The sequence below is a fragment of the Puma concolor genome, chromosome B1, assembly GCF_028749965.1.
Source record: "Puma concolor isolate L17-30 chromosome B1, mPumCon1.1.hap2, whole genome shotgun sequence".
In the NCBI taxonomy this organism is placed as follows: Eukaryota; Metazoa; Chordata; class Mammalia; order Carnivora; family Felidae; genus Puma; species Puma concolor.
Window position 1 is genome coordinate 101,007,490 of NC_141670.1, and position 105,831 is coordinate 101,113,320.

General features: G+C 36.5%; 1 long non-coding RNA gene across 1 annotated transcript; it reads left to right on the forward strand.

The window, feature by feature from the left end:
• Nucleotides 1-18,717: 18,717 nt before the first annotated feature.
• LOC147581774 (uncharacterized) lies at nt 18,718-101,767 on the forward strand. The gene is made up of 3 exons (XR_015250237.1): nt 18,718-18,935; nt 65,286-65,377; nt 101,488-101,767. It is a non-coding gene; the product is annotated as an uncharacterized LOC147581774 (long non-coding RNA).
• The last annotated feature ends 4,064 nt before the right edge of the window (nt 101,768-105,831 follow it).

A 105,831-nucleotide genomic window follows, 5' to 3' on the forward strand; every position in this document is an offset into this window, starting at 1 on the left:
TAGCACATAATAAGTGGAACAGTAGTTATTATTATTTTAATTACTTGTCTTCCAAGAATTACCTTTAGGTTTATCCTTTGCTGTATAGTTGTCTCTGATTCTCTGTGTGGAATTAAGTTAGTCCCTTTACTTCTGTAGTCCCACAATTCTTTATATTTTAGTTTTATTATAGCACCTATCACCTTAAATTATACCCAACAGTGTAGAGTTGTGAACAGAGGTTGTACCTTACCTTTGTACTGTTACCACATTCCCTTCCAGTAGTTCAGAATCTCAAAATATTGTTAGTAAATGAATTAAAATGAGATTATGAAACTACTCCTCATTAATACCTGAAAAATAAATGTAATGTCATTGATATGGAATGGTCTAGCTTTTCCAGGTATTCAGTTAGTATCTGAAGCACTTCTGTTCACTTAGTAGTGAATAATATTTTATTTAACTCTCTAGTGTGAACAACCATGGGTGTCTTATAACACACATCTTTCCTGTTTATTTTTTAAAAGCTGCAGATAAATTTCAGGAAGTATTATCTGTAGACAAAAAATACCTTGATAACAACAAACAGATATATTCAAATTTAAGTAAGTCTAGCTGCATTTTGGCTCATAAAAATTTCAATCCCTATGCAATTTTGTGAGCTATTATTAATGTGGTTATCATGTATCTATGTATAAATATAAATAGAAAACTTCTAACTCATGTATAATTCATACACTTCCTTGAATGAACTGCAAATGTAAGAATTGAGGCTATAATCTTTTCATGTTACAGATCAGCAGTCCGAAAGTATGATCTGTGGGCCTCTAGACGCTTCTGACACATTTTCAAGAGTGAGTGCAAAACTATTTTCATAATAATATGACATTATTCTCCTATTTCATTGTGTTGACATATTAGGGATGGTGCAAAAGCAATGATGTGTGAAAGTGATGTGCCTTAGGGCAAGCCAACGCAGTGGCACCTATTTGTACTGTAGTGATTGTATTCTTCATCACCACGCAAGCAAAATTCAAAAAAAAAAAAAAATACTAGCTTCACTTAAGGATGTCCTTGATGAAACAGTAAGTAGGATTTTTTTTAAAACCTTAACCCATCAGAACATGTGTGATAAAACTGGAGTATGCATTCAGCACACTTCTGTTGGGTACATACAAAAAATTGTTGGACAAGTAAAGGGACTAGTGCAATTGCTTGACTTGCAGGTCAAGCTAGCTGCTTTTTTTTTTTTTTTTTTTCATCAAATGCCATTTTTTCTTGAATGAATGACAGGTAGACGCACTCTGATTATTCAGACTTGTATATCTATATCTGGCAGATATTTTCTCGAAAATGAGTAAGTGAGCCTGTCACTTTAAAGAAAAACTGACGGCATTTGTTGCCAGTGAAGGAACTCAAGCTATCAAGTAAAAATTCGAATTTTAGAAAACTTGTGTTCATCATTAGGAGCTCCACAGTTTCTAATACCTAAAGACTTTCCTGATGAGGTTGTTGATAATATTAATAAATTATTTTTTTATATTGTATACTGAAATGTGTCAACACCAGGAAGGTCTGCATACCTCAGTAAATTTTCCATATAACCAGCATATAATTTTATAAAATCATGCACGGTTAAATATTCAAAGTACAAGTTAAACTAATGGGTTTTAATATAACAGTTCAAAAATTTGATTGATATAATTACAGATTTCATAGTGCAGCTCACCTTTGAGAAACTACCACCTGTCAAATACTGGTGAATTAGCAAAGAAGAAAATATGCAAGTATTTAAAAAAAAAACTGTTAAAATATGCCTTCCTTTTCCAACTAAAAATCTGTAGGAGGTCATATTTTCTTCATATACTTCAACAAAAATAATATATTTCAATAGATGAAATGCAAGGACAGATTTAAGAAACCAGTTATCCTTCACTAAGGTAGACATTTAAAAGTATTTTTAAACATGTAAAAACACTTAATGGTGTAAAAAGTAACTATTCTTGCCAAATATTCTTTTTTGGTTTGGAAAATATAGATACTTTTCATAAAACTATGTTATTTATACTCACATATAGTGGTGGTATTATTGCTATTTTAAAATTGATACCTCTCTTTGGGTATCAATTAGTTGAGCATCTGGCTCTTGGTTTCAGCTCAGGTCATGATCTCACCTTTCATGAGTTCAAGCCCCACGTCGGGCTCCATGCTGACAGTGCAGCAGAGTCTGCTTGAAATTCTCTCTCTCTCCCTCTTTCTCTGCCCCCCCTTCTCTCTTTCTCAAAATAAACTTAAAAATTAATTTTTATCTTAAATTGCTACCTACTGAATATTGACATGTGTAAACCACATAAACAAAAGCTCTTTGGGAATCCTCACCAATTTTTAAGAGTATAAAAGGGTCCTGAGACCAGTACATTTGAGAACTGCTGCAGTAAACAAACAGTGCAGTCAGCATTGCCAAAGCATATGGAAGGAGAAATCAATTTAGGTGTTTGGAAGTTCCTATCCATACCTATGTATGTTTGGCAAAGGGAGATGGAACACTTGGTGTAAAAGGGTCTTTAATGAAACAGTCTCCTTTCAAGTTCACATGCATGTCTGAGCACAGCCCCATAATGCCAATCCAATCACACAAAAGGAGATGCTATTCTTATTTGTGTCCATTATGTGTTAAGTATGAAAGCTGGGTCCTGGGTACCAGATTCTGTGCTGCTAAAACAAAAATAAGGGTATTAAAAAGATCCTTGTACTCAAGAGCCTTTCTCATTGGCTTATCTACTTTGTGCTGGTTCTTTTATATCATTTGATTAAACCTAAGAACAAAACTTTCACTGGTACGTAGACCTAAGAACAGACAGGAGAAAATGTGTTTTCTATTAGAGAAAGAAATTGCTGATTTGAGAAAGAAAAAGTATACTATGAGAGAATTCTTCAAAGTGAAATTATAAAAGTACATTATTGAATTTTTAGTATCAAAGAAATAACATGTTATGAAATTTTGGCATCATAAACACCTGGAAGGGTTAAAATGGATCACATGCTGCTGCAGAAATTTTGTTATCCATTTCCCCAGCCTCCCCTCCATTTCCTGCTTTGTGTTCTTTTTAAAGAACACCACTTCAAGGATGTAGAAGCTACTTTTTGATGTCAAAGTGACACTTCCCTTGTTTCTTTTGAGTGAGGAGAGGCCTGGAAATTTCATTAGTCCCTCATTAGGGCTTTCAAAAAGTTCAGCTATTGATTTCATAAAATTCCTTTCCTGTATTTTTCTGTAAATGTATACAATAGCTCCTAACACATCCTCCTCCAGGAAAGCAGACACTCAACTAGCAATTTGACCTTCAGAATTTCTAAATGATGTAAGAGTGAAGTAATTATAGCACATATGGATAAATCATTATCAAAAATATTCAACTACTGATTTCTCTTTCCTTTTCTTTTCTTTTCTTTTCTTTCTTGTTTTCTTTCTTTCTTTTTTTGATAACGTGAGGGCAATGGGCTTGATATCTGGCACAGGGCTAACACTTAAAAATTACATATTGATTTCTAAATAATAATAGCAATTAGAGTTTCTTGTTAGGTACATTAGTTTCTATATGTATGTTAAGGATTTATAAAGGTTCATGAACTCTTTAGGGTGAAAAGGATAATAATTGGCCATCTGTGAAAGAAAAGCTGTACGATCAACATTTCTGGAAGTTTTTCTTTCTATAAACTATTTAAGACAAAATTTGTAGTCTAGTGACGTGCAGTTTTCTACATTCTTGATTTTAATCCCTACTTAGAAAGTTTTTTGGCTTCAGCATCCTCTTCTGTTAATAAGAATAGCAAAACCACAGTCACTTATATGAAAGGTATAATTCAGAATAAGAGTTAGCAATTGCAGTATTTATTAATCCTCTAATCTGTTTCCAAACAAAACTAAAACAATACAAAGTAATAGAATTAAGAAATAATACATTTTTAGAATCCCAGTTAAAGCATAGGTAAGAACATAAGATTGGAAATCAAAAGATCAGAATATGAGTGTAGGTTCTAAGAGTTCTATTTTCTTCACTTAAAATAGGAATAAGAATACTGTCATAATGTCTTGTCAAGTTGCTGTATAAAAACATCTAACATACTCTAAAAGCTCTAAGTGTAGTAGCTATGATTGCCATGGATCTTCCCTTTACTTCTTCAAATTTTCCCCATCCTTCAAGATACAAATCAAATGGCTTGTTCGTAAGAATCCCTAGTTCCATTCAGACCCAAATAGCTCTTCTTCCTATGGACTCAGCTCTTGTGGCACATACAATTAAATCAGGCATGCCATCCGTCATGATATCATTTATCTAATGTTTGTATGGTTTTATTTGATTTTTCCTGTATTCATTGTCTCTCAATGTTGTATGTTCCTTAAAGTTATTAATGATCTAATTTTTTTTGGATCTTTTATAGTTTGTGGTGTCTTGAACATAATTAACATACTATTAATATTTGTTGATTATTATACTAATGATAGGCTTTATGAGGTTTTCAAGAGTACAGGAGACACTTTCATGAAAGCATTTAAGAAACTATAGAAGAAAGTAACTTACTTATAAAATTAATATGCCTCTTTGGAAGAGAGATAAATCACTGTAGTTTGGAATTGGAAAGGGACAATCAGATCATCTAGTTTAAAGTTTTATGTTATAGATAAAACTGGAATCAATACATAATTCATCACTGATTTTCATATTAGATAACTAGCTATCATTCTATGACTTTGTAAATCATTTGAAACAAATTTTCAAATAAGCATAAGTCATTTAAATGTGTGTCTTGTAATAGATGTATATGAACTCTACATGTTATTCGAAGTTTCTTATCTTTTTATCCTTGGTAATCATAAATCTAGCTGTTGAGACAATTTATTGGTTATAAGCTATTTTCTTTCTGAAGGAGGAAAATAATTTCTGATTCCATGTTTTTCTTCTGAAAAAGGTTTAAATGTTTTGTTTCTGAAGATTCTGTTTTGTAAGGACAATGCAAACCTAACTTAAAAGTCAATATTTCATATATGTCACATGAAGATTCACCTCATGAAAAGAAAACAGGTTGAGGAAATAAAATCCTAGCTGGTTTATAGGGATAAAGAGAAAGGCAACGAAAACCATTTTTTCCAGGAATAAGAAATCTGTCCTTATTATCTGTACATGTAACTGCCATGCCAACAGAGTGTCAGATACATTACAAAGTTAACCTCGAATCCTGCTCAACTCTGATACTATTGTGCCCAATCTATGTGCTGACTCCACTCAAAACACAGAAGCAACTTCATACCTCAGAGGCTTAATGGGAAAAGCACCTCTCTTACTTCTTTATGCTACAAGCATGAAATGTGGACTTTTCTTAAACTATGGGAAAAAAATTGTATCACTCATCCCAAAATTGAGGGAAAGGGTTATTTTGTTCTGTTTGTTGGTGTTTTGGTGGTTTTTTTTCTTTTCTTGTTTTTAAACCCCAAAACAGAGCCAAGATCAGTAAATACATTTTTTTAAATACGAAATTTATTGTCAAATTGGTTTCCATACAACACCCAGTGCTCATCCCAACAGGTGCCCTCCTCAATACCCATCACCCACCCACCCCTCCCTCCCACCCCCCATAAACCCTCAGTTTATTCTCAGTTTTTAAGAGTCTCTTATGGTTTGCCTGTTTCGACTAAGTACATTTTTAAAATACCACCTTTTAATAAAATATCAATTTTCTGGTACAGAAATGATTTCACTGAGTCAGGTAAACCCAGCCTACAAATTAGCGTATAGTGTTCCTTTGATAAAAGTAATAAGAGCTGATCTACATGGATGAGAGGCTTTTAGTTCTCACAGAGAAAGGATGATCACAAAGTAAACTCCACACTGCTTAGGTGAGAGGGAGAGAAGCATGAAAACAAACAACAAACAAACAAAAAAGTACCTGAAAACTGAAAGGTAAAAGAGAGGTCACCTCCAGGGTAAAATGTTGCCTCACAACAATTATAGACATTAGGACATATTTAATTGTCTCTGTCAACCCCTCATTTATGTATGAAAAAACCTCTCAAAGAAAAAGAATGTCGCTGTGATGCAGAACTCAGAAGGCTCCCCCTTGAATCTCTGGCAAACGTCTTGGATGTTAGGTGAGCGTTCTTTCCAAGAGATCACAAGCACATCCAGGCATCCATCACTCACTCCTTTAACAACCAGATATCAGACCTGTCCTTGGCATTAGCACGGTGCCGGTGCCGGGCACTCCACGCCCTCAGGCCCGGCCAGAGAAGGGGGGGGCAGCTGTCAGGGACCCCGGGATCCTGTTTGTCTCCAGGTGGGGCTGAGACAAAGCTTTGCATATTCTGCCGCAAGGCTGGCAGCCAGAGTAAGTTTCCTGAGATAAAGCAACTTATTTCCCTTTCAAACTGTCACATGAACTCACTGGGAGAACGAGAGAAATGGCTGTAATGGGAAGGACACTGAATCCTCATTTTAGAATAATGGATTCAAGTTCCAGCTCTGCCATTTATTGCTCGACTTCTTCCGCCCCCGGTCCTCCACCTGTCCCCTCCTGTAGTGGATGCAATTTAACCTCTCTAGGCCTCATCTTCTCCACTGATAATGTAACAATAAGACCTCTATAGGAAGCTTATAAGGTTGTTAGATTTCAAGGAGAAAATCAATGTAAAAGCACTTTATACGTTTTAAATACACTGCAAACAACAAAGTTATTATTCCAGGTCATAAAAGAGAATAGCTTCTATTTCAGAAATATCACTTAATCAAATATTGCACAAACGTATTTTAAAGATTAATATCTTCAATACCTTACATTGGCTTGATTTTTTTTTTTTAATTTTTTTCAACGTTTATTTATTTTTGGGACAGAGAGAGACAGAGCATGAACGGGGGAGGGGCAGAGAGAGAGGGGGACACAGAATCAGAAACAGGCTCCAGGCTCTGAGCCATCAGCCCAGAGCCCGACGCGGGGCTCGAACTCACGGAGCGCGAGATCGTGACCTGGCTGAAGTCGGACGCTTAACCGACTGCGCCACCCAGGCGCCCCTACATTGGCTTGATTTAATAAGCTGAGAATTCATTAGTTTTGCTCATCAAATGTATGCCTTACTGGTGATCATAAGAAAAAATAAAAAAATAATACGACACGACACTGAGAAATTGCAAATAATGACATGCATTCCCATTTAAAACATATTTAAAGTTCCCTACAAAAGAAATGCTATATTTTGGTATTCTGTTAAAATTCAAACGTTAACTTAAAATAGAAAAGAATAAAACAATGCCCCAATTTATAAAAGAAACAATTTAAATAATATTCAGTATATGATTCTTGATGATTAGCTCTGCATAAAAGTATGTAAATCATGCAATTACAATGTGTACTATCAAAGACTATTTCCTGGGTTTCCCATCAAATCATCACATTTAGCTTTGGAGACAGGAAAGATATTACAGCATCGTTTAAGGAAGAGAAATGCATTTATTTAAGTCTGGCTTTGTACAAAAGGAAATATCAAGTTGAAAGCAACCCTTTTTCTGATGATTTCCTTGATGAAGGTATAAAGAGTTTCTACTATGGCAAAGAAGCCTAGCTCCAATGTGAAATGCTTGACTGTTTTGTTTGGAACACACATTTCTATTTTGCAGCCACGGCAAGATTGATGAAATTCTGGCTGGTGAGTGTAGGGGGAAAGATAAGCCCTTATGTCAAGAGTTTCTGCTAACCTTGCTACATTTAGTATCAGAAAGAGAGTGGAGATTTGCGGCTTACTGAATTCTGAAGCCAAGAAAATGCGATGGAAAAAAAAAAATTAAAGAAAAACTACACACATTCTGTTTTAGTAATCTCGTATGCTTTCAGGGTACTAGATAGCTATAATAGGATTAACTTCAAGACAGTTTTAATAAACAGAATTATTAAGTTATTGGGTTCATGCTATATCTTATATACACAGGCACATTTTTCTTGTGGCTTAATTGGGGATTGGGATTTCAGTCTGGTAGAAGGTCTCCTAAATGTAATAATAATAGAGTTAAAGGAAATTTTTCTAGTCAAACTCTTTCCCCTTTCCCAGCCAACTGCATTTAAATGAGGATACTTCTACTTGTTTGGTATAAGGATATTTTAAGCCATCCTATATTAAGGACAATACAAAGAACTACTAAGTTTGTAGTTCAGGTCTAAGTTTATTCGAAAATTGCTGCATTCACTTTCCTCTAAATTTATAACCTTAAGTAGCTCCTCTGAGCCTCAGTTTCTCATGAAAATCAAAACTATTAATAATTAGCGGTCATACCTCCTGGTTGCAAGAAACAGGCTTTTCCTAATTAATGAGAAAACTGGTCCAATAATACAGTGGACCATTATGGAAATTTCTCTGTGCCACGGAATCTTCAAAATACTGCAAACACATTTAACCCCCACATTATTGTTGTTATTCTCTGTGACAGATGAGGAAAGTGAAGAGCATAGGGATTAAGTTACTTGCCCAGGGTCACACAGCTAGGATGTGGCAGATCTGGGCCTGTGCTCATAACTTGTACTCTAAACTGAGTCTTTTGTTTGTTTCTTTGTTTGTTTGTCTTTGAGTCTTCAGCTTATTAAAATAATACTGGGTGACTTACAGAGATATTAGCCTGGAGGCAAGCAGTCAAAAGCAATGATCAAAACCATGTTAATGAGGAAATTGCCCGCTGCCATCACACCCCAGCTATAAGCCAATGAGCTCTCCCAGGGTAACTTCTATGCAATTTCCACCTCTGAGGCCTGCCTGTCGTCAGCAGCCACCACTGTTGCTGCTGCCATCCCCAGAGTATGAGAGGCAAAGCTCCCCATCGCAAGCCAGGCTCCGGTGAGACTGGATGTTAGTAGGAAAGTGGGGAGGGAGTTGACAAGGAAGGCTGGAAAAGAGAGCTCTGGCTTGTTTAGCTCCTCTAGGCCAAGAACCTATCTTGTTTCCAGCAGGACTCAGAGGGTGAGGGATTCTCCCAACAGAGAAAGTCTCTTAAAGGTTCGAAAAGTGAAACCAACAACAAAATCCCACTTTAATTGTTCTAAAGATTAATAGAAATAATGTATAGAAAAGGCCAATTGTTTAGTGATTAATTATGTTCTGGTGTCAGCTCACCTCAGTTCAAACGTCAGTTTTTCCCTCACAAGTTGTGTGACTTTAGAGAAATTACTTTATCTCACTGAGTTATTTGTTTCATTGTATGTTTTTGTGAGCATTAAACAAAATAAAGCATGTAGCTAATTATATTAAGCACTCCAAATGTACATATAAAGTAAATCTAGCTATGCCTATGTAATAGCAAAAAAAACCAAAACCAAAACCAAAAACTGGTTAGTTAAAATAAAATGAAAATTATGGGACTCCTGGGTGTCTCAGTCAGTTAGGCATCTGACTTCTGCTCAGGTCATGATCTTGGGTTCATAAGTTTGAGTCCTGCTTTGGGCTCTGTGCTGTCGGCTCAGAGCCTGGAGCCTGCCTAGGATTCGGTGTCTCTGTCTCTGCCCCTACCCCACTTGCACTCTGTCTGTCTCTCTCTCTCAAAAATAAATAAATGTTAAAAAAATAAAAATGAAATTAATATACTGATGATTTTTTACCAGTTGACAGGAAATTTCTGATGTGGGTAAGTATAAAGTTCTAATCAATTTTCTTCAAATGATTGGAAAAGTTCCATTAAAAATATAGATCCATTTTTAATCAATATTTTAGAGTTTAAAGGAGCAGAATATTATCATAAAATGGGCAAATTTAGTTCTTAAAGTTCGTTCCCATTCAATTTGGAGCTAGGTACTCTTCTTGTCTAATAAAACCTACCACACATTAATATTTGGGGACTGACAGAATTCAGAATATAATCCTGAAGTTTAAGATTTTTGAGTTTTAAATGAAATTTATATCTGTAAATGTCAATCCTTTTACTGGAGCATTCCGGGGTTGGGGTCTTTTAAGTAAAATCCTTACTGTTAAAACTATAGTAATTTCATAATTGTATGTTTAGCTCGATGTTTCAAAAGGAGTTATTTACACATATTTTGTGAGATTGTCATGTATCTTTATTTCCAGATGCACGGGTCATCATTTCTACACACATTGAATGGTGTGGACCTTGAAGGAGAGGAAGACCAGAATTGTTGAGTCACACTAAGGAAAATCACAGGCAGACTCGGCTAATTTCCTACTCACGTTATCCATTCTGTCATTTCTCCTTGTTATTGTAACCCCAACTGTGTTTAAAGTAGAAATGTCTCTTCTTAATGTCCCAGCCTTTACTGAAATTAGGGGTGGCACATGATGGGGTCCAGGACAGGCTACCCCAGACTGTGCCACTTTAGCATGAAGATTATTTTGAGCTGAAGACAATCAAGGCCAACAAGACTCAAGAAGAGTCTTTTTTTACTTCCCCCATTAATTGCCTACAATAATTTAGATATGGAGCCTGTACCAAGAAGAGAACTATTACTAAAGTAACTTTTTATACAAGAAATACTTTTCCACATAGCTTGTTTACCAAACATTTGTCTTCCCCTTTCCTTGTGAATTGATTTCCTTTCCTTTGAAGTCCCAAACCCCTATCCCTTTCTCCTTAGCTCAGGACTGCCTAGAAGTCTCAACTCTCTGACTCATATTTTTATGGGCCCCTTCCATATATTATTAAATGTGTTTTTCTCCTATTATTCTGTTAATTTTATTATTAGACCAGCCAAATAATTTAGAAAGATAGAAGAAAATTTTCCTCCTCCCCAAAGCATATAGCACAGATCTGGCCACAGAGTTGTAGATTAAATCTTCTGGGTATGGCTAGGAAAGGGCACCATATTGAGTAGAATTTCCCATATAGGATAGGCTTCCCCCCCCCCCCCGCCCCCGGCCTTTTTCTTTTTTTACTTTCTTCTTCTGTAGTATAGATATGAGTCAAGAATGAACAGCCATCTTACAACTGGGATGCCTATAACGGTGGCAAATTACATCCAAAAGGCAGTGGTCTTTAGATTGAAGGAACATGGGATATAAATGGTATCAAATAGTTGTTTCCTTACTATGACACATCTTATTAAGTGAAAAATTTATTTATGCCAGTGGAATAATATTTCTGCTGAATTCATTATCTCCAGCAATCACCACAGGGGATAGATTTCCAGGATGGAAAAAATTTTATCAAAAATTGAAAACCAATATTCCGTTGTCTTTCAGATCCAGAGTTTTTATTAAAACAATAACAACAACTTACTCTTGTTTATTGAGCCTGTAACTTTTTTCAGCCTCCTCAATTGCATTTAAATTTTTCTCTTTATCAGGACCTGAATGTGAAATAGGAAACCATCAAAACCCTAGAGGAGAAAGCAGGAAAAGACCTCTCTGACCTCAGCCGTAGCAATCTCTTACTCGACACATCCCCAAAGGCAAGGGAATTAAAAGCAAAAATGAATTACTGGGACCTTATGAAGATAAAAAGCTTCTGCACAGCAAAGGAAACAATCCACAAAACTAAAAGGCAACCAACGGAATGGGAAAAGATATTTGCAAATGACATATCGGACAAAGGGCTAGTATCCAAAATCTATAAAGAGCTCACCAAACTCCACACCCGAAAAACAAATAACCCAGTGAAGAAATGGGCAGAAAACATGAATAGACGCTTCTCTAAAGACGACATCCAGATGGCCAACAGGCACATGAAAAGGTGCTCAACGTCGCTCCTCTTCAGGGAAATACAAATCAAAACCACACTCAGATATCACCTCACGCCAGTCAGAGTGGCCAAAATGAACAAATCAGGAGACTATAAATGCTGGAGAGGATGTGGAGAAACGGGAACCCTCTTGCACTGTTGGTGGGACTGCAAACTGGTGCAGCCACTCTGGAAAATAGTGTGGAGGTTCCTCAGAAAATTAAAAATAGACCTACCCTATGACCCAGCAATAGCACTGCTAGGAATTTATCCAAGGGACACAGGAGTACTGATGCATAGGGGCACTTGTACCCCAATGTTTATAGCAGCACTCTCAACAATAGCCAAATTATGGAAAGAGCCTAAATGTCCATCAACTGATGAATGGATAAAGAAATTGTGGTTTATATACACAATGGAGTACTACGTGGCAATGAGAAAGAACGAAATATGGCCCTTTGTAGCAACGTGGATGGAACTGAAGAGTGTGATGCTAAGTGAAATAAGCCATACAGAGAAAGATAGATACCATATGTTTTCACTCTTATGTGGATCCTGAGAAACTTAACAGAAACCCATGGGGGAGGGGAAGGAAAAAAAAAAAAAGAGGTTCTAGTGGGAGAGAGCCAAAGCATAAGAGACTCTTAAAAACTGAGAACAAACTGAAGGTTGAGGGGGGTGGGAGGGAGGGGAGGGTGGGTGATGGGTATTGAGGAGGGCACCTTTTGGGATGAGCACTGGGTGTTGTATGGAAACCAATCTGACAATAAATTTCATATATTGAAAATAAAATAAAATAAATAAAAATAAATTTTTCTCTTTATCATTATTTTGAAATTTGAGAATGTGTGAGTTTGTCTTTGATAATTTATATTGTGTGGCTTTTAGCAGGTCATAAGCTCTGAGAAGTATTTTTCCCCTTTATATCCTGTATCCAACCTTCCTGGATCTCTTAAGCAGATGTTTGAATTTTAAAATTTATCCTCAATGTCTATTAAGCCTCTTTCCATTTTCGTTGTTGTTTATTTATTGGCCATCTTTATATTAGAGAAATCTTGATCAGTGGTGGATGCCATTTCTGAGAGTTATTTTATGGAAAGGCAGAGTGGGGTGGTGATTTACTGACCTTAGCTTCCAGGTGAGTGGGATCCTGTTCTTCTTAGATGTTACCAGCTAGGAGATACTACCAAAGGAGAACTATAAAGTACTTAACTGCTGGTAGATTAAGTCAGGCTTTGTTTCGGTGTTTTAATAGTCATTCTACAGATCTTAATGATACCAAACAAATATTTATTGTAGTCCCTAGGGCACCTAGGCTGACAGGAAATCTATTCGGTTTGGAGTCTAACATTTCAACATGAAGCTTCAGGATTCACCATGGAAGGTGAAGAATACATTTTCTGAATGTTTCCATTTTGGAGTGACATTATAAGAATGACATTATAATTGTGTTTATCTAATATTTGAAGAAAGACCATTTACAAAACACATTAGATTGTTTGGATCTGATATTAGATTGTATGACTGAAATAGATGAGATGGTGAAAAAAGCTGTTGATTCATACCTAGTAAAAGAAAATGCTTGTGTGTTTGTCACTTTGTATTTAAAAAATAGTTATACAGTTATACAGCCGCCTGGGTGGCTCAGTTGGTTGAGCACCCAACTTTAGCTCAGGTCATGATCTCACAGTTCATGGGTTCGAGCCCTGCGTCGGGCTCTGTGCTGAACACTTGCTCAGAGTCTGGAGCCTGCTTTGGATTCTGTGTCTCCTTCTCTGTCTGCCCCTCCCCTGCTCATGCTCTGTCTTACTGTCTTTCAAAAATAAATACATGTAAAATAAATAAATAAATAAATAAATAAATAAATAAATAAAATAATAGTCATACAAAGAATACAAGCCTCTATCCTCTTTAGTAAAATACTCAAATTTCCTTCCACATTTTATTGGCTTGAAGCAAGTTATACAGCCACTCGTAAGCATAAAAGAACATGTGTTAAAAAGGGGGAGAAAGCAAACATCTGAGAAGCCTGTTACCATCTGCTCTACTTTGCATGGCACAGGTAGCGAACAGCCAGAATGGATACTGGCCAGAGCCTCAGACTGGAATCTTGCAGTCCCTGGTAATGCCAAACTACTACCCTTTGGTTGTTGAGTTGAGAGGAAATCTAAGGGTCCTGGAAGAGATGCTTGTGGGCTGAAGCAGTGAGCAGCACATAGGGGCCTAAGAGCAGTGTCCATTTGTCCATTTGTCCATTCTCAAAACGAAGTCCTGGGGCACCTGGGTGGCGCAGTCGGTTGGGCGTCCGACTTCAGCCAGGTCACGATCTCGCGGTCAGTGAGTTCGAGCCCCGCGTCAGGCTCTGGGCTGATGGCTCAGAGCCTGGAGCCTGTTTCCGATTCTGTGTCTTCCTCTCTCTCTGCCCCTCCCCCGTTCATGCTCTGTCTCTCTCTGTCCCAAAAATAAATAAAAAACGTTGAAAAAAAAAATTAAAAAAAAAAAAAAAAAAAAAAAGAAGTCCTACAATATTTTAACAACTGGTTCAGCTAGTCTGTTCCAGCTGCATATTAGCCCTGCCACAGTCCTTTGTCCTAGATGGCCACACCTTCACTGCTTTAGCCTGGAGAAGAATCCCTGATGCCTATTTATCAGCAAAAACATAAGAGGAAGCACCTATTAACAAGTTAATAAACACCTATCAATTTTTCTGAATCAGAGCCCCACTGATTCATCCTGACAATTGCCAAAAGGAACTCTTCTACTTTACATTCTTTGTCTGTGAACATGGTGTGCCTTAGATTCCCTCCTGCATCTTCAGCAGGCTTTCCCCAAAATGGTTTGAACTATGGATCTTTTGACAATCTGGTCCCATCAACTTTATCTTCTTTCATAATTCTCCCAGAATTTTAGTCTGCCAGCGTTTGTAGTTTTCTAGTGATAATAATGATATTTCTTTTAAAATTCCGCATTTGGTCATTTCTAAGGATTTGAAGTGGGAAGGAAGATAGTCATATTTGCTTATTCTGCCATCTTGCTACGATGTCTTAAATGGATTATCTACTAAAGTTCCTCCTTAAAAACTGATGAATTTTACATGACTAAAATAACTGTGAAATAGGTTGAACAGCCATCTGTTGACCAGCTTTTTCTGGGGGTATAGGAGATAAGAAAGACAAAAGAAAAGTGACAAGGGATAATATCAAAAACCTGGCACTGAATCCCAGCTTTGCCTGTTAATAATTAAATACCTTTTTTCAACTCACCTGTTTACTCTGCAACTCTGTTCTCACATTTTAAAGTAGAGATAATAATTTCTACCTGAAGAGTTAAGTGCAGATGATAAAGATAACACCTACAAACAAATCTGAGTCTTAGAAGCAAGTATTAAATTGCAGTTCTTAATATTAGTGTAATGCTAGAAAATTCACACATCATATGATGATTGACCAAAATTGTCTATAAACAGAATGAACAAACATTCCAGTTTACTTGACCAATACTAGTTTATAGCCGTTTTCCTAGCAAAGTATCATTGGCACAGTCTTCAATTCACAAAAGTATCCCAGTTTGGAAGACTGGGCATTGTATAATAATGCTAGCATTAAATACCCCCGAGCTTCTGTGATACTATGATCCAGGATATAGGTATGCCAATCAGTGGAGATAACTGCTTTTCTTGGAACTTTGGTAATAAGCATTGAACCAGCCTTGTTCATTAAATGAGTATAGCCATAGAACTGCATACTGGAGGATCTGTAGTAGCTAAGTGTTCAGCTACCCAATTGGGCAAGCATAGGTTGAAATTCAGGTTTCCACGTATACCAGTTCTGTGAACTTGGACAAGCACTCAATCTCTCTGAGCATTGGTTTCTTTCTCAGTAAAATGGACAGTCCTCAAACCCTTTGAAGATAAATGAGATAACATATATCCAATGCTTATCACACTGTGATAAGCACATGTTGCAGCAGCATAGATGCTTTCTGCAGAAGACACAACGTAGCACGGAATTCACCGTAGATTTTGGCACTTTTTAACTTGTGCAGATGGGTTTTGGTATCCACTTTCATAGTGTACTATTTTTCCCTCAATGTGCAACAAATTGCACCTTTCAATTTATTAATTCTCTGTTTTAGAACACACGTGATACTATGTTGAGATGAAATAAAATGGCACATAGTCCCACGGTGATGTTCATGAGTAAAAAAGGAAGGCTGAAGCCTATGTCCTCCAAAGACCAGATGGGATATTTCCACTTGTTTCTGTTCATTTTACCGCCCAGATGAGACTGAAACAACAGGATCTTCAGGGTCCCCAAAGGAAGAGAACTCCATGTTGACTTCTGATTTACTGATTCCTTCCATTATTCTATCTCCTGGGTTTAAAATGTTAGTGAACGGAATGATTTTGTTGATGTTTCCAATAGTGGTCTCTTGCCCTCAAAGATGCATACTATTTAAACAGGAAATCTGCCCTTTTAGCACTGAAATAAATACAACTAGTGATGAACCACCCGCAGGCAATTTTCTAATGAAGCCCCTCAAACCATGACTTTCCTGCTACATGGGCCAAGGAAGACAAACACAGCTTTGAGAAGAAAAAGCTGACTCTCATTTTTATTGGAATTTCTCAGTTTTTAATTCATAGAATTTTGATAAATGCTATTGCTCCAAGGTCACCTCCAGGGTATTGTGAGACTTCTTTCTTCCCAGCCATCCTAAATATTTCCCTTTCTCCTCCTTTAAAGAAATCTTCATCCGTAATTTTCATGTGTTGTCTATTAACAAAACATGCACATGGAATGCAGACGCTCTATATTTCAAACATTTCTAACCTTCAAGGATGGGGGAAGAATTAAACAAGGGAGAAGGCTGGCTTCCAGCAATAACACAGCTTTAATAAATACATGAAATATTTATAGAACACATAAAGAACAAAGGAAATAGAACACTTCCTCTGTGTATGATTTCTCTCAATGTTTCAGTCAGCCAGGTCTTTTGCCAGTATTTTTTTTTTCCTTGAGATGTCCGCTAAGCAACAATGAGTGAGGTGTACCTGGGTAATGTACTTTCAACATACTGTCTCTCCTAATTCTCAAGAAGAATTTTAGACGTTAATCGTGCTGGATTAACATTTTTATTGTGGGCACATTTTTTTTGGAGTAAGTTCATTGAGAAGTCTAAGGCCTTTAATAAGTCACAGCTAACTGAAGGCACTATACAGTTTTAAGCCAGAACAATAACAAAATTTATTGAAATATCATAATTATTATTAATTATTAGAATTAGTTATTTCTCTGCATAAGAAACTTAAGACACTTAAGAAACTTAAGAAACTTAAAGACAGTTACTTTCTCAAAGTCAAAGAGAGAGTTAGTGGCTTCATTTCTGTAACTCCTTTCTAGGGACCTAGCTCATATTTCTCTAGAGTTTAGTTTAAAAAGTCTTTGCAAATAAAATAATTTATTTAATTGGTAACAAAAATGTATATAATTTTTGTGATGAGAAATAGAAAATTAAAGCATGACAAATACCTTTCTGGTAAATTACTGATGTATAATATCTACCCTGATAGTAGCATTACTGGGTATCTTCCCCATATATCATTCCCCATATACCTTCCCCAACATTATATCTCTTGTCCTGTCTTCCCAAACTGGGATCCTGAATTTAGAACTGTTGTTAAGATGGTATTTATATTCAACAATTAAATTTTATAATGCTAGCTTATATTTATTTTACCAGAAGCTATGCTAAGTGCTTTACACAGATTATTCCATTTCATATTCAAAACAGCTCTATTGTATTGGTATCACTCTTATAATAATATAAGAACATTGAGGACTTGAACATTTTAAATAATTTGACCAACATCACAAAGGGAAGGAGAACAGCCTCCACGTAGACACCTGGCTCCATGTGGACTCCATTCAGCTAAGAAAGAGGATGGTGCAACTTTAAATTGCAGTGTTTCCTCTCTCCTCAAAGTAAAATGTGGTAATTGATTCAGGAAACTTCTGTGTGTGTGTGTCAAATTTCAAATTTCACATATTCATGTCATATATACATAGGATATACTAACCTAAGATAAGAGCAAGCATCAATGTACACATGTACATTCTGGAATCAACAGGCAGCTGCCCGTGGAAATGACCTCCTAGTGTCCCACCTCCATTTTTTGGACCTGGCCTTTCCTTCTTCCGCTGAGGACCTTGCCTATGTTGTTTGCTTCGTTTAGGGGGCAGATCAACTTTCACTTATAAATGTTTTCTCCACATGTGGGATTCAAATTGTCTGAACTCAAGGACTGTTAGGAGAGATATTGTATATGAGCCAGGACAAGACTTTCAGGGAATCTGAATAAGGCTGATTCTTAGCAAACCACTTGGAGAAAAGTTCAGCATGGAAGAAAGGGAAATCTGTACGCATACTGCAATTGGGAAATTAGTTTAAATAATCAAAGCAATTTTAAACAAATTTATTCCATTGGCTATAAAGACACGGTAACCTAAATTATGTCTGTGGACACCAAGCAGCGGCTACAGATAGATCTGTTACACAACACGTAAGCACATATACATATTCAGATAGATATACAGATAGATCTGTTATACAACATGTAGGTACACATACATATTCACCTACTTTTTATTTAATTGTTCTTCTGTATGACCTAATGACATGATATTTTTACTATGGTAAATAATTTCTCTAAGAATTCCTTTTAAATTTTGCAAGCTAACTTCTACTAACTCTATCAAAATTGGTTGATCCTCTAAAAATGTTGTGTGGATCTATACTGTGGCTGAACAGTTTTTTTTTCTTTTTCAGTTCAGTCTTTTCCCCCATGCTCATCCTGAAAATAATAAAGATGGCATGTTGGCTGCCTTGAGCTAGTCAGCTAGCTGACTGCTATCAGTTTGATCTTATTGGCTTGCCGGTTGTAATTGTCATTATGTAAGTAAATTTTCCACCCCATGCTTCCTTCCCCTTTAAGGCTCAGATAAAAAATTAGCTCTTTCACGAACCTTCCCAGAATCCCAAGTAGTACAGTGTTCCCCGCTTATCCGCGGTTTCACTTTTCGCGGTTGCAGTTATCCACTGCCAGTCATCCTCCGCAAACAGACGATCCTCTTCAGAATCATGGTCAGAAGGTCCACAGTAGCCTAATGCTATGTTACAACGCCTACGTCATTCACCGCACTTCATCTCATCGTGGTAGGCATTCTACCATCTCACATCATCACAAGAAGAAGGGTGAGTACACTACAATAAGGTATTTTGAGAGACACAGAGAGAGAGAGAGACAGAGAAAAAGACCACATTCACAAAATTTTTGTTACAGGATATTGTTACATTTTTTGCATTTCATTATTAGCTATTCTTGTTATTCTCTTCCTGTGCCTAATTTATAAGTTTAAGTTTCTTATAGGTACGTATGTCTAGGGAAAAACATAGTATATATATAGTGTTAGGTATTATCCACAGTTTCAGGCATCCATCCACCGGAAGTCTTGGAATGTATCCTCTACAGATAAGGGGTTAACTACTGTATTACTTTCTCCAAGGCTCAGTTCCTATAGCAGCTTCTGGTATCTCTGAAAGAGCTCCTTTTACCATCTGTCTTGCCTTATACGTGAGAAATCTTATATACTCTGTCCCTTTCACTAGTGTGAATGTAATGTGTACATAGAGGAAGGCTTGGTTTTCTTTCTCTTACCCTTTTTGCTAGCAAGGCCTAGCATTGTGTGTACTAGACATTTAAACGTATTTGTTAAATAACAACAGACCACTTTTATGTTAATGTGAGGTTTTTGATAAAACGTTTTTCTTTTAAACTTCAGAGCTATTATTCCCATTTTACAGTTAAGCAAACATAGGCTCTGAAGAGTTATGTGACTTCCTTTCAAAAGGTGGCAAGAGTCTACTGTTATAGCATCCATCTTAGAGATGTTCCATTTTCATCTTGCAGTTCAGTATTTTTATTCATATTTGTCATCTTACTCTTTCTTAACCTTTTAGAGAACTTTAAAATAATGATAAATACGCTTATTACTTTTATGCCTGTTAGCAATTTATAGTTGACCTGAATTCTACCTATGTGATACGATTTAAAAAGATACAGATGAACTCTGCTTATCTTTAAATTCTCTTCCAATGTACTAAATTTAAAACAAACAAACAAACAAACAAACAAACACCTCTCTTTTGGTGTCAAAGTAAAAAGTTAGATTTTTATCTCCAGAAGGCAGCAGTTAAAGCACATTGAACTATACTAGCCAGAGTAGTAAGCATGATTGTAGCTGACATTATGGAAGCTGACAGAACGAACTGCCAAATACATGAGAATAGATGTGTGTGGCAATCCCTAGAGGTTGAGACATGCCTTGAAAGCGCTGTGGGAGAACCCACAGAATCTCTCTTCCTCGAAGATCCCAGTGGCCCTGACACTTCAAGGGAACAGAGACCACTGCTTACAATTGTAAAACACTTTAGTTACTGGTGCGTGTAGCAGTGGGTTGCCTTAAGAGTGGAAACATTAGGGCAGAGGGTATTAAATTATTAAAAAGAGATGCCATCCAACAAATAATGGTGGAAATTGTGTCCTGATGAGAGACTTTTGATTCAGAAAAAATGGCCTAATTTGACAAAAACTAAGTTATGTAGTTAAAAGACCCAGTGTTCATTTTAGGATGAGGTTAGAAGAAATTTGAGGCCAGCTCTACCAGTGAAGGGGCTATGAATATTGAAGAGTAAACATGAAAGACATACAGAGACAGAGACAGACAGAGAGAGACAGAAGTGCCATTAGCTTTATTTTCTGCACTTTTCTTCTACCTAGGCTTTTCTCCTGTAGTCAGTTCTGAAGAGGACTGTTCTGAAATTCAGTCTGTGACCCTTGTTAAATGGGATTAGTTCAGAGAAACTCTCAGAAATGACAAAAAACTAAAAAAAACACATGAGGATTATGGGGCCCTACCCCTAGGACTGATAGCTCATGGTAACACCAGGGAAATGGAAGTGTTCCAGATATAGACTTCACCTGTTGAATGACTACGATTTTTGTCTTCCATGCTGTTTACAATACCTTATAGGAAGCATTCAATTATATTAATCCAAGATTCCCCAGAAATTTTAATATACAATGGAGGAGAAAAGGCAAATACTGAAAACAATCAAAAGACCTTTGAAAGCTAGGAGAAGAAAAGGGATAAGAAAGGGGAAATAAAACAAAAAAACGAGAGAGAGTAAAGTAACTTGGATGTTAGGGAGAAGTTGAAAGCTACAAATTATTTCCTCAGAGGCCACTAGGAAATCCTTAAACAAGATTCCTTTCTGGCATAGAGCAGTTTGAGCAATAAATGTAACTGATTGCTATTTTATGAAGAAAAATATTACATCATTTAAACAACCATCTATCCAATTGTATTCCAACAGATAAAAACTAAAAGCAGTCAAAATCACCAATAAATAAAAAAATTATGACAACATAGTTCTAGAATTACCGCATCTCTTTAGTTGAGTAATCACACAACCAGGTGAGTATTCAAAAGGCATATGTTGGGGCGCCTGGGTGGCGCAGTCGGTTAAGCGTCCGACTTCAGCCAGGTCACGATCTCGCGGTCCGTGAGTTCGAGCCCCGCGTCGGGCTCTGGGCTGATGGCTCAGAGCCTGGAGCCTGTTTCCAGTTCTGTGTCTCCCTCTCTCTCTGCCCCTCCCCCGTTCATGCTCTGTCTCTCTCTGTCCCAAAAATAAATAAACGTTGAAAAAAAAAAAAAATAAAAGGCATATGTTGACTAAATTAGAAATGCAACAATTTACAAGGTAGTCAAGTAAATACTTTGCAGTATTTATTGAATGAATTAAATTAATTTTGTGCTTTCTAACTTAAACGTTGAGTTTTCTTGGATCTACTTTTCTTTTGTCTAAATATATTTTTGCTAAGAAACCAAAACACATTGAAATTAAATTAGATTGCATAAACAAAACAATAGAGGTTGAAATAAGCTTTTAGCATTATTTCTGCAAGTATAAGCATGTGTAAAAGTAACATATTTCTATAAGTCTTTAGTAGCAACTATTTTTAGGGACTATGATAAAACCTGATTTTGAGTAAATTAGATTTTGAAACCTCAAAATTGAAATAGGTTTGGCATTTTCTCATCACTGGAAACTACCCATGTTATTAAATAAGAAACCTGAGAAGTGTATTTTCCATGAAACTTTTGAAATGCCACAAGTGGCATTAAATGATATTTGGCTATGTCAGTGCAGCCTTGAGTCTCTTTTGGCTGAAATGCTATCCAAAGACAAATGATGCCAATTTGCCTATATGTACTTCATCCTCCAAACCCCACTTTTTTTTCCCCGTCATGAACATGTACTGAGATCCATCGCAAGAAAGCTTCCTTAAAGTAATATCATAATAGTCACGTTTCAAAATCAATATGTCAGATATTCCCCATTGGTATTTAAATATGTTCCACATTCTTCTTTCTGTGGAGTAGTATTAGCAAATTATATTATTCTAATTCACTGATGATTTGCCGTTCCCATCTACTACTATGGAAAAAAAATGACATAAAACATTTATTAAGTTTCTACTATGTGCCTAATAATTAAGAAACAATCCCTATTCTTGAGGACTTTATATTTTATTGGGAGACTGACAGTAAATAGGTTATTAAAATGCAATAGAAGGGCACCTGGGAGGCTCTGTTGGTTAAGTGTCTGATTCTTGATTTTGGCTCAGGTCATGATCTCATGGTTCATGACCTCGAGCCCCGCATCAGGCTCTGAGCTGATGGCACGGAGCCTGCTTGAATTCTGTCTCCCTCTCTCTCTCTGCCCCTCTCCTGCTTGTTCTCTGTCTCTCAAACTAAATAAAAATAAATGTAAGAAAATAACTAAAGTGCAATAGAATGAGTATGGTGACAACTGTATGAACAAAATACTATACAAGGGTTCAGAAGAGAAGCATCTAATCTAGTGTTAGAGATAAAAGATGCTTAACGCTCACTAAAAATATCTGAAACTATAACCAGAACATTAAAATTTTAAATTATGATTTGTCAATAAATGTCTGTCTAGTCAGGAGTAAATTCACCAATTAGCTAGATGTCCTTGAGCAATTTCCTCACTTCATTTTTGTGTTTAAAATAGGAATAATAGTATCAATTACAAAGTACTTTACTAAATATTAAGGGTCCTGTGTGTTTGGTTTAGAAGAAATTCAATTTTTGTTCTCAGATTTGTACACGGAGGTAATAAAAATCAACTGTATATATGCTTAAGTATCAGGGAAATTATGTTAACATAATGGGATGGAAAATAAAGTTTTATTTATCTTTTGAGTGATTTTATTTAGGATCTGATGGAAAATTTTGTAAATCATGGAAAAACATCACGGATGACATTGTAGCTCAAGGCCATTTTTACTTGAATGCTATTATTTTTAAGCTATTCATAATGGTTTTCTCACAAATATAGTCTGAGCTCTGTAATTTCTCAAAAACTATAGAATCAATAGTTTACAGTCCAAATGGTCTGTTTAATAAGATGGAATCGCTTTTTTATTTAATGGATTATGATTTGCTAGTAGAGAAAAATTTAGATCTATTGTATGTGGTTTTAATAAAACGTGGAAAGTTTACAAAGACTTTGCAGTCTTGAACTTTGTCTTGATTGAAGCTCATACACATTTTACAAGCCTAGTCTATCTTTAGTACAGAAAGAGGTGCCAAGTATGAAGAGTTATGGTCCCTACCCTCAGAAAAATTGATGTGCACATAGTGGAGTGCCAAATGGCATAACATAGGTAATATGTGGTGGTGAGGTCATTGGGTATGGATTAAATATAGAACTACACAGATAAAAAGGTGCTGGTTTTCCCAAAGAAATCTTGTTAATTCCTACTTCTATACTCGTGTCCCTCTAATTCATTCTCTACCCACTGGGTCTCTACACACGGTAACATAAGGTTCTTTAAAAATATTTATTGTATCTTTCAAACTTCTTGCTAAAAACCCTATGATGTCTTCCACTGAACTTGGGAAAAAGACTAAAATGAGTACTATGCTCTATAAAATGTCTTACGATCTGAGCTCTGCCCATCTCTCCTGTTTTATTTATAAAGTGTCTCCCCACCGCCACGGCCTCCTTCATCAGACCTGAGTTCATATGACTCTTCTGTCTTCACAGGTCAAAACTGATTTAGTCTCACAGTTGCTCTCCCCCCCCCCCCCCAGCTTTTTCTTTTTCTTTTTTTTCTTTTTAATATATGATATTTATTGTCAAGCTGATTTCCATACAACACCCAGTGCTCATCCCAAAAGGTGCCCTCCTCAATACCCATCACCCACCCTCCCCTCCCTCCCACCCCCCATCAACCCTCAGTTTGTTCTCAGTTTTTAAGAGTCTCTCATGCTTTGGCTCTCTCCCACTCTAACCTCTTTTTTTTTTTTTTTTTCCTTCCCTTCCCCCATGGGTTTCTGTTAAGTTTCTCCCCCCACCCCCAGATTTTTCAATGTAACACTTTATCATAAGCGTTTTCTTATATAATTAAATATTTTTAACAAAACGATTTGTAGTAGCAACATAGAAATACATCACATTTTAAATCATTTTGAAGGGCTAACTTTAGTTTCTCTCAGCTAAAAAATACTTTCCCTTGTTGGGATAAATTTCTTTTTAACCATCAATTTTCTTTTGCTTTGAACTCATGATTTGGGTAGAGCTATTTCTGCTCTAAGTACCAGAGGTAGATTCTACTTAGCTTAAACTCTCAGTCAATTTGAGTTAATCAGCGGCAGACACCGGGAATATTGCCCTGAAGGCCCCTATTATTATAAAAAAAAAAAAAAAGAAAAGAAAAGAAGAAAAGAAGAAGAAGAATAGAGTCTACAGGCAAAGAAAGGTTGGCATTCTGAGTCCATCCATTTATGAAACTAGCTCTAATTCTGATTTTTTCATTTCAAATTTCTTAAAATTTTACATCCAATATCTCAGCAATCTACCTTTGTCCTCATGTCTGATGTGAGATAAAATATTTTATTTATTTATTTATTCATTCATTCATTTATTTATTTAATTTATTTATGCCCCTGGTTCCTGGCACGGAATTCCTAAAACCTTTGCCATTTCCTAAGTGATAAAAATATTAGAAGCATCTTTTTTTCTAATATTTGATCTTGCCCTTAGTTCTTGACACAGAGTTCCTGAAACCCTTTAATTTCCTGGGCTACAGTGAGATGACTCTGGGTGGGCTTCTAAATGACTCCTGGATGAGGGCTGATCCCTAGAAAGACCAAGCCATGATTTGAAGCTTGGAATTTTCGGCCCCCTGTCCCTCATTCTCTTGAGAAGGGAAGAGGGACTGAAAATAGAGTTAGGGATTGATCATGCCTACATGATGAAGCCCTATATAAAAATCCCCATTGTGTGGGGCTTGGAGAGCTGCCAGGTTGACCAACACCTTTGCATATCAGGAGGGTGACACTCCCCAACTCCATAAGGAAAGAAGCTCCTGTGCTCAGGACCCTCCCAGACCTCAGCTTATGCATCTCCTCATCTGGCTACTCATCTGTATTTTTATCATATCCTTTAATAAACTGGTAAACGTGTTGCCCTGGGTTCTGTGAGTCACTTTAGCGAAGGGTGAGAGTACCTTGGAAATCGAGATCGGTAGCCAAGTCAGACAGAAGTTGTGGGTAACCTGGGGACCTACTACTTGCAATTGACATCTAAAAAAGGGTGGAGGCCGTTTTGTAGGACTGAGCCCTTAACTTCTGGGATCTGACACCATCTCCAGGTAGACAGGGTTAGAATTGAGCTAAATTGTAGGACACTCAGCTGGTATCACAGAGAACTGTTTGGTGTGGGAACAATCTCCACACATCTGATGTCATTGTTGTGCATTTGTGGTAGTGGTATGAGAGTAAAGGACACCCTCAAGAAAGAAAGACATAAGAGGTAGACTGAACTGAGTTTTTCTAATATATCTGTTTCTTCCAGGAATTGAGTTAATGTTTCAAACAGCAAGATTGTTTTTAAATCTTCTGATACATGCTTCCAAGTTGTTTTTAAGAGGTGAGAGTACCCTTCCAAATTCAAAGAAAAACAAAGTCTAAGGGAGAAAATAAAATCTTTACCTTACATTCTTCCACTAGTTACTTACAGGATGTTACTAACTTTTAAGTTGGGAGTGATTTACATATTAGTATATGGGAAAAAAAATGAACCCATCTGGGGACTGATTAACTCTCAGTGTTCTCAACATTAAGGATATTTAAATGATTATGAATGGATGGAAATCAGTTTTAAGATATTAGGCAATTAAAAAAAGTTCCCAGAAGCCATATATATTGTAAAATGTACTTATTTTTTTCTATGTATTTAATTTTAGTTGACTGTTTTACATTTTGCCTCATAATAGTGGTATAAGGATTATTTTATTTGGTTGGGCCCCTAGGCCTATTTTAAAAGCCAAATGAGAACCATCCAATTAAAACTAAATAGTTAGAGAAATAACAACTTTAGCAAATTGGTCATTTGGAGGATTATCTGTTTGGTGAATTGACTTCTGAAGAACTGACTTTCAACAAAATGACCTAGACCCAGATCCAGTGGGTCAAATTTTACTGTCTTAGATTATATGAACAGTCTGTGTTTATGAGACTTTACTAGCCCACAAAAGACCAACTCCAAAACCAAGAAATGGGCATGAAATAAAGAAGGGCAGATTTGGGAAGGGGGGGGTGTATCTGGGTGGCTCAGTCGGCTAAGCGTCAGACTCGGCATTGGGTTCCACACAGACAGCTTGGAGCCTGCTTGGGATTCTCTCCCTCACCCTCTCTCTCTGCCCCTCCTCCTGCCTCAAAATAAATAATAAATTTAAGAAAAGGGCAGATTTTAATTGGACATAAAGAAAAATTGTGCTAATTTTAATTGAGTTGACTTTCAGTATGCTTAGACACTCATTTCTGAAGTTCTTTTCCGGGCCTATGAGGATAATGCCTCTCTCAATCCAATCCAAGGCTAATGGGAAGGTTAAACACAGGGAAATGCTAAAGGATCCAGGAATACATGGAGAGGATAAGTTCAGAGGAATGCAACGAAGGGGAAGGCAAAAGTTCAGAAAGCACTGGCTGGGCACAAAAAGGACAAATGACAAGGGTTTTAAGCATTTCACACTATTATTGGGAGAAGCAGTGTGGACACAGACATAGGACATATGATGCCTATGGCTGTTTCTTTAGAGGCACAGCCTGAGCGGAATTTTTGTGCAAATGACTTATTTAGAGAATCGTCTCAGGAGAAAGGGAGTGAGGGAAGCAGGGTGGCAGGAGGAAGTTAAGTAAGCATGAGTTTGGTCTCAGCTGGAAGGCAGCTTCAGCATGACCTCAGAGGCAGTCCTGGAACCTGAATCCTACCTCAGAACTGATCCTTTCCTAGCAGTTGGCCATTGCCCAGTGGCTACTGTTAACACCCCACACACGATTTGTCTGTGGCTTACTTTAGGCACTTGGGGATATTTATACTTACATTTGTGAAATGCAAAGTAGGAATCATTAGCCATCCCTACCCTTTATGCATGAGGTAGTTGATAATCTGAGGGAGCTAGATTTTCTATGAATATTTTTATGTTTATTAAATTACAGGGGCAAAATTGAGAAAAGTTTGACTTTCTTTGGTCATTAAATCATGTTAGAGCTACAGAACTGTTTTCCACTGGTAGATACATTTAGCGGACTAAAGACTTCTTGGGTATACATTTTCTTCTACATTTTTTTAAAATTTTTAAAATGTCTTTAATTTATTTTGAGAGGCGAGATAGGCAGAGAGAGGAGGAGAGAGAATCCCAAGCTGTCAGCACAGAGCCTGACGCGGGGCTCAATCTTACAAACCATGAGATCATGACCTGAGACGAAATCAAGAGATGGACACTTAACCGACTGAGCCACCCAGGTGTCCCTCCCCTAAATTTCTTATATCATTTGTTCCATTAAAGTGTATTTAGATTTATGTGATTATTTTTCTTAACAAGGGCTGTGATTGTTTATTTGAACTTCATCGTGACACATGCAGTGGGACTATAAAATGGTTTTAACCAATCCTGTTTACTTTGTGGGATGGCAAATGAGCTGAGTTAGACCACAAAGTGTTGGGCTGGATTGGAAGACTGGCACATGTTAATTCTGACTGGCTTCAGTAGTGTCTCATTTCAGCTTACCACTGAAACAGTAAACAAGCAGTACAAAGGTTCCATGAATTGAGGATACAAATAATTGACTGCAAAGAGCTTGGCAAAGCCACCCTGCATTTCTTAAGGAGACATGCCTATGGTTTAGGAGTTGGAAGCCTGTAGGTATTGAGAATCCTGCCCAGTGATAGATAATAGCTGACAAATGAAGGTATTTTATCCATTAGATTGGGACAGGGGCCACCTTGGCACTAAGCTCCTCTTTTACCAGTATATAAGACAATTCTTTCTATGCCACAGGTACTGTTTAATTTCTTACTGCTGCATTAGGCCTATTACTATGGGCACGCAAACACAATCAGCTTAATTATTGGAGATCTAGGGTGAGTAGGCTAATCGTGGGGTCAAAACTCATAAACTAAATCTATTTCTTGAAAAAAATCCAACTATATAAAAATGTTCTAAATTGTGTGTTAAAGACTGACTCCAACTGACCACAAGACTGATCCATTAGTTTCAGAAAAATTGGTCAAATGCTAAATAATCAGTACGAACCAACCAATATACATAGATTCAGTCACCACTTAGATAGGAATAGAACTCCTAAGGTTCAGTAAATTGGGGCACCTGGGTGGCTCAGTTGGTTAAGTGGCTGACTCTTGGTTTCCTCTCAGGTCATGATCTCATGGTTTGTGAGTTCGAGCCCCATGCTGGGCTCTGTGCTGAGAGTGCGGAGCCTGCTTGGGATTCTCTCTCTCACTCTCTCTCTCTGCCCCTCCCCTGCTTGTGCTCTGTCTCTTATAATAAATAAATAAACTTTAAAAAAAGATACTGGTAAATTACCTTATGTGGAACACAGTAAGCACTTGCAGCATGTATATGGGATGAATCATTCTATTTTCTGTGCAACTTTACTTCAGGAAGTGTTCATACATGTTTTAAAAAATATAATAATGCATTTACCTCACATTATAGTACATCCTGCCTACAAAAAGTAAATGATCATTCATACTATTGTAAGACTATTATTATCAGGAACTCCCTGATGCCAACTAGGAATCCTGTGATTTTTTCCTATCGAGCCCAGGGTGCAAACTTTACTTCTCAAAAAACACCTCTCTTCTCTTACCTCTTTGTCTCTTTCTCAAACACTTACATACATATCTTCTTTGTCAATCAGATTTCAATCTCTAGTTAACTCAGATATTGCTGGATGACAATCCTCTTTAATTGAACTTCCATAGTTCAGTAAAATTTTATGAACAACAGATCTGCCTGTTTTTGTGTGTGTGTGTGTTTATCTGTGCATTTATCTATTCACTCATCAGTGATTGCCTCTTCTGGCTACCACCTAGAATCAGGTCAACAGTGTGTGTGCTCTGCATATTCTTTTGTCATCTAAGACAATTCACTCGTCTCTTACATTGCATTTGTTGTCTACTTGTTTAGGGATAGGAAATCATTATATACCTATTTGTCACTAGAAAATTAATCAAGTCAATTTAATATATTGTGGGTTCCTTTTGGAAGGTAGGGGCATACAAACCAAGTCAATTATTTTATCCCTTAATTATACCTATGTAGCATTAAAAGAATTATTCTATAGAGAAATAATTGACAATTTAATTCCTCAGACACATTTCAATACATACTATAATCATGAATTGGATAACCATGACCCCTAAAGTATATTGTTTGAGAAAATGTAATGAAAATTCTTAGCATTATTTCACTGGATTAACAGATTAATAGCAAAACTAAAGAATTTTTTAAATTATGCCAAATTAAATTATTTAGTAAAGAAAATAATAACAGAAGATGAATTTCCACTTCTCAAAAAATATAAGCCATATTTATATATGGGAAAAAACTACTGTTTGGCCTACTTTCTTCTGAAGCCTAGGAAATAATTCAGCAGCAGTAACATAAGAGCTTGCTCACTGCATTAAAACATAGAGATTAGTCAAGCACAGGTTGCTCCTAACAATTAGGCTTGATAACTCACAATCACATTCTTCCTGAACATTCTGAGCTTTGATACCATCAATATTTTTTAGTCAAGTTTCAGAATCATCGTATTAAGGATTTGAGTTTAAATTATCCATTAACAACTTTCTGGCTGATGATATTGAAATACAACACTCTTGTATCTTCACTTTCACTCATCACCATGCAATATGCTCCTATTTAGTGTTAAAATGGGCTGAGCCATTTTGAGGAGTGTTTTTCTTTAAATACAGCTATTATTCCAGAGTTTTGCCAGCCAGTGACAGAAATCTAACTCCATGGCTTTAAATGGAAAAAAAAAAAGGAGACTTTTTGGCTCTGATAACTAAACCATGAAAAAGAATGCAATAGCTGAACCCCGTCTCAGTGTCAGATTTCCTCACCATATCCCTTCCTCTGTTTCTAACTGTAAATCCTCTTCAGTCTCTTAGTATCTTGTTTTCACTAGTGACTGTGTCACCTTCTTCCAGATTTGCTTGCGTGGTTCTGCAGATGCCAACTGTACCCTTGGTTTCAAAGTTACATACTTCACAACATAGAAAGCTCCAGACTGTACTACAGGCCTATTGGATCACTGACCTTTTAGGTATAAGATTGTTTTTCCTTTTTTAAATTGAGATAGAATTTGCATAGCAAAAAATTCATCTTTTAATGTATAAAATTCAGTGCTTTTTAATATATTCACTCAGTTGTACAACCATTACCACTATCTAATTTGATAACATTAGCTTGTCTTGAAAAGAAATCGTTTATAAACTAGCAGTCAATCCCCATTCCCACCCCCTTTCTTTCCTCAGCCCCTGGAAATCACTAAACTACTTTCTGTCTCTATGGATTTGCCTATTCTGGACCTTTGGTATAAATGGAATTATACAGGAGCTCCTGGGTGGCGTACTCAGTTAGGTGTCCGACTCTTGATTTCAGCTGAAGTTGTGATCTCAGGGTCATGAGATTGAGCCCTGAACAATGGGCTCCATAGTGATCGTGGAGCCTGTTTATGACTCTCTCTCTCTCTCTCTCTCTCTCTCTCTCTCTCCCCCCTCTCTCTCTGCCCCTCCCCTTTCTCACTCTCTCTAAAAAGAGAAAGAAGGAAGGAAAGAAGGGAAGAAAGGAAGGGAAAAAAAACAAAGAAACAAAGAAAGAAAGAAATGAAATGGAGTTATATAATATATGGGATATTTTGTGTCTGACCTTGTGTTTAGCATAATGTTTTCATCCATGTTGTAGCATGCATCAACACTTGTGTGGCTATATAACATTCCACTGTATGGAGAGACTACTTTTGTTTATCGATTTATCAGTTGTTTCTTTTTTTTTTTGGCTATTAAGAATAATTCCACTATAAATATTTGTGTGCAAGTTTTTTTTTTTTTAATTTTTTTTTTCAACGTTTTTATTTATTTATGGGACAGACAGAGACAGAGCATGAACGGGGGAGGGGCAGAGAGAGAGGGAGACACAGAATCGGAAACAGGCTCCAGGCTCCGAGCCATCAGCCCAGAGCCTGACGCGGGGCTCGAACTCATGGACCATGAGATCGTGACCTGGCTGAAGTCGGACGCTTAACCGACTGCGCCACCCAGGCGCCCCTGTGTGCAAGTTTTTAAGTGGACACATGTTTTATTTCTCTTGGGTACAGGTCAAAGAGTCAAACTGCTGGATCACATAGTAATTATGTGTACAACTTTTCAGGAATTGCCAAACTGTTTCTAAATCTACTGTACTATTTTATACTCCCATTAGCAATGTATGAGGGTTCTAATTTCTCCACATTCTCCTCAACATGGTTATTGTCCATTTTTTTATTCTAGCCATCCTAGTAGATATGAACTGGTATCTCGTTGTGGTTTTGATTTGCATCTTCCTGTGGCTGATGATGCTGAGCTTTTGTCATATGCTTATTGCCCATTGTATATCTTCTTTGGAGAAATATCTGTTCTTATGCTTTGCCCATTTATTGGGTTATTTGTCTTTTTATTATTGAATTGTGTAAAAACTGTACATACTATAGAGAATAGACCTTTATCACATTTATGGTTTGCAAAAATTCCACGTGCACTTGAGAAGAAGGTGTAGTCTGTTGGCATTGGACAGATTGTTCTATAAATGACTATGTAGCTCTAGTTGGTTTATAGTGTTGTTCAACTCTCTTATTTCCTTCCTATTCTTCTGTCTAGTTGTCCGTTCAGTTACAGAAGTATGGTATTGAAGATTTCATCGATGATTGTTTAACTGCCCATTTTTTCATTCGATGAATCAATGTACGTATTGTATACATAACAGTAGGGACTCTGCTTGACAAACTTTTCCTATCCTTTTATTTTCAATCTATTTGTGTCTTTGAATTTAAAGTGTGTCTTTTGTAGACAGCATATAGTTGAACAATGTTTCTTTTTTATCTATTCTGCCAGTCTCTGCTTTTGATTGGAGTTTTTAATATATTTACATTGGATGTAATTACTGACAAGGTAGAATTTATGTGTGTCATTTTGCTATTTTCTATATATCTCTTTTTGATTCTGTAGTTCCCCATCACTGCCTTCTGTTGTATTAAATGTGTATTTTCTTGTGTATAATTTTGATTCTGTTGTTTCTTTAAATACATTTTTGAGATATTTTCTTAATGCTTGCCCCAGGTGGTCACAATTAACGTGTTATAACAAACTAATTTGGATCAATATACACTTGATTTAAATAGTTTCCAAAACATTTGCTCCTATATTGCTCTTTCTCCCATTCTTTATGCTGTTATTTTTATAATATATTTCATTTTTATACATTGAATGCCCATCAACAAAGATTTATAAGTATTGTTTTATGCAGTTGTCTTTAAGATGAGACAAGTGAAAAAAAGAGTCACCTAAAAGATGAAATGTAAACCATCCTTTATATTTACCCCTGTAGTACTTTTACCAGTGTCCTTTGTTTCTTTACACTGATTCAAGTGTTTTGTCTAGTGTCCTCTTATTTCACCATAAAGGGCTCTCTTCATATTTCTTGTAAGATAAGTTTTCTACAAACAAATTCTTTCTGTTTTTATGTATCCAAGAATGCCTTAATTTTTTTTTTTTTTTTGATATTTTAAGGATAGTTTTGTTGGATATGGACTCTTTGGTTGACAAACTTTTTCTTTCAGTGTTTTGAATATGTCATATTCTGGTATCCATGATTTCTGATGATAAACCACCTGTTAATCTTACAGAGGATTTCTTGTGCTCAATGCATTGCTTCTCTTATGCTCTTGTCAGCTTGTCTTTGACTTTCAACAGCTTGAATGTGATGCGATTAAGTGCAGATCTCTGTGAATATATACAGTTTAGAGGCTGTTGGGCACATACAAGAGGTGCAGATTATATTATTATTATTATTATTATTATTATTATTATTTATGTTTCTCAGTGCATTGGCCTGAATATTTGTGTCTCTCCACAATTCACATGTTGAAATTCTAATGTCCAATATGAGGGTATTGGGTGGTGGGGTCTTTGGGAGGAGCCTAGGTCATGACAGTAGTGCTCTCATGAATGGGATTACTGCTTTATAAAACAGACCCCACAGAACTTCTTAGCCGATTCCACCCTGTGAGGACACAATGAGATGTCTGCAACTGAAAGAGGGCCCTCACCTGACCATCCTGGCACCTTAATCCTGGACTTCCAGCTTCAGAACTGTGAGGAACAAATTTCTGTTGTTTATAAACTACTTAGTCTGTGGTATAATCCTAAGGGACTGAGACACTCAGACTGGATAATCTCAATTGACCTATCTTTAAAATTTTTATCCATTTATTAATGTTCTCAGTTTGGTGAGATACTGTTCCCATATTTTCCTTTAACTCTTTAGACATGGTTTTCTTTAGTTCATTGGGTAAATTTAAAATAATGATTTAAAATCTTTATTTAGTAAAACTGATGTCTTATTTCCTCAATATAGTTTCTTTTTTCAACTTTTTTTTTTTTTTTTAATTTATTTTTGGGACAGAGAGAGACAGAGCATGAACGGGGGAGGGGCAGAGAGAGGGAGACACAGAATCGGAAACAGGCTCCAGGCTCTGAGCCATCAGCCCAGAGCCCAACACGGGGCTCGAACCCACGGACCGCGAGATCGTGACCTGGCTGAAGTCGGTCGCTCAACCGACTGCGCCACCCAGGCGCCCCACCTCAATATAGTTTCTATTGATCTATCACATATTTTTCTTGTGTATAGGTCATACTTTGTTATTTATCCGCATGTTTCATAATCTTCATTCTAAAATTGGACAGTTTAGATAATACAGTGTGGCAACCCTGGAAATTAGATTCTCTCCCATCCATAGGATTTATTGCTGTTGCTGCTTATTGTTGTAGCTATTTGTTTAGTGACTTTCCTGAACTAGCTCTTTAACATTGGTACTGTTTATTGTATGCGGCCTCTGAAGTCTTTGCATAGTAAGCTTGATGGTTAGCTAATACTTGGAGAGAGATTTCCTTAATGCCTTGAATCAATAAATGTCCCATCTTGCTGAGTGGCTGTGTATGCGTTTGGGGACAACCTTCAATATCCATACAGGCAGTTAGCAACTCTGCCTTAGTCTTCATTTCCTGCTCAGGTGCAGTTTCAAGGACAGCCACGGGTCAATGCTTACAGCTTTTCTTCATCTTTCCTGGGCAGGCACAGAGACCTATGCATGCACATAGACTTCTAGATTCCCAGAAATATCTTGGAGATTTTAAAAGCACCCTGTAGACATTTCATTCTCCAGGTTTTTATCTTTTAAGTTTTTCAGTTACCTTGTAGACATTTCATTCTCCAGGTTTTTATCTTTTAAGTTTTTCAGTTACCTTGTTGTTTTCCCCAATTGTTATTGCTACATATGACAACTCTAATGTTAAACAACTGCTGCCGATTCCTTTTAAAATGCTCCCAGGGAAAAGATGTTCATACTGGATGAACTCTGACTCTAGTCAAATAAAGGAAAGCTTTGGGCTTTTCCAGGGAGCTTCCAGATGGATTAAATAATGGCAGTAGTCTGGGCATGGGGCTTTGAAAGAGCTCTCATTCCATTCTGCTCCCTATCATAGCTGCTAGTCTGCTAGTTATCACCATGATTGTGGGACTGATAATTTTTAAGGCTACCATGAAATTTGTGAGAGGGGTCTAGGAATATGAAAAATTAAAATTCCACAAGGCTCACTGATGCTACTGAGATCCAGGCATTTCTTTTATTATTATTTTTTTTTTAATTTTTTTTTCAACGTTTTATTTTATTTTTGGGACAGAGAGAGACAGAGCATGAACGGGGGAGGGGCAGAGAGAGAGGGAGACACAGAATCGGAAACAGGCTCCAGGCTCTGAGCCATCAGCCCAGAGCCTGACGCGGGGCTCGAACTCACGGACCGCGAGATCGTGACCTGGCTGAAGTCGGACGCCTAACCGACTGCGCCCCCCAGGCGCCCCCAGGCATTTCTTTTAAATAAATACTTTCCAGATTGTTCCAAGCTCTTCGTTCATTTCTGCTAATTTAATTTCTGCTAATTTCTGTTAATTTATTTTTGTTAATTTAAAAATTGATTTTCAAAATGTTTGCCAATGTTCTGGTTGCTTTTATTGAGCAGAGAATATTTGGGGGTTCTTACTCTGCTCTTTCCACTCATGTCATCTGCCATCTGCCACCTCATGTGTGAGAATTTGAGTTTATATTTTCTTCTGGATTACAACCAAGAGCATCTCCACTGATACCCTTCTCCACTCAGTATAATTTATGGCCTCCAGTTCTGACTTTAGATGTCTTTTTGAAGAGCTAGCTCGTAATTAATAAAATCTCGGGATAAATTCAGATTGACAGAACCTGAGATGTCTCTCCATGTCCTGTACAGTCACTAAGACAAGAGAGTGTTGGTCATCCCTCAGTTGTACCAGCTGAGTTGTCAGATGAAAACCGAAGTGAAACTGTGCTGGCAGGCCCCACCTGGGCCACATTATTAGAGCAGGGAGAAACAGTTTCCTCAAAGTAAAGTGATGTTGTTCTGAACATAGAGAATGGGAAATGAGAATGCGAAATGAGAAACTATGATGTTCTGGTCATTCACAACATGGCAAAATCAGAAGAGAAGCTATATAGTCTTGTCATTCTGCTTTGGTTTCTTCCATGTTCCATACTCCATGTTTGTTATTAAAATAAACTTCAAATCTCAAATTCTATGCATGGACTTCAACTGTGAACTATGACTTCCCTGATCTGTAGGCACAGTGAAAGGCTTTGATATAAGGGATTCTGTTGGGAAGAGGAGGAAATACTAAGAACAAAATAAATAGCATTCTACTTATCAGAAATTGCATACTATGATTTTTCACAGATAAGAAAAATAATGTCAGAAGATAAGCCGCCAAGTGTCTACTATATTACATGAATTCAAAAATAAGCCAGCAAGCAGAATGTTGGTTTGTTTGTTTTTGGTTAGAAATTCTGATAAAACATATTCATGACTGCATTTTAATCAGTAACTATGCTGCTGTTGAATGTTGTCATAATGCCAAGGCTTAAAGATTTTCATATATTTTTTGTTTATTTTGCTTTTAGGAAAAGCTCTTTTCACCTAATGTATGGATTTTGATAAAAATAGCTTTGAGAAATGATTGTCTAAGTGAGATTCTTATACATAACCATAAGCCACTCTTACATTTCAATAAAAGATTTCCCTCTGTCCATTCTCTTAGTTCAAAAATGTTATACATAATTCAGACAATAGTGCTATCAATTAAAACAGTGCAATATCCTTGAAACAAGTTATGATTGGATAAATATTCCAAATGAAGTAGAGAAGGGGATTTTTGATGTCCTTTGTGGCTGATCCTATTTAAGTCTAAGGGTATAACTTAAATGTCTGGATATCCAATAGGAATAGTAAAATAGTTATTCTGGTCCTTTCCTGGGTAGAAATAAATATTTCATAACTTTAAGACTGTTAGAAATTCAATATCATTCTATATCCTGGGGTCATTGCCAGTATACTCTTGTGTTTTGGGGTCATTGCCAGTATACTCTTTGGAGCTACAGATAACAAGGAACTGATAATGAAAGTGAGGTATGAACTACAGCTATTTGCTGTGTATTTAACCTCCCTTGCAACTAGACACTCTCAGCAGTAGACAGAGGTTGTTTCCTTGCCAGGTCCTTATTCGGCTGAACAAAATTTTAGATTTCAAAGACTTTCAGAGATAGACATGGTTTTGCTTGTCACCTAGTCCACGATTTAATTGATACATGAATTTCTCTCAGTCATCTTCAAATGTTATCCTTCATCTTTAGAATACAGTCAATGACTGGAATCCTGATTTCCTAATGACACAAGCCATTCCAGTTCCAAATACCTTCTAGAAACTTGTTTGTTGTATAAGCTGCAGTTTGACTTGAGATTTCAAATACTGCACTTAGTTTTGCCCCAGATAGGTAGGGAAAATTGAAAGACTTACATACCATACTATTGAGAAATTTCATACTAGGTTACAAAGAAATAATTCAATTTAGATTCTTTCATTGAGTTAATGAACTATAATATTAGAAGACTGATAAAGATATTGCTATTATAGTCCATTAAGATATTTGACAGTTTTTTATTATGATGATGAGAAAATAAGGACTGGGTGGTGGGGTGCCTCAGTGGCTCAGTCAGTCAAGCGTCCAACTCTTGATTTCGGCTCAGGTCATGATCTTAGGGTTGGTGAGTTCAAGCCCTGCATTGGGCTCTGTGCTGACAGTGCAGAACCTGCTTGGGATTCTCTCTCTCCCTCTCTCTGCCCCACCCCCTGCTTTCTCTCTGTCTCTCAAGATAAGTAAACTTAAAAAAAGGGGGGGGCGGTAAAATTAATCTATAATAGTTGAGTGAAGAAATGTCCCCCAAAGAATGTTTATTAATAGATTTCTGTTAACTTGGAGTTTCATTGTGAAAGAGCATTTCCTTGAGCTTGTCTCATTCAACAATTTTGTCAATATTTTGCATTAGAATGATGAAAAGCATATTTATTTATATGTAGATGGCATGACATAGAGAAGAGGAGCTCTTACATATAATAGCTAACAGAGTCAGAATCCACATGATTATGGCACATTAGATGTATGGGCCAAACCTAATTCTCTAAAATTTTAACAGAGAAAAAAAAAAGTCTTAAACAGTGGGGGTCTATAGCTTACAAGCATATGAAGAAAATCTAGGAGTTGTAGGTGATTAAAAGCATATGAATAGCTAATGCAGGGATTAGCACACTAAAACCCAGTCTGTTTTTGTAAATAAAGTTTTACTTTACTGTATTTCATCCAGCCGTGTTCATTCATTTACATATTGTGTCTGTTTTCATGCCACAACAGCATTGAGTATTGCAACAGAACTTCATGTACCTCAACACCTAAAATATTTACTACCTGGCCCTTTATGGAAAGACTGTGCTGACCCCTAACCTAATGCAGACAGTTTTTGTTAATAAACATAGAGTGTCCATTTACGGGGGGATAATAGCCCCCAGTGTTTTCTGCGCTATTTCCTAGTTTTGTCTTTATTAAAAATTTCAGTCCTGGGCTCCATGTTTTGCTAGGGACATTAACAACTACCCAGAAGACAGGTAAAGGGGCTGCAAAGAAGCCATGTTGAAGATGAGTAGTTAAATACATTGGAAATAATTAGCTTAAAGGAGAGAAAATGAAATCAAGATAGCTATACTTGTTTTAAATAGATGAAAGATAATTATGTATAAGAGTTATTTGCTATATTCTCAAGCTTCAGAGAGCTGGGGAAAATGGGTTAATGAAATATATAGAGTTAAGGTTTAGCATATTATGACAAAGAATAATCTACCGATGATAATTATCTGAAAAAAAAAAGTAGATTCCCATTTGTGGAAAGAATCAAGACCGACAGCTATGTCTGCTTTTTGGAATCAATATACATTGTCTGAGGAACAAGAAGAATTGTACTTTAGATGAATTTTGAGTCCCTACAAATTCTGATACTGACCACCACTCATCTAACACCAGACTTTGTTTTGCGCTGATTGGTTTCCAGCTTTTATTTCCTCTGTTCCCACCCTTGGATCTGTCTGCTTTTGTGGCACACAGCACAAGTTCTAATTACCCTATCCTGACATCTATCTTTGATCTTAGATGCAATAGTACTGTAATTATTTTATCTGAATGATTATAATTCTGGCCTTAGACTATATAGTAGATACCTGGCTCAAATCCAACCCTGTGATCATATTTACTCATGCAACAAAACATGCATTGATCACCTACTATCTATCAGGCATTATTCCAGGACCCAGGGATATAGCAATGTTTATTGTTCATAACTGATCTGAGTCTGGGAAGCATCTTGGATGCACCTTATTTTCTTAACCACTTCTTGTATAAGAAGGGTAATATTCACAGTAGGCTACTATTTTGTACTGTTTAAAGATATTTATTACACACTTAAGTGATACTACTTGGTAGGTACTGTTCTAAGTAAATCTTTACAAATACTAGGAAATCTTTACAGATACTAGATTATTTAACGCTAGTGACATGTCTACAAAATAGGTTCTATTATTACTTCCATATTACTGATCAGAAAACTGAGACCAAAGAAATTCAATAACTTACCCAAGACTACCAAAAGTGCCAGAACCAGGATTCAAATACAAGCAGTCTAGCTCTAGAATTCCTGTTCATAATCACAAGAAGTTGAGTGAAGTTTCTATTAGTTTAGATGGAAATGTTTTCCCTTTCCTTCCCTCCTTTCTCTGATCTTACTTACATTACCCAGAAAGTCTCTTTCAAGGGAAGCCATCCCACGAGAGTACTGAGTCTGAAAACCACATCAACCTTCTGAGTTCCGGGAGGTATTTGTTGGATAAGGGTCTGACAGATCTTAGTATAACTGCAAAGTGGAAATTCAGAACTCTGCTTAACTCCAGCCTAAGTACTGGGTTAAAGAAATGGAGCAGCAAGAACAAGAGGAAAAGCAGGATGGGAGAGAATGCTGAGTCAGAAATGCAATCTTATAAAAAAACCAAAATTATCTAATGCCCACAAAGAATATTCTTCAGGTACTGTGGTCATTTTTACAAAATATATTGCTCATGTATAAAATTAAAACTCTCAAATAGCTTCCATTAGAAGACCATAAGGGCTGTTTATTTTTCATGCTTATATTATGCCTAGCTGCTGGACATAGCCCATAAAACTAAAGCTGTTTCCTTTGGTAATTCAAGTACTTCACAGGAGCAGAGCAGAATTCATCTATGTATACAGATTTTTAAAAAGGCAGCTTACATATTAAAGGCTTACTCTTAAGTACATGCTTGTCCACAAGTCTATCTTCCTCCAGGTATTGCCTAAGCTTTTGATTCAATCTTGTATATAGATCTATATATTCGTTTGTCATATGGTTTCCTAATCACCAAAGTTTTTACTGACCCTTTACATACCATCATCACTACACTGGACCAGGTAGAAACTTCAGAAAAGTCACTCCCTATTCAGTCTTAGTAACATCTTGCTTATGTTTTATACAGTGAAAGGAAAATTCACTGTGCAGATTTTGTCCAGTTGAAATACATAATGAGTTCCTGCCTCCTTTCCTTTCTCCCTGATTCCCCCCCACCTTTTATTTTTGCATGTATCAACTGTCCAATATGTGCTAGGTTCTAGAGCAAAAAAGTTAGAAAACAGAATCTGGTCCTTTACTTTAGAGCTTATCCCCCAGAGGGGAGTCTCTAGAAAAAGATAACATGTACTGTAATGAAGCTATGTCTTGAATACTATTATGTTATAAAACTCAGAGAAAGGGTATTATTTATTATTTATTGGATAAATAATTAACATGTGCCAAATAAGAATTAGACATTGTGTTAGTTATTGACAGGAGGTGAAGAAGTAGAGACAGATTGTAGACAACTCTTTGAGGAGTTTTGTGGTGGGAAATGGCAGAGAAATTATATCCTAACAGGGTCTAGGGAGGGTAAGTTGGGTGATCAGAAATTAGATTTTTGTGAAGATGGAAAGACAATGGATAATGCACAATAAAAAGGAGGTGATTGAAGGATCAAACTCCTTGAAGAGGTAAGAGGAAGACGGCTGTAGGTCACAAGTGAAGGTGTTGACAGAGATAGGTGCAGGAGCTGTGCTTTGATTAGAACAGGAGAGAAGATGAGATTTTGTGGCCAGAGACGGTGGGGGGTGGTTATGAAAAGATGAATCCTTTGTCAGCTGCTTGCATCTTTTTTTTTTTTTTTTTTTTTTTTGTATACAGTAAGGTGAATGAAGGTAGGAAGGATGTTGGAGGTACACAGAGAAGGCAAAACAGTAGTTGGTTTAGACAGCAAAAAAGTGAGTTTACTAGGTAGGTAGTCTTTCTCAGAGTTTTAAGTGCTTATTTGAGATTTCGCTCTTTAATTTGAAGGGAGTCAAAACACAAACTTTTCTTCAGCCAGGTCCCGTGATTTAATATGTACAGTTACAGAGTAAGCAAAAATGGTTGGATTTAATTATTATGGAGCTTTCCAAAGTGAGTCCATCAGAAAGAGGGGTAGTAAACAAGGGTGTTTCTATGGAAGTAGTTATAGTGGAGAGTCATGAAAAATGAGCTAAATGAGAAGGAAAGTGAAACATTACTGAACCATTTTAAAAACACTTTTCAATTTTGCTCATCTGAGCTTCAAAATTTTCCCTCTATTACATGGGTAGGATATGGCTGATAGAGGGGTATGTTTAACAACATCTAAAGGGGATCTTGACCTCAGAGTTTCTTTTTAAATAGCAAAATGAGAATAGCAAAAAAGAAACTTCTAATAAGTTCTATGTTTTATGACACACACAATGAATTATGAATGATGGATAATACATGCTGATCAGCCTGCAATTTCTTCTGAATCTAAACTGTCGAAAAACTTCAATCCATGAATTTAAGGGAATACGTATGGAACAGAATAAACAGTCTACTGTGCATTCTAATTTGTTGTTATATTTGGTCTAAGATGGTGGCTTTTTGCCTCCAAAACCTTATTAGTTATTACAGAATGTTCTTATTATCTGTTCAATAACTTGGAAATGGCTCTGAGCTACTGTAGCTCTCTGTCTCTTTAGTTTTTGACTTTTGTATGCATCCATGGTCTCTTCATTCCTAGTATTTGTTGTGTAAAACCCCCCACTCTTCTATTTTTTTTTATTACATGGAGAAGATGCATATAGAATCCCCTTCAGTAGAACTATGGACAAAACAATCTAGATCAAATGTTGGCAAACTATAACCCATGGGCTAAACCTGGCCTGCCACTTGCTTTTCTCAATAAAACTTTATTGGAACATAACCACAGTCATTCATTTATGTATTGTCTATGGCAGAGGTGAATGGTCATGACAGAGATCACATGGGTTGCAATTTACTGTCTGACTCTCAACAGAAAATATTTACTGATCTCCGGTTTAGAATAGCATTATGTATATGCCTGAGGTCTAGTAGTGAAAGGTTCTGTTAGTCTCTCTTTAGCAGGTGACTACAGTGCCCGGACAGAAAGGTAGGTCCCCAAGGACTTCTCTAGCTTACCTGCCTCACCTTCAATGCTGCAGCCAGCTCCTTACAGTTGCCAAGAGTTGTCTGAATCCCTGCTGCTCAGTCTCTGGCTGCCCCAAGGGTTCTCTTGCCCTTGATCAAGACTAAACCTGCAGGCAGAATGGAACAACTTTTCAATTAATTTGGGAGACAATGCCGAGTTTGCTACTCTTAATCCTTTAATTTTGAAATTCTTGTGTTTTCCTATGTTTTGAGGAAGGGCAACATGAAGAAAACTGCTTTCCCTAATCTCCGTCAGTGAGTAACAGAGTTTAAATCAAACAGACAAGAACTCAGTGCTCTTTACTGAGCTGCAAAGTTCCCACCTCTCACTCCTGCTGGATTATGCATGCATCACAACGTGAATGGAGTTGCTGGGAGTATGATGTTTATTCTCACAGTAGGTCTAATGCTGAGTGAAAGAACTAATTGAAAAATCGGAAGAATTTTGTCTTTAAGTGCTCCTGTTAATGATTACATTCATCCATTTGAATTCTGATGAACTGGGTTTTTGCGGTGGAAATTCTTATCACAATGGCCTGACTCTAACTTGTGCCCTGCCTGTGGCTTTGATTTATGACGTGTTTCTTGTTGTTTGCCAGCTCTTTTTGAAACTGCAGAATGGAAAGAAAATGTTTTAAACAATGTCACATCCAGAAGGTGATTTCTGGGAGCTTCGAATGCAAGCTTTAATCTTTCTTCCAGGTTAGCCATCCGCTCAGGCTGCTGAATAGCACTCGGGCTTCTTAGACACATTAGGGATTCTGGACAGGTTTCATCCAGACACCCTTGTGCTCCTTGCCATTCTAATAGTGGCATTTTGTCTCTCAGTGGAATCTTGTCACATTACATTTAGGGGAAGTGATTTGTTTCCTGGCTACGGCTTCCCAAAAGCTATGATCACATGAGTTAACTGATGTTAAATTAATTTCCCAACGTATCCTGTTCGGCAGTCTAAGGAGAAGGAAAGCAGATACTGCTTATTGTTTCTCTTGTATTCCCTTGAATTTTCCTCAAGTTTTTATTGTGCTGGTAAAGATGAAGAAAATGGGAATCGGTGGCAAGGAAAGGAGTTATAAAGGGAGTATCCATGGCAGGACAGTTTTTTGTTTTGTGCTGTATTGTTTTTAGCCATGGGAGACCTCAAGAAAGCTAAGTCAAAATTCACTAGGGTTTTAGGACTGTGGGCTGCGAATTTAGATGGCATGGTCTTTTAGTGTCTGCTATACCACACATATGTGGAGTTAAGGTATAAACTGGGGAAGAGGTTGGAAAAACATATAGACTGCCATGGAAGTCTTCCCTATTCTTTTTTTTTTTTTTTAATTTTTAAATGTTTATTTATTTTTGAGAGGAAGCAGGGAGAGAGAGAGAGAGAGCACAAACAGGGGAGGTGCAGAGAGAGAGGGAGACACAGAGTCTTGAAGCAGGCTTCAGGCTCTGAGCTGTCAGCACAGAGCCTGACATGGGGATCGAACCCACAAACTGTGAGATAATGACCTGAGCCAAAGTTGGATGCTTAACTGACTGAACCACCCACATGCCCCCCCCACCCTATTCTTTTAGAGAAAAACCAGCCTTTCCTTCCTTCCTTCCTTCCTTCCTTCCTTCCTTCCTTCCTTCCTTCCTCCCTCTCTCCCTTCCTCTACTTCTCTCTCTCTCTCTTTTTGTATGATTGTGATTTAAATATATAAAGTATGTGTGGAGGTTTCTTCACCCTTCTTGTCCAGAATAAGAAACTGCTTGGGAGCAAGAGTATGGAAAGAAAGATGCACTCTATAAAATCTGAGTCAGAAAACACTTACCATAATTGGCAAAATGGGTAGTTTGGGATTTATGTTTGGGATCATCTATTATTTTAAGAGAGTTATCTTTTTTGATGAAAAGTTTAGGGTTATGTTCTCTCTCTCTCCCCTCTCCCTTCCTCCTTCCTTCCTTCCTTCCTTTTTTTCTTTCTTTCTTCATCTCTGATGAAAACATCTATTCCAATTCAAAAATTAAAATAATCATAGACTTGGGGCACCGCCTGTCTCAGTCAGTTAAGCGGTTAAGTGTCTGACCTCAGCTCAGGTCATGATCTCACATTTCACAAGTTCAAGCCTCACGTCAGGCTCTGTGCTGACAGCTCAGAGCCTGGAGCTTGCTTCAGATTCTGTGTCTCCCTCTCTCTCTGTCCCTCCCCCGTTCATGCTCTGTCTCTGTCTCTGTCTCTCTCTCTGAAAAATAAATAAAAATATTAAAAATAATTTTTAAAATAATCATAGACTTGGAAATAAGAATGTAGATTTGTGGGAAGATTTCTATGACCTAAGTAGTAATTAATAAGTTAGAAAGTCAAAACCCAAATGAAAGAGAAAGGAAGAGAAGAGCTATAACTTAAAATTTGTTTTACCCGGTGAAAATGTCAGAAAATTAGATCCAAATCCTGGGTTCCCTCCACATTTCACCATCTACCCTGGATGTTATTTTTGTTTCTTTGTTTATTTTAATGTTCAGAGAATATAATCACAGAAAAAGTAATGTAATTCTAAGAAGACTATCACTAATATTATAGCTATAGTTGCAAAATAATCTGATTATAGTCTATTGACATTTATCAGTTATTATTTTTTATTTTTTTTTAAATTTAACATTTATTCATTTTTGAAAGACAGAGAGAGAGTATGAGAGGGGGAGGGAGAGAGAGGGAGACACAGGATCAGAAGCAGGCTCCAGGCTCTGAACTGTCAGCACAGAGCCTGATATGGGGCTTGAACCCATAAACTGTGAGATCATGACCTGAGCCAAAGTTGGATGCTTAACGACTGAGCTACCCATGTGCCTCTATCAGTTATTAATTAACATATGCAGTCATTCAATAATCACTGAGTGTTCACTCCATGCCAGGTATGGAGCTACATAATAGGGATAGACATCTGAATAAAATGGCCCACCCACCCTTTATCCTCAATAGGCTTAAAGTCTTTTTTTTATAACACTAGTGAATTAATCGAAAGATCAAAATAACAGCCGAACGATTTCAGTTCTCAAAGTGATTAGATCTTTCTGATCAGGCAATAATAAACAACAATTCTAGCAATTAGGCAATACCTTCCTTGAAGTCAACTTAGTTTTTTATGAGGTATTATAACAGAGCTAGATGGGGAGAAAAGTGGAATAGTAAATGGGATGGCACTTTTATTTTTATTGTGTTGAGTATTAAGTGCAGAATATAAGCAGGTATCATAAGTATGTAAAAGAAGATTAGTGAAAGAGAGAGGTCAATGAACTGATTGTGTTTAGGAGTTTATATAATTCTATTACCCTAAGAATTCACCCTCCAGAACCACGGGCTGCTGTGAGACACTGCAAAATGCAGGTGCAACTCTAAGGCTTGACTCCACCATTTACTAGCTAGGAGACTTTGGATGTGCAATGTCATATTACTTTGAATCTGAGTTTCAGACTTTTTTTTAATAGCCACAATAATATTTCCTAAATCACAGGAATAAGGATGTGAGATCCAGCAAGTGAAAACACTTTGTAAGCCCTAAAATTAAAAGCATTGTTAATATTAATAGACAACCAATTTGAGGATATTGTATATATATGAGCACATCTTTCTGTTTCCACAATCTTTAACAATGCACAAATATTCCTCTTTAAACTTTTTTCTGTTTTGCCCTTTCCTCTAATGTTTAGTTAATTTTCTTAATTGATACCTGCTACCTGCCCTATTCCTTCTCCATTTCTCTTCATTATATTTGTAAGTCAAAATTCGATATTAATTGTGACCGATAGACCTAATCACGGGGTTAATAATGAAAATAAAATTAAAATATGACTTTTGGTGCAGTGGAGATCTCAAATCTTAGAATCTTCAAATATATTTCTTCCTATTTATCCATATTTGAGTCTAATTAAAACAGCACTTCCACATGCATTAGATTTCCAATTATATTTTTTTTACAAAATTTATTGGTATTGCAATATGATGATTTTCATCAGTTTTTTGTTATAAAAATAGAATAATTTCCAAATATCCTGGAATATTTAGAACATCTGAAGGGTTAAATCAGCTTTACTTACCTAGCGTGGAAAACAACCTCTATTCTCTCAGCATTTTGCTCTTACTTCTTAAAACAGCATTTACTCCACCTCTTTTGTAAGTTGAATGCTCATCTTATGTATTCTTTACTTTATTTATTTATTTATTTATTTATAAATGTTTATTTATTTTTGAGAAAGCGAGAGACAGAGACCGAGTGTGAGCGAGTGAGAGGCAGAGAGAGCGGGAGACCCAGAATCTGAAGCAGGTTCCAGGCTCCAAGCTTTCAGTGTAGAGTCCCATGCGGGGCTCGAACCCACAAATGGTGAGATCATGACCTGAGCTGAAGTCACTAAACTGACTGAGCCACCCAGAAGCTGCCTGTCTTCTTTACTTTAACTTATTCAGGATAAGAGTTAAGTTCTTATCCTATCCTATCTATATCATCAGCACTAATCCTAATACCTAATAATTATGTTCAATAATGTTCACACAATAAATTATTTGCATTGAAAATGTAACATTGAGAGGCGGCTGGGTGGCTCAATCAGTTAAGTGTCCAAATCTTGGTTTCGGTTCAGGTCAGGATTTCGTGGTTCGTGGGATCAAGCCCCACGCTGGAAGAGTGCAGAACCTGCTTGGGATTCTCTCTGCCTCTCTCTCTCTCCCTCTCCCACTTGTATTCTATCCCTCAAAATGAATAAATAAACTTAAAAAGAAAATGTAACAGTTATCTATAAGTAGTTTTTCAATGGCATTTCTAAAAAGCATTTTTAGAAATAGAGGACTTTCTATGGCTATTGTGTATATGTGGATGTTCACACATGATAATCAGATTAGATTTACCAATAGCCCTTGAGGTCTTATTGTGTTTAGCAGTGATATATTCACAATATCAAATTACTCAACTTTGTTAACAATCTTGAACATTTGTATAGATTATTTTAGTACAATGGTAGAAACACCATATAATAAACTTTGATTGTATGAGAATATTAAAACAAAATCTATGAAAATCTTAGACTGTAAACTTTATTAATGATATAAAAGTTTATTTGAATAAAGAAACAACATGAATAATAAGCAATACTGTTTTATATATATTAATTCTGTTTGAACTATTTTACAATATAATACAAACCAAATCAACATTTTAACAAGACTTTTGTCTTTATAAAATTATTAAAACATTTATTTGAAATAATAAGTGAGCAAACATAAATAAAAATTTTAATTATGTAATAAGGTAGTAGGTGGAAATTGCACTAATAGATAATAAAACATATGATACATCTAAAAAATCAGTAGAATAGATTGGGACTATTTTATAAAACAAACAAAAATATCATTTTATGGGACTACTATCAAAACAAACAGAGAATAAAATAAAACATTCATAAAGTCCTAAAATTGAACCAGGTATGGGGTAGTATATAATAATGCTTATATTAGTACAGAATAAAAATATGCTTAAAATTATTGGGAAAGTTGTATACTACTTAGCACCAATTCTTATTTTTTTCATAAAAAATACATCATGGAAAACTAGTAAAAATTATTGAATATATGACAGCAAAGAATTAATGGTTTTAATATACAGGAGCTTTGTCAATCAATAAGAAAAATGTAAGTGTACTAACAGAAGAATAGGCAAAGGGCAGGACAGGGATTTCTAACAGAAGAAATACAAAGATATCATACACTCATAGAAATCATGTTAACTACACTAATATCCAATGGATAAAAATTAAATAAACTGTTATTTTATGTATATTAGGATAAACAACCAGTTTTAAAAATCAATTTTGAATTACTTTGCATATATGTGGAGAATAGGCTTGCTAAGTATCTAAATATCATGAGCAAATTTAACTCTACCCTTTCTTGAAACTCACAAATAAACATAACAAATAAAAGCAATTTTTAAAATACAGTATGAAGACAAAAAAAAGAAAAAAAAAAAAGAAAGAAAGGAAATGCCTAACTTGAACTGGAACAGAAGCACATGGTTTCTTTCTTTTCTTTTCTTTTCTTTTTCTGGAGAGAAAATTAGCAGTATTTACCAAAATCTCTAACAGTAAGCATTCCATCGCCCTCCAAAAATTACATTCCTTGAAATCTTCCTTAAGGAACTAATTGAGTATGAAGGCAAATATTTATCTCACAAGATATATTACAGAGCATTGTTTATAATGGATAAAAATGGAATTTAGTTAAATGACCCTCCACAGAAGGATTAAACAAATGATGATAAAGTCTACAATGGAAAGTATATATTCATTTATAATCACATCATCAAAGAATATTTAATTACATGAGTATGTCTATGTATGTCTATGTCTGTCTATCTGCATATGATATGACAGATGTATGAAGCAGTATGTATGATGTGATACAATTTTTGCAAGAGGCTTCATTACATTAGGAAAACAGCAAGTATAAGATATAACACTTGCAGATGGCTCCCTTCATCATTGGCCTTGATGTTATAGTCAAAATGGCTGTTAAGGTACAGATGCTGTATTTTACCCATTTACCTCTCAGGCATTCCTTTAACCACAGAACCTAATCAGTCTTTGCACATTCTACTCCTTGGTGAAGAAGTAAGCACCTCTCTAGGAAACCAGCAGCTACGTGGGCCAATCTCGTGGCATGACCGTCAATCATCAATCATTAATCATCATTCCCATGCACTCGCTTTGACCTAAGTCTTTAAAAATGTCCTGGAGAAATCTGAATTTCTCCAGAAATCACCTGGAGAGACAATGAGCTAAGTAGTTTAGACACTAACTGATATCTATTTAAATTATTACTCATCATTACTTAAATGAGAGTAATGAGGCCCAAATAGCATAAGGCACAGAACAAAAAGCAGTTTGAGAAAGTGATAAAGTAAGAAAAATGTAAAAACAAAACACAAAATCTTTGTTTTACTTCTATAAATTTTTGTCTCAATGTCAACAAATTGTGACAAGATACAATTTTGGTAAAGCTTCCAATGTTATTATATTTTCAGTCATTCATGAAAACCAGGGTGCCATTTAGTGGGTATCATTTCATAAATGAGCATCATAATTTCTACAGCTCAATATTTCGCATGGTACACTGCATTAGTGACTTCACTGAAGAATGTAATATATCTGGTAGCTTCACTTTGAAATCACCCAGATTATTTTAGTATAGCCCAAGCAGATTTTTTTTCTAGCATTTGTATCCTCTAGATCTCACAATTATTTGCTAAGAGTCTGTTGAGTACCTACTATAAAAAGTAAAGTACTGTATTTCTCTAGTACTGGACATCTACCTGCCCAAGTCCACTTCCTAGAGGAGGGTAACCCAAGTCTTTTTAAAAATTTAACATTCTTGGGGGCACCTGGTTGGCTCAGTTGGTAGAGCATGTAGCTCTTGATCTCAGAGTTGTAGGTTCAAGCCCCACGTTGGGTGCAGACATTACTTAAAAATAAGATCTTTAAAAAATGTTTACATTCTTAGTTTCATAAAAATTAGGGCACTATGTGGAAGAAGATGCTGGAACATCTCCTCAATGAAAATCATCAATTGGCTCTGAATCAGAAAAAAAAAAATTCTTTCCATTTAATTAGTAACTGCTCTGTATTTTTCTTCATTCATCTTTATATGGAAAATGCTCTCACTGAGCTAATCTAATGCCAAGTCTGTGATGTAAGATGCTTTTATTGCTTTGACTTTGTAGTAATATGAGGAAAGAACAGCTACTAATGAATTCTGAAGAAGGCAGTAAGTAAGCTTCCATAAACACAGATGATGTTCCTGATAAAATGGAAATGTGCTTAGTCTTAAGTCAGGTAAAGATGGTGGCACTTATGTTGTCAGATGACCCTGAGTCATACAGTTTTCACTTCTTAAAAACGATCTTCCTATCCAGAAGCCTAGAGGCCACACCACATTTATAAAGTATCTGCTATGTGACGGGCATGGGACAAAGAACAGACAGTGCAGACATGAAGGAGAAGATCCCTATTCAAAAGAAGCTCTTGTAAATCTAGAGACATAAAATAAGTTAATTTTGATAATGAGATTTTTGTTCTCTTATAGACATGAATAGTTAGAACAGATATTTCTACCTGGGAAGGGCTTGAGACATCTCCAGTGAGGTTCGGAAGAAACTGGGGAAAGGCAATGGAAAGAAATGGCATTTCAGGCTGAGGGAATCACATGAGCAAAAAACTACCATTGAAAAAGTTCTGTCTGGTAGAAAGCAAACGCTCTGCACGACTCACCCAAAGTAAATAGCAGCGAAGCCAAAGACAATCCTATAGTTGCTAAAGGTGTATGGAAAAGCCTACGTGTACCTTCCCTGCTATAGGCTGTATTTGCTTGTTTCTGTTGCTGAGTTTCCCCCGAGAGCTGGAAAGTCTTTCATGTGTATCAAATGTTTTTCTCTGGGTTTCCTTTCCCTCGACTTTAGTTCTGCATTTTTGGGGATGGTTGCTGGTTTAAGTTGCTAAATGGTATTTTTTTTTCTTGCTATCTTTGCTGGAGGTTGTGCCAAATACAGTTCTGCTGCTTCTTAATTATATTCTTAATCTCTATAGGCTTATAACAGAAAGTCTTTGGCTCTAGGCTGCGAGAAGAGAGAATGTAAGAGCAGCAAATAATACACAAAATGAAACCATTCATAATTGTTTAAAAAATGGGAAAGCTAGCAGCTGCTCAATTCCAATTATTTCTGTTATCTGCAGAATTTCTTACTGAAGGCAAGAATAATCACTGTACTCAGCAGCTTGGGAAATGCAGTCTTATATAAAACACAGGCTCCACAAAACTGCAAAATTACAGGAAATTTGGATGTACTTCAATACAGGAAAAACTGAGACCGGGGGGAAAAAAACAGTGTCTGAGGTTGCCTCAAAATAGTAAAATGTCCAGAGGGCTTTTAGTATTCACAGATACTCGTTCATCCCTGCATTGTGTTACTGAAGATTTTATTAGCCCCACTTCATAGATGAGGAAACTAAAGCATTCAGCATGTTCAAGTTCTTACAGCAATTCAGCAGCTAAAATCAAGAACAGAATTCTGATTTTCCAGTTCCCAGGCTCATGATTTATTCCCCTGTGTCACAGCTCTGTTTTTCCCACACTGTGACCTACCAGATGGCAGCCACAGCTGAAGTCAATGTCTGAATATCCTTGTGTTATGGCTCTTGACTTACATAAATGTAATGCGATATTGCCATTTCCTCTATTAATATGGATGGGTTTCTGTTGGGAACATCTCTCTTTATCCATCTTCCAGGAGTACTTTTCCGGTAAGATATAACGTTTTGTAATCCTGAACTTTCAGATGATGGAATACTCCCTCAGAAATCTACCTTTCGGGGCACCTGCGTGGCTCAATCGGTTAAGTGTCCTACCCTTGATTTCTGCTTAGGTCATGATCTCATGATTCGTGGGTTAGAACCCCATGTCACGCTCTGCACTGACAGTGTGGAGCCTGCTTGGAATTCTGTCTCCCTCTCTCTGCCCCTCCGCGCCTCTCTCTCTCAACACAAACAAACATTACAAAAATTATTTTTCAATTCTCTATGACAGATATTTGCCATCGCTTTCCTTTTATAGGCTTGCATCAGTGAATCCATGTCAGAGAGTTTGTTTGCTTTGTTTGTTTCAGTAAATATAAGAGGATTTCTACTCAGCTTTTTCTTTTTTTTTCTTTTTTTTTTTTAAATTTTTTTTTTTTTTTCGGGGCGCCTGGGTGGCGCAGTCGGTTAAGCGTCCGACTTCAGCCAGGTCACGATCTCGCGGTCCGGGAGTTCGAGCCCCGCGTCGGGCTCTGGGCTGATGGCTCAGAGCCTGGAGCCTGTTTCCGATTCTGTGTCTCCCTCTCTCTCTGCCCCTCCCCCGTTCATGCTCTGTCTCTCTCTGTCCCCAAAATAAATAAACGTTGAAAAAAAAAAAAAAATTAAAAAAAAAAAAATTAAAAAAAAAAATTAAAAAAAAAAAAATTTAAAAAAAAAAAATTTAAAAAAAAAAAAATTTAAAAAAAAAAAATTTTTTTTTTCAACGTTTATTTATTTTTGGGACAGAGAGAGACAGAGCATGAACGGGGGAGGGGCAGAGAGAGAGGGAGACACAGAATCAGAAACAGGCTCCAGGCTCTGAGCCATCAGCCCAGAGCCCGACGCAGGGCTCGAACTCACGGAGCACGAGATCGTGACCTGGCTGAAGTCGGACGCTTAACCGACTGCGCCACCCAGGCGCCCCTCTACTCAGCTTTTTCCAATACTACCTACTCTCTGGTGTTGGACTGTGTGTTTTGTTCCCATGCTTCTCCTTTCCCTCCACCCACTAACATTTTTTCCACCCATCCCTATATCCATTTATCTCTTCCTTTAGTCAAATAATCACTCTCTAGTGCTTACCAGGTGTAAGGCACTATTGTGGATGCTATGAAGAAGATAAAGATTCAGTCACCAAATTCTTTATCCCATAAACTTACAGTATGATAGGTTAGTCAGGACATTCATTTATTACGTTTTCACTCATTCCACAATTTTTTTAATGAGCAGCTGGAACATAAGTCCTGTGCGAGATAGTAGAGAACAAAATAAATGCAGTCTTTGTCCATCATAGACTTCCTGAATGAGTGAGGAGCTATTGTATTATTGCTAGACTGAAACAGGAAGAGTATTCAGCAAATACATACAAGCACCACCTTCTAGGGAGACAGGCTTCTCGAAAGAATTATCTGGTACCTGAAACATGAGTATGAGTTAGCCAGGCAGAAGAAGAAAGGAGTATTCTAGGAGGAAGAAACATAAAGGTCCTGAAGAGAAGAAAGCTTATCGCATTTGAGAATCTCAACGAAGTTTAGTAAGACAGTCTCAGCAGTGTGAAGAAGGGGACTGGTAAGAAATAGGCTTCAGTAGAGATGTGTGGTATGAATGAATGGAAGCACCTTGTAGTACAGACTGGTTAAGATGTTAGAGTTTTTTAAACATGCTTGGGTGTTTGTTTTTAAAACTTTCTCCGTCTCCTTGTTGAGAAAAGACCAGTGGTTCTCCAAATAGTCTCAGGACGAGCGGAATGAGTATCCCCTGGAAACTTGTTAAAAATGCACATTTTCAGACTCCACCCCAAAGCTACTGAATCAAAAACTGTGGAGATGGGGACTCACCAATACATGGTTTCACAAGCCTTTCAGGCAGTTCCACCTGAACTTGAACTTGCACGCCTCATGTTTGACAGTCACTAGATTAAAGAAGAACAAGACTGGAAGAAGAGACTGTTTAAGAGATGGGGGCAAAAACCTATGTAAGATTACACAAATAATTACAAGGTGAGCTAGAAGATTCAGGTGACAGCAGAGGCACAGACCAACTGCCATATTTGTTCAGAGGAACAGGTCAGACTATTAAGATAGGCTTTTTAGGGGAAATGCCGTTTGAGCTGAACCTATGAACTTTAACTCATATTTACTATCATACTTATTACTTTTTTTAAACTGTATTTCTCATCGTAGTTTTGAAAAAAAATTTGCCATACTACTGGCTTTATATAAATAATAACTATGGAATAATCAATCTTTTTAGTGAATAATTTCTCACTGAGAATTGTATCACAAAAAAACTGTTCAGAATCAATTGACTCACGCACTTAAATACAATTTTGATAAAATTCCCCAATAAAAAATAAATACTTCATGATGATTTTTAATACTGAAACTCATTTTTTAATTGTTCATAAATAATGTAAAAGTGGTGAGGGATACATTTATGGTTCTTTCAAGGTAATTTTTTTAGCTTATAAAATTATATATACATAACACACATATGTACATAACATATGTATATGTATACACATATGTATGGGTGTATATGTATACATAATATTCTTGTCTTTAGAATTTGCTGGACATTTATATATGTTTGCTAGAGAAATTAACCAAAACATAACTTGAACATAGCATTGTGTCTGTTTTCTCTTTTCCTCCCTCTGTCCCTTCTTTCCTTCTCTCCTTCTTTCTGTCTCTTTGAGCTGTGACCAATTAGATCACAAATCCTTAAGGAGAAGCTAGTTTGTTTTGACCATGTAGCCCAGAATTGGTGCAAAGTAATAATTAAAACTACACGCTATTCTTTTTGTGTATAGTCAAATGGAAACTTTGCAAAGTTTGCTTTTCCTCATGTTCATATTTTTTAGCTTGCTGGCCAAAAATAGAATCTACTTTTTGTTTTTTATGCCATCAACTTAGCACTTATTTTAATAAGCATTTTTGATATTTTTAATGACTCATTATACTTAATTTGTTATATGTAGAATGTGCAATATTTAATTCTATAAATAGTGATACTACGGTTTCGGTGGGCCAAGTCAAAACTTAATTTTTGTATATGTATTTAATTGTTTTTTTCAATTGAAATGTTCTTGTATCAAATAAGGTCGGTGTAAAATATTCCGAAAAGTCCTGTAAGGATTAATCGTAAGAAAGCTGAACAAAGAGTGAACTTTGCCAAGTCTTCTGAAAAGCCAGCTGTATGCATCTGCTTGTTAGCGTGTAGCATTATTCTGAGCTGGGAATTCTGTACACTTCAGAGTATACATGGGCCATTTTTCCTGGGAACATATTTTGTGACTGCCAAAACTAAACGGAGTTAGCTAGTTCCCGTGAGAGGAACATGATGGTCCTGAAACAAAAGGGAGAAAACTGAAAATAGAGGACAATTGTCATTGTGAGGGTGGGAAATGAACTGGAAACACAAGAAAAAAACATGAATCGGGCCAGTTTAACTACTTTCAAAACATTTTCCCCCAAAACTTTTGAATTGAATGATTATTAATAATGGTAAAATATTGCAGTGTACTACTTTTATTTTAGTAAATACCTTGATAAATAACATGTTTAGGGCATTTTAAAAATTGTGTGTGATATTCAAGGATGTAGGACATAGGACTATGTTCTAAATAAAGATATTACTATTCAGTTTAAAAATTAAAACTTCAAATTCTTATTTATGCTACATATAGAATCAATCCTAGATTATTTTTTATTACATATTGGTTAGGATTGGGTTCAGATGATTACAGAAAAACAAACAAACAGAAACAGAAAAACCCAGGCAGCTGAGACCTAAATAAATAAAAGCCTAGATATGTTGTCCAACGTAAGCGGCACATGGCGAGAGTGGCAGCTCCATTAGGTCTTTGGGACCTCAGATCTCATTCAAGCTCCAGGCACGGCTGTCCCTCAAGTGCTCCCCTTCCCTTCAGGAAGCCTCTGGAACTCATAAATATTCCCGACAACAGGATGGAAGAAGCAAGACATGAGATAGCTTCTCCTCTTCTCATATGAAAATATTTTCATGCCACCTGTCCCAGGTGCATATATTTTATATAGTTGCAATCATATTATGCATGCAATGCTATGCTTTTTTATCTGTAATGTTTTTCATATCCATTCCCACTGCCCCTTCATACTCTTTTGAATGGGTGTCCCCAATTATTCAACTTGTTCCCTATTTTTGGACATTTTTTGACTGTTTTTGCTTCTACAAATAAAATGCAATGTCTTCACCCGAGAGTTGTTTCTTACGTGTTACTTTCAAATGGATGAATCTTACAAAATCGGAATATTAGAACAAAAAATGCAAGCATTATTATAGTATCGTACTTAAAACATATTGACAAATTATTTGTCAAAATGATAGTGCTAATTTACTTTGCTATCAGCTAAGTATGACTTACTTTATCATTGTTATCATGCTCTTGAAGAACATTAGATGGTACAGGTTTTTTTTTTTTTTATGTTTATTTATTTTTGAGAGAGAGAGAAACAGAGCATGAACAGGGGAGGGCAGAGAGAGAGAGGGAGACACAGAATCCAAAGCAGGCTCCAGATTCTGAGCTGTCAGCATAAAGCCCAGTGCAGAGCTCAAACTCACAAACCACAAGATCATGACCTGAGCCAGTCAGAGGCTTAACCGACTGAGCTACCCAGGCTCCCCTAGATAGTACAGCTATTAATGGTCAATTTAATAGGTGAAAAATGGTACTACGCCACTTTTTTTCTAATTCTATTTATTGCTTATAAATAGAATTTATTTATTTCAATTTATTATTATTGAAAGTGCAGGCTTTTCAATATGTTGGTTTACTAAATGCATTTTCTCCTGAGGGGAGTGACTAATCATGTTTTGTTTTTTTTTTTTTTTTTTTACCTAGGCATTGGAGTACTTTTTTCCAACTTTACAATAAACTTATATTTAAAAATGCAAACTTTTTTCATGTTTTTTGTAAATACTTTTCTAGATATTTTTACTATTTAAAAATCTTATAATAGATTAAAATTTCTATATAGCTAAAGATTATTTACTTTAGCATTTCTTCTAGTGTTTCTTTGCTTAGGAAACTTAGGTATTTATCAGCTTACATTTTCATTAGCCCTTCCTTCAGACAGTTGATGAATACTTAATTGTCTTTTTTTCTGTGGCACTTTAGATCATATGGAATTTTGTTGCATGGTGTATAATGTGGGTCAAATTGCTTTATCTAATTGCTTTTGGGTTAACTCAACAACCTTTAGAAAATGATTTTAGTATTTTTTGTCATTTTCTTATGTCATATTCATCATGAATTAAATGTTTATGTAGAATTGAGTCTCTTTGGGGCTTTATAACTCAATAGTTCTTCATGACTATTCACGTATAAACACTTCACATTCAATTGGAATTGTTTAAATCATGTGCTCATCATTCTTCATTCTTGAGTCATTCATTCATTCAGTAAGTATTAACTGAATGTCTTCTTTGTAAGCTAATGCTAGGTATAAAGTGGTAGATAAAACCGTTCTGCTTCTGGTAGAAGTTATTCATTTTCAGATGAATAAACTAAGTATACAGATTACAATCCACAGGACATGACCTTGAACAAGGAGTACCATGACGTAGAAACTCAGCATTTACATATCAGTTTTCCATGTATTCTGTTTGGGAAAAAACATGTCTTATCATGAGAAAATGTCCATCATGGGTCTCCACTCAGAGTATGGAACAGTAGGAACAATAATTAAAGAATAAAGCACTTGTCTTGCTGACAACATGCAGAATGAGTACTTTCATTTTACTAATGAAGATGATGGATTTGGACTAATCAACCAGGGACTCTTATTTCTAAGATGATTGGACTGTTTTTCTTCATCATATCCCATAGTGACGATGACTCTTCTCCTACTAAATTGTGTCAGAGAGTCACTGTAGCACTGATGGCAGACTTTAAAGGTTTCTTCAGGGGCCCCCCAAAATATGTGTTCTCTTTCCTGTGCTGATCCCTTCTAATCAGTCATAATTCCTTGGACTTGATCTACTTTGTTGCCTCCTTGTCTGATTATAAATGGAAATCCCTATAAATAGTTTCACACAGACTACCTGGAAGAGGGGAATTTAAGGATGATTGTTAGAAGTGAGGTGATGTGGTTGTTACACAACATCCTGTATATTTACAGAGTTTATTTCAAGCTTAGCTAGGGAATGAAGTATTTTTGCTTATTATCTTTGATGAGTACATAGTAGAATAAATATTCCGATAATAAATTCTCACTTTGTAAGCGAATTTTTATCTTAGGAAGTTTTGAAAACTTGTGCCATCCATAGTTACTATAGATAATCAGAAAATACTGTTAAATGGAAATGAAAAAATGGGATCGTCTATAATTCATTGTTTAGCGAAAACCATTGTAAACTATTTTTGGTGTATATATTTTAGACTTCTCCCCCAAATACATATAACAATTGTTATACAAGTTGTTTATAATTGACCAGTAGCTTAACTCAAAATAAAACACAAACACCCTTCCTTACTAGTAATAGATATATTTTCAGATTGTTATCTTAAACTCATCATATCACTTTATTACTTGAATGAAACAATTTACATATACAGCCATTTTTGTGCATTTTTAATAAAACTGTAATGAAAATCTTATAAATAAATATTTGCATGCCTGTTAATACTGCTTTAGAAAATATCCCTAGGGAAAAAAAAAAAGGAAAAAAAAAAAGAAAATATTCCTAGAGATGGGGTTTGTTCATTAGGATAGCACACATTTTAGTGCTTTTAAAACATAAGACCAAGTGGTCCACTAAGAAAGTTGGGCCAATTATAATAATCCCAGATGCACCTCAACACAACATGTTGTTTAATCACTAAGAATATTTAAACAGCGGTAGCTTATCTTTTAAATTTGCATGTATCTGATTAAATAACTTACTCCTTCTATGATAATACCAATATTATGCCTTTACATATCGGACAATTGGCAAATGCTTAATGGAGAAGGAATGAAAACATTTGTGAGAATATTGCTATGAATAATAATATTACTGAAAAGCCAGAGAACTGCTATTTGATGATTTGGGGGGTGGCAGTGGCCTAAAGAAACATTAGTCCAGATAGGAACTACATCATTCAATGTCACAGAGCAGGATGGTATAGAGTTATTGGATTTAGCACAATACAACAGGGATACGGGTTGAAAAAACTGTCTTACAAGAAATCATAACATATAGAGATGAAAAGATGTGAAGAGATAAGAGTGAATGTGAAAAGAGATCTCTCATCAAATAAAAGAATTATGACACTGATTAAAAGAATTTTAGACTTGTGGGTGGATAACTCCAGTTATATACACATTTCTTGGATGTCATTTAGCATTTTGGAGTGCTTTCCACAATGCAAGAATCTGTAGACAATTTAATATCTTGACACCACTTCTGTGAATTTTATTCAAGACTGTAACACTCATTATCCTATTATACTTATATTTCAGAGACTAGCAGTTCTCTAAAATTATGCAGTGATCAACACTGCATGCACATCAAGTGTCTTTCTTTTTATTCATGTTCACTGAGTATGGCACCAAGTTGCTCCTATAAATGACCAGTAAGGGTCAGAAAAACATAAAATGATCACAATTTCTTTGAACTAACATTTAAAAATACTTTTGGTTTTTATTAATTCTATTTTTAATTGGCTTTTACCTTATTCCTTATGCTGTACATTTGATGATTTATTAGGAATGCGAGATGCTATCTAAATGATTATGAATCATAGCAGGTGATTATAAGCCAGTCCATATTAGGGCACAAATATGCTAGTGTTAAAAATTATTGGCTTTTAGGGGCACCTGGGTGGCTCAGTCAGTCGAACCTCTGGCTTTGGCTTAGGTCATGATCTCATGGTTCGTGAGTTCAAACCTTGCATTGGCTCTGTGCGGACAGCTTGGAGCCTGAAGCCTGCTTTGAATTCTATGTCTCCCTCCCTCTCTCTCTCTGCCGTTCCCCTGCTTATGCTTTCTCTCTCAGACACACAAATAAATAAATAACTTAAAAAAATAAAGATCTGTTCTAAAATGTTTAAAATAATTTTTGGCTTTTGGATTCTATCTCTTCAATAATGACTGTGTGATGCATATAATTATTCAATGGCAGTTTTCTTTGGATGTAGGTAATTGCTAATTCATTGAGCCACTGCCTTTGTATAAAATGCAGCATTGTTAACTTTGGACTAAGAAAAAAATAAGAAACGGAAAATCTGTTTCTTGGGAATTCCCATTGGTCAGGTATGTCTGCTAAACATCTAGGTGAGAAATGTTTGAAATCACATGAGTGCATATCACAATGTAAATGTGCAGCTGTCAGCCCTTTATCTAAAAAAGGAGAATGCCCCTTTGGGAGTAAAATGTTATAAATTCAAATTAGTTCATCCATGTTCAATCTCACTTTTATTTTTATATCAGTGAAAAGCAATTTTGAGAGCAATGAGTCATTTTGCAATTTTTTATCAATTTATCTTGACTCAAATAATACTTAACTTTAAAATCAAATTTATCTCATGGAATTTTTAAAGCTAACATTTGGTATGTGAATTATTAAAATCCATAGAACTATCAACAGGCCACTCTGTCAGTGAAAATTTTTCTTTAAGAATAACACCATTTTTTATAGGGACTATGTAAATGAGATAAGGCACTAGAGGTTCCCCCCCCCCCACCGCCAATTCTGTTCTTGTGCTTAAAGTATTTAGGTTTGCCTCCTGTTTCATTTAAAATGCACTTCCATTTAGCTGCTGAGATAACCTGGATCAGTCTCAATCAGATAAGGGAGATGGAATTTTTAAAATGTTTATAGTGTTTATTTATGCTATTAAAGCACCTTCGCAATTTCAAAACTGGCTTTCTAAGCTCGGTGCTGCAGCCACAGCCCATGTCATCAATATGCTCTCACCTTATTGAACTGCTGTCTGGGAGAGCTGCTAATTTATCTCCCTTTGGACAACTGGAGGCTCTCAATGTAAAGAAAGGCCCTGTGTCAGGTGATGGTGGAAGTGGAGGTGGAGGAGGGGGAGGTCAGCTGTAGGGGACTCAGATTTATGCTATTCTTGACTCTAACGGTCAAAACCTAAAAGTGCAAAATCTAAAAATTTCGCTGGCCTGGTAGACTAGCTATCTATTCAGAGGAGAGACGATGGGAACTTGGCAGGTTCTGCAGGAAAGGAGCAGCTGAGAACAGAGAGCGTGAAGGCTCTCAACCTGGCACTGTGGAGTGGTGTCCTCACAGCGGAGCGCCCAGCGAAGGGATTAGAGCACTGCTCCAGGCAGATGGGGTCTGTTAGCCCCCATGGACTCCAGCAAGAGACCATACGGGAAGCCGCCTCTGTGTTCCCAGACAGCAACCAAGATGGCTTCTGGGGCTGCAGGCCTTGCATGGATGTTTAAAGCAGGAGGGAGGGATATCTTTAATACAGCTCAAGTCAGACTTCTGCCACCATCTTGGGCTAGAAGCTGTGGATTTGGGCAATTCTTTCTCCCTTTGCTCTCCCCTGTTCTCAGTGCCTACCAAAAAACAAAAAATAGTTTTCATAGATATTTTCATTTGTTCATCCATTCTTTCCTGAACACTTATTGAGTGGCCAGTCTTTTCGAGGTAAAATACTAGCCCTGGGGAACAAAACAATCTGGCCCCCAATCTAGTAAAGAAAACACACATACAAAAACACAATAAAAAAATAGAGAAAATGCAATAAGCCACACTGACTCCCAACCCCATGTTCCCTAGAAGCCCTCACTCTACAGTCCCCCTATGTTTTATTTCTTTGTCAACAATGATTCAGAGGGAGGTGTTAGTGGCTCCAGGTTATTAGGCAGTTTCCTTGGAACAGCATACATTTTCCTGACCATTGCCTGAGAAAATAGTTATCTGACAAGTCTGATCTTTCATTTTAATATTTAGAAGATTGTAAAATAAAGGTGACATGTGTCATAATCATAAATATAAATCAACATAACAAGATGATGGAGGGCATCACTCCCCTAATTTTAGCGGAGATATGCCTTGCTAAAGAAGAATCAGAGGCAGAGAAGGATGACCTTTCCCATTAGACAAGATGGGACAGTTGTGTGTGAGGAGTAGATGGAAAGGCATGGAAGACAGTGTGCATGGAAATTGTGCACAGAGGTTGGGTACAATCTTGGCTGGTAAGAAATTAAACTTTGGAGATGGAAGAAATGTCCCCAGATGAATTTCAAGAAGTCAGGCTGAATTAAGTGCCCTCTAAATCCTTCATATTTCTCCCAAAGAAAAACCCACAGTAAAGATATATATGATTGTTCAAACTCATTAGATTGACATTTCCCGAAGGTAAATCAGTACAGATATTGGGCCACAGGTCTGCTTAGCTCTATGCAGTTGGTTACACAGACACTTACGATATTCTATTGCCTGGGAAGAATAATGGTTTGGAAGTGGACATGTGAGTCACATACCAAATTCTAAGCAAGCCATTTTCTCATTCTGGGTTTGTATTCTCTTGAGAAGTAGGACTTTAAAACCTCTAAAGAACATTTCAGTTGTCATAGATAAGGAGAAAGAATGATTGCTGAGGAACACAGCTCAGGGTTTCTCTGGTGTGTGTGTGTGTGTGTGTGTGTGTGTGTGTTTAATTTTAATCTTCTGAAATGCTCTCCCTATAAGCACCATATCAGCACAGGAAATGCCCAAATAGAATCTGTGCCCATGTGCCCTGGAAGCTAGGAAGGGCCCACCGAATAGCCATTTGTCCATCATGAAATTCCAGTAGGAAGACAGGACAGGCAGGAGGGTGGAGGACAGCCTCTCCTCCAGGCACATGGAAGGAAAGAACACAAACCAGAGAAAGACTTGAACCTAGTCTGCTTTACTCTGACTCTGTATTCCCCACCAGACACATTTCCACCATGACAGTAACAACTGTACTCTTCATGTTGTCATGAAACGGAAAGATCTGAGGTTTAGCAACAGAGACTCGTGTTCATTAAGAGCCCATGTTATGATAGACATCGTTTTAGCTATTTAAACTGTAAGATGCTTTACCTACATTTCATTTAATCCTTAAAACTACCCAATCCATGAGATAGGAGACATGTATCTATATTTTGACAGATGAGGACACAGCCTAAAGTCCCAGTACTTATAAAGTCAGATGTGGGTTCTTTCCATACTCCGGCTATTGTTGATAGTGCTGCTATAAACATGGGGGTGCATGTGTCCCTTCGAAACAGCACACCTGTATCCTGTGGATAAGTGCCTACTAGTGCATGGATAAAGAAGATGTGGTATATCTATACAATGGAGTATTACTCGGCAATCAGAAAGAATGAAATCTTGCCATTTGCAACTACGCAGATGGAACTGGAGGGTATTATGCTAAGTGAAATTAGTCAGTCAGAGAAAAACAAAAATCATATGACTTCACCCATATGAGGACTTCAAGAGACAAGACAGATGAACATAAGGGAAGGGAAACAAAAATAATATAAAAACAGAGAGAGGGACAAAACAGAAGAGACTCATAAATGTGGAGAACAAACTGAGGGTTACTGGAGGGGTTGTGGGAGAGGGGATGGGCTAAATGGATAAGGGGCACTGAGGAATCTACTCCCGAAATCATTGTTTCATTGTATGCTAACTAATTCGGATGTAAATTTTAAAAAATAAAAAATAAATAAACACACAAAACAACAACAACAAAAAAAATGAAAAATAAAGTCAGATGTGGTATAGGAAGACTACCTGCTGACCCTCAATATTATGTTTATTTGTTTGTTTGTTTGTGTTTTTTTTTTTTTCCCATTCCATTACAATGCTTTTCACATAATAAAGATACCTTGTCCCACCTGTAGTATCATAGAGACTATGAGCTAAAGGGAAAGTTCATTAGGATGCTATGGGGATTAAAACTATTATGCACCTGTCAGTCAGATATTATAGTTTGCTTGACGAAATGGCACACTTTCTTTATGGAACAATATGAACAATCTATTGTTATGCAATCATATAGATATATATGTTATTGAATAAAAAATAAGATTTTTATATTAGCCACATGTAAGTTATTTAACAATTATTAAAAAAATTTAAATGTTTATTTATTTTTGACAGACAGAGAGAGACAGAGCATGAGTAGGGGGAGGGGAAGAGAGAGAGGGAGACACAGAATCTGAAGCAGGCTCCGGGCTCTGAGCTGTCAACACAGAGTCCGACGCAGGGCTCGAACTCACGGAACGCGAGATCATGACCTGAGCCGAAGTCAGATGCTCAACTGACTGAGCCACCCAGGCACCCTAAATAATTATTTTTAAACTTACTACAATTTATTATCTTAAATGAGCCCACAGTTATTGTTTTTATAACTATACTGTCCACTAAGTAAGTATATAAAGTGGTTTCCTCCATCACCAGATTCTAAGATGGACGAGAGACAAATCTCTAGATGATTCATCTCTATGTCTCTAAGACTTAGCCCTGAAATCCTGGTGATAAATATTTTGTTATTTTTAAAAAAATTTTTAATGTTTATTTACTCTTGAGAGAGATAGTGAGTGGGGGAGGGGCAGAGGGAGAGGGAGACAGAATCCTAAGCAGGCTCTAGGATCTGAGCTGTCAGCGCAGAACCCGACGCAGGGCTCAAACTCACAAACCGCGAGATCATGACCTGAGCTGAAGTTGGACACTGAACCAACTGAGCCACCCAGGCACCCCTAATATTTTGAGGATATATATATTTATATATCAATTTCTTTTAAATATATTTAAAACAATGTCCATTGAGAACAATATGCGTAGTGAATAGCATCTCACCTTAGGCAATCATCATAACAGTTTTAAGAGTGTAGGCTCTGGTCAGGCTAACTGGGTTTAAATCCCTGCTCTGTGATTTACCAGCTCCATGATCTTAGGCAGGCCTCAGTGTTCCTTACCCTGTGATAGTCGATAACTGAACCAACCTCTTTCTGTGAGGAAAAAATGACTGATGCAAAGCATTCAGTTAAGTGACTTAAGACATAGTAAGTATCAATAAATACATATTATTGAGTGAAAAAATTAGCTGTAGATTCACTAATGTGCAAAGAAGTGTCTCATAGTGCACTATCATTAAAGATATGGAGAAGAAATATTTTTAGCTTGATCTAAAAGATCATATTTTGCCCTTATTTTCTGAACTCTACTTTTGAAAAAGAAACTATGGCCAGAAGAAGAAAAGGGGATTAAAGCATACTTCGGGGAATCATATACTTTCTCATTAATATTCCATTCTCCCTGCTTTCTAATTCAGCCTCTAAGTTGAACTGAAACCCCAAGCCTCCTCCAATCTTTTGATCAACTCAGAGTTTAATCCTTTCCATTTTAGCTGGATTTGCACTAAGAAGAGACTGTTAAATTATAGAAGACAACTCAATCTTTGCTGAGCATTAATGTATTTGATTTTTGCTTTTCTTTTCTTTTTTTTTTTAATTTCAGGGGATCCTAATGTCAAAATCTCTTTCTGGAATTTATGAGAGGATAAAAAGTAATATCTAAAATAAAAACTGTCTATCAAAAGTGATGTAGAGGTAAGTAAAAGCTTCATGAACAAAAACAAACTACCATGCTTTTGTGTTAGATATAAAATACCATCACTATTTTTTTATAAGAACCTCACTTTTGACAATGAGGAAATGAAGTACCCAAGAAAACATTTTCCTGATTAGAGCCTTTTATATAAATAAATATATTGCCCCTTTCCTGTCCTTCTTGACCAGTGTTAAACAATGGCCACTTATAAAGGAAATGATGTCAACACCCTACTGATAAAAATCAAACTGCACTGGAGAAAACACAGTGAAACATAACAGAAAAAACAAACAAACACAGCTTTCTAACTTATGTATGTCCTGGTAACTCCATGAAGAACAGTAAATTATTAAATTTAAAGCATATTTCCATTATGTTTGTACTGCTTTAATATATGTATCTTTCAGCAAAAACAACTACGAAATCCAAAGGAAAAGGTAAAAATAAATTGTCTTTGGCAAACAGAATTTACAGCCATAAATGTATGTAACTCCCTTTTGATTAAATCTTAAAATTTGACTGGCATTCCAATCCCTTTCATAGCTATCCATTCTGGAAAGGGCTATTTCAGCAGGGTTGAATGATTGTGGGGAATGATTCATCACAGAATGATTGTGGGGAATCTTGAAGACCATTTATCAGTTTAATGATAATGAATCAATGCTTGGCAGAACATTCAGACTATGGATAAAAGATCGTATAAAATACATGAAGAATGATCCCATACCTGTAGCAAAGTTGCAGGGTTAGAATTTAAGGTGTTGCAAATCAACCTTATTCTCAAGGAAGTGATTTCTCCCATGGACATTCTAACTCTTCCTGAATAAGCATATACCTGGATGACCTGTTTTGCCAGCTTAAAGAACCATGAAGATCAAATATCTTTTTAGTTTTTTAAATTCATGTCTTGTTTCCTCTCCTAATTAACAGCTTTTGTGCAAACTATGCAGAAGAATAAACTAATAGTAGTTCGTTTTATATATTTTGCCATCAGCGTTTTTGAGTTGATTATTAACCAGATACGGTGATTATAGGAATCCCTCCATTGTATCTGAATTTAAATATTTAAAACACTTTATATAAGTGCTATAAAAAAGCAGAGCTAATATTGGTATTCATTGTTATCTTGCATGTAAGACAATAAGATCATAAACTGTACCCTGTGCTATGAAGTAGGGAGAAGGATACGGTTTAAAATGGATGGTATCACCGGGGCACCGATGGATAGCTCAGTCGGTTAAGTGTTCAACTTTGGCTCAGGTCATGATCTCACAGTCTGTGAGTTTGAGCCCCTAGTCGGGTTCTGTGCTGACAGTTCAGAGCCTGGAGCCTGCTTCGGATTCTGTGTCTTCCTCTCTCTCTGCCCCTCCCCCACTTGTGCACACACACTCTCTCTCTCTCAAAAATAAATTAAACAGATATTAAAAAAAAATTTAAATGGATGGTGTCATCAAATCCCTAGAAGCAACATGGCACTCCAACTCCCAAATGTCCAAAGGAAATGTGAAATGCTTTCCATGCCAGAACTCTCAGTACTTCATTTCCTCTGGTATCAAAGGTCTTATTTTAATTAAAGCCCAGGCAGCGCGGAGGACTCAGTCACCACCACAATTTAAGAAGTCAAGGAAGCAGTAAAGCCAAAAAGATTACCCTCTAGGGAGCTCCAGGTGCTCCTGTCACAAAACCCTCTCTTTCCAGCAGTCTTGGGCTGTACAGCGTCGAAAGTCACAAGTTCTCAAGGAAAGCAACAGAGTGGAATATCAGTCCTTGAAATGACCTTGGAGATTTCTCAGCTGGCTTAATGCTCTCTACAAAGAGACCAAGGTGCAAAATAATAATGACAGTAATAATAATACACAATAGTGACTTATTCTGTTGTCATTCTAAGTAGATTTAGTCTATTCAACGAACAAATAAGCAGATTAAAGAAAGAAAAAAAGAAAGCCTTAATCCATGTCTCAAAATGAGACTGAACTTAGTATGTTTTCTAGTATACTATCTTGTTTTTAGTCTCTAGAATAATTTGTTAAATCAACATTTAATTGTTTAATTATAACCTCATATTTAAAAAGAGAGACAAAAGAAAGACATCAATATTAAGTGTGTGCTTCAGTTAATGGCTGTTATGTTTCAAATCAGGGAAACAATGTGAAGTATATCTCAATATAATAACAGAAAAAATGGAAGGGATGGAGACAAGCTCAAAAGGACCGTAGGACAATTACTCAGGCAAATAAAAAGCTTGACTGCATTGCACTGTAGTCTTTATTTTCAGATCATGTTCATTACTTCATCAAGTTTTGTTATTCACAAGGAATCGGCTATCATGCTACTCTTGTGACAAGCCTACAACCCTGAAATTCTTAGGATGAATTTGCAGCAGATCAATTTCCAGTAGACTTTTTAATTTGTCTCTAGAAACTTTGAAATTAAGGAGTAGGGTATTAAAAATGACTTTTAGGGTTCCCGCCCCCCCCCCAAACTACTTAGGACCACTTCTTGGATCATTTTATAATTTTATTATTTAAAAGAGTTATTTTTATAATAATCCTGTAGCAACATGAAACACATATAAATGACATAACTTGATACTGACTGCTAAAGGAAGGAAGAAAGAAAGTAATTATAAAGCGATACAGCCAAATAATGGAGTCATACAGTCCCATGATTGGAGATTCTACTTGAATTTGGAGTCTGATAAACCTGTGCTGAATTGCATTCTGGTTACCGGCCAGCCCTAGAATCTTAAACCTCAATCTGCATCTGTGCCTGTGGATGAGAGGCAAAATTTATATCTTTGTTGTGAGGATTAATGGATATAACAAATGAGATTGTCTGATATAGTGCTGTGTTGGATAAATTGTAGATATTCGAAAGATAATTTTTGTGCAAAAGCGCAAATATCCTGTAACTTTACATGTGCAAGCATAGATGGCGAAGACTAAGATGTAGAGAATCACTCTGAGAACTTGTTTTGCAGATAGTTATTTGAAGGATTTTAGGAATTTACTGGTAGTTACATGAACTAATGGAAACCGGCACTTCTTCCAAATCAAGCAAACATTCTAACCTTGAAACAAAACACCATGATCAATAGAGACAGACAGGGCGGGGTGGGCGGAGGGAATCTATATAAGAAACTGGGGCGCCTGGGTGGCGCAGTCGGTTAAGCGTCCGACTTCAGCCAGGTCACGATCTCGCGGTCCGTGAGTTCGAGCCCCGCATCGGGCTCTGGGCTGATGGCTCGGAGCCTGGAGCCTGTTTCGGATTCTGTGTCTCCCTCTCTCTCTGCCCCTCCCCCGTTCATGCTCTGTCTCTCTCTATCCCAAAAATAAATAAACGTTGAAAAAAAAAATTAAAAAAAAAAAAAAGAAACTGGTAAGGTCGCCTCTAGGAAGGAGAAATGGTGGACAAAAGTGGGAGAAGACATAATTTTCACTTTTTCCTCTGTTATGGATGGAATGTTTGTATCCCCCCAAAATTCACATGGTGGAATGCTATACCCTATTGTGGGACCTTTGGGAGGTAATTAGGGTGAGATGAGGTCACAATAAAGCCCTCATGAATGGGGTTAGTGCCCTTTACAAGAGTCATGAGAAAACTTGCTTCTCCCTTCTGCTCTCTGCCATGTGAGGATACAAAGAAAAGTCAGCAGTCTGCAACCTTGAGAAGGCTCTCACCAGAAATGGACCATGCTGGCACCCTCATCTGAGAGTTCCAAACTCTAGATATGTAAGGAATAAATGTCACTCAGTCTATATTACTTTGTTATAGAAGCCCGAACTGATGAAGAAACTCCTTTTTATATATCTGTATTTTGGTATTGTGTGTGTACATATTTTTGTTACAATTACTTTGTTATTTTGAAATAAATAGAAATTGAAGAGAAATAGCATTTAAGTACATTGCCACAGTTGCATTCCCAACAATCAGTTCTTCTATATTTGGATAGAAACTTCCAAAAAAAAAAAAAGAAAGAAAGAAAGAAAAGAAACTTCTCTATAGGGAATCAAATGAAAGTAGAAAAGTTTGTTAAGCATATTTTTCATTCTTTTATAGGAGTCAAAACATGCCTCACGTATTCAAGTAAACTAATTTTTTATTTATAAATAGAAAACTACCATCACAAGCAGCTATGCAATACTTCAACTAAATAGCAAATATTTTAAAAAGTCTATATGCAAACCCCCTTTCTAGTCATTGGATGGGGAAGCAACGGGAAGAAGTCATAAAAGATTCTATAGATATGGCTAAGATACAGAGAGCTCTCTGTGCTCCAGATTATGATGTAGTGGAGAAGACAGAAACATACTTAAACAACATAAGGCATCATGTGATAGATTTTGTAAGTGCACATGACATTTATACATGCTATATGAAGTAGAAGAAGGAAAGATATTTTGCGTGTAGGAATATTTGAGAAGGTGTCTTTGGGGAAGGTGTTATAAGAACAGATACCTGAAGGGTATCTATGGATTGAAAGGCCATTTAGACAATGAGATCAGCTTGAGTTACAAGGCAGTGTCTGGAGAGCTCAGGGTGTGTTAAGGCTGGGTGGGGTGCTGGGGCACCAAGAGAAGGACAGCACGTTCAGAGAAGAAACCTAGTCAAGAAAAAGCCAAACCAGATCAGGATTTGGACATCGTGCTAGGGATTTTGAACTTTTTTCTATAAAAAAAATTTGAGAAAATTTGAAGATCTTCTACCCATGTTTACATGTTCAGAAGATACTTCTATGGGTGTATAGAGGCTGGACTGGCATGTGAAGACACTTAGGACGGTGAGACAGGGAGGGTACACGAACCTTGGCTCTAACTGCCAGAGCAGAAATATTAAACTGTGGGCTGGCCTGCAAAGACAGCTCCAAAGCAGATACATCCCATGCCTCTTTTCACATATTTTTGAATCTGGAATCTTTAACATCCTGAAAAGAAACACATGTCTGGCATTATTCGTGATTACCTTAAGTGGCGAGGTAATTCAAAAGCAATTGCCTGGCTCCGTTAACCGGAATTATGCCAAGGTCATAGCTATTTTTTTTTTTATTTTTTTTGACTTTTATTTATTTTTAAGAGACAGAAAGAGACAGAGCATGAGCAGAGGAGGGGCAGAGAGAGAGGGAGACACAGAATCTCAAGCAGGCTCCAGGCTCCATGCTGTCAGCACAGAGCCCCATGCAGGGCTTAAACTCACAGACCTCAAGATCATGACCTGAGCCGAAGTCAGACGCTTAACCGACGGAGCCACCCAGGCACCCCAGTCATAGCTATTTGAGTCAATTAAAAAATAACCAGTTGAGATGCCGCCCTTTTAAGAGTTCAGGCTAGACCATTTTCACTATCCACACTAAGATTTTTTTTTTTCAACTATGGATGCATTTGCTTTGAAACTGGGTTTTTGTATAACAAAATGTTGTGCAGTAAGCTTCCAGGGATAGTTTCCTAAGATAAGGTTTCATTTAAAGCTTTTGATTCTTTGTATAAATAAGAGATATTTTTCCAACCCAAGAAGCTAAGGGTTACTTCTGAAATTCTTTGGAAAAGTTACACCGGCTAGATAGCTGGCTCACAGTTGAAGAAATGCCTTTGTAGTTTAGGGAAGCTTAAACAGAAGCCTTCGTTGCTGATTTGCCGACTGTGTCAAACATCAGAGGAATTTTCCAATGGGCCTTTACGAGTTTAGCATTTGTTTTAATTAGGAAGATACCTGGATGTTTAATGGGAACTTTTCAAGCTATTGGAGCAGAACTAGAGTAAATGACCGTATTTATTTGAAGACATAACGTTAACAGTGTCACAGGTGCTTCATAAAGCAACACATAATTGCAAATGGGAGGTGAGGAAAGTAACAGAAGAGAAATTTACATCAAAGAAAATTATATCCATATATGTAGCTTAGTTTTTCTTACCACTAACGTTCAAAACAATACATGCTTACCAGGAAAGACAAAAGAAACCTATTTTCATAACAGATATCTGTAAGAATATTCATTTTATTTTGCTTGAATGAGTTCCATTATCAGTAGAACTTAAACAGTTTGCAGCAATATGGTTTTTCTGGTTATCAAGAAAATCTTGATATTTGAGTTTTTGTTTAGACAACGGGCTCTTTAGTTAAGAGAGGGAACTTCTATAAACTATTCAAAACTTGAGTATGCTGTTCATTTTTTAAAATAAAAGCTATGATAAAAATCTAAGTTCTCTTTAAGAAGTAAGTTGGTGCTAGAAGCTTCTAGGAAGAAATACTTATAAAAAGAAAAGGCTTGAATAGCTTATAAAAAAATTTTAGTATACATTAGCTTTTTATGCCAGTTGGTCATTTTAAAGGACAGAATCTCTTAGAAAAGTAGAGAAATTAGAAGAAACAGGAAATAAACACTTTACCAGGAAGAAAGTCTCTGAGAGGTTTGGGTAAATCTGGGCACTGATGCCTCCTGAAAATATTTATATACTGAGGTGGATATTTCTTTTCTACCTCGGGCCACATGGGGCAAAAAGCTGTAAAAATCTGGAAATCCCAGCCAGGTGAGCTAATAGCTAATCAGAAGTCCTAAGGAGGCAACTTAATGTCTTGTCTCTGATCAGCTGTGAGCAGTGCTTAAAAACCTCTCAAGTAAGTTCAGAGTCAACTTTCTGTGAGGGCTATTTTTATCAAGGTTGTTCCAAAACACCAAAGTACTGGGAGTCCATAGTGTGTCTTCCAATGACTTTGCATTTAGGAAAATGCCTTGAATGAGTTAGAATAAGATTTGAATTTGCAATGGCTAGTAAGAATTCAAGTGTATTAAAATTTCTGACTTCTTCAACATTTGTTCTCAGTATTGTCATTTTATGATATATAAGTAATACGAGGAAATGTTTAAATGTTAACATCTGTGTTTTGTTATTTTAAAAAAAGGTACTGGGTAGGTAGGAAAGAAATAGCAGTGATGAAAAATTAAGGCTGTGGCCAGTGGTGCATGAAAACATATTCAGCACCCCTTTTATCTGGTGGCAGCCACCGTGTTATGCCTGTAGAACTTAGACAGAAAGTTGCTTAGCCTAATAAGCTCCAGTTTATGGAGAGAGGGCAGAATAATACGACATTATTCTGGACAAGTGTAAGAAATGGTAGTAGTTCCGTATCTCTGAAGTACAACAATGTCTGAATTCCAACTTTGGTCATTTCACGTATTTCATCAGGCTGTAACTTAACCTCAGGGGTTTATCTCTTTGCTTTTAAAGGATTATTCATGAAACCAAGGGACTGCAGCCATTCTGGAATAATCCCATTTGCTCAGCACACATCATGTATAATACCACCTCACTCATAAGGGCCATTTTTCTTCCAGGACCTTTTATTGGTATTATGTTACCAACCCTCTGAGTTTCCCTGTGAGGCATGTATCAATGGTACCACGTTATTTCTGAAATTAAACCACAGAGAAGTTGGAAGTCTGTCCTAAGTTAAAATACACACTATATAATTATTGTGTACTATTTGTGATGAGTGTCTGTCTCTTTTTTTCTCACTTAGCAAAATGTACAACCAAAGTGACCAGAGGAAAGGGAAAGTGGGCAATCTAATTCATAGTGTCACTTAATAGATGGCAAAACTGAATCCTTGCAAATTTCTAAACCACTTTCTTTGATTTAATTTGTCAGGCCACAGAGCAATGCAACAGAATTGCCATATGAAGAAAAACTATCTAAATATGTCCTTCACCTTGGTAGAATCTAGTGAAAACAAAGAGGGAGAAATTTAAACAAATCTTTATTTTTTAAAAAAAATAACTGTATTTAACATGAAATAAACATTTAATCTTCTTATAAAAATAAGGTGAATTATTTTGGTTTCCTGGCCTACAGGGTTGAATCCAGGTTTTGTCAGTTTAGAAGTTTATATAATTGGGGACCCCTTAAAAATTCATAACAAATATATATATATATATATATATATATATATATATATATATAACAAGAAAAGAATTGCAATAAATTCCAAATTTTTCTGAGGTTATAAATATAGTAAGCATCAAAATATCAGAAAGATCATAATAGTTTAATTAATTTATTGTCTTCCTAATTTTTTTGTGTACGCTTTTATATTATAATAATTTTGTACTATTTTCTGTTGAGAGAATAATAGGAAGAGAATTTAGTCTTTGTTTTAGTATTGGTGAACACAACTTTTTCCCCCAATAGTTTAGAAAGTCTCCCTTACCTCTACCCATCATCATCAATAATGTTATACAGGACCATTAACATTATACAGCTGTCAAACACATTAGTCTCTCCTTTATCTGTGGTTTTCTTTCTGTGGCTTCAGTTACCCATGGACAACTGTGGCCTGGAAGCAGATGATCCTCCTTGTACATGTCATCAGAAGGTCAACAGTAGCCTAACACTACATCATAATGCCTATATCATTCACCTCACTTCATCTCATCACATGGGCATTTTATCATCTCATATCATTCATTCTAAGAAGAAGGGTGAATATAATACATTAAGTATTTTGAGAGAGAGAAAGAGAGAAAGACCACATTCACATAACTTGCATTAAAGTATATTGCTTTGTGCCCTATTTTATTATTACTTATTATCATCAATCTCTTACTATGCCTAAGTTATAAACTAAACTTTAGGATAGGTAGGTATCTTAACTTAACCTCAGGAAAAAAAATAGTACAGTTGGTCCTTGAATAATGCAGGGATTAGGGGTGCCAACCCCCCACTGAGTTTAACTTTTGACTCCCCAAAAGCTTAACTACTAATAGCCTACTGTGGAACAGAAACCTTACGGATAACACAAATAGTCGATAAAACATATTCTGCATATGTGTTATATACTATCATCTTATAATGAAGTGAGCTAGAGAAAAAAAAATGTGAAGAAAATTATAAGGAAGAGAAAATACACTTTCATGAATTTTTTTTATAGTATAGTACTGTATAAGTGGGCCTGTGTAGTGTAAACTCTTGTTAAGAGCCAACTGTATACGTGGAGTCCACTACTATCCACAGTTTCAGGCATCCACCAGAGCTTGGAACATATCCCCTGCAAATAAGGGGGACTACTATATAGGAGAACATCTTTATCAAATGCCTTTTACAGAGAACCTTATGATTTTAGGGTATTTTAAGTTTCGTTATGCAATGTAATCACATGGTCTTTGAATTGATGACAAAGGACCTCTACTCTGTCTTTTGTGTCAGGATTAAGATTCCTGGAATAGCCATCTCTGCATTCAGACAGTGGGCAATTACTCTACGTGTATAGGAAAGTTATTGTGAACTACATAAATGTATCCCACTAAACCCAAACTCAAAGTATCCTCAGGATAAGTAACTACCTTTATCCAGATTTCCACACATGTTTGTGGCCACTCCAATATGGCTTGACATTGGGGGAAGTGGGGATGGAAAGATAGCAGAATTTTTAAAAAATATTTACTTATTTATTTTGAGAGAGAGAGAGAGTGCATCTGCGTGCACACGAGCAGGGGAGAGGCAGAGAGAGAGGGAGAGAGAATCCCAACTGATTCAGTGCAGAGCCTGACTCAGATTCCATCTCACAAAAAACCATGAGATCATGACCTGCACTGAAGTCAAGAGTAGGATGTTCAACCAACTGAGCCACTATGGCACTCGGAAAGACAGTGGTCTTAATCAACTTCAGTTAAAGTGTCTTATAATGATAAATTTCACAAAAATTATTGTGACCCTGTAAACATTGCTAGGGTCCTTCTGTCAAGGAGCCTGTATAAGTAAGGGGCTAAATCATAGTAAATTTGTCTCTGCTAAATTTAACAAATTAAAGAAACTTAAAGATTTATATAAAATTTAGAGTACTAAAATTTATGTAAAATTTACAAATTAAGGTATCTCTTGGTAGGCATCCTTTTTCCATGTCATAAATAATTAACAATTAATGAGTTTGTTTTAGTAACATATGTACCACAACAATATGAAGGATGAATGGCAATCTTAACACTGAGAAAACACTTTTATGATGTTCAGTAGATTCTAATGTAAGACTAGGTCTGCCAAATCGAATTTTCAATAATGTAAAAGATTCAAAAGGCATTACCTACAGTTGAGGTTGTGGAACAAATGGCTGATTAACTAATACAATGCTTAAGTGTTTGACTAGTATAATGAGAAATCTGAGCACTTTTCGGAATATGATGGTATTCCCATGATGGTAAAAAAAAAAAAAAAATTACAAATAGTTATCAAAAGTCTGAATATCTAAGGGAATATTGTCTGGGGACTTCTGTCAATGGGATGACCTATCCTAAGATGAAATTGATATGTAGGTGAAATCTTTTTGGCTACAATTTATTAAGAAATACTTCCATGAGGTGAAAAATGCAGTTCATAATGATACAGTTGCCTGAAAATCACTACTCCAAAATAAGATTTTGCTCCTTGTTTTGTGTGACATGAATATAAACATAAAAATGGATCGGATGATTATTTTTACTAAATATTCTTTCCATTTTTCATTAATCTATGTGCTAGATTCTGAAAGATAATTTTTAGTCATCAGTCTATAAGTTTTCTTCCTTCCACCCTTCCTTTTCTTTTCTTTTCTTTTCTTTTCTTTTCTTTTCTTTTCTTTTCTTTTCTTTTCTTTTCTTTTCTTTTCTTTTCTTTTCTTTTCTTTCTTTCTTTCTTTCTTTCTTTCTTTCTTTCTTTCTTTCTTTCTTTCTCCCTTCTTTCCTTCCTTCCTTCCTTCCTTCCTTCCTTCCTTCCTTCCTTCCTTCTCCCATTGATCATTAAAAGAACAGTGAACAAGATAGTTAAGTACTTAATTGCTCAGTTTTCTTACTGATAATTTCCTTATTTTGGCTTGTTCTCCTCAAATTCTCTATCTTATCTCTGCACTACCTAACACACCAAGCATCACAGTATGGAGAGAATGCATAGTGCAGGGACCATGCCAACTCTGAATCAAATAGAACAGGCCCTGAATCCACCATAATGTGACCAAAGGCAAGTTATCTCACCTTTTCAGTGTTCCATTTTCTGGTGGGTTCAACTCTACTTACAAGAGGATAAAGGAAGAATGGACACGTCCCACATAGTGTCTTCTATGCAGCAAGCACCAACTAAATGAATGAATGGATTTATGTGATTTGGTTTTGCCTGTCTATATGATAGAAAAAGTCACCCAAGATACACTGATCTCCCCAGCTGTGTCACTGTTTATGATATGACAACAAAGTTTATTCATTGCAACTCTGCGGATATTGTATGAACTTTATTGGACGTGTCTCAGGGCACCTGCATGGTTAACTTGGTTAAGTGTCCAACTTTTTATTTCAGCTCAGGTTATGATCTCATGGTTTTGTGAGTTCGAGCTCCACATCAGCCTCTGCACTGACAGCATGGAGCCTGTCTGAGATTCTTCCTCTCTCTCTGCCCCTCCCCTGCTCACACTCTGTCTTTTTAAAAAATAAATAATAAATAAAAAACTAAACAAAATATTTCACCTGCACAAACTCAATGCATCATAGTTTTCAGCAGATTAAAATACTGAACTAGAACTCCCTCTCCGCATCCCCTCTTTCTATCCCTCCATCTCTCTATCTGTATCTTGGAATCTATTTCTATTGCTTTTTCTCCTGTTTCAAGAGAGAAGGAAGGAGGAAAGTTAATGAAGAAAGGAATAGGGACATAAAAGCATTTGGCAATTAAGAAGACGGTTAGAAGGTTTTAATTTATTTTACTTGCCAAACTCTGAACTTATAATAAGGAAAAGAAGTGCTGTTCTCTTGGAGATTATTTCCTCCATTAGTTGCCAGGGGTAACATAATTTCAGAGACAAACAGGAAATTGGTGGGCCATAAGCTTGCTGTCACTGCCTGGGTCTTCTTTCCATGCCACATGTTTACATACATGCTGTGTTCCCCTTGACAAAGGCAGACACAGACACACAGGGACTTCAAGGATTTGCATTGTGTGTGTGAAATGGTTTCATTTAAGAGCTGCTGCTGTCACTTCTCAGACAATGCAGAGGACAGAGAGGGAGTGTCAGTGACTGACTAAAAGCTAGGTTGCACAGGAGGCTTAATTCTTTGGGCTCATATACATATACATACACATATATGTATGAGGAGTAGACATACTCAAGATTAGAATTTGTTATGAAAATTTGGCTTACGTGGCTGTAATCTGAGCCAGGCAATACTGAACTTTAATGTTAGCATCTTTGTTTCTGGCAGGCTTCACAGTGGTGCAGGAGGGTGGACCCAGTCCCAACAGTCAGTATGGAAATAAAGGACTATTTTGTGAGTACCGGCCAGTCCTGTGACTATTTCCTACTATTTATGCAGCAAGAGTAGAAGTTCTTACGATATGGGAGGATACAATCTGTGAGACTGCTTAATACTTTCTTCTCATTGGCTTCTCCAACTCAGAAGTAAAGAGCCAATGACAAAAAAACCAAACATTTAAATCACTTATATCCCACATTTTCTGCCTCAGAGTTGCCCCTTTGCATATAGCTATTTTAATACTTAGAAGACCCTATATAGGTGATCCTAGGAGAAACACAGTGCCCCTTCCCCTTTATCAATCTAATGCACCCCCACACAAATCTATTCTGTGCTGCTGAAGGACCTAATCTTCAGCAGTTGTAAGGTTTGGTGGGGTTGTGGAGCTCAGAGGATTAGCAATTCATTCTTTGCCAAGACTCACCTAAAATACTGCATGTCCAATATTCCCAGAAAGGCTTATCATGTCTGTGTTTCGATTCAGGATAGAGATGAAGATTTACACTCTTTAATATGAGGATGGAGAAGTGGGACGAGCAGCTGGCAAAGAAGGACACTCACGACATGTGTGGTCTTACATAAAATTAGAAGCAGCCTTGAAAGAAGTATTTCAGGGACAACAAAAGGAAATTTCCCTGATGCCTGCAGTTGCTCAGTTTCACTAAAGACTTTATCTTGCATGCATGTATTCATTCAACAAACATGTATTGAGCATATATTAAACGCTAGTCATTGCCCCAGGTACTGAAGATATAGCAGTGAGTAAAATGGACAGGGTCTCTGTTCTAAAGTAGCATAGTTCAAATCTAATGATTGAACAGTAAAGGAATTTGGATTTTTCAGTGATGTATCAGCTCTTTTCCTTAAGGAAGTTTCAGTAGTATAGAAGAGAAATTGAAAAATTAATTTCTAAAATCATCTCTTGGTATATGAGGGATGTGTACATGTGTGCATTTATGGCAAAGGAGATTTGAAGTCTAGAGATAATCCTCCCTTACTTGTCATTCTTACCTGACAAAAGCCAAGCACAATAAAAGAGATTGACTTTGGACTTGAGTGAGAATGAATAAAGCAGAACATTGGAGGTGGCAAAACTAAACAGATGTTTAAAGTTTACGGATATTTTTAAAAGGAAATGTAAGACTTATTGAGAAACACAGCCAGAGACCAATTTGCTTACCTACTACCTCTCAGATCAATCTCTCAGCCATTTCCTAATATCAAAAATCAGGAGACTAAATTATGGGCATGCTAAGATGTGGTTAGGAAAAACAGATGATTTATATTTCAGACTTGTCCTCTTGTGAAAAATGAAAACCTGGCGAAAGCCTTAAAACTATAAATATCACAGATTCAAGATGAGTTAATTTAATCCCGCCTATGTTCTCCCCCTTCACTCTCGTAAATTGCACACATTTATGAAGTAGAGAAAAAAGTCCTTTTTGTTTCTCAATGGCCGGATAAAATGTTTTTTGCCTAATTACTCAACACTGAAAAATTTTCCCCAAAGAAGTTTCTAATTAAATATTTAGCTAAGGAAGCATTTTTTAGTAAAGATAACTAATGAATTATATAGACCATGTTTTACTTATTGTTTTAGAACATAAACAATGGACTTAAACCACTACAGTTTTTGATTAGAACTAAAGAACATAAACCTTCCTTTTGTATTTATTTTCTGTACCATGTATTTTGGCATTTCATCATGGGGTTTGCTATTCGTGAGGGTATGAATTGTTTTTTATTCGTTTGTTTGTTTCAAGATGTTTCCCATGTTTTAACTGTTGAAAAAAAAAGGATCCATTGTAGAGATTTTAAGTTTCCTAAATTGACCTTCACTTCTATTTCCTTTGCACTCCCCATAACTCCTGGTATACAGTAAGCACAAAGTCCACACCAGTTGAAAGAATAAATGTGGGTCAAATGGAATAACTTTCGTGAAACTCATCTGAAGACAGGACAATCAACTAGTTCTATGGAACTGGAAGTTTCTTCTAAATTAAGACACCCTGGGTCACATTCATTAATCTCTGACATTTTAGCCAAATATATTTACCTTAATCACATAAATACAGTCATATATATCGCATGGCCCTTAAGAAATTCAATCAGTGTTTTGTTAATTCTTTAGAAACATAGAAAATGTGTGGTGTATAAATTTTCCAGTTGATTCCTTTTGGAGCTGGAGATTTAGGTGAGTAGGTGTAAAGGGAAATAAAGTATCATTTTAGAACTTGAGACTTTGGCAACTAACAAATAATTTATGAGAACAACAACAACAACAACAACAAAAAAAACAGAATAGGAGCCATCCTTTTGTGTTCCAAAGAAAATGCCTTGGAGAGGTTATGAATAAAGAATACCCATTGAAGCAGAAAAATTCAAAAGAATGCAAGCTTCAAAATTTCAATAACAATGAACATGTTTTTATGTTGGCTTGCAACTTCTCTGCAGATGTTACTTTGAAAGTTTGGATTCTGCTGGATCTTCACATAAAGCATGCATCTTTGGTCTAAACATTGAAATTTGGTTAGGGAAAGCCAGCTGGAAACAGCTTCTGGAGATAGATCTTTATGTTTTCCCAAAAGGAACATAATTTTTGTGTTTTGGTATAGAAAAGATCTTTTGTAAGCCAACCCACTACAGTAAAATTATGGCATAAATCTGGTTGAGTGTTTTCTAGGGAAGCAATAAAACAAGCAGAATTTAGTTGACATGTTGTTTCTTCTACCTGCACTTGATATTTATTGATTTTAGCTCATATCTCATTGAGTTTACATTTGGGTTCAAGTAAATCCAAAGTCATAGATAATTGGTCACTGCATAAAAATGAAATGGTTAGTGCCTGTGTGTGTGTGTGTGTGTGTGTGTGTGTGTTGTATAAAATCATTTCAATGGAACAAATTGTTATCACAGAATCATTTCTATTTCTTATAAGGTAATTGGATATAATTTAGAAAATGTACTAAAGAACAAAAAAATGACAGGAAACGTTTTCAGAGAGGAAAGTGTGTGTGGTCTTATATTCTTATGGGGAGTTCTGCTCAAAGGGCAATTACAGTGAAGGTCTTGGTTACATCCTCTGTTGTTGCTATTATGGAACTTCACATCTAGTACACCAGTATTATGAAAAGAACAAACCAGCAACAACAAAAATAAAAATATACATATATGAGCAAACAAAAACAAAAACAAAAACAAAACAGACAAGATTTTCATTCAAAATGATGGGCTTGAATGCCAGCCTTTTTATTTGCTAACCATAGATTTGTGGGTAAGATATTTCATATCCTTTTTCCCATTCTTATAGAAAAGAGAAAGATGGGGTACTAATAGTTACTCTTTGTGGCATAAAGGGAATTTTTTTTAATATCATTAACAAGGAAAACAATTGGTGTACTGTTAATCCTTGAACAATGAGAGGGTTAGGGCTGCTGATTCCCTCCACCCCATCCAGTAAAAAATCCATGTATAACTTTTGACTCTCCAACTTAACTACTAATAGCCTACTATTGACTGGAAGCCTTACTGATAAACTTAGAGTCAATTAAAACATATTTTGTATGTTATACGTATTATATGCTGTATTCTTAAAGTAAGCTAGAAGAAAGAAATTTAGTAAGAAAGCCGTAAGAAAGAGAAAATAACATTTATAGTACTGTACTGATAAAAAAAAAATTGCATATAAGTGGACCCATGCAGTTCAAACCCGTATGGTTCAAGAATAAGCTGTATACCTATAAAATATTTATTTATTATTTGTTACATGTAGGTAGTAGGATAAGATACAAACCTTACAATTTAAAACATTACAGTCTCATTAATATTTCTAGACCAACATTATCTCTCAAACTCATCTTCATCATCTTATTATGTATTTCCAAAAGAGACAACCACTAAACAGCTCATCCTGTCATTTCAGAAAAATTATTGCTGTCATGTCTTTCTAGTGTCATTTAAATTCTTTTGGGTCGGGTTTAAATATGCTTACATTTGGTGTTCCTTCTCAGTCCAAAAATTCCTCTTCATCTATCTGAAGGATTTAAACGTTTTTTTTTTTTTTATGTTTATTCATTTTTGAAAGAGAGAGACAGAGCACAAGCAGGGGTGGGGCGGAGAAAGAGGGGGACACAGAATCTGAAGCATGCTCCAGGCTCTCAGAACAGAGCCCGACGCGGGGCTCGAACTCACGAACCACAAGATCATGACCTGAGCCGAAGTCGGATGCTTAACCGACTGAGCCACCCAGGTGCCCCATCTATCTGAAGGCTTTTATGGAAAAAACTATATATAACATTTATGTTTTGTAGATGGAGTTCTCTCATCTTTGTCATCTCACATAATGCCCATTGTGACCCTGGTAGAGTAGACAACGATGTACTGTTATGGGTTGAATTGTGTCCCCCTCAAAAAAAGATATACTGAAGCCCTAACTTCCTACGTGTTCAAGAAAATGACCTTATTTGGAATGAGGGTTGTTGCAGATATAATCAGTTGAAGTAAGGAATACTGAAGTAGAATGGGCATTGAATCCAGCATGATTGGTGTTCTTGTAAGAAGATGGACATGTGAAGACAGAGACACACAGGGAGAATGCCATGTGACGGAGGTGTGTAGCTGCAAGCCAAGGAATGATGAAGATTGCTGGCAAACCACTAGAAGCTAGGAAGAGGCAAGGAAGGATTCCCTTACAGGTTTCAGATGGACAATGGTCTTCTTCACACCTTGATTTCAGACTTCTAGTCTCCAGGACTCTGAGACAATAAATTCCTCTTGGTTTAAGTCACCCAGATGGTGGTACTTTGCTACGGCAGCCCTCAGGGAACAAACAGAGGAAGGAGTCCATGGCACTAGCTAACATTCACCCAGTGCTAAACGTGTATTATACACCAAGAAGTCTCACAGTCTATGAGTTATTTCCCAGCCTTATTTATATTTTACAGATTAAGCTATTTAGGTTCAGAGAGGTAAATTTGTTGGACCAAATTTATACAACTAGTATGTGGCAGAAATTGTTTTTGATTCATGAACTTGAGAACAGGAATCGTTAGTCAAACTTTCAAGATGAGTAAACTGATAGTCAGAGATTGACATACTCTTCACTTTGTCTTTTTAAGACTAACTGTATTCATTTCCTGTGGTCTTTTTCCTGTGCCTATAACCCAAACATTTTTTTTGCTACCTTTTTTTTTCCTTATGTAGACCACATGCCCTTCCTTTATGATACCCAAAACTGTGTCTAAAACTATGATCAATGGAACATTTAGAGAGAGGATGACCCTGCTATTCATACATATTTTAATCAATTCAGCACTTTAGGTGGCCAGTCTTGAATAGCAGATGAATTTAATGCCTGTTTCTTAGTAATATAAAAAAATTCTTACTAAATTCTACACCTGAAGCTAATATTATACTGTATATTAACTAACTGGAAGTTAAGTAAATACTTGAAAAAGAATTCTTATAATTATGATGATAACTATCATTTATTAAGCACTGCTAAGCATTAGATAGTATATTAGGTTTCTAAATACATGACTTGATTTAAATGTTTCCAGTGTCCTACAAGATCATTATTGTATTATTTGTAGTGCTAAAGAAGAGTTCCATCAATTTTGTTTTATATTCCCAGGGAATATTTTCCCAGGGAAAAAAATTCTAGATGTAAGTGATTTACATAAGACCACTCAATAAATCAATAATTATTATAGCACCAGAACTAGAAGTCAGACCTCTTAACTTCTAATACAGAATTCTTCATACTGGTAGTTTTTAATTGTTGATCACCTAAGGAATTACCCAGAAAGTTTGTTAAAAATATAGAAGGTTGGAGGGGCACCTGGGTAGCTCAGTCAGTTAAGCATCTGACTCTTGGTTTCAGCTCAGGTCATGATCTCACAGTTTGTGGGTTTGAGCCCCACACAGGGCTCTGTGTGGACAGTGTGGAGCCGGTTTGAGATTCTCTCTCTCCCTCTCTCTCTGCCCTTCCCCTGCTCCTGCTTGTTCTTTCTCTCTCTCTCTCAAAACAAATAAACTTTAAAAAGTACAGAACACTAGTATCTTTTAGGACAGAGCTCAAGCTAAATTTTATGTGTTTCCCAATAAATTCTTAAGCATTCTAAATCACTAAAACTGTGGTCTTGGGGAAAATGTGTTAGTCACTTAGCTGAAACCTGAGGAAACAGTCCTGGAGAAGAAACGTTTGAAAGGATGAAAAAGGAAGGAGGGGGGAAAAAGAGAGAGATGCATTTGATGCTCTACTAACACTGAAGTATGAATTGAAATGCAAAGAATTTTACCTTTTCTAAATGTTAACAATTTTCTAACATTTGTTCACCCACTGATCTCAAATTTCCTTTAAAAAATTTATTTCATGGGGCGCCTGGGTGGCTCAGTTGGTTAACCGACCGACTTCGGCTCAGGTCATGATCTTGCAGTTTGTGAGTTCGAGCCCCGCGTCGGGCTCTGTGCTGACAACTCGGAGCCTGGAGCCTACTTCAGATTCTGTGTCTCTCCCTCCCTCCATCCCTCCCCTGCTCACACTCTGTGTCTCTCTGTCTCTCAATAATAAATAAATGTTAAAAATAAATAAAAATAAAAAAATAAAAAATTTATGTCAAAACACAAAACATAAAAGCAACAAAGAGGTTAATCTGTGACCCGTTCATTCTCTAAACAGAGTTGCAACTCAGGCCAGCATGTGCCTGAACACAATGCAGATTGATTGTGGGTAATATGGAAGTTAATTTTGAACACTCTTCCAGCAATGGATTCAAGAGGGTGTGTAAGCTACAGTTCATGTTCCTCCTTGCTCTCTAAACTGTTCCTGTTGTGACAGTTTGTGAGTTTGCCAAACTGGACTGAAGCAGCAGATCCTGTCTCCCACTCAAATTCTGTGCTTCCAATACTCAGTTAGCCTTTAATCCTTCATCCCCATGACATTCCATCACTTTGAGAACTGGGCACACACATAAGATTGATGCTAGAATACAGCTGTTTTAGCAGGGCTTTTTTTTTTTTTTTTTTTTTTTTTTAACACAATGGGAGGATTTTCATAGATGTTCAGCTCTTAACTCTACTTCCTCCTGAAATCTCCCTGCTAATTCAACTGGGCATTGGTCTATTAATTTAAAATCGCTTCAATTTTTTAACAAAGAGCACGCTTCAATGATCCTCCTCATCTTACTAACACTTCACAGCTTTCTCTTACTATCCAAGTACATGCTTATGTAAAATACAAAGTAAGGATTCTAGCTTGGTTTAGTTACTAATTAGGTGATTAGATGGATGTTCTTACTCAAACTCTTTCAAATCAGTATGCCTGAATTTCTATAGCTGAAAAATAAGGTGCTTACAATAAAGGGGTTTTAAAGGTCTCTTCCAGTATTAAATATCCATAACTCAGATTGGGAACTAACAGTTATATTCTGGGATATACACTGGACTCTAAAATCATATGCTTCCATATTGTGTAAAAGTATCAAAAGTATATAGAAAATAAGATAAATTGATGGACTGATAGAAAGATGTGATAAAGCAAGTATAGTAAGATGTCAGTAGTAGGTGATAAATATACAGGTACTCACTGTAAAATTATTTCAATTTTTCTCCACTTGAAAAATGTTGTAATAAGTCATTGTAAAATGTTATCATTAGCATGTATGATATATATATACATATGCATGAAATTATATCTTCTAAATACTATGGCTACTCATATTTGGAATTCTCTAAAATAATTATACACACATACTCTCTAAAATATGTCTTCCTTTATTTTGTCCACCACGGCAGACTACAATTTTTATTCCTTCGGCTTTACTCGGTTATCTCCAAAGGATTTGGAGCATTCCATGGTGATTCCAGAGCATGTCAAATTCATTGCAGCTGTAAAACAGCTGGTGCAGCCCGCTCACAGTGGCACTCTGAAATGTAGTCTGAATTTATTAAAAGCTTGTGACTTGACTATAAACTTTATTTTCATGTTTTATGATGTTAGAAATAAATATGGGAGATAGTAATATTATATTGCTTGGTAATTCCTAGCATTAAAAAAAAAAATTCAACATCCAGTTTGAGCTTGATTAATTTATATGCTATCTCTTCCTTGATTTACTTTATGACATGCGCAAATCATTGAAGTTGAAGCGAACTGCATCAAACGCTATTTTGTGAATTGCAGTATTTTGTTCTTTGAATGAGAAGACAGACCTAGAGGCATCTCTGCTACTTTTACATAGAATGTGTACAATTTTATCACATGGAGATTCTGGAAAAGTCTTGTCTTGCCATCTTGAAAACAACACTTTAGATGCAGTGGAAAAATTGCTACCTTGCTTATTTCAAGCCCTCCCAACAGGAACGGCAGTGGCAGGTTGGGGAGGCTAAACTGTGGACATGGTAATATCCACAAAGAGGGGCTATTCTGCACGACAGAGGTAGAAACACCAGGCATGATTACTGGGGACACCAGCACAGGTGGAAGCAGCTCCCAGAAGATACAGTGTGACACGGCCATATCTGGAGAGCAGGAAAGAACGTCTGGTGCTATGAATCAGCTGAATGATGTATTTATATTCCAGTGAAACATTCCTGGGGACATGTTGAATACCTGGCACTTGTAGGAATGACGTGTCTAGCAATATTAGATGGGGCTAAGAACCAGTGCTATACAGTATATGCATATACACACACACACATGACCCACACATACCTCTGCCTATGTTTCTAACATTTACCACAAATTCCTTTTTATTTGGAAGCTGATATAATACATGAGTCCCTTGTGGATAAGTCCCCAAGGCCAAAAGCTCTTCCTTCCTCACCTCAATCTTGTGTCTCTCCCACCACTTCCGTAAGTTTCTATGTGTCCAATGAATCTACACTTTCACATATCCCTGATACACAATGGGAGGAGGAGGAGTCTCCAACAGGAGACTATATTATTCCTTGTTTTGTGGTTGATATCTCTTGCAGTTAGTTCAAAACCTTCACATGTCCTCCAAGTTCAGGTGGACAGATATCATGCAAACGTTTTTCTTACTCTTGCTGTTTGATTTCCATTTGCTACTTGCCTAGATGTATGCACTGCAGACATCCTCGAATACCATATTGTTCTGCTGCCCAGCGATGTTCATCTTATTAATGTCTTCTATGCAGTGGGAAAAGGTTACTAGTTGTCTTTGGCTTTACTATGTAAAAATAACTTATTTGGAGTTGTTCATTGTCTGATGTTACAAAACACCTTACATTCTTCCAATTCTATCATCTATAGTTGAAAAGAATCCACTTGCAACAAAACGGTTTCTTACTTATGGCTTTGTTATTAAACAGAGGCATAGTTACTTTGCACATATATTATATTGCATACTTTATCTGAGTTTATCCTTGCAATATTTCTGTAAGAAAGGCAGGTGATCATAGTAAGTGTTACTGTTTCTACTTTACAGTAGGAGATCAGAGAATCTTGTGACTTTTCCAAGATTACCTCAAATCAGTGACTTAGAGGTATTAAGTATTGGGCTCAAAGGATGTGAATAGTTGGTTTTGGCAATATCCTTCCTGTTGTCAGAGAATGTATGTTGAAGGCTTGAGAAGGGAATAACTATCATTTTTGACATTATTATTCATATGGTGAAAGGTGAAAGCCTGGGCTTACAGCAAAATATTTGGGATTGCTTTGAGAATTCTCCTACTGGTTGACCCAAGGCTTCTCATTAGAATTCACCAGAATGTTTATTTCTAGGTTCATAATGAAAACTCAAGAGGAGGTGGGTGGATATTGATGTCTAATAATCAGTTTTAATTCCAAAACAAAGACTGATCTTTCTCTAAAACAGTCTTCTCCCATGTTATCTCTTAGAATATGGCAACCCCATTCTTGTGATTGTTCAGGTCAGGATTCTTAAAGCTATTCTTGATTCTTTATGTTGCACTGCATGCCTAGTCTATCAGCAAACCTTGAAAACATATTCAGAATCTGACCAATTTACTACTTCCATATCTCATACTTCATCCAAGCCAATAATTTTTGGAATGGGCTCCTACCCTTTATCTTTGTCTCACCTTGATCTTCTTTACTCTGTTCCCAACACAATGGCCAAATGGGATTATGTTAAAACAAAGGTCAGATCATATTTTTCCTTTACACCAAAGCACGCAATGACCTCACATCTCACAAGGAAGTCAAAATTCTTATGATGGCTCGCATCCTATGGATCATCTGCCTCCCCCATTTACCTCTCCAAACTCATCTCCTGTTGTTCTCTCACTCGCTCTATCCAGCTACACTTGCCACCTCTCTTCTTCTAATGTGCAAATATATTCCTGTCTTGGAGCTTCTGTACTCACCGTTCCTTCTGCCTGTAACCCTGCTGCTCCAGGTAACTGTGTAGGTTGTCTACACTTACTTCATCAGTCAGATCTTTACTCAACTATGACCTTGCTGGAGAGACCTTCCTGGTCATCTTATGTAAGACTGCATAAGATCCATAAGCACAAACTCAGGCTCTACTTGTAATTACACCTTAACTTTTATCATCATCTCACATACAATGTTTTACTTATTTGTATTGTTTATTTTATATCTCATCCAGTAGAACATAAGGTAAATTAGCACAAAAATTTGGTCTGTATTTTCTACTGTTGTGGACCCAAGGTGTAGAAAAGTTCTTGCAACATAGTTAGGAGTTAATGGCTATTTGTTGCATTAATGCATTTGTTGAATATGAAGTAGATGCTCTCTTTTGGGGAAAAGGGGTCTTTATTTTCTTTAGGCTATCAAAATGGCAATGAGCCAAATATAAAATAGACCAAGTCTAATACTGTAAGAGTTGCTAAGTAAGAAATGGAAAAGACAGGCATAGGAGAAAAATACAAATATGGTAGTTGGTGATCCAGATATAATAACACAGTAAATAATAATGTCTTTTGCTTAATTTGAATTTCACCACTCTCAGATTTGCAGAAAGTACATATAATTTCCTTTTTATAAAAAAGAAAACAAAAGTTCAGAGAATTAATGTGATTTGTCTAGAGTCACACTACTAGTACATTAGAGAGCTAAAGTTTGAACACATATCTTAAGATTTTGAATCAATGTTCCTTTCACTTTTCACAAACTCACTATGGAATAACTTATTTTCAAGTCAATGTTATAGTAACAGGAAAATTAAAGCTTATTAAATCAATACTGGAAATATGTTTAATTAGAAGGGTCTAGTAACTATACCAAAATAAAACAAACTCTCAGAAGAGTCAAAATGATTTTTAAACGATTTTACTATTGGCATTATTTTACATAGGGAAAGTGATGGGAAAATATGCAAATATTGCAAAGAAGCCTCATTGGAATTTCATTTAATTTATTTTTTTCACTTTGCTTTCAGGAATGTGTAGACAAGCATTCTAACTCTAACAAAGAAATGCAAAATATTTTAAAGAAACACCCGTGTCAGGAACATGATAGCTGAAAATGAAATAGCTATGGAATTATACCATATAGTAGTTAACCTGAAGAGGTTCAATATACCATTCCAGATATTCTCACTAGGAAGACAATGTTTATTTAAATTTAATATTTGAATAATTTTCATGAAGAAGTAACTTCCTTGAAAGATAGAATAATCAGAGGCTATTTTTACTCTTAAATTGTTCTGAACTTCTTAGTACCTCACGGGAGCAGAACTTCACAATATTTTTTCGCCTTTGCTCTTTTTCCCAGTCTCCCAAATGATTAGTTGGGATTTATCATTATAAATGCTTTGGTAAATCCTGTAGTTCCTTTTAAGGATGAAATGTAGAGCAAATTTGAATGACTGGTGGCAAACTTCTATATTTCTACAACTAGATACATTAACATGTGGCAGACTATACTTTATTACTTGTCTTTCTTATTTTTTCTTTTCAAATCTTTATTTCAATTCTAGTTGGCTATCATACAATGCAATATTGGTTTTAGGAGTAGAATTCAGTGATTCATCACTTACAACACCCAAGGCTCATCATAACAAGTGCCCTCGTTAATGCCTATCACTCACCTGGCCCATGCCTCACCCACCTCCTTCCATCAGCCTTCAGTTTGTTCTCTCTATATAAGAGTTTCTCATGGTTTTTCTCCCTTTTTTTCCCTCCCATATGTTCATCTGTTTTATTTCTTAAATTCCACATAAAAGTGAAATCATATGGTATCTGTCTTCCTGTAACTGGCTTATTTTGCTTAGCATAATACACTCTAGCTCCATGCATGTTGTTGCAAATGGCATAATTTCATTCTTTTTGATGGCTGAGTAATATTCCATTGTATGTGTGCATGTGTGTGTGTATAAGATCTGTTTTTTTTTTAATAATTTGTAAAAACATATTTTTAATGTTGGTCTCATTTTATTTAAGAGTTTATTTTGTATCCTAAAATAGTGAACAGTAGCAAATGAGTCACAGAGCAAAGGAAAGACCAGTGTGGACTAAATGCTAACTAGTGACAAGATAGATACTTTATATGCATTATTTTACTTGAAATTCAGAATTATTTCATTAGTATGGGTATTCATAATCTGTATTTTATAGGCAGGGAAGATGAGATTCAAAAACGAAGTTCACACAGTTACTAAGGGAGAGACACAGAGTTTGAATTCCATTCCACCTCCAGAGTAAATGATCTTTCAAATACGCCCTTCTGGATCCTCTGGTATCAGGGGAAAATGATCCAGGAAACCGCCCACAAACTTGCAATGCTTGAAATGGCCTAAAGCTGTTTTGGCAAATGATTTATTTTTTTAAATATGGTCTTAATTTTTTTTCCAGTTTCATTGAGATATAATTGACACACAGCACTGTATAATTTTAAGGTGAACGATTCTATGGCAAAGAATTTATTAGTTTAAGGATCAGAATATAGTATTTAAGCTAAAACTGTTAACAAGTTCTTTCATATATTGAAATCCAACTCCATCTCTACCGGTCCCCATTTATTATAAGAAGCCACACACAGCAATGACTTGCAATTTATTGCTTTTCAGGTATTTAAAAAGAGCTATTTTCCCCCTGAGTTTTCTCTTCTTTAGGTTAAATACTACAGTCCATTTTAGATGATTCCCTAGTAAATAAAGTACCAATCATTTATGATCTATAACCTGATAGAAATTTAAAACTCAGAGAGGGGTGCCTGGGTGGCTCAGTGGGTTAAGCCTTCGACTTTGGCTCAGGTCATGATCTCGTGGTTCATGTGTTTCAATCCCTGCTTGGGATTCTCTTACTCTCTCTCAAAATAAATAGGTAAACTTAAAAGAAAAAAAAAAAAAAAAAACTCAGAGAAAATTTTGACATTTAATATTTAATGTCCATTCTATTGATGAAATAACTGAGACCCACATTGGCTAAGTAACTTTTAAATAAAAATAGACTATATTTATCTAAGTGTACTACAATGAAGGTAAGTATGCACTCACATGTGCATATATGAAAGAGTAGTTTTGACCTTATTTAAACTCCAGAGAGAAACATACTTTCAAGGATTTTTAAAGGAACAGCCAGCATGCTTATGATTGATTTAAAAAAAAAAATGCATAGTCTATTGCTTATTTATGTTGATATCCTAAATGGCAAAGTGTCTTACACATAGTGAAGATCAATGAATACTTGCTGCATAAATTCTTTCCTTAATAACCATGACAGACATTTTGAAATAGATTTTTATAACTTAGCATTTGGTTTTCCCACTCTAATAGTATCCTAGCACTTCTATAAGAAATTTTCAAAACTTGAATGGCTTGAAACAACAAATTTACTCTCTCCTAGTTCTGGAGGCTGGAAGTCAGAAACTAAGGTATTACCAGGGCCAAGCTCCCTCCTAAACCTCTGGAAGAGGATCCTTCCTTATCTTCCAAATTCTGGTAGCCCCAGGCATTCCTTAGCTTGCAGCTATTTGCAGCTGATTGAAATCTCCGGCCCTGTAGTCATGTTATGTTCTCCCCTCTTATAGCTTCTGTAATTCTTATAAGTCATACAAGATTAAGGGTCCACTCCACTCAAGTGCACCTACATCTACATCAACCCTATTTCTATTTCCAGATAAGGTCACCTTCTGGGTACTAACTAGGGTTTGTGACTTTAATATATTTTGAGAGGGACACAATTCAACCCATAATACTTACAGACATTAAAATCCTTATAATAATAAAAGTAAGTCCCTAATATATCCTTGTATAAGTTTTTAAGATGATTACACTTCATTTGTGCCAGAGTCTAAGTGTTCCTTGGTCCAACATGTAAGTGTTATCTACAAGCATTTATTACACAATCTTGGCTTATTCATTTAGTGACAATAGGCCTGCAGAAAAAAGCTGGCAGAATCTAGTAGAAGGATCATGCTTCCATTTAGCCAAAAGTTAAACTGAGAACTAATTGGGGCGCCTGGGTGGCGCAGTCGGTTAAGCGACCGACTTCAGCCAGGTCACGATCTCGCGGTCCGTGAGTTCGAGCCCCGCGTCAGGCTCTGGGCTGATGGCTCGGAGCCTGGAGCCTGTTTCCGATTCTGTGTCTCCCTCTCTCTCTGCCCCTCCCCCGTTCATGCTCTGTCTCTCTCTGTCCCAAAAATAAATAAAAAACGTTGGGAAAAAAAAAAAATTAAACTGAGAACTAATTTAAAATTTAGGATATGTGAGGAGGTAGTCTCAAGCTATTTTTCTAAGCCTTTTCTAGATTTAATAGATCATTCTACCTAATTGGTTATGTAGAAAATTCAAACTCCATGAAGGGCTGTGTATCTGAAGTCCACTGTACCTTTGATGGATAGACTTCAGAATATTCTGTGCACTTCTTAAAACTGTATGAAGTGTGTTTGTGTGTGTGTGTGTGTGTCTGTGTGTGTGCATAAATGTATTTTCCTGGGACAGAATTCCTAGCTTTCCTCAGAGTGAAGTGATTCATCATCCTTCCAAATAGGAGAACCACTGACTAGATTAGCTAAATCAAGATGGTTCAAGGAAAAATAATGAATGTTGGCAAGGACATCTCTCCATGACTTGCTCCTCAATATTCTACCTTTAACTTTTTCTCTTAGAGGTGCCTATATTCTTTAAAACTTTTAATTTCAGTGCAAAACTAGAGCCTATTGTTTTTTTTTCATCTTAAGCTTTGTAAATTTTCAACCAGTTTTCCTGTTTTACATCATGTTTGTCCCATTACTCATTTCCTCATAGCCATAAGCTCTGCTTTGCAAAAAATGGTTAGATTTCTGATAACCAAATCTATAATAAAATTTAACGATTGACACTGAGCCAGTAGTATGTGTCATTCATCAAATATTTGGCTGACCTTATTATATTCTATTTAGATACTATACTAGGAATTAGAGATATAAAAGATAAAAATAATTTTTTTTTTTTAAAGAGTGGTCTTTTCATTCCAAAGAGGTCACAATTTATACAACAGTTTTAAAACTTGAACATACATATGAATCACATGGGGATCATGATTAAAATGGAGATTCCGAATTGGTGGAGAGGAAGAATTCTCAGACCCTATATTTCAAATAAGTTATCAGATGATGCTTATGCTGTTGGTCTGCAGATGATATCTCATGTAAGAAGTGTTCTGTGCAGTCTTTCTCAACTAGATCTGGAGGAGAAGTCTGTCCTAATGCCTTAATCATCCATTTATGTCCTAATGACCTAATTATGCATTATGTATTCACTTCAATGTCTCTAGAATGTGCTAGTTATGCACCTTCCTTGAGAGAACTGAGAAAAATAGTCTTTAAATCACTTTTTGTCTTCTGTGTTCAAGTAGAAGTTTGTATTATTTAGGAATGAATTCAGATTTAAGCAACCAAAAGTCTACTCAGGGACTTAGACAAATAAGGGTTACTTATTTCAGACAGCCAGAAGTCAGGGCTTAGTAGTTCAGTGCTCCAAGGAACTTTCACCTTTTTTTCCCTTCAGTTATTCTCAGCATGTACAGGTAGGTGCTTACAGATGTTGTCTCTAAGTTGTGACAGCTGCCTCAGCAAGCTCGCATCTGCTTTCCAGGTGGAAGCAGGAAGAAATATGGGTAAGGAAAAGCCAAACGATAGCTCAGTTTATAAATGTCCCTTTTTAAAAGTTTCTTGGCAGGTAAGCACAGTGACTTCAAACTAATCTTTTTTTTTTTAACTTAAAAAAATTTTTTTTAATATTTATTTATTTTTTGAAGAGAGAGAGAGAGAGAGAGAGAATGGGGGAGGGGAAGAGAGAGAGGGAGACACAGAATCTGAAGCAGGCTCCAGCCTCTGAGCTGTCAGCACAGAGCCCAACGCGAGGCTCAAACTTGGGAACTGTGAGATCATGACCTAAGCCTAAGTCAGATGTTTAGCTGGCTGAGCCACCCAGGCGCCCCTCAAACTCATCTTTTTGTGTAGAACTGGTTCACACAGTCATTCCTAACTGGAAGTGAGTGTGGGAACAGGACTATTTGAACTCCAGCTTTGGAGCTTCCATAGTAACAGAACATAAGAAAGAGGTTTCAAATGGCTTTGGAACAGTCAGGCCATAGTTCCTGCCACACTCATGGAACTGAAATATCATAAGTAAAAACGCAATTATCCGTGCTCAAATTTAAAGCAATAGTGTGAGCAAAATTCTTCTAAAATATCCGAGTTGTCTAGAACTTCAAAGATACTGTATCGGACGCTGCCTGTTCTGATTACGCTTAGATTTGGTTATTCCTGTACCATCTATCCAATGCAAGTAGAAATGCATTTCTCCCTTTGGCTTTCCCTAAGTCTTTTCCTCAGTTTTACAAATTCCTTTGTAAATAGAAATAATACCTTAATGCACACAAGAACATGTATGTTTCACTTTTTATCTGTAAAATACCAAACTTTTCCACAAAAACACGAAGTTGTGAACAGTCTTAGTATCCTATATTCATAGGCAAACAAACCATTTGAAACAGATTATTTAAATATAGCTTCCTTTTTGATGTTAAAATCAAGTTCTAGTATTTACAGTCAGTTGTCTGTCTGACTTAAAAAGAAACAACGAAACTCCATGCAATGAAGAGTAGGGAATTAATAACAAAATATCATCGACTATGTCTTAGGCACTTCATATATTTTAATACCATTAGCCCTCTCAGTCACCAACTGAGGTCTTCACATGGTCCATTTTCCTAATGAGGAAACTAAAGTTCAAAGCAGTAACTGCTGAACATCACATCATCCAGCTAAGAAATGTCAGAGCTGGATTTGAAGCCAAGTGTGTTTAAACTTTCCACTTCCTCTCTGTCTTAGAAGGCATGTGTGGAACGTACTATCTTACTCTGCTTATCAATTACCTTTATGACATTCATAATGGATGTGTATGTAAAAACAGTAAAGATTCATTATTTGCCTCTATTCTCTTTTTTACTTAGAACTGAATTTAATAATTAAATATGCATCAAGTGATACTTGCTGGAAAGAAGAAATGCCTATCTTTTATTTCAATGCTGTGATATTAGTAATAAAAATTAAAGGGAGAAGAAAGAAAAGAGCAGAGGCATTGGGGAAGTGTAGAAAGAAATGTAAAGAAGAAAATTTAAATCATAAATTAATTGCCACCTCTCTGACATAATAAATAAATTGGCATTTTACTTACAAAGTAACCAAGATAGTAAAACTTAGTAAAAGTGACCCATCGGCATTTCACACGTTAGATAGTAAATGAAAGAAAATATTTAAACTCATGTTTAAAAATATATTTATGGCTTCAGATATCATACATGGAAGAAATAACAGTTTTGATTATGCAGATTTAAATTTTCTATATTTTTAGAATTTCTCTATAATATGAATTGCTCTAAAAATTAAGAAAACAATTTTAACTGGGTAACTTTTTCATTCCTAACACAAGGAATTATCAAGAATTGACTCTGCTATAGCCCCTGGGCCAGGCACTAAGCATGTACTAAGTAAGGTACACAGATCCTGGTCCTGTCCTAAGAACCTACTCTAGTGGGATGACAGGTGAGAAAACGGCAATTCACACACAGTGTGACAAATCCATGGGATTCTAGGGGAGCAAACAGAAAAAACATAGTTGTTTGAATCACTTTCAGCCTAATACATTAGTAACTCCTCATTTTGTAAAAGTCCATTCCAAATGAATAAAATGTAAGGTTTAAATCTATATGAAGGTAAAACCCGGGCTTCCTGAAAACTTTCCACTCTGAAATGAATCATGTTGGAGGAATACAGATACCAAGGCTAGCTCTAGGTGAATTAAAAGATGTTGCATTTATTTATTTATTTATTTATTTATTTATTTTTTATTTTTTTTTTCAACGTTTATTTATTTTTGGGACAGAGAGAGACAGAGCATGAACGGGGGAGGGGCAGAGAGAGAGGGAGACACAGAATCGGAAACAGGCTCCAGGCTCTGAGCCATCAGCCCAGAGCCTGACGCGGGGCTCGAACTCACGGACCGCAAGATCGTGACCTGGCTGAAGTCGGCCGCTTAACCGACTGCGCCACGCAGGCGCCCCAAAGATGTTGCATTTAAAAAAAAAGAGAGAGAGAGAGAGAGAGAGAAGAATGAGGTGGCTTCTGTAATTAAGAGAAAGGATAATCGTTTCATGGTTTCAAAGCTTCTCAATGTTAGAAGAGACAGCCTATGTAGTTACACAGAAATTGCATATAATATACAGAGAGAAAGATATAGAGATATAGAGATCTCTGTCTCTCTCTCTATGCACACATATAAACAGTTAAATGCTGAGCAGGAAGTATGGCGTTCAGAGCCAAAGAAGTGAGGAGTGTCCTGGCTACCTCTGGGAGTTGGCAGGAAGCACAGAGGCTGCGGATAGGAATTAGAAGTATTTGATAGCTCAGAGGAAAACATAGCACGGAGGGGGAAATAGTGTAAACAGAAAGGTCACGAAATAAAGGCAGGGCACTGGGTTCCCTGGTGGATGCGGACAGGAACAGAGGCTGTAATCCAATAACCAACAGGGTACAAAGCGCCTCCATCGCAGAAGTGGCGACCTTGGCAGGAAGCACAGATCATACCATTATGTCCTCATTTTTCTCCTCTGTTGGGAGCAGATTTTATGACTCTACTTCAGACAGAAGACATTGTAGAAAGAAAAATTATGGGGCACAGAGTTTTAGAAAAAGAAGAAAGATTGCCTTGAGTCTGTTTCACCTAATAGCCTTTTCCTGCAGATCAGGTTTTGAGGTTAACGATGTTTATTCTGTTTGGGGGGGACTGGAATCTAATATGTGAATTTTGATATCAATATCTAAAGAACTAGATTGACAGTTTTGATTTTTTTTTTCATTCAAAACTTATCCGAATTAGACATACCCTGAAGCTAATATTAACAGCTGAAACTTTAGTTTGCCTCACTTTGGCCCTTACAAGACCCTGTACCTGATTTGGCATTTGTAGTTTTGATTCCTTTTCAAATTGCATAAAGAATATGGATGATAATTTTTTAATAAAGATGACAGATGACTACTTGGGTCACTGCAGCATTAGTGACAGATTTTGTAGGTGGAACACTTTCTTGCCAGCTCTATGGAGGCCAAATTTCTACATTCAATGTGAAGAGGGCATATGACATATCAACTAAATGTCTAGAAAACTGAAAAGGGTATTTTAATGCATTTCATAAGGAAAACTGGTCAATCAATCTTGAAATGTTGCAAACTGAAATTCAACACAGTTTCTGAATATTTACTTCAGTTGCTCAGATCGTTGAAGAAAACCATAATTGCAATCTGTCAGCCTCTGATGGTTGGATATTGGATAGATTTAACTTAGTGTACAAGCAAACACAATGTGAAATAGATGTTTCTGTAAATCAGGTTTATAAGCTTTACTTTTGTTGTTATGCTACCTTTTATCTTTATCTAACTAAATTTTATGCACTAGATAATCAAATATGATGCTTTGGGCTACCGGTACGAGGACACCCAAGTGAAAATGATACGTATCATAATAAGCATTTGTGACCTCACATTAACAGAGTTCCAGATGGGGCTGGACAGCATAGTGATGTAGGTCTAGCACACTGATGCCATTATCATTTTTTCATCTGAATTCCCTGCCATTGTCAGCATGTTTGCATCATCCCCCATCATGATTTCAATATAGCAGTGATAGTTCCATGAGGCGCATGACCCCTCTAGTGAAGGACAAAGAGATGATCCCTTCCAGGGTCTCTGTTTTTGTTACTAAGAAATAAAGATCTCACTCCATCAAACCAAGATTTAGAAAATAGATCACTAATTTTCCTTTCTCATAAAGGCTAATTGTGTGGTCAGCATTGGTCACATGGCATACCATTGCTGTAAGCTTTCCCGGGGTCTGTGCCTGGCATTTTCAGCCTCTAAACTGGGAGTTGGGTTCTGCCAGGAGAGATGGAGGGGAGTCATGGGGATAGGTCTACTGTGAGCAACCAAGTTCCATCACAATTAGCCTTTATGAGAAAGGAAAATTAGTGATCTATTTTCTAAATCTTGGTTTGATGGAGTGAGAGCTTTATTTATTTATTTATTTATTTATTTATTTATTTATTTATTTTCATTCTTTGGGTGTATACTTACTCATATGAGCACATCTGTGTTTTCACCATCTGTGTGTTGCATTTTTTCTCACTCTCCAGCAATTTCACTTGCCACAAATCTTCCTCCAGAGTCTGAAAAACTTCAGACATTTTTATGTTGATGTAAGCTCCTTTGAGCTGCAGACTTTGGCCAAGTTATAACAAATCCACTAAACTGTGGAGATTTTATATCTCGCGAAGGCCAAGAGGGTGGGCCTCTGAGCTACACAGCACAGAATGCCAACCATCCTGCATCCAATTACTTGGGCACAGGCCAGAACAATTGGTGTTTCCTGTCTCTAGTCCAAACTTTGAGCTGTTTCCTAGCAGAGGTCACAGGAGGGTAAAGGATGTTCCCTAAGGACTCTACTGACCCCTAAGAACTTACTGGAAAATAGCAGACTAGCTCAGGCTCCAGAGAGTATCTCCAACTAGTATCTTCAAAGACTCGCATTTATTCAAAGTGTCTGGGCACTGTTCTTGCATGACAGGTGAAGGTCTAGCTCCATTCCTTACTTCCTCCAGGAAATTTTCCACCCATACAGCAGCCCTCACTCAGCTGACCTGAGATTATATAACACTTTGTCAATAATTCTCATTCAGCATTTAATCGTATGCTAGTCTGCAACATTTTTTTTTTCTTCAAGTGTCTTATATTCAAAGAATTTTTGTGTTTTTCCCAAACTACAAAATAAAACCTTTCAGATCAAGGACCACATTTTTCTGTTTCTTACCACACTCTTACTATCCATGTGCCATATAAATACATTAAATAAGCAACCACATATAAGATGAAAAAAACTTAAGATGGTGATAAGTGCTGGTAGAGGAAGGATCATGAGCCATGTGATGTATGGGGGGAACGTAACCTAATCTCCAGTTGAGAAATGATTTCTCTGACAAAGTAATATATGACCTGACTGACACCTGCAGGATGAGCAGGAGAAAATTAGGGACAGATAATGTGCTCATGTGCAAATATGAAGTTGTGTCTGGAGTAGAGAGTGCAACATGGATGATGGAAGAGAATGAAACTGGGGGAAAGGTGGGCCAGAGGGTGCCACAATCTGTTCTCCTTCCCAGACTAAGAGCATGGAGCTGCCCAACCAGAAACTGCACTTGTCATTATCCTTTCCATTAACGGTAGCCACAAGATACATCTCTCTCTGATGGCATGCAAGTAGAAGTGATGTCCCTATATCTCAGACAGGATTTTAAGTCAATGTGTGCACTTCCTCCACATGCTCACCTCCCATCCTCTGGGCTCCAATGGTAATAGCAGGGTGACTTTGGAAGCTCTGTGATAGAGGCCGTTGTACTACTCTCGGTCTAGGACCCTAAATGATTGCTTGCGGAAGATCCTTTACCAACCCGGAGCCCCTCTCCTCAATTGTCACATTGAAGAAGGACAAACTTCAGCTTTAAGTCATTGAAAGTTGGAGGGATCTTTGCTAAGATTGCTTAACCTAACCAATGTTAGGGAATTTGGTTCTGATATCAAAAGTAATGGGAAGTTATTTAAAGATTTTTACATGGAGAGATATATGATCAAATCAACATTTTGAAAAGATTTTTGTGTGCAAAGTGGAGAATATATTGGGCTGAGTGAGAAAGAATTAGGTGAGAAAAAAAAAAGACAAACAGAAAAGCTATTGCAGAAGTCTTAGTGAGAAAAAAGTCTCTTGAGGCTGTGGAAACAGAAGTGGGTGGATTCAGATCTAAAGTGATGTTGATCAGATTTGGTAATGTATCGAATGTAAAAATTTGAGAGGGAGGGTATCTACAAAGACTGCTACTTCTCTGGCTTTGGGCACTGGGTAATTGGGTCATGGCCTTCCTTTTAGATTAAAAAACAAAAAAAAAACATAGAGTAAAGTCCTGAGTTCACATTCATTTGCACACATGCACAAGTAGATACCCTTATTAATGTACAAAGATCAGTCTCTTATTCCACAAAAATGAAAGGAGAGCTGTGCTGTCTTCGAGAGGTAGCCCTTTAAAGTCATTGTGCTGGTGGTTAAGGTAACTGAAGCCTGGAATCAGATAAGCTCTTTAGCTAAATAGCTAGGATGTTTAACTTGGTTATTCAATTTTTATCTGCAAAATGGGGAAATAATAGCGCCTGAGACATAGGTTTGTAACCGGGAGAAAATGCAAGAATACATATAAAGCATGTAGAAGGATACTGACCCTTGGTAAGAACTCATTCACTATTGCTTCAAAGGCAGCACAGTCACATACTCTTACACGTTATCCAGGTTTGGAAGTGTCATCAGCATATCACGTACTCTTTAGGTGGCAAAATATATTCAGCTAAAGCACTTTTAATTTTATAGTGTATGCTTCATACAAATAAGTTAATTTTATAGGCCTGGTTTACTCACTGAATTCCACAGGCAAAGCTTAATGCTAATGGTCTGTTTTTCTGCTCTCATTTTGGCAAGTTTGTTTTCGGGCCTGATTTATAGATAAATTCCAAGTCTTGGCCCTTTCTTCCAGGGCTCCACATTTACCCCCATTATAACATAATATTTTTCCACAGTCACCTAAATCTGCACTTATTTCCTTCAATTCTAAACTCAGTACCCCCTCTGTGAATAGTCTCTTTAACCAATTTCTGCACTCTTTTAACTTCGTTAACTTTCATACATCTTTAATTCTTTTAGTTACTTTCTTCTTAAAGGAATCCACAGCTGCTCTAATCTTCCTCTTGAAAGCAGCTTTATATTCAGTATCAATCTTATGCCCTATCATTCCTGCCAATATTCTCCCCATTATCTTTCTCTCTGGTGCTTATACAATCAGTCTTATCTTACATTCCTTTCAATAGGAATGAGAAAGGGATATGTGTGTGTGTGTGTGTGTGTGTGTGTGTGTGTGTGTGTGCGCGCGCGCGCGCGTGCGTGTGTGTGCGTGCGCACGCGCGCGCACACACACGCGTGCTTGTGCCTGGAGTTGGGAGAACCACTAAGGTTAAAAAAGAGATAATATATAACAGCAAAACGCACAATATAAACATAATCTCTTCACTAAAGTTATACACCGTAATCCAAATATTTCAATGCTTCTTGGGAAACACGGTAAAATTATGTTTTAGGACTATTTATAGAAGAGCCTTTCCAGGTATCAGCTATGTTCCCTACAAGCAATTTTCCACTTTTTCCTTGAGTGTGTGTGTGGGGGGACTTTTGTCAGATTCAATGTCCTAATACAGATTATGTTTTTTTTTATATATATGCCACTTTATTTATTTATATATTTTTTATTTTTATTTTTATTTTACAGAAAGAACACTGCTAGTGGGGGAGAGGAGCAGAAGAAGAGAGAGAGAGAATCTCAAGCAGGCTCTGTGCTCACCATGACCCTAATGCAGGACTCGATCCCACAACCCTGGGATTATGCTCTGAGCCAAAATCAAGAGCCAGATGCTCAACTGACTGAGCCACCCAGGCACCCCAATATATGCCACTTTAGAATGTTACCTAATTTTGTCCCAAAATGTCACCTTTCATTTTCATTCACTGCCTTCTCATTTTAAATCCATATAAAGTTTTAAAGAAAAATATTCTTCTAATTTCTATGTATATTCAAGTATACATAGAAAGTATAGTATACTTTCTTGACATAGAAAGTCAAGTATAGTAAAATCTCAGGGAGATCCAAAAGAGAACAGACAGGGCAGGGCAGGATCTGTGTAGTTCTGATCATTTGGCCAAATGTTTTCATAGTATCAGAATAATATCACACTGCTACAGCACAGAAAAATGTAATGCTCCCAAAATAAATTTTTGATTTTACTATATAGAAATACTCGAAGGGCAGCTTTCCTTTTTTGAAGGAGATAACTGGAAGAATTCAAGCACTGCCAAATTCACTCCCTCCTTCATGCCTTCTATTCATTTATGCACTCATTTATTCTTACACCAAATACTTTTTGACAATTTTGTTATGTATAGTGAGGTTAGAAAAATGTGAGATATTTCCCTATTTTGAGGATTCTAAATATCTGCTAAGTAGTTAGTAAGCTAATTAAATATATATTCACATATTATATATAATATATAACTATATATAACTATAACCCAATTAATATATCAACAATTAATAATATAATTAATTTATATATTTTGAGAACCAAAATCATGTCAAAGCATGTACAAAGCAATGCACTAGGACAAGTATTATTCTCCAATTTTTATGATGGAAGAAACAGAGACTCAAAGAAATTAATCAATTTATATAACCTCACCCAACTACTACTTAAGTAACAGAGCCAAGATTTAAGTGAAGCCATCTCCCTCTGGTTCTAGAATAGTGCTCTGAACAGTTATACATTGGTTCCTACTTAACAATTGTTTTATCAAAATAAAAGAAAACCTAGTAATGTTCAACCAGGTACAATAATACAGAGGTTTTATAAACTTAATAAATCAATTTTTTAACTGTGTTTTACCTAACTTTTTCTCAACATAGCTATGTTTAAAGGCATATTTTCTAATAGGTGATTCTAATTCATATAATAATGTGTTTCATAAGGGGACTCAGAATACTTTCCTTTTGTGTTTTTTTTAAATGTTTTTATTTATTTTTGTGTGTGTGTGAGAGAGACAGAGAGAGAGAGGGAAAGAGAGAGAGAAAGAGAGAGAGAGAGAGAGAGAGAGAGAATGCGCTATCAGGGGAGGGGCACAGAGAAAGGGAGACACAGAATCCAAAGCAAGCTCCAGGCTCCAAAACATCAGCACAGAGCTGATGTGGGTCTTGAACTCATGAACCACAAGATCATGACCTGAGCCCAAGTCAGATGCTTAACCGACTGAGCCACCCAGGCACCCCTGTGCTTTTAAAACTCCTATTCTTCCTCCTAGCCCAACTCAAAATCCGCCCCCCCCCCCCTAAAAATCTTTCCCTGAACCAACGCCCAGATAGCACAAATCCTTTCCTTCATGACTGAACCTTCCTGGCATGGAGTACACTTAAGAGTAACAGGGCTACATCACATGAGGTCGTATTGTGTCTATGTGCCTGTCTTTCTTGACTGAGTATGAGCATGACAAGGCAAGTCATAGTACAGTTCCTTCTCTCATAATACCTCATACATCTTTTTCCACATAGTTAGTCTTAAGTGAATGTTGGACACTGCTGGTATTTAACTAAAACAGTATTCTGAGCCCAAATGTACTCAGGTATGTGATTCCCTGGCTACACTAACGAGGCAAAACCGAAATGTTAGACACAGAAAGGACTTTTTTTTTTTTTTTTGGTATTATCTTACTTTTCTTGATGTAAAAATATGTGCACTGGGTAAAAATTATCTAAAGGTTACATTTACTCCTGAATATAGGTATTAAGCTAGTTGATGTGTGTCTAAAATAATGCTTTACAAATGATTTAATAAAGGAATGTAAGCATAAACAAAGGCCTCTAAATAAACCAGGAAAAGTTGACTATAGGTATGGAAAACTTGCAGGTCTATGCAAGGTATTGTTAGAAAATTTGTTACTTAGCACGAGGCCAATGTCCTTATTTTTAACATCTTAAGGTACCATATTATAATGGTCTATGTGGTACTTCTCTGTAATCAAACTGCTTGAGCTGGAATCATGTTCTTCACCACTTACTGGCTTAGACGTTTAGTTTAGTTTTCCATATTATATCCATTTGTAAAATTGTTGTGGGAATTAAATTAAGATAACTCCCCTAAAGCACTTGCTGGGTGCCTGGCATGCAGTAAACTCTGTACATGTTAGCGATTCTTATTTGAATTAGAATTCAAAGTTTCAGGTTTTGTTTCAGGTTACTCAATATGCTTATGGACTATGTGAACACAGGACCTAGCAACGTCTCATGTAGCTAATGGAAAAACCTAAACCATAGAAGATGGTCAGAATGGTAAAAATCTTGGCAAATAACATTTCCCCTTTACTTTAAGCTGCTGTGGCTCCATGTTCTTTTTAAGTTTTGTTTTAAATTTGCAATACATGAGGTTTAAAAGTTTCCACACTGGGTGGGGTCCAAATATGGTGCCTCTTTAGGTTAGAAAATGACAAGATAAATACTGAAAGATTAGGAGAAATACAATAGAGAACCGTATCTGTGAAGAATATATCAAACTGCCATCCTCAAGGGACCATTGTTCATTTATTCATTCAGAGAAGCATTTTGCAACAAGCAGACTATTAGTGAGGCAGGATAAAGGAGTGATTGTACATGAGAACAATTTCCAAAGTTTCTAAAAGGAAGTAAACACTAAATCTCTCCAAGAAGGACTTGTAGCATTCTTGGCTTTACTATATGCCATGCATCCATCTATCTGCTTACATTGAGAAATCTTTACTCCACATTGCCAAGTAAAGTTAATGAGGAAGTATTCTGAGACAAAAGCTCTATATCCAAGCTTTCTACTGGACTAGCTCTTTGCCAGTCAATAGGTGTTCCTGTAATAAAATCCATAAATGTCACAGTCAGAAACATTGATAGAAACATTGATAATGGGACTTATAAGCAAACATGTCAAAAAAAAAACATATATAACAAGAAGCAAAGAAAAACAACAACGATGAGAGACATAGGAAATAGGAGAAAACAAGGGGAAATTCTTCATGAAATAGATTAAATTTTTGACTGTACATTCTCTGTGAAATGAGAGGAACTGTTTCCTCTTTGAAATAAAAGCTCAAAGAGAAGATGTAAAGATTCAAAGACAAGCTGATATACAGTAAAAGAAAATAAATATTGGATGGCAGATCTTGTTCGAAAAAATAATGATGCCCAGTAGAGATGGCAAAAGTAGCAACATTTCGGTGGTGACAACTTCTCCCAGGGAAAAGTGATCTGGACAAAAGAAAGAGGAAAGAAACAGTAGAAGCCATATGGCAGCTGACCAGACGTGTCGGTGAGAATATAGGAGCCACCCCTGACACTTCTCAGAATTAACTGTTAAGATTCTGAATTGGGTTGGTGTCCTGTGTTAGTTCCCGGTAGTAAGAAGGAGTTAAATTATGTTTCCACGAAGTAATTCCTGACTAATCTGTTTTGTTTGAAAGAGACATTCTAGAACTAAAAACACAAAACTGAAACAAAAAGGAATGTTGTACATTCATATTATTAATATTTTCTCATTTTAGTTTTTGCCTTCCAAACACAGTCCGACAGTGCCCGGATCTAAAATGTCCAAACCCAAAATACCATCTCTGATTCAGGTAGGGAGTAGACATCTGTATTAGATTCTTGATGAGATTTTGGTTACAGTCTTGTCTGGATAAAAATGACTCTGGATACACAGTCAGGAAAGGGCTGCTTCCTATATGTCAGAGTAAAGCTTTAATTAGAAGTATTTACTGCTGACTCCTTGTTCCCTATCCTCTATACAGAGGAAACACAACCATCGTGCAATATTCGTATTTCTTGGAGAAAAGCGAAGATTACAAGTTTCTCTCGGGTCAACAGAAAAGATGAGGAGCCAAAGACAGTGACTGGCAGAAATTCAAAAGAGTGGGAACATTATGCTAAGAGATACAGTAAAAGGATGTTAAATTATGGAGAAGTGTTTGTTGCGTTTATTTTTTAACAACTGAGATAGCGTTTTAAGAGAATGAAACATTTCCAGTTATTTAAATGTCTTTGCTCCTC